Raw genomic sequence first — 124,193 nt, 5'->3', positions numbered from 1 at the left:
AGACATCTCCATATAAGGGAATTTACTCAAGCAATGTAGGGAAAACACAGATATCAGATAATAATTCCATCAAGGCTGAATTTGGCCCCATGATTCAGTTTGTGGTATTTGTAAGAAGTCCGTGTACTTAGTTTTTCCAGATGTTGATTTTAAGACACTTGTAAGCTGGCCTTTTAGGTAGAATTAATGACTGCCAAAAAAATGTTGTCTTCTGCAGTCTGGTAGAGAGGAAAGAGGAGTACAAACACCTCATAGCACCCATAATTGTTCTACAAGGCAAGAGGATCTGTCATATAGGATGAGAATAGAGTCTGTTAAAGTAGTCAAGAAGCAATACAGCACAACATGTTTAATTAAAGTACCGAGGGCAGTACTGAATAACCCCAGGATCTTCCAAATTAATTACCAGTAAGTGCACAGCAACGTTTTAAGTATTTGAGGTAACTTATATAAAAAAAAATGTTATATGAGCTTACCTAGGACACAGATTATTTTCCAAAATGAATCCTAATAAACGAAAGCTCGAGGACAGTTTGGGGTACTGCTGAGGCTTACCATTGGCTCTTCTGCAAACCTCTCAGGCAGTTTCTCCAGTGCTACTGCATGCCATACTAACATTTGCTTTTAACAGGCATCAACCAGCAGGATGATGCAAGTCTTAGTAGAGTCTCAAACTGTATTTATCCTACAACTGTGTTAATAACTTTAATAACATAAGTTAATTAGGCTGAGATATTACTGAGTGTTAGTGTCATTAGCACCCTGGGACAGGCAGTTTCACAACAGCAGAACTTGTTAACACACTGAGGTGGGACAGGAAAGTCTGGCGAAGATTCCCCAAGTTCAAGGGAATTGCAAAAGGGCTTCGTTAGCTCCTTGCTTCTTGGCTGAAGCACAACAAAGGGGAAGCACTAGGTTATTGGAAAGTACTTTCTTTAGCCATCTTCCCCCAGCTGGTAACCTGCAGGTTGACAATCTCTATTGATGACAACGCAGTGCAGGACCCACTCCTCACCAGACTGACACCCTACCCATTCCACGATAGTACAGCTCCCTGCTTCAATTTCCTCCTGCACTCCAGTACGTTTGAACACTCTTGCTCCCACCTCCCACCCAGAAACTTACTCCTCTGCCCCAGGTAAAATCACACCCACACCTGTGACCACAAACACACACCCAGTGGCACTTTCTTCATCTTCTCCTACCCAGTCTCATGGCTCATGCTACAGTCCACCCCAGCTGAGAACCCTGCTCCCCTCCATCAGACCAGCCACACCACTCAGCAAAGCTTTCCTCCCCTTTGGAGCTAGTCCTGGCTTTCCTGTACACATTGTAGCTCTCCCAAACTCCGTCTGTCCTTCAGGGATATCCCCCTGCTCCTCCTCAACTGAACCAGGTGATTAAACCAAGGCCATTTATCAGGATCAGCTGGGTCAGAACAATCGGATGATCTGTCTCAGAAATGGCTACGCCTGCTCCATGCACAATTACTTGTTACCTTCTTCCCCATCTTCAGCCATTGACACTAAGTGTGGCTCCGACACAGGGCGGAACACAGAAATCACAGTGCCTATTTGATAATATTCCATTGAGCCACATTCATTCTATAGATTATCATGGAGTTACACATAGGATAATTTAGGCTCAGGGAGTTTAATAGGACTGCACATATGCTTACAATAATTCATGTGCAGGAATATTTGTAAGATTATGGTCCATGTTTCCAAGAAAACAGAGTTTGTGTCTTCAGAGCTCTTTTTCCTTGTTTTCCAACTGAAGTCATCAGCGCATGTTTATGATATTACATGTGGTTGCTGAAGAAGTTATTACAATGTCACAAAGAGGATTATGATTTCAGGTGGGGAATAATTCTTGTACAAATCCTCTTTCCATATAAACAGCCTTAGTAATAAAGAATGTAGAAAAATAGGGCAAAGATAAGAGATTTACACATAATGAGCCAGATTGCCCAGTATGCTCCAGCTGCATTGTACTGCACTGAGGGGTTTAAATTTGCTTTGTGTTGTCGATAAATGCGAAACAGAATGTGTTTTTAACTACACTGAAATATTTCTAATACAACCTTTTCCTACAGGGCGTCACAGAAATAATAGCAGCAATCACCCCAAAAGAGTGGTAGCTTTCTTATGAGATATTCAGTATCAGCTTAAAAATACCAAATGTTTTTTGTGCACTGCTCAGATGAGGTAAAAAATAAAAATGCTAAGTTATCTATTTTACGATAATTTAAACCAAATTGTTCAGCAAGAAAATATGATGCCATGTTTTTGTCTGCTACTGATCAGGACCATTTTATTTCAAAATCGATGAACCATATAATTTATGTAGCTGAGAAAAGCACGCTAATTGCGAATGTCTCAAATTGCCCAAGCCACTGTGTGTTGTAGCAAAAATGATTGAGGGCATTTACAAATAAGGTTCTGATCCAACTTTACTTAAGTCAATGAAAACATTTCCAAGGACTGTGGAGGATATTGAATCTAGCCCTAAATCATATGTTCTCTGGGGTCACGAAAGATGAGTTTATCCCAACATGAATGTCTGAAAACTAATGAACTTTCATGATGTTTACGTGAACCACCATTTCCCTCACCCCATTCTTCAGTTTCCTGTTCTCTTGCACAGTTTCCTTTTCCCAATGGGTAGTTCAGGCAGTTCTGCTTCCTTTAATTAGGAACAGTCCTGGCTGTTCTCGTTAGAGGCTGTGCAGCAGTGGGGCGGTTAAAGCTGAACTGATCCACGGCACCACAGTATGAAACAACCTTCTGGCTGCCCTGCAATTCCCTCAGGACTGTTACAGCCCAATTCAGCTCCCACCGCAAGCTTTCTGAAAGAGCCCCTTTGGTTTCAGCTGGAGTTAGACCAGGCGCTTAGTCTTGAATTTTTGCTATGAAATACAAACTTATTTCTAGGGGTATCAACTAGGGGATTAGGTGGGCCACAGCTTCAACCACCAGGCTTCCAGAGCACTATTACTTACCCGAGTAGTCCTACCAGTGCATCATCTTCTGATTACTGGGGATTTTCTTGAATTTGTTAAAATTTAACTGTATTTGAAGGGTTACTTTGTATGCCCGAGGTTACAGTAACGCTAAAGGAAACACAGTTCTGTTTTTTTGGGTCAGCACTTCACTCAACCAAGTGTTGAATCTGTACTTGCTTTCAGGAGTGGTTTCAGGACCGATGCCAACTGTGGCCCCCCACTCACTGCCAGGAATGAATGCTCCCAGGGCTGGATCTGGTGTAATCCCACTGGCATGCCCAGCACGTAAACCTCATGTATGCCCTGTGCTTTCCAAAGAGGGATGACACTTGGGTTGCAGAGCAGAGGAGCCACCATCCCAACACGGCCAACACGCTGCTGAGTCAATTCATTAGTGCGGGAAGGAGCGACTCACACTGAACCCCAGCGGTGCTGCTGGCTCTCGCAGGGGTTCATGCCCCCAGCGTAGTGCAGAGGAACGATGAGCTCGAGGCCAGCCTGTCCTCCCACTTGTAGAATCATAGAATCACCAGGTTGGAAAAGATGTTTGAGCTCATCAAGTCCAACCATACCTGTCCACCTTCATCTCACCACCACGACTTGACTGCTTCTTTCTGTGCCCTTGTCGCTATCTCCCAGTGTTTTTCAAAGTTTCCTGTGATTTTGTAACTTTCTCAGGGCATTTCAAAAGCAGTTTGAGCCATCAGATTGCTGCTGGCGTGGGCGGCTGAGCCCTTTCCCGTCAGCCGGCCCTTTGCAGCCGCGCTCTCCCCGTCCTCCTCTCCAGTGGGGGATGAGAGTCCCCGGTCTTGCACCCTCTGGGAAGGGCCTGAGCGAAGGCAGCATCCCTCAGCAGAGACCACCGCCATCCTCCCTGCCTTCCCGGCTCCTCATCCACTTTGCCGTTGCCGCCATCCCGGTCTGCCGGGGGCTGCACACGGGGACCCCAAGGCGGGGAGGCTGTTGCGAGCGGCGCTGCTGCTGTTCTGATACCAAAATGCTGGCAAATAAACTCTGTAAGAGGAGTTTTAGAAAGCAAGGGCCCTTTTGGGCCTGGACAGCAGGAGGGAGCGATCTCCATCCATGGTGTGCAGCCAGACAAGAGCCGGGGCCGGGATGCATTTCCCACTTCACGCACATGGATAAATTTTCCCAGCAATCTTACGCATACGCTATTACTTTCCATGGACTAATTTTAACGTTATTATGGACTTCAGAACAGTCAAAACTCTCGTTAATGCGGAGCTTCGCGGCCCGTTCTGCCTTTGGGGCGGGAGGAGGCTGCAGGCGAGGGGGCGGCAGCAGGAGCCGCATCTGCTCGGCACGGCTCACACCGCACGCGCCGTTATCCGAAGAACGAACAGCGTCCGGAAAAAAAACCACGCTGCTCGAACGCAAACGTGCTCCCGGAGGGACAGCGCGTTTAATTGTCAGAGCGCCCCGCTGCAGCCTCGCCCCCGGCCCCGGCTCCCCGCGGCCCCGCCCGCGGATTCCTCGGCGCTGACGTCTCGCGGCGCGGGGCCGGCGGGGCGGGCGGCGGGCGGGGCCGAGGGGGCGGCGCCGCGCGGCCATTGGCGCCGGGCGGGCGCGGGGCGGGCGCCGGGGGAGGGACCAGAATTTTCCGCGGCCGCGGGCGGACTCTCCCCTCAGCCCGGAGCCGCCAGCGCCCGCGACCGTCGCCGCCAGGCAAGCGGGGAGACCGCCGACATGACCCACTTCAACAAGGGCCCCTCCTACGGGCTCTCCGCCGAGGTCAAGAACAAGGTGCGGGCGGCGGCCGCGCTCCGCGCGCTGGGGACGCGGGGGTCGCGGGCGGGCGGGCTGCGGGGCTCCCCTCCCCCCCCTCCTCCCGCATTCCATCCGCGTGACGTCACGGGCCCCGCACAGAGCGCGCATTGTCCGCCCGCCCCTCCCCGCCCGCGCGGACAAAGGCGCCGCGGGGCTCGGCGGGACAAAGGGCGCCCCCGGCTGCGCCCCGCGGCGGGACCGCCAGCACCGCCCTCGGCCCCGGGCCCCTCGCCGCGAGCGGGGTGTGGGGGCTCCGGAGGTGTCCGGAGAGGGGCAAAAAGCTGGTGAAGGGGCTGGAGAACAAGCCTTAGGTGGAGCGGCTGAGAGAGCTGGGGTTGTTTAGCCTTGAGGAGTCTAAGGGGAGACCTCATTGCTTTCAACAACTATCTTAAAGGCGGTTGTGGAGAGGAGGGAGCTGGGTTCTTCTCCCAAGTGACAGGGGACAGGAAAAGAGGGAATGGCCTTAAGCTCCGCCAGGGGAGGTTCAGACTGGATATTAGCAAAAAAAAAATGTCACCAGAAGGGTCATCGGGCGCTGGCAGACGCTGCCCAGGGAGGTGGTGGAGTCACCATCCCTGAAGGTATTTAAAAGACGGGTGGATGAGGTACTTGAGGATATAGTTTAGTGGCAGATAACTATGATTGAACTCAATGATCTCAGAAGTCTTCCAACCCAGTGATTCTATGATTCTGTGAACACTTAACCGGCAAGAAGGAAAGCATGTGCAAAAAAAAAATAAATTGCACTGGCAGATACCCAGGGATGAGTTGGTGCCCTGTGTCTTCACTCTCGGGCTTAAATTCTAAATGCGGTGTTTAATAACTGGTTATTTCACACACGCCTGGTTTCAGGCTTCAGCAGATCCCTAAATCCTGTTTTACTTGTGGCTGAGTAGAAGGGGGAGGAGGGAGGAAAGTAGCTCACTTTAAACACTGTAATTTATGCAGAAAGTCTAAGTTAATACGTTGGACACTTTACAAAATATACTTTTTTTTTTCTGCATTCGCTTTCTCGGGGTGGTTGTGGGCTTCTGCTGCTAAGTTTGATGACATCATGTAACCGAATGTCTTCCAATTGCTTCCAATGCCTAAACTTAGTGATTTAGCTACTCTGTTACAGTCTAGAAAAAGACAATAAAACAGATGTTGTGTATTACTGCATGTGAATTAGGAAGGAAGTAAATGGTCTTCTACTTTAAAAAATATTGACAGAATCATATAGTCTTAGCAGTGATCCCTTTATGGGGACAAGATGGGAAGAAGTTGGTTGTTCTTTCTTTCAATTTCTTATTGTCATCGGCTTCCTTAGGGCCTTCTGAGAGTAATTGTTCCAAACCCCTGCATTAACAGAGGGTTTGAAACTGGTTTATGTCACACCTTTATGCAAAGGGCCTTCTACTGCATCCTGCCAGTGCCTGTTCCTTCACTGACTTTCTCTGTCTTCTTTAATGCAACTATTGTAGAAGAATGGATGTTTGGTGGCAGCTTCAGTCTACTTGTATTTAGGCTTCTGCTGCAGCCCTTGGACATATCAGTACAGTAGTGCCATAAAAAAATAATTCGGACACACCAAAGACAAATCAACTCATCACCTTTAAAAAATCCAAGCAAACAAAACCCCACAATGAGAAACAAATACTCAAGCAAAATATATGGCTTTGAACTTTGAGAATGTTGCTCTTGCTGTAAGAGGTCAAATTTCAAAGCAGCTATGTTATAGAGAGATATATTGTGTATCTCCTATCTAGTATCTTGCATGAGTCTGTGCATTAGGTGTGTCCTTGTTTCTTTATAAATCTAGAGGATCAGATAATAATGCCTCTAAAAATCAGAAAGTCCTTCTTCCAGATCCTTATAAAGATTGGAAGAATAACCATCTAGTTTCCAACTCTTGGTGGGCCATGTTTTGGTACCGATTTTAATCGTGCTTTCTTATATGCTGACCTTCATGCAAACTATTGGTGTTTTGGTTTTTTGTTGGTTTTTTTGTTTGTTTTATTTAATGTAGTGTTAATGTAATGTTTTTAAGTAGCTGTGGTACCTCCCTGCTTGAATGATGGTGAGTGTCAGATGCCCTTGTCTGAAATTTTCAGATCTAATCCCCAAGCAGTGTTTTTCTACAGAAAACAGATGTCTTGATAGCTCTGCTGCCCGAGGGCCCAGCTATGCTGGATAGAGGAGTCTTTTGGTTTGGGTTTTTGTTCTTTATTTTCTTATTTGGCATTGTGTTAGTGTTCAGAGAGACTTTGGTTTGCCATGGTATGTGAATTGATGAATATAACATGTTCTAATGCTTTATAAGAATTTTCTTTAATTGATGTTTAAGATTCTGTCTCTAAGCTTAAAATCTTTTGGCTTGGTGTTTAGGAGGTTTTTTTTTCCTTTTTTTTTTGTCCTTTTGAGGCTCCACCCTTCTCTTGTTTTGCTCCTTACCTTAGTTCACATTAATAAGGTGTCTGGTCTCTGTTATGGATCTCTCTTCCTTGTTCCTACCAAGAATTTGTGTATCATTTCTCAGCTGTAAGGAAACTTGTCCGCATGAGAAATGTGTAGGTAGGCAGACCCCTTTGAAGTTGATTCCCTGTTTACTTGAGATCACAGAAGATACTTGATCCAAAACAAATGTTCAGTGAGGAGCCCTTTAAGCTGATTGAAATGGATAGTTTCTTCTGCAGGCAATAAATAATTTTCCTCTTAAGCAGTGGGAGAATTTCTGCAATACATGAGGTCAGCATAGGTTGAGATGATGATGCAATTAGATAAAGCTACACACTGATGTTATATTTGCCTCTGATTTACAACTGAGGTAGGTAAGAAATTAGCAGGTTTTGCTCCATTGTTTTGCTGCATAAGGTGTGGAGCAAACAGGACAGGAGAAGGAGAGGTTCTAGTTCATTCAGCTGCTTCCTAGTGACTCCACCCTTCCCATGGAAATGTTATTTACATCGGACAGGCATTTATCTCCTTCCCCCGCTTATGTTTGATACGCTGCCAGTTTCATCTCTGTTGCCTGCGAATGGAAGGATGGGCAGAAGTGTGGTCTGTATGGGGACTTAAACTTTGCGTAGCACTTGGTTATCCTGTGTCTTTACTAGTCTTTTTCTTTGTTCCAAGCCATCTCTGGCACTGCTCAGTACTGTTTTCCAAAGGTTTTAAAGCCAGCAGAGTAACTGGGGCGAGTTAGTCTGTCCCTGTAGCTGCCACCCCAAAAGGTCAAGTACTTGGAAAAGGAAGGGAAACAAACTTTTTAAACTGGAGGCTGGTAGACAAATGAAGTCTGTAAACAAAATATCTCCTATTTTGCAAGGGCAGTAGTGCTTTCTGCTTTCCTTCTCAAGGGCAAATAGGAATTAATGAAGAAGAAATGAAGTCTATGGTGAGTAACACTAAGCGGTCCTAGGTACAATTCCTGTATTCCTCCTGAAACTGCTAAGGAGAAAATTCTTGTACTGTATTTTACTTGCTGCAAGCCAAATAAAGAGATTTAACTTCTTTGTCCAGAATTTACCCTTTTATGAATGTTTTTAATTAAGAAGCAGATTCAAATAATTACATTGGAGGTTTTTTTTAATTGGGGATTTAATAACAAGGCGAAGTTTTGGCTGCCTGTAGTTGGGCTTTTAGTCCCTCTGCTTCCTCCTTCTTACCCGCCCTTGAAAACAGTAATAATACCTTTTTCTTTCTTAAAATGTAACTGTTCCTGCTATATACTTGTTTTACCCTTCCACGCTTCCTCTAGACTATTTTCCTTTAGCAAACCTTTATGCTTGCTCATTGAATTTTATGGTCCACATATAATAATGTTTGGTGATGATAAAGTTTCTTTACATGATCAAGCCTTGAACTTCAGTTTGCTCCAATTTATTCATGATTTCTGATAGTTGATCATAGTTCTTGGAGTTAACATTTACTAGCTAAATAATACCAGTTTCATTGTCCATAGCACTGACTGAACCTTTTACCTTTGTGTCCAATTTCTGTATTTTTTTTCTGAAGAACTGTTAAATTTCTCTAGCTGGATGCAGGCTTCAGTAACAGATCTGCCATTTGAATGAACGCCTTCATAACTTTCTCTTCTATGTCAATTGTCTTCCAGAAATCTCTGTGTGTTAATCTTCAAGCATCCTTTTTTTCAGTAGCTGTTCCCAAACCTCATTTATAATTGTGATACACAAAAATTAATGACATGCTGAGTGAGAACTTCTGCTGTAGGTTTAGTCTGCTAGATGCACAGAATACATTTATCATACAAGAATAGTGCTTAATGGTACAGTTTTGATAACTGAGTCAACAGCAAAACTGTCCACAAAGCAGAATTATGGCAATGGAATAATTCCATGTCTAAACTTGCAGTCAGTCAATGTTTGGCACAATAACTGCATGTGTCATGTAAAACACGTTAGTGATATAAACAATGAAAACTTGTATTTTGGCTGTTAGTGTTCAGATGCTTTTGTTTAATGTATCGGCAACCAAATGATGAGAATTCTCCACCTACTTTACAACATCCCTGCTTGTTACTTCTTCCTGGTGCTTCGTTTTACCTTGATTGACAATATTAAATTTTCAGAAGCTTAGGTTCAACAATGCTTACTAGAAAATGCCCCCGCTGCATGCTTCCCTCCACTTCGAAGTTTTGTGGTGTTCCTTTTCTGGGCCGGAGCCTCTTATACTTCTGAGAATGTTTGCCGCCTCATTTGCTGAAACATAAGTTCAGCCTTTTGTTACTAAACTTATTAGTTTGTATTCTCCTAGTGTAAGCTCCTGTGCGTGAAGGGTTCTAATATTCATTGAGAAGTGGTATTAATGCAGCAGCCCTTAATTAATAGGTACATGTTTTGGTTAGATTTTTTTTTTTTAAGAAGCGGGGAGGCATTACAGCAGTGGAGAATCTTAACTGCTGTGTGTCTATTCATCTTCATCCTTTACTGTCTACCTCCATGTATCTGCTTTGCCTGTCTAATGCATTTTCCATTTTCACTGTTACTATTTCAGAAGAGGTCTGCTTTCTTGAGCGGGTATCAGGTATGGGTTTCCAGTCCTGTGGCTACTCCAATAGAAGTATTAACGCTACAGCAGTAATAAGTAGACTTACTAATAGATACAAACTAATGGTAATGCTGCCTATGTGGTAATGAGTTGACAGTTCATACCTATGATGCATCTCTTTTTATGATCAGCAAAAGCAAGTTATTTGCCATGGAAACATTTTCCTTGCTGGCAACTTGGATGCTAGCACCCCAGCCATCTAATTAACACCTCCTGTGTTTGTCTGCCAAGTACTGCCTGTTCTGCACACTTGCCTAAGCCCACAAACAAGGTACTTGCCTCCTGGAGCCCTTGCAGAACCCCACAGACAGGCATGGCCTATGTCCAGTTTCACGGGTCAGTAGACCCTGTGTAGGTGAGATTAAACGACCCTGTGAAAGTGCTGCTGTAAACCACCGAGATGGGATTTAATTTCTTTTCCTCAATGGTTTAAATCCCCAGTAAACCTTGACACGTCACTGCTAAGTTGACACTTGTCTTTTGGAGTCCTTATGTGTCTCAAAACTGTCACTTGAAACACTGCACAGCCATTCTTGACCTGCAAGACATGTATCGCTGCCCTGTGCTAAGCCTAGTGTGAGGTATAAAATTTCCAGTCCTGTCTTTTGGCTTACACCATTTTTTCTAGGAGGGTGATGAATGGTGTGACGTAGCAAGGATTAGCTGCCGCTGCCTTGTGAACATCAAAGCAGAGGTGGGGCACTCAGCCGTCTGCTCCCTTGTGTGCAGGAGGACAGCACAGATAGAAACTGCTAGCGCTGCCACCAACAAAACATGGTGCCTAAGTAAATTAAGAGTGAAGATGTTTGCAGTAAACTTCTGTTATGTTTAATCTTAGCAACTACACTGTCTGCACTTTCAAATTTAGAGCACTTTCCATGAGTTTATAAAATGTGCTCTAACGACTTTGTTTCTGGTAGATTAATAAACTTTTAATAAAAAAAGTTTAAAGTTAAAAGTTTATTAATGACAGAAAAATATTAAACTTGTGGGTAATGTTTAAGAGTGTGGGATAAGTATCAAGTCTTGCATCCTTTACGTGCAAGCTCACAGTATACCTCCTATAGCCAGAACACCTCTGAAGAAAGCAAATTGGGTTGGCAGTCATGATGATTAAATGGGATTAGTCATCTCAGAAGTAAAAAGTCTAATTTGCGTTACAGTATTGCTTGTTTCTTTAAAATGTACAGATGAATGTGCTTTTTGTGTGGTTTCAGAGTTAGACAGTTTAAAATTTAGAGAGAAATACCTGGTTTAGCTCCGTTGCTGAGTCAATACCCTTAAAAGCTGGATGCATGCATGCATGCATTCTTTTGGGATGACAGCATGTCAGCGATTTTTTTTTTTCTTACCTCAGCTTTTTTTGTAAGGACATTAATTTGAAGGCTTTTTCTTGCCTCTGATTTATAATTTGCCTTGGAGACTAAAGGACAGAAATTTCTCTGTACTCAGAATTGTTAGCTTCTGTAGCTGCGTAACACCATACACACTGTGCATCTGACACATCCTTTTAAGGCAAACTTTGTAGAGATTCCCATCCCCTATGGAACTCCACAGGAAAAGCCTTCAGTAAAAACAGGCTTGGGGCCAGGACACGTAGGGCAATTTGAAACAGATTTTTTCGAAGTGAGATCATGTGAAAATCCTTCTTTTTTCTTCAAGAGGGACTCTTTGCTTAAAAATGCAGTAATGCCTCAGAGCAACTTATTTTGTTGTTTCTGTTTAGTGGGCTTGAATTAGTGTTTTTTCTCAAAAATAGTTTTAAGTTTCTTTGGGTGGGTGGTTCTATGTTTGGGGTTTGTTTTCTTAAAAATTACCAGACAGCTCCTCACAGACCCCTCAACCAACTCCTCCCCCCCCCCTTTTTTTTTAAACCCTTCTTAAACCAGTGAAGTATTTAGTAGATATGAGGAGGAAACATATAACTGCTTTTTGCTTGTAGAAAACCATCTCTTACCTGAAGCAGAAATTATTCTGGATGTATAAATTACAAAGACTTGAAGGCATTAGTCACGCTGGAGGAGCTGGCAGTAAGAGCAAACCATTACAGTGAGGCATGAAGTGCTGCTGTCACAGCTACGGTCTAGTGCCCTGCTTGGACTCTCACCAAACTGTGCTTTATGCCTTGGAAGCCTGAACTGCCTCTGGTCACTGATCCTGCTCCCTCCTGGAAACTGGACTTTAACCGTTTGATGCCTTTGCTGCTTCAGTTCCAAGCCTTGGCCTGGTTTTCTGGGACCTAAATGGAATTTTTCTTGAGGACTTTGTTTAGGCAGACATCCTTTTGGTTACAGAGTAATCCTGAAGAGGTATAGTGAAATGATACTGTGGTTTGAGCATACACCTTGCAGGGCTTGAACACTAACTCTTTTCCTAGTTTTAGGCACAAGTATTTAGGCACGTCTTTGCTGTTCTGAAATGCTTTCACAAAGGTGGGACCTGATCTACTGCAAGTCCTAGGTGGCTTAGTTATAGACGGATTCTAAACAAATCTTCCTACCCTACTTTGCATGCTTGGACCCCAGCTATTCCCAGAGTAAATGTGGACATTACTGCTATAAAAAACCTTACTTTGATTTCCTGCTAAGAAAGTTCTCTTGTTATTTTTATGTATTGCTTTCCTGTCGATAGTTCCACCACTACAGTCTCTTATTTATAGACAGAGAGCATTATCTTAGTATTCCTGGTGTTGCTTCGACAAGAGTAAATTAATTGAAAACCACTTTTCTCTTGTTCCTGGTCAGTTGACTAAATGCTAGAAGCCTTCCCAGCAAAAGATAAGAAATAACAACATGAATTTTGGGAAGGGATTTGGTTCTATTCAGATGTTCAAGGTGAAAGCCGGTTCTCACCTCCCTCTTAGTGGGGGCTCCACCAAAATGTTTCCCTTCTATGCTGAGCATGGACAGAGCATGAGTCAGACAGAACTCAGACGAGTGCACACCAAGCAGAAGGATGTGCTGGAACAGGACCTGTGCTGCAGCTCCTGTTGAGACTCCCACTGCCTGACCAGCCTGAGCAGTCACTGTTTTGGTTAACATTATAACACTATGTGGGATCAATTTGAAATTACATTGTATGTGTCAAAGTAAGTACAGTGTTAAGTCAATGAAGCATAGGTAGTTCAGACACACCTAGTGTTCTAAGACTGAATGTTCTTCACTTATTTTTGCAAGAAGCTATCCCCTTACTTCGCTGGCATTGTTGTGTTAATCATGCCTCAATAAAAGTAAAAAGTACAAGTAGTTGTCTAAGAAAATAAAACTCTTGCGTTTTTTACTATAGTCTGTCTTGATTGCATCCTTTATTATTAATAAATTATTGTATGAAGGTGTCTGTGGCGTGTGAAGGTACTTCTGTTGGAAGGAATCTATCAGGTTTTTATTTAAAAAAAATTAGCAAAAAAGCTGTTAGATTAAACACCAGAGGTAAAGAATTAGTTTTTGAGTGGTTGGAAGAGAATTGAGACAAAACCTAACTAACAAAGTTAGAGTTCAATCAAGGCACTTAAACCTTTTGTTCCACAGAATATTAATGGAACCTTAAGGAATTTAGGATTGGGACCTCTTACCCTTCATTTGTAATATACCATTGCCCGCACATACTGCTGCTTGTATTTCAAACCTACAGTGAATTTGGGTGTGCAGTGTAATGATACCACAACCTACCTTGTAGCATCACAGTTTTGAATGCAGTGTATATGTGCATCCCCTATCCACCCCTGCCAGTTACTTCTGCTGGTGCCTAATTGCTGGCAAATGTCGATTTAGAAGTTACTACGTTATGTTTAATAAGAACCACTTACTTAGGAGTTTGACTGCCTTCTCTGTTTTAACAGTGGTTATATATATTCTTATAAACTTCAGTATGGCTGGTGTATGGCTTGATTTTTATATAACTTTAATTACATTTTCATTAAATAAAAATCTGAGCTAAAAGTTCATCTAATCATAAACTTTAAAAAACAATCTGTCCAACTGTCTGCACTGCAGATTTTATATGTATAGAACTGCCAGAGGAGCTATATAAATTTCAAGTAGTCTGTATTACTTTTTCATAGACTTTCTTCAGTAGCCTTCTAAATTTGAGTGATAGGCCTTTAAAGATGGATATTATAACAAAATTGAATAAACATTTTCTAAAATGTTTATAGTAATCACTTTTTGTAAAAGAAATCACATTGATTGTAGATTACACTCTTCTTATAACTCTTTTCATGTGGTTAAAACACAACACGCATGGCTAGATACATCCAAAATATTTTTGGACATTTGGAATATAATGTACATTGTGCATCAACTATTGAACCTCAGCCGGTCAGAGATATACCCAGAAACAGATTTTTGTTTCCTTCTTAGCGCTGAATTCATTCTTCCATTTTTTTGTGTGGTAATAAAGCAAAACAACAGTATGCAACAGCTAATAGGCAAGGTTTTCTAAAGCTTGGGTTATGAAATCTGCATATCTTATGTTTCTGCTAAGATAACTGGATATGGGGAAAATACATCAACCAGAAAGATGTCTATGTTTGAATTCTGGGATTTTAGTCTACTAACTATATGAAAGATAAATCTAGGCAGACTTTGTTATGCAGTAGAAGCTGAGGAACTTCTCAAGAAATCATGAAATCATGTTTTTTACAGCAGACTGAATTATTTTGTGCAAGGATGGATTGGAGGTAAGATTGAGAGAAATCTCTATTTTCCTTGTAAATACTTCTGCAGGCACCTTAGTTAGCCTATTCTGCTAATGTGAGCTAATGGAATTAAATCAGAGCAGGCTGACAGACGACCAGATACGATCAGAGCAGTTGGTGGTAAACACTGAGCACTATTAACCGGGGGATGCAAATTACCTTGGGACCTGCCATGCTATCTGGTTCACTTTTCAGTCAAGCCTATACCTAGGATCACAAGTGGCAGTGAACAGTGAAGTGTCTGAAATTACTTTATGGGGGAAAAGAGGTATGAAAGCAGCAGATGCTTGAGGTTTACTTTTGAAAAAGGCATTGAGAAAATGTATCATAGACTGCCTTTGCTGAAGAGACAGACAGTGTGTATTTTGACTACCATTTAGCAAAGCTTGCATTAAAAGCCTTCAATTTCCTGTAGCTCACTTTTTTGAGAGATACGTTTGAGTTGCTAACTAGCCACTTGCTGCTGTAAAACACAGTCCATCTGTTATTGGTAAGTGAAGAGGGTTTGAAGAGAAGAGAAAAGGTGTGAAGAGGGTTTGAAGAGATGAGAAGAGGTGTGAAGAGAGACTCAGACAAAAATAATCAGATTTTTGGTCCTATTCAGAAGATGAAGTTGGAAGACTTGTCAATGCAATTGGGCCATGTGGAAGGACTGCAGAGGCACAATATAGTTTGCTTGTAATGTGACATATTTTAAAAACTGCTGTATTGGGGGATAAAAGTAAGCTTTAAAGAATATATAATTTCCTGGATTGCTGAAGTAGCAATGGATAGGAAAATGCTTTCAGAAAGATAAAACAATTATTGATGTTACTAATTTTTTGCAGGCTCCATCTCATCTTTGAGAACCACTGTTCCACCAGAGTTAAAGCAGAACTAGTCTTAGGAGATCCTTTCAGAATTTTTGTTTAGTTTTTGCTGTTTATGCAGCAGATTGTTCAGTTAAATTTATTTTACTCGTTTTCCACAAAACGAAAACAACTCAGTACCACTGAAGGCTGTCAGTACAACAGGCTACCGGTCTTCTCAGTGCCAGTGCTCAGCATGTTTTTTCAGAAGACATCAGGGCTGCTGATGTCACAGTCTGGTCAGATGTGTTGTGTCGTATCAATGCTCAAGGCAGTCACACCAGGGGCGGGTTTTAAAGCAATGGAAATCTGTTCTCAGGATGTAACAGGCTTTTGTGCACCAAGTTGGATTAATGTTGTCTTAGCCAAGAAGTAACTTTATATCCTAGTGCTTTTTAGAATGAAAACAGCAATGGTTCCAAATTATAAGTAGTGAATATTACTGAAACCATTTTCTCTGAGGAAATTTAAACTGTTCAGCAATACACTGACTAAAGACACCGTGCAAAGGGACACAGTATCAAGAAGTAAAATGCATAGCGGCAGGACCAGAGGGTGCTGCTGTCAAAAGTGAAGCTGATGACTAAGGAGAATTTGATTTATAAGTTGGAAAGCTGAGACTATGATAAGAAATTATAAGAAAAACTGGTAGAAAGATTTGAATAGGGGAGAGCATTGCACTAGTGCAGCTGTGGAGAATGAGAGGCTACCAGTATTCAGTCCAGTATTCAGGTGTATGTTGGAGGTGCGCTCTCAGAGATAAGATGGTAGCATTTGCTTCTTGACTAGTTTGCAAACTGTCACAAAATCATAGTCGCCAGCGAGGGAGTAAAACATGTAGTTCTTCCAGCCTGCTGATCTGGCAACAAACGCTATGCATGACTACAGGTATCTTACTTTTAAGATAACTTAGAAGCTTTGAGGAATGGCTTGTTCTTGCTTCATAGATTTTAAACTGGGCCTATGCAAAGAGTGCCAGAAATCTTGGATTAAGGGTCATGCATACCTCCTTTAAAGGTTGTAGCCAATTTTTGATTTCCAGAGAAAACAGTGAGATGTTGGCAAGTCATGAGTTATAGAATCATAGAATCGTTTGGGTTGGAAGGAACCTTAAAGATCACCCATTTCCAACCCCCCTGCCATGAGTGGGGGACACCTCCCACTAGATCAGGCTGCCCAAGGCCCCGTCCAGCCTGTCCTTGAACACTTCCAGGGAGGGGGCAGCCACAACTTCCCCAGGCAACCTGTGCCAGTGCCTCACCACCCCCATTGTGAAGAATTTCTTCCTCATGTCTTATCTAATTCTTCCCCCTTCCAATTTAAAGCCATCCCCCCTCGTCGTATCACTCCATGCCCTTGTAAAAAGTTCCTCCCCAGCTTTCTTGTAGCCCCCTTCATGTACTGGCAGGCTGCTGCTGTAAGGTCTCCTCAGAGCCTTCTCTTCTCCAGGCTGAACAACCTCAACTCTCTCAGCCTGTCCTTGTATGGGAGGTGCTCCAGCTCTCAGATCATCTTTGAAGCCTCCTCTTGACTCATTCCAACAATTCTTGATTTTTACATTCACTTTACCTTTTGGTTTCTTGTGCGCAAATATGCCTACTCTGACTTTTTTTTTTGCATGCAGTCCTGGTCAACACACATGAAATTAACAGGGAATTTTCATTTGTCTTTATGATGAGAAGTCAGGTTGGTAGCTCAGATGGCAAGAAGCTCCACTTGACAACAACCTTGGTACCCTGTTGCTCCCTCTTCTCACCCACTTTCAGTAAAAATCAAAGCCTTCTATTTTCCCTGCTGTCTTAGGTTCTCTCTCTCAACTTAAAGAGTGGGCTACTTATTTATTCTATGACTAAATATCCACTTTGCTGCCAGACAGCTAGAACTGTTGTACAGAAAAATGCTGATTATATCCTTGTCACTCTCCCTCACCTCTGAAGCTGAAGATTAGCTATGTACAGTAATCTATTTACACTGTAGAAATGTAACCAGGAAGTATTAAGTCAGTTATAAAATTAAAAAAAAAGAAAGACATCTAGAAAACCTTCCTTCTTGCTTACAAGAAGAGCACTCACTGTTCTGGGCCTTTCTCTTGGTCGTTTGCATAACCAGTAAACTCTTAACACTTTTTTTTGTCCCAGATGTTTTGCTGTGTAAATTTTAGGTGTGAGATTCAGAATTGTTGAGGAACAGCAAATGATGAACAGAATGGGGCAGCTGAGATGCCACTAGCTAGAATTCTGGAGAATAATTTGGGGCTAGCTGTGTAGTCTACCTCACTCCCACTTCTGAGGAGTAAGGGCTTCCAGGAGCTGCTGCTGTGATACCATCTTTCCCCAATACCATCATAAAGCGTTAAAAAAGGAAGGTCTTATGGCAAGTTAGTGCCAAGGAAATGATAAAGAAGTATCTACATAGATATTTTTGATCTCTGCAAGACAAATCACTCCTGAGGGTAGTGCTTATTTTTCAGTGCAAAGGATGCTTGGAGGAATGACTGAAACCATAAAAATTCAGTTTCACTCAAATAGTTCTTAATTAATAAAAATTGAAAAGTTGATATAGGGACAAATTGCTGCTTAAAATTTAAACTGTAAAATTTTAGGTCTTAAAAGTTGGAACTTTCCCTTAGTTATCTTTACTTTTTTTCAGTAGTTCATTACCTAAATGTGTGAAAGTAAAATTAATAAGAAAAACCCTAACTAGGGGTTTTAAACTTGTACTAAATTCAGTATGGTCCCATACTTATTAGAAATCCAGTAAGCTTTCTCTACTGGATCTTTTTTTGACTGAAAAATTACTAAGGATATGGGCCACTCCAAATTTCTCCCTATGGAGAATATTAACACCTTAAACTTAGGGCTTGATATTTTTCTGTTCCCTTTGGTGAAAAAGTATGTGTGTAACCTCTTTGTACTATCTTGGAATAAAGTCCTGGCTATTTCTCTTGCTGTGTGTGGTCCTGTACATTATTTACCTTGGAAAACAGCAACATACAACCTATTTTGCTACATTTTATATGTATTTAAGTCTTAGGTTTTGTTGACAAACCCACTTCCTGCAATAGAGTTGTTTGCTCACTTTGAGAATATGTGCTTTTATTGTTAAAGCTTTTAACCAGAGAGCAGTTTCTCCAAATGCTTACTACTACTCTATATTTAGCATACTGCATGTTAAACATTTGACCCCTGCTGTGGGGGCATAAAGTGTGAAGCTTTAGTCAAAAGTTTCATCAGAACGAAGAAGCGCGAGTTGTTGTGACATGATGGATAACTTTGAAAAGAGATATCTTTTATGCCTGCTTTTTACCTAAGACTTATATTAGTCCCAGTGGCTTGTAAAAAAGATATGCGGTGTGCTTAAACTCTTTCTTGAGATGGTGTTATAGTGTTTTTCCAAAATAGCAGCAATATAGATAGCTGAACTCTTAAATTGGACATCTGGCATATATGCAGGCCCCAGTGTACAGTGTGTACTGTGTAATTTGGAAAAGATTAGTATAAAAGAACAATTGAAAGTCCCTATGATATCATTTATGGTGTGAAATGCTGTTAACATCATCACTCAAACTTAGCATGCTACAGGCACATTGAGCAACTTTAATGATCTCTCTGTGTCCCTTGAAACTGGCCAGCATAACTGCATTTGTTTCCAGGAATCCATACACTTGATAAAAACGGTGATGAATGCTGTTCTTGTACTACAGATGGAATGAGGTTTTTTACACTGTAAGAGGTCCCAGGCAGCAGAGTCCTACCTGAACAGAACAAGCTGTGAGAATAGGGTGTGAAGTTGCCAGGAATCAAGATTAACCTAAGGATTCTAGCCTTAGGCATACACCAGCATAAATGTATTTATGTCACATCACCTGCCAGTTATTATCTGCGTTTGACATTCAAAAAAGACACTTGGCTTTTAAAATAGGAATTACTTGAGAAGAGGAAGAAATAACTTCTTGGTGGCACAAGTTCTACCCACTCCATCCTTCCACTCAAAGACAACCCAACTCCAACCCTACAATTGAGGTGCACCAGGTTTAGGTGGTAGAGAAGAAGTGTTTTCTTTAATTTATCTGTAATAGAGGATTACTATACTAAAAAAAAGAGATTTTTAGGTGAAACACTGATATTAGCATAACTGCGTTTTTCTGCTTCATCTGCATCATTAGTGAGGCAGTCTTTTATCCTGGCTGAACAGGACAGACACTGCTTAGCAGCGTATGCATCTCAGACATTATAGTTCCTGATACATTTAAATCTGTGTCCTTCGGTAATATGTTCAAATGGCACACATGTATATGAAGCTCAGGAAAAAGCCAAATTTAATGTGATGTCAACTGGTATTAAAGAGTCTCAAACTCAAAACTTTTTCTTATAGCATGGAGAAGTTTTACAGATTTCTGTGTCCCTCCTTACAAGTTCACATACAACAGGAGTATTTTGCAGAGTTTTAACTAACTGAAGTTGGTGTTTTGTACGGCTGAAGTTGAAAATGAGTAGGTTAATTTTTTTAATCAAATTTAAAGCCAGTCCAAAGGGAGAGTAATATATGAAACTAGTTTTTCTGCAGCTTCTTCTTACTAGTAACTTACAGTTGCAAGGTGAAAGGTACTGCCAGTCTGCTGAAGACTACTTGTAGTAGAAAAATTAAATTTCTATTTATAATTATTCAAAAGATTGCCTTTCAGTTGTCTAATTTTGTATAGCTTTTTTTAAACTGAGTACGAAGACAACTGCAGTCAAGCACTTGCAATAGACAAGTAACACCAATTCTTTTTCTCCCACAACCTTAGGTCACCTGTAATTTTGACCACATGTATAGACTTTAGTTTCCTTTCAAAGATATTTCTAACTATTAAATCCATGTCTCTGAAGTGTCTACAAAGAGTAGCTTTTACAACTTTATATTTGTCAGAACAAAGTAGGTAAATTAAGAGTTTGCTTCCTGCTGTCTGGTTTTAAACTTTTGTAAGTGCTACAATTGAATCTTTCCTGTGGTGTTCTGAAACCATAGCTTTTTTCATGGCACCAATGATGAATACTTTGAGTGAAGCTGTTTAGCTACTGCTTTCATCTCTAGTAGAGAAGTTTTCTTTTGCTGTGAACGTGTAAGATTTGAGTATCTTCCATGAAGGTTCAGTACTTAAAAGGGATCCAGTGTTGGTAGTTATGGAAAGAGCCATAAAATTTTTTTGATTTATAACAAAGCTTCCACCTTCCCCTTGTAGACAGCAATCAAAGGAAAACTGGAACAATTCAGATAGACGTGGAAAATATGAAGTATTCACTAACTTAGTGTTACACAACTTCTGGTTGTGCCATCGGGAGTAAAAGAACTAAGAATTCAAAGTAAGGGTAATGTCTCCCTTGTGGTAGGACATGTCACCCTCTGTGTTTAACCCCTTCTTGTCACATGTTTAATACCAGATTCTTAAATTTCCATGTCTTTAGTGTTTTAGATAGATTGAAGCTATCACCGTGCTTCACTTTTTGTAATCTGGTTTCCCACCATTTCAAAAGTCAACCCAAAAACTTTGCCATATTTAAGTCAAACTATACCAGTAGTGAAGCCAGTTCAGAAAATGAGCAAATTTAATAGAATTGCTTTTTGTGGCCATAAGACAAATTTATTCACATGTATAAGCATTTTTTATTTCCTGTCTCTAGATAAGCACTGTAGTGGTACCCCAAGACACTTTGAAAACTCTTGAAAAACTCAGGTTTTTAACAAGTTCTCCAACATAATGTAAATATTTTTCAGGACAAGCGATAAAATTCCATTTGATTACTTCTAAGTTCTCCAAGCAATACGAGTAGCAATTTAATATTCAGCTTGGTTGTAATCTCAAATATGGAATGCACTTAGTGTTAAATGAAGGAAAATTTTGCCATTTTTTTTGTTTATATGCTTGCCAAGAAAGATTAAAATAGCCACACTTGCAGAAGTCTTTAGGGTTCTCCCTCTTACTAGCTTCCATATTTACTCCTTTTTTTCTTTTATTAAGGGGATTTATTTATGGGGATATTGTGCACATACTTACTTTCACTCAAAATAACTGACTCAGTTATATCCAAGAGTGCTGCTCTTCCATAAGTTTGAACAAGCTAGATGAGTTCTGCCAAGTGTTCTGTGTGAGACAAACTAAGGCTGTGATCACCTAAGCCTTGTTTCCGTTTCCACAGGAAATAAAAATAGCCATGAAAAGTAGGTTGTAAGCTAATGACCAGGTTAGGAAGCAGAAAGATAATCAGCTTCCTCATACACCACTTTCAAGACATTAACCTTTCTGCAGCCTCTCAGTAGAGGGGCTACTCACCCTTTACTATTACTACCATCACTATAAACAGAGAGTGTGGTTGTGCTTTTTGTCTCCTTTTTTCTTAAATAAGAAAGAGGTATCTTGTATTTTAGACCAGCATTGGTCTAAGCACTGAGGTACTTGTCATCTCATGCAGCATATTGCACAAAATTTTACACCTTAATCAAGAGCTGGGTAAGAGAATGGGTTGCTCCATTATCCTGGTCTGTAACTAAAGCACCATAGCACCATTACAAATAGTCTAAGGGAAGCGAGTATTACTCTGACAAGTCTTTGAAGTAAAGCCAGAGATACAGGAATTTTCCATTCCCTTTAGAAGAAAATTAAAGTACAGAGTACTGTGATTTTTATTTTGGTCAGTTTGGAGCTGGGGATTACTAACACAAGCCAAAATGTAACTGTTGCCTTTATCCAAGTAATTAAGATAGTTTGGAATTACAATCTCATGCAGTATAAATAGCTGCTAATATCTGGCCTTTCTGGGCTGAAGTTTAAGACTTTATATAAATAACGTCCAAAATGTACATTTTGATCTGAATATGAATGGCTTTCCATGTGTTTCTTGTTAGTAATTTGTAAGTAACTGATAGTAGATGAGATGATTTTCCATTAGTTAGAAATGCTTCAAGTATGTTCTAAACTTGCCTGTCAGGTTTGTCATGGTAGCTCCCTCCTTCCCAGCCTTGCTCACTGACCCATGCAGGACAGCCTCTAATGAAGGTGGAAAAGCTGCCAACCTCTGCACTAGGGGAGGTATTTTATGCTATAAAATCTTGTGCCTAGATAGGTTGTTTTGTTTGCAGAAAAAAGGAACAATGCTTTCAATGATATAATCCCTTTTTCTCAACTTGTCGGTATTGAAAAATATTGCAAAAGCACCAGGTTCAGGCTGGAGGAGGTTTGAGCTGCTCTTCAGTCTCTGCAGGGGAGGGGAGTCAAGGGCAGAGGGTGGACCGTGGGCCCTGTTAGCTGCCAGCATCCTTGGAGTTCATGGCTTTTAAGCATTCCACTTACATGGATTAATTTCTATTGACTGAAGCATAAACTGACACATTGAGTAGTGAAGTCTGAACATCTGGAAAAGGAGTTTGTAAGTTGCCTTGCTAACAACTCTGGGCCTCTGTTTGATGCCTTTAATTTCAAAGACCATTGCAGGTTTTGTCTCCCTAAAGTAACAGTCCAGTAACTTTGCAATTAAAACATGAGATCACAGTTTATTCCATTAGAGTCTTCCAGCAAGCCCAAAGAAAAGAGAAATAGCAGGCATACTAAAGCTTAAGTTCAAAAAAGCCACGCCACCCCTCTGCCCCCGCAGAATCTCCAGCAAGATAACTTAATGTTGTAGCAACAAGGAGAAAACTTACTAAGTCATTTCAGTTAATCATAATCAAGCTAAAAAAGCAAACCCACCGTAAACTTTGGCTGAATAACTTCAAATCTACTATGTAAAAATCTACATCTGAGCGATAGTATTGGTCACATAGCAATTCAGAATTCTTATGTTCATAACACAGTATTCACTTTCTTACTTCTTGCTGAAGTATGACTTCAGTAGAATTTTACTTTTTTCCCCAAAAAAGCCAAAAGGCTATTGACAGGCTCCAGAAATTCTTACAGTAGGAAGAACTGTTAAGTGCTTCAAAGCACTATTTGCAAATAAACATTAAGTAAAGCCATAAACTTTATAGTAACAGGGATAAAGGCTTACATCTGTACTCTGATATTTAAAATGCAGTACTGGGTAAGTGGTATAGCACACTCTTTGAAACAGATTTGAGGAGAAGAAGTTGTGGTTTTCTCTGGTGATGTAACTTTATAACTGCTTGTGTTACAGATTGCCTTGAAATATGACCCCCAGATAGAAGAAGATCTGCGTAACTGGATAGAAGAGGTTACAGGGCTGAGCATTGGTGCAAACTTCCAACTGGGATTAAAAGATGGCATAATCTTATGCGAGTAAGTGTTGGTTAACTAACCTTATTTTTAGCAGTTTTCCACTTTGGAGGAACTAAGAAGGGACTTTATGAAGACTCCCCTTCAAACACATCAGCAATAATGATCAAAGACAGCTGACTGTAGGCTGGGAGACAGCTTCTTTAAAAGTGTGGAGAAGAATAAAAACTTAAATCTCCTTTGTGCTTCAGCAAAGACTGCTAAGTATTTCTAAATTCAGTGGTGAAGCTCTTTTGTGTAATAATCAAATGGCTCACAAAAATTCTTACAGTCTGTTAGAGTTGTTAGACCTGAGATCTAAGCTAGGCACTCTGCATAAACCAAAAAATTAACTATTTTGATTAAACTAATGCAACTAATAGAGCATGAATGAAAATATATAATGCCTGCACAGATGATATAAGAATGAGATTTATTGTTTAAGCATTTCCCTTTTTTTCACCTCCCCAGGCTTATAAATAAGCTGCAGCCAGGATCAGTGAAGAAAATTAATCAATCAAAACTAAATTGGCACCAGGTAAAACAAAAAAAACCCCAAACTACACCTCTAACCCTCCAACTCTCAAACAATTCTTCTATTTTGTATTAACAAATTTTCTGTGAATATGGTATATCTTAAATCTGAATAGCAACAAGTTTTGTATACGATGTGTACACAGCAATTGAGGATACTGCACACATGAACAGCATTTAACAGAAAGCAACTGTACCTGAGACTGATCATAAATGGTAGTTAAGTATACATATTTAATAGTAGTGCTTTAGCTGTTACGTGAGACTTCAGATGGAAGGAGAACATCAAGGCATATAGCAAGACCTTTTTCCAAGATAAAAAAAAAGCCGTTAACCTTTTTATTAAATTGCAACCAAAGTTTTCCTTCCAGGCAGTGCTGCACAGTGTTAGGTTGCCTAACAGCTTGCCTGCACCAGGACATTCAAGGTCATTGTATGAAGTGTCCTCCTGAGAAAGCAGCTTGAGGAGATGGGGAGGGAAAGGACCTGAATAGTCTCAGAAGAAATGGTTGTGTAACAGAACTCAGAAACAATATGTTGCAAATTACAGCTACGTGTTTTATTTCAGTATACTGAGATGTGATTTCTTACGAGTGCTCTCTCTAGCGCTTCTCCCCCGAAGGGACTATCAAAGGCAGCATACATTTAGACCAGAAGGGTTAGGGTTGACGGCCTTTACTGTTGCTGGGTCTAGCTTAACACTGCTATGTCAGTGTCTTGGTTTTATTGGCATTGAACATTTCTAAATATGATGGAGGATTTTTATTTTTTAAAAAAGTTCTAATACCTCTTAAGACTTAAGAAGCAAAGATGAGATTCCATCCTTACTCCTTTCACTCTATTGCCTTGCAGTTTCTACAGTGCACAGTGCTAAAAAGTGCTAATAAACCCCAGAAACTTAGTTGAATTTGTCCTAGAAGGTGAGCAAGGTCATACATTCAACCCAAGTTAAATGTCTTTACTACCCATGTGCTTGTGGTTTTGTTTTACTCAAAATTATCAATTGCTGAAGTCAAATAGCGTGGTCACTATGTTGAATTTTCCATTTTGAAGCAGGATTTAGATGTAGGATTTCTCTTCAAAGGGACAGTTGAGGCAGTTTTGGCATCAAACCTCCCTCTAAGAAAGTATGATACTCACTGATGGAGTGATGCTGGGCTAGATAAACCCTTAGATTGATTTCTGAAGTCAATATGAAAAGTAATCTCAAACTTCCTACCAGTCACTTAACCACGCCAACTGTTTTGTCCTGTTTGCACAAAGCAAGGAATTTGTGTAAAATAAGACTAACAAACAAACAAACCAACACCAGAAAGCTTTAACATTACTTAGTTTCTGAATTGAAACACTGAGTGGAAATTGGATTTTTTGTTTCTGTTTAGCTGGAGAACATTGGGAATTTTATCAAAGCCATCCAAGTCTACGGCATGAAGCCACATGATATTTTTGAAGCAAATGATCTCTTTGAAAATGGAAATATGACTCAAGTGCAGACTACTCTAGTGGCGCTAGCAGGTCTGGTAAGTATTTGTACTCCTGGAATTGGCACAAATCCACATGCCAGTCCAACTGCACCCTTACCGCTCATGTAAATACAGGAAACAACATACAGCCTGTCAGGTGGGGATAGATACCCCTCTGAGTCTGAGATACCACAGAGGTTGCATTTAAAAGAGGTGAGTCCTACTGCTTGCCTCCAAGGAAAGCTTGGAGTTCAGAGTTAGGATCTTTGATTGCAGAGTTAGGATCTTTGAGTGCAGATGGCTTTGCTCTGGACCTGTGTGTGCATGCACAGAACCAGGCTCACAGAACACTAAACCCTGCAGAATATCCTTCTGACGGGATGCTTGGGTCAGCTCTGGGGTGCCACTTTGAAATGGGTTTAGGAACTGTTAGCTCCTCTCACCCCTAGCACAGAGAGTTTCCATAAGAGAGAAACCTGCATCACTTGAGAGTCAGGGCTCTAAAGCCAGTGTACCAGGAGCAGAAAATATGATTTAAACACTGAATTCTTTATTTTTCTTCTCCCTAAATAGGCAAAAACGAAAGGCTTCCATACTACAATTGATCTTGGTGTCAAATATGCAGAGAAACAAGCACGAAGTTTTGATGCAGGAAAACTAAAAGCTGGTCAAAGTGTAATTGGCCTGCAGGTAAGTACAAAACTCAAGTTTGGAGTTGATCTGTTATATTTGAGAACAACTTTCTTGTTTTGATTAATGGATATATTGCTTATGCAAAACCAGCTGCAGAATTACAGTATATTCTTATCATAGAAGGAAGGTATGAGGTTTTAATTCTTGTAAGCAGTTGATTGGCTTTATAAGATCAAGTGACTGCCTGGGAATTTTTTCTGTTTGTTTTAAATCTGCAGTAAGAGTGACAAGGAGGAGAAGGAAAGCTAATATTAGCAGTATCACCTCTGTCCCCTGAAGTGGTTTTGAAGTAGGAGTCTTTGGATAGCTAAAGCTCTTTACATGGTAGAAGCTTTCTCTCCACCTTCCTTAGTGGTCATAAAACCCAAAATAACTGCCATAAAATCTTAAAACGGATGTTGTGGCAGTATAAGCGGAACATTACTGTCCAGGGTAAAAGTTAATTAGTTCATTTTGTTGCATACATGTGTTCTAATTGCACATGCAGTTAATAAAACACCAGTCACTGAAATGTTTTAGGATGACTTGCTTTTGTTTCATTTTGAAGCTCAGTATGGAGAAAGGGTAATTTTTTTACAGGTAGTGGTCAAGCTATAAGAGGAAAGCATGGACTGTAATTACATCTTCCGTCAGCCATCACAGTTACCAACTGTATTTGTTTCCTTACACTGTACTTGCTATATAAATAATCTGCTATATAAATAAATCTGTTCACCCCTTCCTTCCCTCAATAAAGATGGGCACCAACAAGTGTGCCAGTCAGGCAGGCATGACTGCGTATGGAACTAGAAGACACCTCTATGATCCAAAAATGCAAACTGATAAGCCGTTTGACCAGACGACAATTAGCCTACAGATGGGCACTAACAAAGGCGCCAGTCAGGTAAGCAGGACTGCATGTGACGCCTGTCGAGGGGATGGAGCTCTCAGCCTGGGGGAGAGCCCAGTGGGACAGGAGAGTCTGAGCTGCGTGCAGTAGCAGAGTCCTAACTGGCAGAGTGAGAGAGTACAGTTCAGCCGTGCTTTTATGCAGTAATTGAAGGACTACAATTTCTTATCAGTAACCAGCATCTTTGTTGCTGAAAATATTAAGGTGTAAAAATGACCTGATGCTTTTAAAATTTCCAGCCGGCTTTGTTATACCAGAAGAAAACAGTAACTTCATTTCAAGTACTAACTAGAGGCAAACAAAGAAATTGCTTCCAGGGTGCCACCTCAGATTGAACACTTAGTGTATCCTCTCCAAAGACGGAAATAAACCAGACCTTTCTACAAGGATTTTTTTCTGTGACTTACCTGCTAGTGAGCACGTGCTGCTGTAGTATGTTTTGTTATACTTCAATTCCTACTTTCTAGCATATGCAGTAAGGTGTACTAGCTGTAATCATAAATCTGGTAATCACAGCTCTTGACCTTCTTACCGAACCTCTGCAATCCTGTTTTATTAGGCCGGTATGCTGGCACCAGGTACCAGGAGAGACATCTACGATCAGAAGCACATATTACAACCCGTGGATAACTCAACCATTTCACTACAGATGGGTACCAACAAAGTGGCTTCACAGAAAGGCATGAGTGTGTATGGGCTTGGACGACAAGTGTATGACCCTAAGTACTGTGCTGCACCAACAGAACCCGTCATCCATAACGGCAGCCAAGGAACAGGAACGAATGGGTCAGAAATCAGCGATAGCGATTATCAGGCAGAATACCCAGATGACTATCACGGAGAGTACCAAGATGACTATCAAAGAGATTACCATGGTCAGTACAGTGACCAGGGCATTGATTATTAGCTTTGCATCAGAAGTCCAGTATTAGTCCATTATTTTATTAAGTAAGAACGAAACTAGCCTTGTGGAATTGTTACCCATCTTTCCTACACACTATACTTAATGTACCTAAAGAAATATTGCCTTACATACATTCCTTTTTCCTTTCTCTGCCCTTTCCCTGTCTAGTTGCCTTTAGTGCTGTAACAGTTGTAGTCTACAGCATAAACAATAACTGCATATGAAGTAAAAGGAATACTGTGAAAGGGGGAGTGCTCTTGTACAGCCAGGTTGTCTGATATGGAGCTATGCATTCACAATCTCTACTTAAGCAGGTATTTAAATACCACATTAAGCCTTCATTTTACATATTTACAGCTTTTCTATTTTCCAGATGAGATAAAAGAATTTCATGCTTAAAGTTAAATGCAGTCTTTGCCAATTAAGTCTAAGACATCGCATTAGTGATTTAAATATCATTACTATGTTTTTAAAGTGTTGTTTGCTAATGGTAAGTCCTACATTAGACATAAGTGTGCATTTGTGATTGTGTATTCATTCCATTATCAACACTGACCAAACTCTTAGAAATAGTTGTCTTACTAAAAAGGGAGCGTGTACAAAGTCTTGAGCCAACAGAAGTCCCACGATTGATGGTGCATTTACCTTTTATTGTGCCATAATATATCCATGTAGAAATGCTTTTTCTTCCTCGAACTGTATTTATTGCCACACTTCTCAAACTGATCCCAGTGTATTTTTATAAATAAATATTTTTTCTTAAAGGTATGTACAAGATCCTGTGTCATCTGTTATTACACCATTTTTAAAGATTAGGTGCTACAGTAAGTATTCCCCAATCAGTACCGTCTTTGCCTGTGTTAAGGGTAATGTAGAACTGCTGTCTGTTGCAGTTTAGGTTCTTTCCCATAGGACTTAATCTAAGAAACTTGTAAAAAAATCTCCTGGGAAGGAGGGACAGTGACTTAACAGGAAAGGAATGTAGCTTCTTTACAGCAGAGCTCACTTCCCCTCTAAGTGACTGTGAGGTTGTGACCAGAGATCTTTAACTGTTCACTAAATCCCTGCCCTTTCTCAAGGCAAATGAGGGACTGCACACGTTCAACGCTGCCTCTGCTTCAGCCTGTAACCATCATACCATCACTTTGAGAACTCAAAGCACGCTTGCTCTAGAGCATGTAAGGAGATATCCAATCTTTATGCCTGCTGGACTGCAACCCAAGTTCTTTACTTAGTGATAGCAGAGCTTTATTCTCAAGTAGAAAATACTTTCCTCTTCACTGTGGAGTGCAGACAGGCTGTACTAATTTACCTGCGCTGTTTTTAACAGGAGAAAAACTAAAAAAAGAGTATGCTGTCACTGGGGGCCACTGTTGCTGATCCTAACTTCTGTAAAAAATAAGTATTTACTGAATATTAAGCTTATTTACATTAACATATACATTGTTTTATACTTGCAAGTTCTGGACTTATAAAGGATTCTTCCCTCAAGACTAAAAATTGTGCTTTGCTCCGTTAGTTTCTGTTATCTTTGGGTGTGATGTGGTGACCTGACTTTCAACTGACCTATCTGTTGAATACGTCTTACGCTTATTTATTTCACAGAATTTAAATTTGAAAGGACCTCTGGAGGTCACTGGTCCAAGCCCTGTATCTGAGGCAAGAGAATTACTGCCAAGATGTCTGTTACGACTTGCTCTTCCTGAACTATTCTATTTCCTCCCCTTCAAAATAATAGCATGTAACAATTTGGAACTATTTTATCAAATGCTGAAAAGCAGTGCTACAATCAACAACAGAAGCTTTATTGCTTTCATAGTTTTGGTGAAAGCAGGGTCACTTTTTGAAAGTCTGAACCATGCCCTCTTGTGCTCTTTCTGAGTCCAAAACTTATGCTTTAAACTGCTTGCAGACATTTATTATGGAACTTGAACAGAGGAAACAAGACAACACAAACCCTGTTTTCAGAATGCCTGTTTTCTTTCATCCACAGAGGTATCCAGTGGAATCATAACTAAATTAAGTGAGAGTTTGGTCTTGCTTGGTGTCCACTTCAAATGCAAAGTGCCTTGTTTAAAACAATAAGCTGTAATACTTAGCCATTTCCTGGTATACAGACAGTCGTAGTCCCCATCTCCTGTTTTTAAGGAATATAGTTATAAAAGTAACTCTGGTTCCTCTGCATCCAGTCTTCCACAGTTGCAGGAAGGGAGAGTTCATCCAGTATTGGGCTGCTTTGCAGGGCAAATGTTGAAATACCAGAAGTGGCTTGGACAAGCATCGGTACCTGAACTAGTACTATGTATTCACATAAGCTGTGCCTACATCCAACCCCACCACCACCTTCTAGCCGGCTTTGTAGTTGCCTGACTACACTGTTCTGCAGTAGAAGACAGCAATGAGAAACAAGCACTAAATAACATCAGCTTTTGTGGGGGTGCTTTATCCTCTAACTCAGGTAAGGACTCGTGCCACACAGGAATGCTGCAGCTGGAGACTGTTACTGCTAGTGGAATGTATGTATGATTGAAAACTACAAAGCTATGCTTTGTGTGCAAAACCTAATGAAAATGTACACAGCCAGAACTCTTCTCTAAATATACGTGACTCAACATACTGTCACAGTTGCAATTTCTGGACTTTGGGCAGTACAGAATTGCTTAAACGAAGCGCTGAAATGCAGCTTAACTGGGATTTCTTTATAGTACCTTCCTCCTTTAAAAAGCAAACTAAAATTTGTGGTATGTCTAAAAGTCTTTTCTCCATGTAGGAGAAAAGTGAGGGCAATGGCACTAAATTGTAATTGCAGTGAACAGAATTGCTGAGATTGGAAGAGATCTTTGGAGGTCATCTAGGGATTGTCTGATAATGACACATATATAAAAAATGTCCCTTTCTTCCTTCAGAGAGTTCCCAAGTTAAGGGTCAAAACATGCAGTCTGAGTAGCAAATACAAACAGGAAAAAAAACAGTGTGTAAGGAGAACGGATTGTTTTAAGTTCCAAGTGAACCTACTGTGCTTTGTAAATTGGTAAACATTTTTATATTGTGGAGACTACTACCTGGAAGCAAATTACTGGGACCTAGAAGGGAGAAGTTTTGCCCCTCTGTAAGCACCATATGCACTTTCTCACAGAGAGCTATTGCTTTTCAGCATGACTTTCAGTTCCCACAGCATCCACAAGCCAAGAACCAGAAGTATCCAAGTGTACAGTTCTAAATAATGAGTCTTAGCAAGTCACAGCCAGTAGACGACCAGCTTCACTTACCGGGCAGAAAGTAATTGATCTCTTTCTTTCCCCTTTTTAATCATCCATCTCATATTCCTTCTTTCTGAAGTAGCTCACAGTAAAGCAAAAAAAATTAATTAAGAATAAAAAGCAAGTATGTCTTGGCATTCCCTAGCAGATAACTAATCTCCATTTAACAGCAGGAGATCAGTTACAGTATTTAGCTGAAAAAGATTTGTCATTCAGGCCGTCAATGAGCTTTTCTGTCCGTCACTTCCAGGCTGTGACTAATCAAAGGTTTATCAATCTCTTCATTACGGCAGTTTGAGTCACTTACCTGCAATACTGTCTCACTTCCTATACTGCTGTTTATGAAATCCCTTCTTGGAGTCATCTTCCCACTTCAAACCACTCCTCAAACACTACATTAAAGGAGATTTTGAACAAAGAGTATAAAAGCATATTCCACTGTGTAAAACCTAAAACTACCCCATACTCAGAATGCGGTGGAGCTTGTGAGAGTGTGTTATAACTAGGGTCCAGCTACAAAGTTTAAACAAACCTCAAAATTGCTCACAAGAAAACCCTGACAGACTGTTACCTAGATTTTTTTTTTAAGTGTCTATGCTTACCATGTCCCTCTGATGACTACAGCCCTGACAGGCTCTTCTCTACGTTCCTCCATGATAAATTACATGTCATGTCCATGATACAACTACACATTTCTATAAAGTATCCTTTATAACATCTTTTATTCTCATTTCTGTCCAGCCACTGCTTATCTGCTATTTCTTTGTAAAGCTTTAAGTCCAGATACAAATTTTTTCTGCTTCCTTTGTCTCTTCACTGGCAAAGGGAAGGTAGTTGTTTATTTTTATTTGCAAAAAAAAAAAAAAGGACTATTTCTCATCTGCCCTTTGGAGGGGAGATGGGATAGTTTATGATACTAACTAGTAAAAACATTCCCAAAAGAGTATAAATAAAGACAGACACCTACATTATAACCATTAATTATCTTGACTACAGGGAACTTCTATCAATGGTAATTTCCAGCAGTGAGCTCAGTGCCGTTTCTTAATTGGTTGCACTGGCTGTTCAGATATACAGAATAAATCAGGAAACAGTCACCTCAGAGCGCCTCCTCCTCAAATCTGATCCGGGGATGACTGGTCCAGTGTTCCCCAAGAAGCACAAAACACCCCCCGATGTTATCTGACACACCAAAAGCAATAAAAGGACAGCTCGATGACCTTGCTGACTTAGTATTTTCAGTCTGACAACACAGAAATTTACAAGGCATTTGTTTATTAACAACTTCCAGGCCATCATAACAAGTAAATTAATGAAAATCAGATGTGCTGTCACACAAAATACATTATCCATACAAACAGATTGTGCCATTTTACCAGTGCAGAAGGTACAACAGAGATTTAGAGAACTAATACTTTGTCCTGGGGTACCGATAGCCTTTACTTCTTTTCTATGACTGTTTTGCTTTTGCTGCTCTGCCTTCACACCTCCTGGTGCACTTCATGTTTAAGTCTACGGAGAGAAAAAGTGAGTCAAACAATATGCAGCACTGGTCTTGTTGGTGCATTTAAATGTCACAAGAGTAAACCGAAAATAAGGTTATTTTGTGTCTCACATCCACAATCCTTTTGCAGGGAATAACATTCCCCTCCCTCCCTGCCCTGCCCTGGTTTCTGTTTTCAGAAAAACAATTTTGAAGAAGGAGTAACTGACCCAAACAATGAAAAAAACAAGCACAACTCTCCCTCACTGAGGCAATAAACAGCGTCAGTGCTCAGCAGCTCAACTGCCTAGAGCAGAAAGCCCACAGGATCGCGTGAGAGTTTGCTAGTGCCTGGCACCTCTTGAAAGCAGGTCAAGAAAAATCACCAACATCCATTTTACTCGTGTAAGAAATAGGAAGGAGGACACCAGACGCTCATAGTTGTGTCCAGCATGAATAGGAGCCAGAGTAGCTGTTGCTGCAGAATCTTTCTCCAGCAGCCCTGTCTTGGCCTCCCCTGATGCTGGGGGAAAACCAACCCAGATTATGAACTTGCTGGGGCAGCTTCACAGGTTGGGCAATCTGCAATATTTTTTCTCATGTCAGTTAGTGAGCATTTACTCTCAGGACTTTCCTGAGCGTAGGTGTGGGGGAACTCCCTTCTGGCACCTCAGCTTTTCCACCTCAGCATAAAACAGAGTAAAATAAATACACTGATGGAAAAGAAAGAAATTAAAAGGGTGGGGGTGGAGAGGGAAGGTCTCTAAGCCCTGATGTTGCAGCTCTGGAACTGAAATCAAGCAGCCTGACACTCTTCTGATGTTGCTACAGCAGACAGGTGAAGGGCCAGCTGAACTAGATTTATCTCTCATCCCCTTGCCAATCTTTCTCTTCTGCTGCTGAGCATCCTGGGGAACGGGAAGAAGAATCAGAACAAAAATCTGTCCATTTTGTACTAGCACAGGGTTCCTCGAGCAGGGAAAACAGCAGAAGGGAAAACAGGACACTGGGTACAGCACGTTGGTTGCCGTGAGACATCAGATGTGACAGCCTACATCCATTCTTTTGGGGACACAAAGGCAAACACATTAACTGGCACATAAATATATATCCTACACTCCTGTCTCACCATAGGTTGGAGCTCTGTCCCGTCTTCATTGTCCTGGAAAGGTCTCCTGTGTTTTTGCCCTTCAGTTAACCTGTTACTCTGACTCACAAAGTTCTACAAGGCAAAAATAGGGTGAGGTCATTAGGAAATGCAAACCATTATGCAGATAAAAATACCTGGGAAAAGAAGGTAATTAGCCTGGGGCTAAGACACTATAGCTGGTTCCTAGCTGGATGACACTGAGTGATACTGGGAGGGATTCTGCAGAGGCAACAAGGGTGATGAATGCAACTTGAGAAGGATGAATCAAGAATCTGTCACACCTCCTACTACAGGAACGAGGACTCTGGCTGTCTGAAATCCCTCAGACCGCTCTCTGCCCACTGTTGTGTATCATCCTGAGAGCCACACAGAGCCTCTCTTCCACTCCCAGGCATTTGTAACCTGATTGTAACACAGATGTCCTCAGGTCAAATGCCTTCACACATTGGTAAATTCCAAGTTCTTGGCTATGTGAGTAAACTGACTCTTGATCACACAACAAGGAGGAGTTTGGAAGTGCTGTCCTCAGTTTTTCTGTACAAGGTTATACAGCCTGCCCTGCTAGGAAGACTTCTTACCCCTCTGGGAAGTCCTTTCTTCACCCAAGGTTGTAAGACGGCTAATTACAAGGAACTAATACCAGAGTTAAAGAGAAACTACCACAGATTTTGGAACTGGAGAAAGGAAAGTATGTTTGCTTCATGAAGAATTGGCTTAAGAAGTATTTCAGCATTTGGCAGAACACAGGGAGAAGAACAAAGGTCAGGGCTTCAGAGTTTTCCATTCAGTAACATATTCCTATTAGGGACACATGCTTAAGTACTGTTCTGACTCAAGGCCAAAGAACATCTATCTACTTTCTTCTGCACAAGTGGTTAAGCCTATCTTTAGGCTGCCTTTTTGTTGGGTTTTTTTCAACGAAATTCTATGAACCTTACAGAGAATCTAACAGCAGCATTAAAAAAAAAAAACACAACAAAACCAAACCAGCTCTTCTAACACTGTCCTGAAGAAATCCATCCAGAAAATTCGTATCGTACAAGCTATGCTGGCTGCTGAGTTTGTTTTTCATGAATCACCAAGATTTTCTTTGCCACATGGTTTATGAAGGAAAAGACAGAACTGGGAAAAACAGCATGAAAGGAAAACACATCGGCATCTTCAAATATTCTCTTAATATGAAAGGGGTAGTATATATACATTCAAATACTTCAGATACGGCCATTAACTAAAACTCTCCATCGCTATCAGCCACATAATGATTCTCCATGGACATGCCTGTAATAAAATACAGTAATTATGAAGGTAAGGACACAGATCAATCAGCCCAGAGGAAGAAGAATTTAATCAAGAGACAGAAGACAGTATTTTGGTGAAGGATACATATAGGTATGAAGAAGAGCAACTTGAGGTTGCATGAAGTTTGTTCAGAACTACAGCATCCATAGGATGCAGACAGTTACTTGACCTGCTTCTGGCAACAAGACACTCCTTGTTTACTTTTGTTCATCACTGTACAGTAAATCACAACAAATATAAATATCTAATCTTAGGGCATCTCACAGATCGGCCTCTGTTGCTAGCTCATCTATTTATTTCTATTTTTTCATTAGCAACAACATATATCTAGTAAGGCCTAAAAAGTCAGCCACTACTTACAGGGTACGATCTAAGAGAAGACAGCAGATCATAGCTAGTGCACACGAGCCAGAGGAAGCCATTCCTTTCCATTTATAAATTCACATATAACTTCTATTTCTGCTCCATCCTGTTCTAAGGTGTTGGAAAGGAAATAGCACCGGTCCTAGGTTCAAACTGATAGGTCATGAGGAAAGAAAAGTCCCAAAAGCTTAGAATAGCCCAATTATCTTTGCTTTTATCACTTTTGTATTTTACCAGAAGTTCCAGATCCACAAAGTATGGCTTCTCTGCAGATCCATCATTTGTTTCCATATCAATAGCAAAGCAAAGGAACATGGCATCTGCTGTCACTTCAAACACAGACAGAAAGCTGTGGGACATCAGATAGGCAAAAAATCCAACCAGCAACAGTGGAACTACCCAAGCTTGCAACTCCCGATGGTAGTTAAACGCCATCAATCCTCCAAAAACAGTAAAACATACAACAAACACCTGCAAAGGGCAGCAAGAGAGAAATGCAGCCTCAGTAATCATTTATAAATGCTTCTTAAACAAAAGAAATCACACACACCCCTCCAAAATCCCCCCTAAGACAAATACATTACAATTAATATTTTAGCAGTAAATCTCATCCGAGAAACAGCTACCTGCTTTCTGGCATCACGGAGTTGTCACACTTTGTGTTCAATTCAGCGTGTAAATTTGGTAGAGCAGAGGGAATCTTTTGCTATGTATTTACCAAAGATTCATTGCAATGGGAACTGTAAGAGTGGTGACAAGGACCTGACTAAAACCTAACTACCTAACTAAATACCTCTGTAAAGACTAAGAAAATGATTAAATTCCTCAAACATAATCTTTTCTCCCAAACTCATTTTACAACACTAATAACACTGAGTTTAACTATGATAAACCTTACTTGCTTCAGGTATAAGAAAAGACAATCAAACCTTGATTTTTCACTTCATTCTTACACAACAGTACTTCCTCTTACCTTTCCTAGAAACAGGATAAAATCTCCAAAACAGCTAATGGATGCAAGTTTAGCAGAATTCTTTGCCAAAATAAAGACAGCATCCTTTGCTGATGTACAAAAATTTGTCCCATTTACGGCTGTAGTTGTGTATGCATGCTGAAATGAGAGAAGATAATAACACAGTGAGAGAGGAGAGACCCTTATAATCAACATTTTATTTCAGCAACATGTGAAGCCTTAAACTCTATTGGGAAATACAGAATTTATGAGTACAGTTATTTCCCATAATATGGCAATTTTAATTTAAGTGACTATAATAACTATGCTTCTAGCTTCAAATGTTTTTTCTACATAATTTCCACCACTAGCAGATGCTAGAATAGTGACTAAATAAATTTCTGAACCCACCTTTATCCAATTTAATTTAAAACACCAAAGTTCTCTACCTTAATTTTTGTGAATGAATATAGCACTATTAGTACAAAACACTTCCTCACACACACTGTTCAAACTTACTTGCTCATTTGCTGGTAATCTATCTCCAAGACTGCTGGCAAACTACATAAATGGAACAATCAAACTACGTACTTACCAAGTCATTTAAAAGTTGACAATTGAAAAGCTTTTACCCATGGCCCTGAAATGTCTGCTGAACATTACCAGCAAGTCTTATGAGTAGTTTCCCTTTACTCAAAATATAAGAAGGTGAATTATACCACAAAACATTAGTTACATCTGGTACAGTCAGTAAGAACCACGATGTGCAAAGGATTACTGTTTGGAAGGAACCTTATACACCCCAACATGTACTTGGTGCTTAAGGGTACTTTCTGCTTCACCTGGAAGTGAAAAAAAAATAAGTGGTTTGCTGAAAGTGAATTATACTGGCCTACTGCAAAACACCTCCTGCTCAAAAATCTGTTTTTCCTTACTTACAAATCAAAACATAGAATAGCTTCAGATATCTGAAGGCAGAGGAAATTTATTTTTGCAGAGGCCAGTTTTACCCCACAGCAATTTCTGTAACACGCTTTAGCATAGCAAAGCTATATTGGCAATATCTTAAAATAATACAGAGGAAAAAAAAGTAAATGCAGTCAAAGGTCTTTTGTTTCTTCATTGTAGATATTAGTTATTTTTATATATGACGAAGATTTTTTTTCTCCAATAGTAAGAAAAAAAGAGTAGAAGTAAACAGTGACATTCTGTAAATATTGTACTTACATGGCAGCAAATATAGCCATAGGTGGAAGAAGTATAAATAAAGACCACGGATTTATTGCCTACTCTACGAGAAATCAAAGACTTCACTGAACTCTACAAAAACATAAAGAGTGTCTGCATAAAATCTGAATAAAAATCTGTTCAAACAAGCAAGCATGCTTCATTCCTAAATAGGAAAAAAAGCTTTCTGCGCTAACTTTCATTTATCCTTGTGCTGCTTCTTCCCCTGGGGAGTGCTGTAAGAGGACCAGCAGCAAGACAGACTCTTTGGCTCAGTCAGGCATTGACTACAATACCTTTGGCTTCTCGGTTGCCTGCACTTCTGAAAGGGAAGCATCTGTGTTCTCCCTGCCTCACCCAACCCAAGAGGTCTGTAAGCAGCTCACTGCCGTCCCCTGTGAGGAAACTCAACAGCCAGCGAGCTCGTCCACAGCTGCATCAGCCCAGGATGCAGCAGCAGGACCACTGGCAGTTGGGTAAGGCCAGCGCCAGCCTCGCTGAGCTACCCTCTCCCCACGATACAGGTGGAGCACCCTCTAGTCAAAATCCTCCTCTGCCTCCTGTCCGTAGCTGTCACTGCATATTTCACACATGGACAGACCCATCTTTATAACGTGCTGTGAGTTAAGGCTGTTTCATCATTCCCACTAACAGGCAGGAATTAAGACACTAAGTGGAAAAGGGGTTTTTATGTTTGTTTTTGTTCTGTAAGAACTAAATTTACAGAGCAGATCCTGATCTGGTGAGGTCAGTATAAATTTTGCCAATAATTTAAACAGAGATTCTGTATTCATTATAAATAGCATAAAATGTTCTGTTTTAAAAAATAAAAAGAATGTTGAACATGCATGTGCACTTGTACAAACATTGTTTCCAAACATAAAACAAATAACCATTTGTTTGCACTCTTGAATTAGCTGCTTTGGTATCTGAGGAACGTGCAACGAAAAGAATTTCTGATATTTATTAACTAGAACAGTTATCTGGGAAAGACTGAAAATAATGCTGGAGACTGAATACTACCTGCACAGGGATTTATCATGTTACAAACCAGTTGATAGAAACTGGCATTTATAACAATTGCAACTTCAGCAAATCGCATAACTATCAACTAGTCATAACACTCAAGCAAGAAAGGCTGCCAAGTAAAAATCCAACATTATAGAAGGAATGAGAATGACACAGAAATGAATTAAGAGCTACAAAACTGGTCATTGACCCAGGTGAAGCAAGAATGTCACTAGTACAAGCTGAAGACTTAGCCAAGTGATCTCTACCTTTTGGCAAAAACCAAATTTCTCAGAAAAAAACCTCCAAACACTGGGGGGCAGGGGGTTCTTGTTCAGCCTGGACTGTGGCTTCATCCACTTCCTTCATAATTCTCAAGTTTCCCATGCAGATGCCATACCCTGATCCCATCCAGCTACATAGCAATCCATGCATTCTCACTAAGAAAATACACATCTAACGTTTAAGCAAATGTACATTTCCATGAAACCTAAAGTTGCACAGAGGGGAGCTCAAACGATTTCTCATCCTTATCCACGTAACACACACAAGCTATGACCAATATTGGCAAATAATTTTGCACTTTGGACTAAGAAGCAGAGATATTCCATTAATTTTTCAGTTGCAGGGTATGTGCAACAACCCAATTCCTTCCAAGGAAAAGGTAGTTGTGAGGGCTAAGATGGTTGACCATAGTCAGTTAAGAATCTGCTATGATTTAGAAACAGGTTATTTGAATGTGTTTTTCTACAGAATGTATTATCTTTTCCCATGCACAAAAGCTTTAGTGAACTTGAAAATGTTAGAGAGGACAGCAGGAATGATCCAAAAGGTATGGAATGTCTTCTGTCTGGGAAACAACCGAGTGCACCAGGCTCCTCTGTCTGGAAAAGACATGACTGAAAGAGGATGCCGTAAGAGGGCTACAAAATCATGAAAAATGCAGAGAGGGTAGGCAGGGTTAGATGGCTTGCTGTTTCTTCCAGAACAAAGAATAGGCAGGGGGAGGACCATACAAAGTAGTAGGAGCCAAATTTGAAAACAGATGGTATTTCTTCTCACTGTAAGTCTGTAAGCTGTGAACTGCTGGACAAAGGATGCTTTAGCTGCTGGAAGTTCACATGAGCTCAAGGGAGACTGGGAAAGTTCAGGGAAAAGGGATCCATGATGAGTTATTAAACACATAGAACATACTCAGCTCAAGAAGTCCTTATACTGAAAATAGGTTCAGAAATAGCATAGACACAAGGAAATATACACTCATTCTACCTTAGCATTCACTCAAAACCACTGCTGGACATGGGTGGAGATTTAGTATGACCCAATATAACTATTATGTTTTTTATCATTGCTTAATTAATTGATGCTTTACAATGGTAATCTCTGCTACGGTGGCAAGCAAGTAATAATGGCATTGATAACATACCATTGATCAGAAAGCATGGGAGATAGTGGGTCAGGAACAGCCTTCATCCTTACATCAGCAAGTTGATACTAGTCACCACCTTTGTGAAGAAAACAAGCCTCCTCTGGCTTGGAGCCTGGGAACTAGCCACTCGTTTCTCAGTGTCAGGATGGATAAATAAGGAATGTGAATGTTTACATATATACAAATATCACAGTATGCAAAAAAAACTATTTAAAGAATACATCCTTCTGTGCCTCACAACACAGAATGTCAAGGGTCTTGGAAAAATTGACCTGCTAGTTTCATGAGAAAGACTCTGTGGCTCAGATCCAGGCTCTAAGTTCCCCAACTGTTGAGAATAATCGCTACTTTGTGTAACAGCTGAATTCAGTCCTCCATTCTAGGACTTGCTTTAATAAAATGAGATTGGGGAAGAGAGGATTGCCATAGCAACAGAATCTTCTTGAAAAAAGAGGCAAGAGACATGCTAGACTCACATCTCGCTACAGCTTTTTCTGGTCTTCCGCTTAAATATTTTCAGCCTGATCTGATTTTGCTGCTGCCAACTCTCTTGGGGGCTGCCCTGGTTACCTACACCCACTGCAACGCTGTGTGGCTCAGGCTGAACTTTGAAGTGTCTTAGCTCGCAAGTGTCACAGCTGCCAGTGGAATCCCTTCAGAAAACAAAATCCAGTGGTAGCAAGAATTAATGATGTTTCTGTGGCTGCTGTACAGCAGTCACTGACCCAGTGAGAAAGCTCTATGTTGTCTTTAAGACAGTGGTGCGAAATCAGAGCAATGTGGGCCTGTGAGGCTCTGCTGAAGAGATGAGGACATGTAACACTGGAAGGGAATTTCAGCCACTCCAATCCCTGGATATTTCAGATTAGCACATTATACAATTTCTTCTTGTAAGTAGAAAGTTCCCTCTTTAAACTACTTAAGGCTTTTCCCTCTCCAAGCCCTTAAATTTGGAGCTACTCCAGACAGTTGTCCCTCTGGTCCTTGGGAATCTTATTCCAACTTCCAGACAAGATTTACTCATGAATGGTTTACAGGCACTCATTCTCCTGCTGATCTTGTCTTGGCTCTTATCCTTACTTCCCTGCTCCTTCTCTACTTAATACGCTCATAGACAGTTAATGGGCTTGCTCTTATCATTCGTCAAATTAGACACACCAGATTATTTCCTCCTGCCTTAACTCTGATCGCACAACCAGCAACTTGTACAATGGCAAAGGCTGAATCTGCCCTTTCTGCAACCTTGTTAACTAAAGGCTATTGTCCGTGGGTTGACAAACCCACAGAATATTCTCCTCCCCCACTTCCAACCAATAAGCACACAGCTAATACAGAAATGGTTATTTTTGATTCTTAGGCTACCATCTGTTAAAAACCCTTCAATAGCCTCCCAAATTTTCCCCATCAGTCCAACAAGCACAACTTTACTTTGTTTCTGTTCCATCTTATATTTGCAGTCATCTGTGTATCATCTACCCCTCCCTGCTGTCATCCACTGGATAGTACCAACACAATTTTCTCCTTGGAGGGTAGCTGGGTGCCCTTTCCTACAGTATTGCACTGCTGCACCTGGGCTCCATTACAACCACAGGGGCTGGACCACAGGGATCCCACTTTAAGTGCCCATTGCATCATGATTGCATCATTACTGGAGTAGCTTACAGCAGTTTCTGCAGTTAGTGTGACAATGTTCTCATTTGGGATTTCTGAAATAAAATCAAGCTGATTATTTCCAGAGAGCTGTTCATAAACTGCTCTGCTTAAAAGCACTGAAATATTGGTCACTTGCTTCATTGCATTTTCTTTTCTTTCTCTCTCTCTCTCTCTCTTTTTTAATAGATAGGGAAGAGGAGAAAGGTACCAAAGCAAGTATTAGTCTTATTCATCTCTATCCCCTACATGGTTCACCCTACACGGTTCACCCTACACGGCAGGAACTTTATTTCATACACAAAGCCTCTAGAGGGAAAACAAACAGTTACAATATGATTTCACTGAAGATGAACATATTAGCCAACTGTATTTTCAAGATGATTGAAAATTTACCTTATCATCTAGCAGCAATTTTGCCAGTAACATTAAACACAGTATTATTTTTGGGAGGAAAAATAAGTATTTGAAGGAGTGAGGCACAATGCGTTTGGCAGAACAGAGAACTGTACTTACATTAGCATGCATGAATTCTGGTTTTATCTAGGTCACCTCTCCACAAGGCTTTTGACTACAACCTCCTGATAGGCTTCCATCCAAAGTTTAAGAGACAACCAAGTGCCATGGATAGATGACTATAAGACAGGTTTGCTTCTGTTTTTTCACACTGGACAGTTGCTGGCTTTCAGTATCAGTGCAGGCTCTCAGTACCAGTAAAATGCAGGCTAGCACACTGCCAGAACTGGTAATGGCTACCACAGGGCCAGGAAGGCTACACTGCAAGTAACGGTGCTGATGAAAATAGAGAAACCACATACTGCTCAGTAACTCCTTCAGAAATCCATGTGCTGCACTGTGGAGCAGTTCCTTGCCAACTGGCTGTAGATGAACCAAAGCAGACACAGAAAAGCAAAACTACCCTGAAAATAGGTATATTGTTTTTAAAAAAAAAAAAAAGAGTTACTGCAACAGGTCTGTGAAGGAAAAAAATACAAACACCCAAACAAGCACTTTGATGTACCGGAAGGTAAGACTGCAACTACAATTTAAGAAAGCAGGAGACAGACAGATCTTGTAGCTCCCAAACCACATATTCTTTTTACGGAAGAGAAATTTCATTCTCCCAGATTTTACTTGAAATTATTTAATATGTTTATCTGGAACATACTGAGACCATCAGAGCCAGAAGATGAAAAATCTGTGGTAATTCTGACAAGTGTTGGCAAACAGAACTGTCAAGTAAGGATAATGACTTTATATTCACAAAGCACTTTTCATCCAGATAGAACCCAGAGTGCTTTACAATTGTTACTAATGGATTATACACACACATGAATCACTTTGCCCATGACCGAAATGGAACAGCTTAAGGAGTGAACTGTTTAACAGCACATAGCAACACTACACCACAGTTTAGCACAGGATCCAGTTGCAAATACAAGAGAAATTTAGGAAGGCAGAACGTAATTATCCACATTGCAATCTGCACAGGATGCTGGGCTTACATTACCCCTCCTCCAACAACCACCACTGGAAATATAGCAACTGTCAGCACTGAGTGCAGCCCTCTGGCACAATGGGAGGGTGACAGGGTACCGTTCTGTCCCTGTTTCAGTTAAGTTCCAGGAGAGCTAAACAAACCTTAACTGAGCCTGCAGAGAATAAGTCACTTCAGGGATGCATGCAACTATCAAAGTCAGCATTATCCTATCTGAAAGATGGCACCTCAGCCCAAAAAGTACTCTGATAACATAACAGAGCACTTGGTTGATACTGTGTGGGCAGAAATAAGCTCACACTCCACCACCCGTGTTAATTCCTCCACCACCTGTTTTTCATCTGCAGGTCCCCTACAGGGACAAACAATGGGCTTTGTTTAATCCTGATTAAACTTGTGGATGAAGGAGCTGCAGGAATTCATCAAATAATCTAAGCAATATAACAAAAGGTTGAAGAAAATAGAACAGAAGCAATGGAGAAGGTTTTGATTTGGTTTGGTTTTCAGAGATTCAGGTAATGGCAGTCTTATTACTATAGTGAAAGTAATACTAGAATAAAATGCAAAAATTTAATAAGGAAATTAGCTTTGGACCAACTTTTATAACAGCTGTTCCACACTTCAATACTTTCAACTCACATAAAAATCAAAATCCAAACTAAAAAGTGCTTTCAAAGTGTTGGAAACATAGGTACAAGCAACCTTAAATCCCTCTCAAGCCTACTCTCAAGTCCATGTTCAACACCCATGTGAAATTTCAAGGCTGTACCCAGCAGCTTTCAGTGATCTCAGGAAGAGCTCTTAAGAGTTCAGTACTTCTCTTAATCATGCCATATGTTAAGTAGCTTAAAACTGCAGACTTGTCTTTTTTCTCCGCTCTTTTTTTCCTTTTTTCCCGTTTGGCTGCAGACTTTACAAAATTGAAGAAAGAGACTTGAATACATTCTTTATAGGAAAGAAAGAAAAAAAATTATTAGATAACTTAATTACCCATGAAATGAAATAATTTGAGACCAATGTTAGCTCCTTGTAGAGATAAAATTTCTATTAAAATCTTACAAAGTGTTCTTGTTTTTCATCTCCTCCAACCCTCGTCCAAATTGCCCTGGATTTGGAACATATGGAACACCATAATCTTTGCAAAAAAAGATGTTCAAATAATTATCTAACAGCAAACACAGTATTATGATCACTAGGTTAAAATCCACAACTCGCATGAAAACAGAAATTTGCCTAAAATAGATTAGGAAACAGGAAATCTTTCCAGGGAACAAAAGCTACAATACAGCCTTCTGAAACAAAAGGAAGAACATTACAGTAATTAATTCTCCTTTTAACAAACACACAGCGTACAACAGCTGGAGAAAGTAAACATTGGGATGCTGGATATCTCTTTGAAAGGCAGGAAGCCAAGGGGAAAAGGTGACTACAAATGGAAAGCCTGGAGTCAAAACGAACTTTGGGATTCCTCACCAAGTCAGTAACCATAAGATCTACCTAAAAATTTAAGTCTGGAAAATTCATCATCTAGAATCAGCGATTTCACTGCACAAGTATTTAATCTAGGCTGAACTAAGTGAAAAACTTTCTCTTTGTAGTTGGCCAAGATTAAGTTTAATTTATGCATGTACTTTACAGCAGAAGTCAGACCTTTATCAGAATTGTCTTGTTTACTTCACTACAGCCTCAGCAAAGAGAACAAGAATACAACAGTGGGAGAGTTAGGAATCAGCATGAAGATCCGATTCACTTTCACATTAAGAACACTGCAGTTACCGGAGATAACAAAAGGGGATGGACAAAGAGAAATATTAACTATTTCCAGTGATGTATATAGAGCTGGAAAACAATTGGAGAAAAGGATCAGGGCAGAAAAAGTAGGAGTCAAGTATCTGAAAAACTGCTGTATGTCAGAAATCATCCACTTCCAATAAAAACACGTCTAAAACAAAACTACTAACAAAACAAAATTGTCTTTCAAAGAAAGAGAATATTATATCATCTGGCTTTTTCATCATGTATCATATTCCCAGACATATTGATAATGGAAATTATCCAGGAATTCAATTTTCTTCATTCAGGACCTTCAGGTGGAAAATACTGTAGCTAGTTTAGCAACAAATCTCCACGTGCATCTCTACTTCTTCATTGCTTCCTTCCTTCCACCTGGACCCTCTGCATTTCAGTAGTCTGGCTGGCACAACTCAACAAAACGTTAAGTCTTCTTACCTTCAGAAATAGCAAGTGACCCTCTGAAAGGGATATCTCAAGCTGCTTAAACAAGTTTTCTAGAATCTTGCACCTTGCATGTTTGCCAATTCCCTGTTTCTTCGCATCAAGCTCCACCTACACTTGAAGACTTTTTTGTTTGTTTTGTTTAGGTGACCAGCAGGAAACTTTGGCTCGCGTGCACTAGATTTGCTTTGGTTGTGCTAAATGGTATGTCCCAGCATACACACATGGTTTCTCAACTAGGCATGCAGATGCTTGAGTAACAGAGAGACGATAGTGTACCTGGTTGAAGTATCTTAAGCAATTTTCCTGGCACCAAAAGCAGCAGAAACAGCACTTGAACAGGCACTTTGCACATGCACTCTCCTGCAATAAAATGAAATGCTTGATTACTGGACACAGAAAAAGACTGAAACAAAACTGTCATTTTATAAAAACTTGTTTTACAGGTGACTGACTCTTCTAACAAAGCCTTCACTTATGCAGCAGACATTCCCTTTTGGATTATAAGAACTGGTTATAATGCCAACCATTCAGTACTAATGACTGATGACCCGAATATATTTTTTATTTCCTGCGGATAGAAGATTCTTTTCTGGGAAAAGAAAATAAGTGCTGCAAGCAGCTTTGTAAGCTAACAGCTGCTTGGAGAACAAATCAGGCAGGCAAGTTCAGTAACCCTTACAGTACTTTGCAGTGACCAGTGAGTACACCAACAGATTTTTAACATTTTTGTTTATAAAAAAAACCCTTCACAGTTCTGAAATGAATGGCACTCTAATGAACAAAAATAAAAGAATGGGTAGGAGGACTTGTATGAACCCTCAAAGCACACATTTATTTTTCAGGATGGGACAAAACCCATGTATTAGATCATTCATATATCACTGGTCTATATTAATTGCATACTAAAACAAGAGCAGGAAAGCTCAGTGTTTGTTCCCCACCCCATCTCTATCACATCATGAGCTCAGAACTGTTCATCCTATAAAGATTTTACCAAGCAAGACAAGCAAAAACCATATTAGTAGCCACGGTAGCCTTCCATATTTAATTGGCTGGTTTTCTCAGCAATAGCTGAGTCTTTTTAACCTCTTTTTTTCAGTGGTCAGAATGCTTTTGTTTTGGAAAGCAGAGCTCTTCCAGTCACTATATGAAAAACTCAGTTCCCCATAACTACCACTGGCTGTGCAGAAACCACGAACCTCCCCATGTTTTTCCTAAGAAGTTCTTGGAATTATTCCAGGAATAGTTCCTTTAAAATGATGACTGCACATGCAAATCCCTGACAGCACAGAAATAATTTGATCTTGCTGTGTATTGCTGGAAAGATAATTTTAATAAAACAGTATTAATCTCAGTAAGTATGGTTTATTAAAAACCTAGAGCAAGGGACTTCAACAGCAATCTCCTCTCTGACTCTGCTTGAGGACTGCTGTGTAGCAAACATCTGTAAATTTACCAGCAAGCTTGCAGACTTTCGATTTTTCCTCTTGTTCACAGAAAACAGGAGCATATTTTTGCAAGGATGGCAAAGCCTGGGCAAGCTCTACAAGAATGCAGCATCGCTTCACCAATCCACAGTACCACAACTCTCACCCTCTGTGGAGAGAACCTCAATGGAAAGAGGTCATAGCCTGTCTTTGCTGCCATGGGAAGGAGCAAGGTTACTCTGTGTGTGTGTGTATCCTCTGTGGAGTGGGGTCACAGGCTGGTCTGAGCAATTTATAGCCTCTTTAGGAGCAAATACAGTTATGGGTCATGTTACACCCTCAGCTGAATGCTTGGCAACTGGACCTAAAGGCACTCGTAACACACTGCTATAGACACAAATAATCTTTCTTCGCTAGTTAAATCTTTTACAGCTATTCAGTTACAAAACTGCGCATCCAACAAGTCCACTTACTCTGCTTCCTCTAGAGGCTGAAAATACTCTCTCTTCTTTTCAGCACAACTCATCCCACTTATCTTTAAATAAAGTTCTCAGTTGATCCAATTCACTAAGTTTTAAAGCAAAAGGTTGCACATGAAATAGACAGAAACCCAGTCACACATCTTTACAATAACTTATTACAACGAGCTTTTAAGCATTCACAAACTACACCCCACACACATGCCTCACAGGTATCAGAAATGGTCAATGCAAATACTTTGTCATAACATGCTTCAAGGCCAAGGTAAACTCTAAAGGAAAAGACATCTAAAAACTTTGCCTACATCTTCCTCTAAAAACAGAGCTGTGCTTTCATGACAGCTCTCTCTCCTTGCTGAAGTACCAGAACTAACTGCAATGGCACATTTCTAGCAGAAGATAAGGATGTGAAGATGCATCAAATATAGAAAGAAGGCATGCAACAATCCAAGCAGCTTAGCTATATTTTTTTTATATATCTTAAAAAATGTGGTTTGGATCCTACACAAATCTCTGGAATAGTTTTTATTTCATACATTCTTTCTATAAACTCATTACAAGGTGGATGAAATCTTTTCTAGAAGGTATTTTTACATGCAACAATAATGTTCTTACTTACCTTTGCTTTTCTAAATATTATCATGCAAACATTTTAAAAAGGGCATTCTACCAAAATTTCCTTTTATCCTTCATAAAAATCCTTGTATATAAGATGCCTAAATAAAGGTGGGTTTTAATGTTGGTATTTTCTGCATTTAGAAATATTGCAGTTGGGAGTTAAAAGTAAAGGAAGCACATGGAAAAAGCTTTCTTAATTAAGATAATGGGATAAAAGATAACATCGATATGATATGATATGATATATCATATCATCTATTTTTAAGCAAGAATTAAATTCTTCATTTTTTTTTTCCATTAATCTCACTTTTTAAATACCATTTTTACAGTATTACAGAAGCATATACCTACCTTTTGTTTTAGGATATTATAAAGGTACGAGAGAACAACCCTTGGTATTCTCAGTATTGTGATTAGAAATGAGCCTTTCACAGCAGTTCCTAGATGATAGCAAAAAAGAACTGATATGGAAGACAGGATCGGGTGGGCTGGTGGGCTATTTTTATTTCTAGAAAGAAAAACAAGCAATTTAAAAATGTTTTAGAAACTTGTTTAAGAATATATCCATTGTATCTTTTCAGTATTGAAAATGTAAAGAATTAAGCTGGTGTCTCTTTTCCCACTTGAACAACTCCAGTTTTCCTATTGAATTCATCTGAATGTTCACATTAGTCCAAAGCAAAGCAGCCAAGTTTATAACTTTTATTGGATTAGTTTAGTTCTTAAGCAATGACTGTTTCAATGGAAAAATAGCTAGAAAAAACCCAGAATGGAAAATACCAGAAGTGAACAAGAGCTGAGAATACTTCCTTGAATGCTGCTCCCAGTTTCTGTCACATCTCTTATTCTCCTTAACCTTTTATTTGACTGTTGTTTCTGCAAGATTTTAGTCTGAAAGGATGAATCCGCTATGTCTGCTTTAGCATTAAAATTAAAACTAGAAAAAATATCACAAGCTCTCCCATGTAAAAACGAGATCTACTATCTACTTTTATTGTTGCAGTTTGGTTGAATTTTCTTGTAAATCTTGGTCAGATAATTCATACTTTTTTCATAGAACAGGCTTTGTTTTAAAATGGAATACACAAAAAAAGGGAATATCATACGTGATGTTTAGAATTATAGTTTGGCCTAAAGCGCTTGTAATTCTGCTGCACACTAACCTGTATTGTTTTGGAGAAATAACGTGTTTCTCAAAATCAAAAAGGAAAGAGAAAAGAATGGCCTAAATACAAGTTTTATTTTCTTGGTTCCTTTCTAAAGGTCAGTGTAATGTCAATCATTTACAGAAAGCAGTATGACACAGCTCTCAAGAATTTATATGAAAACCAGGAAATGAACTTAAAGCCACTTCCCCACCCCTTTTCAAATGTTGTTTAAAAAAAAAAATCAATAAAATTAACACTATAAATACCTTACAGAAGTGTTTCAGAGGATAAAAAAAACCCATACTGATCAACAGTCAGAAAAAGCCCTTCTACAAAGCACCTCCTAAGCAATTGGCCCAACCCTGAAAAATTTACTTAGGCAACAGAACAAGCAGCAATTTGACTGAGTACTTAAATAACAATCAGACCTTATATCACAAATAAGATGTCCTATCTTTCTACGTGATTCCTAAGTTTGCACAAGAAACTAAAAAATAAAAAGGCAGTGATAAGAGTGACTGGGTGGAGCTAAAATGTTCTCTATATTTTTATTAAATCCTCACTTCAGTAAGGATTTAAATCAAACACATTACATCAAGATAGGCATTACAGTTCTGCAAGGATCTTGAAGGTATCATTGCAGCTCACTCAAAACACTTAATACTTTGCAGCTGAGAAGTTGTATTTAAATATGTGAATATACCACATTATTTTAAATAGGAAATTCCAGCAAAGTAGTTGCTGCATTTATTATTTTTGGTCTTAAAACTAGGGGAACAGTTTGGGGGATAGTGTAATTTTATACTGAATAAGTCAGAGTTTTTTTAAGTCATCAGGTTTCTCTCTTAGAAACATACATTGCAATACAAATGAGTTATTCTACCCAGGACCACTATTTCCTTTCCCTCATACACAACCTTACCTATGACAGTCTCAGTCAGACCTTAGGATATAAAAGACTGAGTTTCTGCAAGTTAAATGCTAACCAAGGATGAGAAATATAGAAAGAACAAAGCTTACTCTTGTGTTAATAATTTATTTGCTACTGAAGAGGAAAATGAACAACGGTTTTGGTATTTTTAACAGAAACAATTAAAAAGCTGGAACATCAAAATTTGGATGCTTTTCCACACCTTCTTTTCCTAGTAAAAGAATTCTCTCAAGAACAGGGTCTGACAAGGTTTCTTGCTTTGCTTCCAAATAGATCAAGAAAAAAGAGCAGACTTTCCTTGTAATTCGGGCTTTGGGTAGGAAACACAAGACAATGGCTGACTAAACACAGTAAGTGTGACCCCAAACCAGCTCAAGATCGGCTCGGTCATCCACCTACACCCAATTACCCTTAAGGACAAAGTCTCACCCAGCTCTGTCCATTATATGCCTGCAAGCCTGAAATGACTTTAGCACAAGCACATAGTCAGCCACGTGCATATGGTTTTGTATGCAGTTCATACTGTGCTGTGAATTCTGTATGTGTAGAGTCCACTGCATGCACACAAGGTACCAGGCAAAACCAGGAACCTGCCTGATAGAACTGGTTACAGGACTGAGCAGGGCCAAAGCTTGCTTTACTTCTTTGGTATTCTTATTTTATATTACCACAGGATTGTTTGATTTACACAGAACACTACTATTCCAAAATCCTGTGAACCTGTACTCAATATCACATCATCTTTTAATAATTTCCTTTCTTCACTGCTGCCAATTGTCTTTATTTTCTTGTGAGCTCTGTGACATTCAATATCTTTCTTAATACGAAGTGCCTTGAATCAAATGATCACACATGCACCCCAGCTTTCATTTTAAAACCACTTTTTCTGTGTGATGAAAAAATGTAATCTTGACACACCCAAAAGATGCAGACATTTGAAAGAGGAAAAAGAACCCACATTGATTTAAAAGCCTGCTCTTCTTTTTAGAGCTTTAGTTTCCCTCAGTTCTGTCTCATCTCTTTCAAAGACTGCCTAAAAAGAGATTTGGTGTAAAATACTCTAGAAGTGTTAAGGAATGAATCACATATTCCTCAAGTAAATATGAACCTCATTTTTTAAACAAATACAATGAATCACAAGATTTGTAATAAAAGAGACATTATTATACTTTCAGAGAACCTAGTCTGCACTTCCAGACGACCTTCTACCTGCTCTCAAAACCACAAGGGACAGATGATGACTCTTTTACATGGGTTAGGTCATGTACGTAAGCAGGGCAAAGGATAAATATTGCAGATGTATCTGAAAAGGGAAGAGGAATCCTTTAAAAATTTGGTCCTAGTTCATCTCTCAATGACTTTGGTGCAAATCCATAAATCTTGACTTTATACTTACTGGGAGATGTACGTATTTCATGTATTTCACCTTTTACTGAATCTATCAGAAGCTGTTGTGCTGAGCACCCTAGAGTCAGGTGGAAAACCTAGTCCTGCAAACGCTTACATACTACCTTAATTTCAACCTTGCATAGTGACATCGAGGCACTGGAGTAACTGAATATAATTGAAACAGGGACAGAACAGCAATGCCTCTGACATGGGTCAAATTCCCATGCCAGCCTCATGGGAATTTATCTTGGGAATTTACCATCTGGCTGACAAGGTAAATATGCATATAACACCTAAGCAAATAAAGATGAAAATAAACTCTCACGTAAAACAGCAATAATAACAAAGAAGGTTTTTTAAAAGACTGAGTCCTCTTTACAAGTTATAGAAAGTAATCATTAAGCAAAAAAAGTTCTATTTATCCTATTTAATTAATGAAATCATGTATTCATGTTTCATCTGAAATGAAAGAAGACAAAATCCACTTTCAGAGATGGTACTACATGTCAAACATGTCACCTGTAAAGCTGATACAGCTGAAATAACCCCCTGCCCTCCCTGTTTGCAATTCCACTGTGGCTGTTGGCCACATAGCACACTGCTGCTTGCGATGTGGAAGGAGATTTCCGCAGGGAAAGGCCGTGCCATTTCCTCGCAGCACTTACAAGCCAAGAAGAAAGCCTGTCTGTGAGGTATCATAAACAAACTCTTGTGACATGCCTTTATGATGCTGCCCCTGGGAATACATTAAAAACACACAGCAGACAAGCTCAGAATTGCTGGAACAGCTTGAGATAACCCTTGCCCTTGGTGGTGAGGCTGCTCTTGCAGCAAACCAGCCTCTGCCCATTCCTGCACTGTGTGCTCCCATCCCAGGGCCGATCTGTCCTCACAGCCTAAAAGCCAGGAAGAGGAATCACCGCATTTCCCCTTCCAAGCCCAACTCTCTCAATGCAGCACATGTCACCTGGCAAGCAAGACGAGAGCTTGACAGTAGATGTACAAAATTATTTCAATACAACTGGGTGCAGGAACCTTCTGTACTCTGTGGCCAGTTCCTGCAGCAGTAAAAAATAGCTGTAAAGCGGAAGACACTAACAGAGCAGTAAATGTCATCACAGTGGTTTCTACAGGTGCTTCCCTACTCTGTGTGGAGAAGATATGGACAGTGTCTTTGCCTTGGGGATTTAGATGCTGTATCGTACCAAAATGCACAGCAGCGCACAACCCAGCAAGTCAGCGAAACTGCTGCCTCTGCTGGGCGGAGGGGAACAGACCACTTGGAAACCTTTCTGCAGAAGGCCTTTCTATCAGCAACGGAAATATCCAGGGATGCATTCTAGAGATCATCAACTGAAACATGCTACCTGGGTTATGGGGAAGCCCAAAGCCTCTCTCTTCAGCTGCCTGAACCCTGTGGTCCCCAGTGGCTGTGGCCACAGTTCCAGGATCCCTGGTCCCTCTTCCATCAGGCTCCCTGACTCACTCTCGCATCCCCTTCCTCAAGGGTTCCTTTCAAACAAACTGAGATTGCCACCATATTCTTCTAATAGAAAATCAAGAAATGCCTTAACATGCCAGAGTTTTTCACAGATCAGAAAATCTCATCACTGGGCGTAGAGGAACAGAGCAATGAGGGTGAGAGAGATCATAAAATACGTAGCAGGAAATATGTTTTCAGTGTAGTACTCTCGTCATTGTCAAAAACCTCAACAACATACTGTAAGATTTAAATCTTCCACCATAAAGACAGAATAGTACTGTTCCAGTGCAGGAAACCAACTGAATTTCATTTTACAGTATTGCAAGACTAAAACACAGTAAAAATAATTTTAAGTAGAGATTCTTCCTGATTTCCTCCACATTTACATTTCAGAGTAATACAAAATTCAAAAAAAGTTTCTTTACAAATCTCTAAATTCTATACAGTGCTGTTAAAGTACTTACAGTTAACTGGAAATATCTGCACAGAATGAGTAAAGCATAGCAGAAGAGGCATTTATGAATTCAGAACAAATGGAAACCCAGAGCAGGGATGAACACTTAGGAAGAGGTTAAACTGCCTATGAATACACAAAATTACCAAGGAGCCATATATTGAATCTCCACTTAGAGCCAATGCAATATCTTGGAAAAGGGTCAAATGCAATCTGGGCCTTCAAAATGGCAATTTCACCATAGCCCACTGAGTTCTATTGGCTTGAATCAAGGTTTAGTTTAGCCCAGTAACTTCAGCAGTAAGGGTGGGTCACATCTGTATCACGCACATTGTAAAATCCTACTCAAGATCTTCAACAAGCAATATTATTTTATATTAAATTGGATTCTGAGATATTGATATAAATTGCAGTCTACTTGAGACTATTTTGCCTAGAAAAAGTTTGAAAGTAAATGCTGAAAACCCCTCAAAGCTACACAGGGGCAATTCTGCACTCACCTGTTGAAGTAACAAGTAACCACTGCCCCAGCAATCGTCATTTGCTGACAGGCAAGAATGAGTTCACTAGTCCAGATAAGGCCAATGAAATGATACCATGCCATGTAGCAAATTCCAGACAGAGCTCTGTATTCTACTTGTCCTCCTGAAGTAATCTGTGCAGTACCTGGAGTTGGGATTACAGCACTGTATTATTAAAACACACCAGACTGGGGGAGGTGGGGGAAAAGTGCATATAAATGCTTCTGTACCCTTTAGAATCATAGAATGGTTTAGGTTGGAAGGGACCTTGAAGATCATCCAGTTCCATCCCCCTGTCATGGGCAGGGACACCTTCCACATGACCAGGTTGCTCAAAGCCTGATCCAGCCTGTCCTTGAACACCTCCAGGGATGGGGCATCAGCAACTTCTCTGGGCAACCTGTTCCTGTGCTTCACCACTCTCGCAGTAAAACATTTCTTCCTAATATCTAATCTAAATCTTTTCTCATTCAGCTTAAATCTGTTACCCCTTGTCCTATCACTACATTGTCTGACAAAGAGCCCCTCCCCAGATTTACTGCAGGCCCCCTTAAGGAAAGATAGGGATGAGTTCTTTTGCTTAACTTTTTTCCAATAAAATTATAAAAAAAATAAATTCTGGTGATATTTAATTCTATCCACCATTCAAGCAAAGTCAGAGAGTCAAAATTTTCTAACTCAAGTAGAATTTTGAAATATAAAATCTTACAAAAAACAAAAGCTTCGGTTTGAATTGGGATTGGCACACAGCTGTTGACAGAGTCAAGAGGACAGCTACGAAATAGTAAGGATTTCTGAGAAAACATTACTCAATATTTAAGTAATCAAATACTTCAGAAATAAAGGAAATCTCAATTTTCTTCATTCATATTTGAAATAAACTCATGGTCAGTTATGAAATGCTCTGGACTTTTTCTATAAGAAACAAAATATAAGGGCTGCAGAAAAATATTCCAAGATGCATAATGTAACATTGCAACAAATTTAATTACTACACTAATTAGAACCATGGAAACTAGTTTTCTAATTTACTTTGCAAAATACAGGCACATAAAGGCGGTCTCTCCAGGAAAAATAAAACAAAACCAGACACCTGTTTGTATCAAAGTTTATGCTCTGATGTTACTACCGTGTTCAGGAACATTGATGAATTCACTTACTCAAGCCAAAAAAAATTGCCTCCACCTCTGTTAATAACGAAGAATGTATTCCATATTCAATAGATGGCTTTTCACAAAATGTGGGGCTAAGTCACATACCTCACAATCAGACCGTTCTCTATGTAATTCTAGGTATGCCACCCGACTCTGAAGTCTAGTCAGGGGATAATTGCACAGGGACTTTTGTTCCTAGCGAAAGGTCTCTAGGTCCATAAACTGCTATTTCTTTTGTCTGGTCTATTAACTTTAAAGACAAACGTTCACAGAACAAAACAATCTCTGGAGGTGAGCAGTTTCTTATTCTAACTCCATGAGAAAAATAACAAAGTGAGACATAGAATTGTCTGTTACTGCTAGAACAGGATTATAAATTAAGCTTTAATACTTTGTGTATCCATTTGTTGGACTTGGTTTATGGTTGGACCAAATGATCCTAAAGGTCTCCTCCAGCCTATAGAAAATAGGATTGGAAATCACAGATTCTATGTTCTCTGACAGGACAGCAAACCACTTTCAACTTCAAAACTACCACAGATACAAAGCTATCTATGAAATGGTTCACTTAATTTCTATCCTATTGTTCTATACTCAAGAATAGCTGGAAGTAGAAACAATAAAGATTTGTTGTTAGCAATACCATCAGGTTTTGACAAGCTTTATAAGTCTTTGGAAGCAAGGTCTTTTGTCTGAAAAATATTTATCTACCTCATAGTAGCATTGCAAAACTATTTTAAAGTGCTTCGAAAGGATCAAAAAATGTTACATAAACACAGAAATATGTTCCAGATATATTATCTTCTGAAAGGTTTTAAATTTTAGCTAAACAGGTAAGCTCTTTGCAGTGCTGTATGGTTGGTCATGCATAGAAATACTGCTGCTTCATTACATTCTATGATTCAAACGCATTCTAAACCTGTGAAACACAAGATACTTGGTGTGAAAAAGCTGCTACTCGGGCCTCTTCCCACAAACTCTCGGCCACTCCTCCCCATCCCCTGCTTCCCTAGTCCTTCTTGTTCTGAATTCAATGGATTTTTCATCTCCTTTACTCTTTCCAGAGGATGTAGACTGCCTTCTTCCTGCAACGTACGTAACTAGCCAAATATTCTCATTAACCATAGCATATAACCCTTACTGAGGGAAATCATGCAAATGATAGGTCAATGAGACACAAGAGGTCTCCTACCATCCCATTTTAATGCAAAGGCATTATGCCATTTGGTAGCAGAATTAAGCACACTTTCTACCATACGATCCACCTGAATGTTTATTTTCAAAAAAAAAAGGCACACTTCAAGCTTTCCTTCCATAGTTTTGTCATGAATACTGATAAATGTCTGTATGGTAAACTAATTCTGCTTGCTTTTTATTAGCCTCCTGCCATAACCATCTGCAGCAACAACAATAACGGCTTTGTCTTTTCTGGCCAGCCTCAGACATGTATATGTGCCCAGGGCTGTGCCCCACTGCACAGAAATCAGGCACATCCACCTGTAAGCTCACCATTGATCCCTTTGCTGTCCTGGTAAGGTAAGCTGTTTGTGTTACATCACAGAAATCTGTTTACCAATGTAAACACCTGTGTCTGACTGATTCCCTGTCTTCCAGGCCTACCATGCATGCATAATTTTGTTAAGAGAATTACATACAATGCTATTTTTCATATGTTAGTCTTGGCAGCACAGGTAACCTTAAAGCTATCCTACATACCCTGTTGAGAAAAGTATATGCCGTTTTCCTTGTCACTCTGCTGTGATCTATGTGTTCATACAAGCCAAACTTTCTCAATAATGCCCTGAAAATATGGTTTAATTTCTCAACAGAATATTTTGCTTCAACTACATAGTCACAAGTCTTTCTGGCATGCTATAGACTCTTAGTGATAACATTAAAGTCAGTAAAGAACTGAAGTCCCTACAGCTGAATCACCAAATCAGAAAGCCTCTGATCAGTACAAATGTTGATCTGCTGCAAATACTTCAAATAAGTGTTGTTAACAATGCAAACACACACAAGTGTTTGTTTGCAGCAGAGTTCAGAAGAGTTTATCCATCTGACTCTGGCTCAGTGCTGTGTTATCGCATCAGTCAGCACAGCAATGCAGCAACACAAAAATCGGTGTCCACACGCAGCATCATTAGCTGCATTTTGGTACTTTCAGACTTATGTCAGATGCTCTTACTCAGCAACTACTGTTGCAAGGTTTTGCTGATGCCTGGAGTAGTAGGCTGTTGTAAGGGAGAAAAATTCCTGGGAAGTCTAGCTCAGCAATTTCCTTATCAGAAACAAAGAAACACTGACCAGAAAATACTGAGAGCTTGTTTATCAGTTCCTGTCAACATGAAAACGTGATGTGCCCTTCCCAGTGCTAAGTGAGGAAAGGTTCTGGCATCATACACTGAATCTTCATGCTTCCTGCAACAGAATTTATTATGTTATTTTATTTAGCTTTTTCCATGTAGTGGCTATAAGTGCCAAGCTAGCTGACTGTAATTGGAACATCAAGGACCCTGCAGGAAATACATTTTCATTACTGATTTTGCTACTGCACAGCTTTATGTGGCAATTTTATTGCTCGCTTGGCTGTAGGATGCACTTTTATTACATGAAAATCTAACACCGCTTTCCCACTCTACATTACATGCATAGGATTTATGCCATGTAGACTCCGCAACTTCTGCCTGCTGGGAAGTTAAAAGAAGTGCTTTGCTGTGCCACATGGCCACTTCAGTTCAGCAGTGAAATGCCTCACAAATTAGCAAACAATAAGACTCAATAACCCTAAGACATATCAGCTTTTCCAAAGCACAGCTGAATTCCATTCCTAGCCAGCTAATGGTTCTAACTGGTGCCACTGTTTGTTCTGTCTCAAGTCTCATGGAATCTGGCATTTCTCCTAGTTCTCCGGGTCTGGAATTCACTCAGACTCTGCTGCTCTTACAGATTGGGAATTACCAAGGTACTTAAGCAGGTGCCTACCTTAAAATGCATAAGTAGTCCCACTGATTTTAATAGGATTACCCATGTGTTTCAAAGTCAGTCATGTGCATAAGTACCTTTCCAAGTGTGGGCTATAGTTTTCTACAGCTCCCAGGAAGTTAGTCTTTTCTCAGAGTAACACTAACTTTTGGGGGGGTGTAAATAAGTTGCCTGTGTGGTCGCACAGGTGCACCACAGCTGAAGCGACATCCAGTGTTCCAGAGCTGTAAGATGCAGAGACACTATAAATGTTATAGAACTAGTGAAGATTCAAGGAAAATGTTAAGAACAGGTGCAGCACAGCAGCAAGCCAATTTCACTTTCCCATCTCTCTATATTAGACAAAATAATAATGGTTTTACAAAGATTTCATTTTTTTTCAGTTGTCTTTGTATATTTGCATTTCAAATGTAGTCTGCATAGCACCAGAAAAAATATTTGTGAGAATAAAAAGTGTCTAAATCATGAAAACCACCACCTGTATTTACAAACTGAATCCTGAATAGACAACTTCGTCAACAGAGAAAACAAATTGCTCAAAGACAGTGTATCCTGGGAGATCTTCAGAGGGGTGCTCTCAGCTGTTGCAGAGAATCCCCAAAACTCAAAAAGCCAAAGATATGTCTTCCATTTACAGGATGATTGTAGAAAACCAGATAACAGAAAGCTGTTCTGCCAATGCATTATTAACCATACAGTATTATATACATATCTATTTTTACAGGATGTCTAAGTACTAGTCATCCTGGAACAGCAAACCAACCCCCAACAAGCTACCTTTCTGTGAGCTGCTTTACCATGCAGCATTTCAGAGGACTCATAGTTGGGTTTAAAAATTGAAATAAAATCTAAACGAATATTCTCAATACCAAGTCTAGTCTACTGTTCATCTGTCTGAGTTTTGAACTACAAAGCAAATCTGAGGTAAGTGTGGGACTGGAAATGCAACCAACTATCATACCTCTTGCTGACACTGACCTCCTGCATCACCTTGACAAATCTTCTCAACCTGAGACCTGGATGAAAAAAAATCCTTCAGTACCTCTCCAGACCATTAAAAGGCAAAATTGCCTTTGTTGTCGAGGCATTACTCTGTAATCGTAGCAGCTGTAAACAGTGGAGCAGATTGAGAAGAAATTGTCCCACACTACTTTATCGGCACCTAGCGGGCACTGAGCTGCGGCACCTCAGCTACATGTTATTTACGCAACTCCTCAGCCCTTGGCCTTTGCCAAGAACTCCATTTACACCTGCTGGGTGACAACAGTCACATTTAACATAGGCAGTTTAACAAAAAGAATAATTACAAATACAAATTGTAAAAATAACAGAATTGAGTTTTAACTAGAAAAATAAATGAACGCATAGAATGGCATTTTTCTATCTACATTCATGCTTAGGCTCTAACTTAGAATTGGCTTGGATTACTCATCAAATGCACATTCTCTTCTAACTATCAACACACTAACTGTTGACAGAGAAATCTGATAGGGATTGACATCTATACTAAAAATATCCTGTCAGAAGACTTTAGTCCGAACATGTTTTACTAGATTCTTCATATGAACTACATATTGACAGTTAAACACCTGGAAATGTCCTTCCCTTCTTATGCTAAATCTACAAAAAGGAAATTCGTTCAAAACTGAGAGGGTCCTCGAAACCCTAACATCACCTTACTGTGTGACAAGATTGTGCTGCCTTCTGTACTGTACTGTTTGTATTACTTGCCACAAACATCAGCACTCATTGTGCTAGGGAGAAGACAAAAAATAAAATACCTTTGAGCCAGGAGATGTGTGCTACACTAGGAATGTAACAGCAGGTCACAAACTATTTGAATCCTACTCTCCAAGCAGGCAGGAAAAACAAAAAAAGTTGAATAGAAATGTCTAGCAGGAAACAGAGAATGTAACTGATGAAGGAAAATGGCACAATACGGGAAAAGCATAAAAAGCCTCTCAAAGGCAGTTCTCATTGTGTTTTATTTCCCTGAGAATACACGTGGAATTTGCTTTCGGATAGAATGTGAAAGTCACTACTTTGCTGCAAAGTCTGTAAAAGCATCTAGGAAATACCTGGCTATTTCCCCATCCTGCACTTATCCTCAAGCTGTTTCTGCCATATAAGCTAAAATATTCCTACTCTTCTAATGACTGTTGCATTTCCAAAAGATTTTGAACGCAACAGACTCAGCTGGCATTTTCTAAATTTAGATTTAACAAGGGAAAGCTTCACATCTTTATGTGAGCATATTAACGGTACCAGTGAATATTCCTGTGGGTAATGGGCCAGCTCAGAAAAATATCAAGAATGTAATATCTCCTCTAATAGTTCTTGTTAATTATGTATTTAGCAAATCCGTCTATTATTGTTCATTTTACTTACTTGCTACTAGGTTTTCTATAGTTAAAGTTTATCTTAAATTGCATCTGATTCAAGCAGGTGCATGAAATAAACAGTTGGTTGATTGCTCAGGAGATGCCCCCTTCTGTAAAGAACTGGTCTGAACCAGTTAGAAGACACCCCACAGGGCCAGTTTGAAAATTACTGCTGCCAGGCTGATATAAATGGGATGAGGATTTTGCAAAAATCTAACAACTATACAAAGCTGCATCTAGCACGCAATGCCGCCTCTGTAAAGCAAAAATCCAACTCAGAGAAGAGTGGAGAAGTAACATCCATGACACCTAAAGCAAAGTGCATCTACTTGACTATTTAGTCAGCCAGGAACAACTTACAAAAAGAATGTAGGCTGGAGATTCAGCCTTACTAGGTCTGACACTCTTGCAGGAGAAGCAGGTTATCAGCTTCAAGCAACAAGTTTTGACAGACATGAGGTACTGGAGGAAAGGCAGCAGAAACAGAGAGACCAATGCAAAGCTGCACAACTCTCCAATGAAATCTGGAGGGAAGCATATCCTAATGTAGCCTAAGCAATGGGTGAGTGATTTGCAATGCTAACAGGGACTCAGACAGATACGCTCTTACGTTACAACTGAAATATGTCTTGTACAGTGCCAGAATTAACCGGGTGAGATGGAAGCAGATGTGACGTAAGAGGAATGTGGTACATGACCCATAGAGGTGGGGAATACTGCCAGGTTTGCCAAATGGGCTCAGTTACAGAAAGGCTGGAGGTTTTTCTAGCCTAGCAGGGAGTACAAAGGAGTTACTGCAGCCACTGTCTAAAGGGGTGGTGTAAACAAGATAAAATGGTAACACATAAGCATTTGAAGAGCTAGGCTGCATTTAGTTTTCCACACAGAAACCACCTCCAAAATTCAGAAAATAGAAAGCCTACTAATCAGTATAGGGATGACAAAACAACTGTCCCTATCTGCATCAATTCCGCATCAGCTCCAACACAAAGGACAACAACTACGTCCTAGCAGTGGCCCTACGCATTTAAAATCAAAAAAAAAAAAAAACCAACAAAAAACCAAACCCCAAACCATAATGCTTCCTACGTCCAAAAGCTGATATCTGCAACAGAAATCCCCAGGCTTACATGGTATACCTTTCCTTCTTTGGGTGATGTTGCATGGAAGAATAACCTCTCCGCCTTTGAATGGCATAATACTGGGCCAAGGGAGAGCATCCAAATTACCCTGGTTCAGTCAGTGACAGACCTTACAGTGGTATGTCCCACAGTAATACCACTTCCATACTCAAAATCTGTTATTGCAGATTTTTCATAGACTATTTCTACAGAGCACCTCCCTTACAACCATGAGAACCTCTGAATTAACCCAAATACTCTTGTACTAGTCTAAATAATGACAGCAGTTTTCACTGAACCACTACTCAGAAATGTTCTGCCTCCATGACAACTGGACACTGTTTATAGTCAGAGAAGATTAAGATTCTCAGTTCATAATGAATGCATTAAAAGCTGTTTCCTCCCTCCTGTTACTTTCTTCATTTAAACACATCAAACATATACTGTATCTACCTCAGGCTAATCACAAATAACATAATTGAGAACGAACAAAAATAAAGTCCACATACAGGAGCAAAAATCTCCCTTCTGCAGTGGTATGAATCACAGAACTATGGTGATGTTGAAGACTCCAAATAGTGGGGGAAAAAATAAACAAAAGAGTAACACAGCTGTGTAACAATGAACATTTTGTACACTAACATCAGGAGGTCCCATATTCAAGAATTTAACTTAGGAAACAGCATTCATCCAAAAACATTGAAAGTGTATACTTACCTGCAGTTCCTAAGCTAAGTAGTACAGCAACCCAAAACAACCAGAAGACAATGAGAATCAGGAAGGTCCAGAGTGGTTGGAACAGGAGGAAAGGAATTCTGCCAATGATTTTACCAACAAGTTGGAAGAGCTGTACTGTGAACTGAAGCCTCTTTCTTAGTACAAGTATAAGGGAAAGAATAACAACCTGTTAAAGGAAATAAAAAGACAAATTGTTGGGTTGTTTTTCTTAAATACTAAGTATCAGAGTTGTCAAACGTGGGATCAGGTGTACAAATTCCACAAAAACGTGACAGCGAGGCACATTACGCAAACTGTGCACTGGCAATGCTTTCTGAGGAGGTGCCAATATTCTCAAAGAGCCTGTGGATTAAAATCTGATTTTATGAAATCATTACTTCTGTTTCTTTAAAACAAAATAGGATTCATAAAGCTGTAATTCACACAATGAAAACAGTCTGTTTTGCTTTACACCAAACACAAATGTACATTACACACTACACACTTCATTCATGTACCCTCTAAGTCATGAACATCTAAACATTCTTCCTACTCAGGTCAGCTTGCCACTGCTGACAACGGTAGGAAGATCCATCCTTTTCTGCAGAAGGGACAGTAGCACAACCAAACTAATTTGAGAACTGTGTACATACGGTAACAAAGCAGACATAAAATGAAACCTCATTTAATTAGATTATTTTTAATCAAAGTAAAAAAAGCCACTGACAACAAAACCCCAGGTCAGAAACCCCACAATGTCCCCAGTTCTTTGTACGCAAGCAACTATGAACAGCAATTAAAAGAGAAGGTGAAATGTTTAAAATAATAAAGGCAGTGACAGTCGCTTCACTCATTTTCTTGCCTGTCCTAGAAAGAAGCCCCCAGCTCTGAAGAGAAACATAACCTGCAGCAGTGGATGCCCCCACAGTTCTACAGATGGCAGTCAGTTGTACTCGACCTCACATGCACGCAAAGGAATCTTTTCTTACCCCTTTAGCATCAACAGAAGTAAAAAGGCCATAACTTGGAAAGGATAAGAAAGAAAATCTGATCTGCAACATCTTATTTTTATCAGTGTAAACTGTCTGATTGTGCACATCTGGTGAATACCAGTCTATGGATCCTACTCTGTTTTCCTAAAACAGAACAGCAACCATTTGACAAATGTCTTATGAAGTACAAATTGTACTCTCATATTTAGCAATGACTCTAGAGCATTGCAACATCAAGAGTGAAAAAATCACTTTAAAAGTTGCAAGCCACACTCAGATTTGCTGTTGGAAAACCAAGTCAATGAGAGAAGTAAAATTTAACCCCATAACTTAAGGCCTAGGCACTACTGCCTGTTCTTCACTACCCCTTTCACTGTCTAAAAGAGTTGCTCCTACCCTACTGCCAGGGTAGGCTGAATTCACAAATCTCACGTTCATATCAAGGCAGTGCCACTCTGTTCACAAAACATGACTCTCCAGTCATGCAGAGAAGAAAGGAGATGGAACACAATTCTTGCATTTCTATACCACCACTACTGACACTGTTTGAACAGGGTTGAAGTATAGAACAGCCCCGTGCTGACAAACAAATTTTACAATGAAGATAGGAAACTATTGAAATGAGTGTAAGCAGATCTTATAACTGATTCTCACTTTCAAATTTGAAAGGAATAAGGATCTGGGTTTTGCTGTTGCAGAACCACTGCAGTTCAAATTTTCAAGTTACAGCCTCTGCTGTTCCTTAGGGTAAAATGTTACTTACAGTAACTATTGTTGAGAAGATGGCATATCCAAGTAAAAACTTTACGTTTTCCTTTTCTGTTTCCAATTCAATACTGGGATCGTTCCTGTAGTCATAATACAGCCACCAGAGAACACCTGAGACAACTGAACAGACAACAGCAACGTGAAGGCAGGCAGCACTCCCCAGGCTGCAGCGCGGTGCTGTCACAGGCTGCTGCCTGCCTGGCCTCCCTCGCCAGCCTCGCGCCCTGCTGCCCAACCCAAGCTCAGCTCAGGATTTGTGTCATGCAGCAGAAAGGAACACTTATATCAATGATCACAGAGAAAATTCACATAATGATCTGCTAGTCTGAGGTAAAACCGCAGCAGAACATTTGGTTTTCTTGTAGTTATTCTAAAGCTCAGGCATGTAATTTCATTGAGGAGAAGCAAAGCTCACTGTTACGGAATGACAAGCGTTAGCCAGACACGTTCCTATAGCTCTCCCTTTCTAAAGCAGGCAATGTAAAACTTCACTAAACTTTCTTTGAAACAGTATCATTTTAATAACTGCGTTCACCTGCCAAAATAAATGTCCTTTTCAGGCATCTATAAAAAATACTCATCATCATCATCCCAATGCTCAACAACAGGAACAGCACAGCCAGAGCTTGGCACCCAAAGGCAAGCAGGGCTCAGCCTGGAAATGGCTGTGCTAAACTTAAGGTTACAGAGGATGGCCACGGAGAAAAAGGACAGCTGTTTGCTCAGCTGGCTTTCTTTCAGTTCAGAGGGATGATTCATCGAACTAAGCATATGCTAAAAGATAAATATACTCACATAACAACCCAAATACAACCAGTGCAATCAAAGTATGGACCAGAAGCATCCGAATGAATCTTAAGGCTATAACCAGTACAAGAGAGAAGGCTGAAAAATACACAAAGTAAGTTTATTATGAGTATTACAACTCATTTAAATTACCCTTACTTACTTTCAAGATAAATTTAAGGTTCTTTCAGAATTTGACCTTTTATTTTCAAACAGTGGTTTTAAAAGCAGCAAAAAAGCTGTTAACTCTTTCAACATTTAAACCACACTGCCTCATGTAACTTACTAATAACAAACTTTCAACTGAAATATTTCACCTTGGGAATTATTAGCTTTTCAGTAGTATTTTGTAGAAGATATAAGTTAAAACATTCATGCTTATGCCACTTTATTTCCATCAACAATTTTTTATAGTCCCCTGATATGAGGTATACAATCTTATCAAGGAACACAGAACCTGATATATCTTAAAGCTGTATTTCATCAGTCTATTAAATGCTTCCTGATAAAACACAATTACTTTCTTAAAACAACTCTGCCCAGAAAAGACGAAGAAGATCACTTTAAATTAAAGGTATAAAGTTAATAGAAACTTTTAAAATATCATATTTTAATTGAATATCATCATTCACTTCTTATTTATAACCTTACCTAGTGCAAGGACACTCAGTCCTATCACAGTATCTCTTCCTGCCAATATTCCACTCAGAGTTCGGTGAAAAACATCCATTTCATTAACCATACTTATTAAGACAGATGCATATCTGGAATAGCATTCTGGGCTTTGTGGAACACATCGATTAAATAATGGAAAAGATTTACTGGAAGGTTAAAAACAAAGATGGTAAAAAATATTAATTACTGGACAAACAGTTTTAATTCCACAGAGGTTCATTCCACCATTCTCTTTCAAGCCCTTTGCAGAACCCTACTGGCTGTGTAGACACAGCCAGCCAATCTGACCTGTAACCTGGCAGCATCTTTCCTCCCGAGGAGAACTGGCACATGGGGTCTGACACAACAGGGCAGTGGGCATAGGAGTGGTCTGCTACTAATGGCAGGTTTAAGTTTCACCTGCAAAATGAACTCCTAGCAGCAACATGCCTGTATCACTTTACCAGAATATCTATTCAAGATCAGCCTGAGAGAAAAAAATGAACTAGTGTCTCAATCACCATTAGCATCCAGCCCCTATTCCCATTCTAGTTTGGCTTCATGTGCTCTGCTCCTACGTAGGATGTTGAGGCTCTGGAGAGAGTCCAGAGAAGAGCGACGAAGCTGGTAAAGGGGCTGGAGAACAGGCCTTATGAGGAGCGGCTGAGAGAGCTGGGGTTGTTTAGCCTGGAGAAGAGGAGGCTGAGGGGAGACCTCATTGCTCTCTACAACTACCTGAAAGGAGGTTGTGGAGGGGAGGGTGCTGGCCTCTTCTCCCAAGTGACAGGGGACAGGACTAGAGGGAATGGCCTGAAGCTCCGCCAGGGGAGGTTTAGGCTGGACATTAGGAAAAAATTTTTCACAGAAAGGGTCATTGGGCACTGGAAGAGGCTGCCCAGGGAGGTGGTTGAGTCCCCTTCCCTGGAGGTGTTTAAGGCACGGGTGGACGAGGTGCTAAGGGGCAGGGTTTAGTGTTTGATAGGAATGGTTGGACTCGATGATCCGGTGGGTCTCTTCCAATCTGGTTATTCTATGAAAACCTAAACTCACGCTAACATAGCTGTAAGCTACATTGTTGTAGATAATTCCAGACCACAAACACTTCATAATGTTTTTATGATACCTAAGGCATTCTAAAAGCAACATCAAAACAATGTTTGTAAGGTACAATTAACACCACCAAGTATTTATATATGAAATTATTTGGCACTCCCAGCCAAGCTTCTATATATTTATTGTCCCACTTCGGCAGTGCTGCACTACAACAGTCAAAGACAGATTAATGCCTAAAAAGAAGATTGTTCATCAACAGTTAAAAACTTCTTTGACCAGCTTTGCTTGTATTATTAAATACACCTGTGCAAGATTAATAACTTTGCCAAGTTCCTTGTCAAACAGAAAAAAGGCAAAGAAGTTGAAGAAATAAGTAAAATGGACCATATTTTCCCATCAGTTTACATGCCCACTTTTGATCCACTGCATGCAAAGTTTTTATGTCTCCTGCTCTCTTCTGTTTGCTTTTTTCCCCTGTTTTGTCTTGCGGAGAACAGATGACTTCGCTCTGCAAATATGCAGATTCCAAGTCTTTGCTGTATTTTCATGTCACAGTGGAATTTAAAATCATGGGTTTCAGGATTGTGACTCACCAATGCCAAATGCTAAAGACTATGCCATCCACAGACCTGTGCTTCAAGCCAGCTAGCTATGAAAAAATTCTGATGGAAATTTCTGGGTTCAGGAACAATCCTTAAGAAGCTGTTTGGACTCAAGGGTGTTGTACAGTACCCAGCAATTCTTACCTTGGTGGAACTGGCAGTGTGGGACACAGCTCCGCTGCCTTTGGATTTAGTGTGTAACTGGAAATGTTCAGGTTGTAAACACAAAGATAAGAACCTAAGAAGGGGAAATAAAGATAACTTAATATTAGTTAAAGCTTTAGAGAAAAACAGATTATCAATTAAGTTTTGTTTACACTTCGGCCTTGGTCCCTTAGCAGGCCACATTCACCCCTGATATTTCAGTGGGAAGGTAAATAACAAAAGTAGTTAATTGGGTACATCTAAAGCAAACTCTGGGGAATCTTCTACCTTCCAGACTTAACAATAATTGCCATTTGATCTTCCTGGAGGGCAGGACTACTACTTGTTTTAGAGTGTGATATTTCAGCTCTAAAAACTTACTCATGAAGATAAGAAAACAGAAGAATCTAAAATGACAGAAGCTACTGTAGAACTAGATCTCTCATGATTTAGAAGAAAATACACATCTACCCAGAAACATAATATTTTCAGGGCTCTAGGCTAAATACTACCAGGTACTCTGCTAATAATCTCTACTCCACTATATAATGTTTCTGAGAAAGAAAGTCTGGACACATGCAAACAGGTTTAGCATGTAAATAAAATTTCATGCAATTAAATTCAGTTACAATGAAAATACTTATATAATACCACAAGTGTTTACAGCTCTCTGTACTTACCAAATGATGGCAAAATATCCCAAAATAAAATTAAGACAAATGTTGTCAATTAAAACAGCAGTCCTTACCAAACAGAACAACAAAACAGAGAAGAATGGAATTCTGACCTCCAAGAAAAATAGCTATCAGTATTCATACAGTCTGCAGTTTATGCATAACCTATGGAATAAGGGTGAGGCTACAGATTATTTATGTGTTTCACATAAATGAACTGGAGTTGCCTCTTTTGCACCATAACTACTTCTGACATCATAACCATCTTGAACATCAGAATAAAATAAAAATAAATACAGGTGGAACAGCAAACTTTGGGACCTGATGTATAAAGGGATAAAATCACTTGTATCTCTGGAATTAGTAATTCTACCACTTAAAAGAAGCAGTTGGATAAGTTTCTCAAATTGCATATGCAGTCTTCACCTACTACCACCCCCACCAAACTACACTAGTTCATTCGCAGCAGACAGCTTTCTCCTGGATAATCTCAGCATTGTGCAGGAATTAATCAACAACATTTGAATTTACGTAAGAGAGATATAACATTTCTAGAAACCATGGCTTTGAAATAAAGCAGAAACAAGACATTTTATTTACTGTTGACATGGGCTGCTCAGGAAATTAACGGTAATAAATTACTCTCTAGTGTAGCAAACATAAGAATTACAAAGTGAAAGCTGCTCAGCTGTTCTATAGATACACCAAGATATTTATATTCCCTGTTGCACACCATTAGTCCTTGCAAAATTCTGGAGGTCTTCCAAAGAGTTGAGTTGCTCTTGTGGACAACTAGACACGCACAAGGAAACTGAACTGATTTTGAGGCTTTGCATTTCCAGGCTGCATGAATTCAGAAAGAACACATACCTAGAAAGAAAAAAACATCCTCTTTTCAAAAAACAAGATTTCTAGTTTTTATATGTTTAAATTCTGAGCCTTCTTTCCATCTTTTTAAAGTGCTACAAAGCAAATAAATTCTTTTACCACATATAATGGAAAAATATGGAGTTGAAGTCAGAAGTTAAGAAGCAATTTGAGAATATGCTATATTTCTATGTTAAATTTCATGTTCTTTAATGGGATCAGAAGCTTCCAAGGAAGGTGCCATTCTACAAGGACTAGTTCATGGGAGTTGAAAGAATTACAGGATATTTCAACATGCAACTTCCTTATATGCAAAGTGATGCCATATAGAATGACTCCTGGTTTGACCAAAATACTGAGATCTTATTTAAGAAGTCAGCATAAAGTATAATGATGTAGCAAATTTTCAAGTTCTATCTTAACTTTCTAGTTTCACTCATCATTTTGCACCATTCTCATGTCTTTTTTTTGCCTTTTAATATGAGCATGTATATAATATACACATGCATATATAACTGACAAATAGAAGATGTGTATCTTATTAAGTTCCCAAACATTTTATTTATTGAGACATTATCTGATGTACTTACTTTTTATTAGTCATGTCCTGTCCAGAAAGGGGTGCTCCATTAACAGGAGTGTTCTTCCTACCACATATGTTCCCGAAGCTGTCATATCCAAGCACAAGTCTCTCTGCGGCACCAGCCATCATAGCATAGCCAGTTATAAACATCTGTTAAAATATTTCTTCATGAAAAATCATGCTACAATAAGCTTTTCTTTCCCATTCAATAAACAATCATTTTAACCCACACATTTTTGACTTGCGGATGCAAAGAGTTAAATCTAAAATTCACCCCCCTTGCACAAGGTCAGAAGATGTCATATGGACAAGTTTAGCCCTACTGCCTCCTTAGAACTTTCCCTCGCCCATTGCTGGAAGTATTTAAATAAAGCAGAGTATCACAGGAGAAGACAAATAGGGGTCTTGATTAAAATAGCAGGAAAGCAGTAGTAAGTGCCAGTGCTAAATACTGCCTCTACTGAAGTTCATGTGTGTCCCTAGGCAAGGTCACTTAAATGGTTATTTTTCACGCGTGCTTACCGCCTTCTCATTTTTCAGAATGCCCTTCAAGACACACCTGGGCAATACATCTGCTGAAATGGAGCTGGTAGTGAATTTAATCAGAGGTACATTTAAAACACATAAAGTATAACTAAAATGCAGGTTATATGAAATTTCACGAAGAAGCATTCTTTAACACATGAAAAACCTGGAGAGAGTCACACCGTGGGCTTAGGTGACACTGCACTGATCTTACAGATGCTCTGCTCTTCGATTGAAGCCCCAGCAGATCAGCTCCCTAGGCAGTTAAGTGACTTTGTTGGCCAAGCAGCCAATGTTAGACACCTTGCCTAGGAATGCAGCTTAAATCCTTCTCATGGACTCTATGAGGGCAAAAATACCCTATGGAAAGAACCTTTCCAAATGCCAAGACGCAGTAACTCTTCTTCTGGGAAGTCAGTGAAGTCCTTGGCATGACTTTACCCAAAGGCTTACTTACAGCACTCCAGCTATGGCTGAAATCAGTGATTCAATCATCTCCTCTGTCCCACGGGGTGTAAACTGCATTTTACACGCACCAAGGACAATACACTAAGCTCTATGGCTACACGCCAGCTGCTGGCAGCATCAAGTATTCTCTGTCCCACATTAACCACAACTAATTTGCTGAATATCAGCTGGGCTGAAGACAGATTGCACATATCAGACCCACTACAACTGGCATCTTAAAGGTTTTGTAGCCTTTATTTGTTATTCTACTTATAACACTTGTGACTAAAGGTGGGATCTGGGCAAAAACTGAGTCTCATACACAAACATATAAGCACCTATTTCCTTAGTCCCTGATGTAGTCTCATTATCTCTTATATGTTTGTAGTCTACCTACTTTAATAATACTTTTTAAAATTACGACTGCAAATATCTAAGGAGATATTTGTAGTTAAAGCAGTTAAAGCTGACATACTACTTGTCTAGGTAATATTCGTTACGATAACAAAACCTTTCCAGATCCAGTTTATTTTACATAGCAAATATTTGTTAATAATTAAATTGTTCTCAGAAGAAAGAGGAGAAACGAATTGGTATTGTAACTCGATCTGAAATATACTTTCAGAAAAGTTCTGGCATTCCTTCTAAAGATGGATGTTGCAGGTCCATTGCCATCATTATGGAAAATACCGTGTACATATGATTTCTTTCTTTTTAAGGGCAGAACGCTGGACACAAGCCATAAATATTGTTAAGTAATAGACGGCTGTATGATTGCTGGAGGGGTGTGCCCATACATGCCAGCGAGATGCAGTTCCACAGAGTTACTAATGTGGTTTCTATTTTTTTCACTATGTGAACAAATCAGCGTCACTAAAAATTCTTTAGCCTTCTGAAAATAAGACCAAAGAAAAGAAAACAAATATATGTATGGAATAAGGTATTTCACAGAAACTGAGTAATTAAAACAGCGAGAGAAAACAAACAAAAATCCTAAATCCTCACCATTTGAAAGGTTTAATTTTTGGCGTTCCCTCCACTGACCGAAGCACTAAGCCTAAGGCAGGGTGGAAAAAAACCTGTCCCGTTTACAAAGTTAGCTTAGGCAGGGTTCAGAAGGGGTAGGGATTCTCCTGCATCAGCCTCCACCGAGAGGTTTATTAGGAACTGAATTGAAAACTAGCGCGTTCACGAGAACCCTGAGCCTCAGACATACAGTAAGAAAAACTTAAGAAAGGCAGTGCCTCTCCCCAAAAGCTCGCGGCTGCAAGATGACAGGACCGCGATGACTAAGGCAAGCAGAAAAAAGGGCTCAGTCAGAGCCAGGATTGATCCATGATAAAGCAGATTCTCAGTCATGGGGCGCTGCGAGTGAAGGGAGCGCTCGGGCTCCCGGGGCTGCGGGCACCGCACCGGCCGGGCCTGGCCCCGCGCCACCGCCGCTCCGCGTTGGGTTCAGCCCTGCGGAGCCCCAGGAATTTGGGATCCCTCTTTTTTGATTCCAAGAAAAAAAAAAAAAAGCGCGCTTACCAAACCGGCCCAGAAAATAAAGAAGAGGAGCAGCCAGAGAGTGTCCGTGCACCGTCTGTAAGCGACGGGTCTCCACTCCCTCGGCTCAGAATCGCTCTCTCCGGAATCCTAAAATGAAACAAAAAGGAAAAAAACAAACTTCCAGCGACCTGGAAAGGGCGTTTGGGCCGGGGGGGTCCAGGGGGTCCCTGCGGCCCGGCCCCGCCCGCGCCCCCGGCCCCGCGCACCCGCTCCATGCTCCGCCCGGGGCTCCTCCCGCCCGCGGCCCGGCCCGCCCGCCGGGAGCCGCGCCGGGAGCCGCGCCGGGAGCCGCGCCGGGAGCCGCGCCGGGAGCCGCGCCGGGAGCCGCGCCGGGAGCCGCGCCGGGAGCCGCGCCGGGAGCCGCTGGAGCGGGGACGGGGAGGGCAGCGAGGATGGTGCGAGGGTTGGAGCGCCTCCCGTGCGGGGCCGGGCTGAGAGAGTCGGGGTTGCTTAGACTGGAGAAGAGAAGGCTCCGAGGAGACCTTGCAGCGCCCTGCCAGCACCTGAAGGGGCTGCAGGAAAGCTGGGGAGGGGCATTTTACGAGGGCACAGAGTGATGGGGTGAGGGGGAATGGCTTTAAATTGGAAAGGGAAAGATTCAGATTAGATATTAGGAAAAAAATTCTCGCCGATGAGGCGCTGGCACAAGTTGCCCCGGGAAGCTGTGGCTGCCCCTTCCCTGGAGGTGTGCGAGGCCAGGTTGGATGGGGCCCTGGGCAGCCTGAGTTAGTGGGAGGTGCCCAGGACAGGGGAGGTGGAACTGGATGATTCTTAAGGTCCCTTCCAACCCAAACCCGCTCTGTGGTTCCGAGCGCCGCGAGTTCGATCCCCCGCGGGGCCGGGCGGCGGGGCAGAGGCAGCCCGGAGCCTTCGTTTTCGCCGCTAATGAGATAATTTATGGGAATAACTGTCCATTTGTTCCGGCCGGCACAAAACGTGGGCGATTCATCTACCTGAAAGGAGGTTGTGGAGAGGAGGGTGCTGGCCTCTTCTCCCAAGTGACAGGGGGCAGGACAAGAGGCAATGGCCTCAAGCTCCGCCAGGGGAGGTTTAGGCTGGACATTAGGAAAAAATTCTTTACAGAAAGGGTCATTGGGCACTGGAACAGGCTGCCCAGGGAGGTGGTTGAGTCACCTTCCCTGGAGGTGTTTAAGGCACGGGTGGATGAGGTGCTGAGGGTCATGGTTTAGTGTTTGATAGGAATGGTTGGACTCGATGATCTGGTGGGTCTTTTCCAACCTGGTGATTCTATGAAGAGGAGCGATGCTGATACCCCTTTGGCTGCTCTGGCTGTGTTATCAACGTGCAGTCACTCACAGACCCTTTCCAGCCTTTCTCTTTGCTGGGTTTTTTTTCTGTTTGTTCTTTGTACGCTCACATTACGCTGACAGGTTTTGTTAGAGCATGGTTACCTCTGCTTCGTGTCCAAATGAATTCTTCACACGTGGGATTTGATCGCTTATTTAGATCAGTGCTTGTAACTGAAATGACCAATGAATGCAGAAATCATCAGCTGCTTTTAATAACCTTTTTTTCTCAGTGCTGCACCTGTTTTCTTTTTATTTATATGTATGCTAAATCCAGCTCAATAATCCAGAGAAAATTACAATTATAAATTGCAGCTGTATCAAAAGTATGGTTTTGTTCCCCTCCTGACAGTTGATAGAAATGTCCTCTTTAAGAAGTAATACAGCAGCTGCAAAAAAATTGAATTAAATTGAAGCTACTTTGGGAAGCTGTTTAAGAATTGGTCCACCTTGTAGAGGAGACAGAGCATTAGGCTGGCTTTGCTTAGAAATAAGAACCTATTCCAGTTCCCAAGTGAAAATGCAGAATGAAACTTGCATAGATGGAAGTAAATTGGTAATATCAAAACCTGGGATTTTGTTTTAAAAAAGGATGAGTCTTTGCACCAGAGAATTTCAGAGCTCTTCTACGTCAACACAAACATTTCTGAAACTGATTTTTTCACTGATTTAACAGAGCTTGGTACAATTCTGACTTAAATTTACACACCACCAGCCCTGCCCCTGGAGGTTCTGAGAACCCATTACAGGAATGATTTCTAAAAACTCTTTGTATTACAAAGGATTTATTAAACCATTTTGTTTCCACTCTATTCACAGTTCTTATCTTTATCAGCATTGTGCCTTTTAATGCTCCTTTTTCATCAGTTTGTAGAGTTTTCATAATTTGTGTGAAAATAAAATTCTAAAATTTAATACGTTGCAAAAGTAATTTTGTGTCATGAGAATAATTTTTCCTTCACTTTGTGCTACTGCTCTTGAAAAATATGTCAAAAACTAATTTTCCTTTGAAAGAGAAATGTGACATTTCAAGTCAAACTTAACATTTTTTCCACAGGAGATCAGTATTTTGATTATATCAAGAAAATAAACAAAATTATGAATAACTTGTAACCTGGACACACAGAGTAACCTCATTTTCTGATTAAGAAAAATCATTCTAACAGAACAAGGCCAGTGTTGAAGGCTGATACTAGAATTTGATGGCTTGCTGTTATCACGTGCTAATATTAGCTTTCATTGTTGATCTGGCCCTTTCTGATTGATTCTTTTTTAGGCTTTGTGTTACATTATTATTGTGAATAAAGGAAAACAGGAAGTGGATCTAATATTTTTAATCCAGATTCCAAGCAACCTAGGTTCATGGAAAAACACCGGAATTGGGAGCAAGGCCTGATTTTACTGAGCAACATCAATCATTGTATTCTTAAACTTGCCTAGGAAAAGTTATCTTACACTTGATAGAAAATAACTCAGGATTAGAACAGGATTTTTAAAATTTTTATTGTAGTAGTTTTTCTCTGAATTCCAGACACGATCCAATGGGATGTCTGCTCTTTAGTAAGAGATGTGCAATTCTTCCGTCACTAGGTGATGCTCTTTGTTTTGAATTGGTGGGAAGAGGCTTGTGCTGTGTTCTGCCAGGATTCGACAAGGAGGATTCATGCTGCAGTTTTGAGGAAAATACCAGGAAGCAAGGCTTAGGTTGGATGAAGGATTTAAACATCCACAGCCAAAAATGTAATACGGGAAACTCTTACCCAAATTGCCAAGTTAGATTTTAAACTTTCGGTCTTGCTCACGGGAAGGAGCCTGATTCTGCAGCCAAGTAGTTCAAGAAGTCAGGGGAGAGCAGGGATTTATAGAATTTTCACTTTGTAGGGTTAATTCAGTTTAATCTAAAAAAGGAATGAGATAAAAAAGGAGTCCTTGCAAAAGACTATTGGATTACAAAGTCATTCCTTGTATGAGAGCACTAGTGACTTGGTCAGAGAGGTATATACTGGCCTATGCTCTCTCCCTCTGATGAGAAGCCCTGGCTGGAGCCTTTGGTCATTATAATATGCTTCATCTAAGCCTTATATCCAATTACAGCCAATTTCCTGGGAGATTAGGATGAGGATTCACTTATGAGTCTTCATGCTGTCATGAATATGTAATGTATTTTGCAAAAAGCAAAAAAATACTTAAACTCCTGGAGTACCCAGGAACTCGTAGTGATTTGATTCTGAATTAAGACAGTGACCATTCCGCATGCTTTGTGTGCTGTAGTGGGGCAACCATGGGAAGGGAGACTAAAGTTTACATTTTCAAGACTACTGGTAGTTTTTAAGAGTTTTTTGGTTTTTTTTTACATGTTGCACATCTTCAGACACATCTATCAGTATCAGCAACAGAAATTCTGCAGCAGTGAAAACTCATGGGCTTTTTTGTCTGGTTTTGATTCTTTGTTTTTCACAAAGTTACCCAGAATATATAGAAGAAAACCAAACACAAGCTCAAGTTTCCAGACTCCAAGACTCTTCTTTAATCACAAGGTTCTTGTTATTTCTTTGTGTTGTTTACTCACAGAGAGAGTCCCGGTGCCACCTGCATTTGAGGCTTGACTTTCTTACCAAGAAACTTGCCTGCTTAAACCTGGGGCAGGAATGTGGGAAGAGCTTAAATGAAAGCATGACAGTTCCTTGCTAGACTGGTTAAGTGAGATGACTACCCCATCTGTATCAACTACTGGGTCAGACAGGGAATACAGACCAATTACTTTAATAGCAGGACACAGCAAATGAGAAAGTCAACCTAAAAGCAAACATTTTCTGCCTAATTAAATAAGGTGCAGCTGAGCATAATTTCCATTACTCTCAAATGATCTTAGTAGGCAGTAGCTTAGAAAGTAGGCAGTATTCTCCATATGCAGCGATGCTACTTGGAATATCCTGAATTGAAACACCCAGAGACTGAACGTAATGCCAGTTCAAGCTGCTAGTCAGGTTTTTCTGACAATTTCCACTACAAGACCTGGTGTTTATGATCTTGCTTCACTTGAACCATTCAGTCTGAAACTTCTCATGGCAAGTGCTGAAGATTTTTTGAAAACTTCAGCACAAATCATTCAGTCATGAAATTAAACAGTCAGACATTATGGTATCCCCTTTTTGGGTAGTGGTGAAGACGTTCCTATACATAACTTGGATCGGAGGTTTTTAATAGATAAGGTGAAAGAAGTGCTTTCTGCTTTTTCTCTGAGAAACTTTGTCCACATTTGGCCGTATCACTTTGATAAATCACAGTGTATGATCAGTCAACTTGCCAAGCTTCATTGCTAAGGAATCCAAAGACTGTGTCTGCACTGCGCACTCGTGAACTTGCCTGGGACAGTTTGGAATATACCGAAATGGGCTTCTGACCTGCCACATGCTCTCACTGTTTTGCCTGTGCCTCAGTGATCATCCTGACGGTGGCCAGGCACAAGGGACAAAAAGAGATCCTGAGCTGAGATTAACGAAAAGCAAAACGAGAAATGGCAATTTCTGTTAAACAGCTTCTTGCAATAAAGGATACGGAAAGCAAGGCCTAGGAGCTCTCTGAGAATGATTAGAGGATTCATAAAAGTCAGTATCAGGAAGAATCATTAAAGCATTTAACTTAATGTTGTACAGAGTTGGCCTTTATGCCGTTGAGCCACAGTAACTGTGACTAACCGAAAGCCAGGACTGGCTCAGCAAAGACTCTGGAAACAGAAGCCTTGAAGGAAAATGGAAGACCATGACAGTAGGGGGATGGCAGTTGGAGAGAGGAGGTGGACAGAAGACTGGCTAGCAAGGGACAGCGTGCAGGACTGGAAGGAAGGGTAGGACTGGATGTGAATGAATCTGAGAGCTAGGAGGAGATGGCTGTAAAAGGGAGGTGAAGACTGAACAAAAAAGGAACTGCAGAGCTAATGGGTGGTTAGGATTGCTGTAGGGAAGTATACAACTGGCCAGTGAAGAGGAGGGTAGATCAGAAAAGCATGAAAGCTATGCAAGGATTAAACAAACAATAGCATAAATCCTGAAGATACAGAAAAGAATAAGACTGTGGGGAATGAGCAAAGGAATCTGGGTCTGCTACCACTCCCTTTCACAGCCAGAGTATCACCTTTCCTCTGCTGTCAGCAAACATCCACGATGCTGACTTGGAAGTGCCCTGTCACACTGTAGCCTGACTAACAATGCAAATCACACTACCAAGTTTCTGATCAACCTTCAAATGCTGTCAGTTACTCCTCGGAATCAGCTGGCAGATGTCTGTCCTATGTATCTAGGAAATCCAATCCTTTTGATGACTTGAGTTAGTCTCTTTATGATGGTCCACATTAGATTTTCTGTTTGCTCATCTAGAAAAATCCCACCTGATAATATGTTTACAGATGGAAAGTTAACTACTCTGTTATCCATGTAATGATGAAAACGCACAAAAGATAAAATAAGCAATATTTTTTTCTAGTAATTTGATGATTTTTGAGATGTTCCACTTCTCAGCCTTAAAAGTCGCTTGAATTTCACAAGTTAATAGCCAATTCCTCAGCCACTTATTTCCAGCCTCCAACAAGCATTAATTCACCTTCTTCTGGATATCTCCAATGCATTGAGGAGCTCTATTTTCATTCCAGAATATTGAGTAGATTATCCAGGCATCTAGAAGAACAGAGTGTTCACGTCTTACGGCCCAGCAATATAGCTTTAGTTTACTACTACTAACAACTACCACTCCCGTGACTTACCAACCATATGAATCATTCAAGGAAAGAACATAATGCCGCAAAGTTAATTTGTTCCACTTTCCACACGAGCAAGCAGAGATCTGCACAAAGAACCCTTTCATCCCTTTCAACACATAAGCTAGAGTACAGTGTGACCCTAGGAAAGTGTTTTGAGTGTGTTTTCTGAGCTGAATCTGATAATAAACTTTAGAGCTGACTCATTTCAAGGTTTTAGAACAGACCAAGAGGATCAGTGTTTCAGGATTATGTGGTACTTCGTATACCAACCCAGACAAGAAACAGCAATAGAACTGTAGCTTTGTGGGAATTATAATGTACTTACTCAGTGTTCTGACTGGTAAACAGCATAGGTAGCATAAGAGGAAACTTGAGCTGAAACTGCTTCTGCTGTTCAGGACTGTTAACATCCCCTCCAGTCCAAAAAGCAGGCGTGCCAGTACATCTAAGGGTATCAATACAGAGAACAGAGGTGTAATTGTATTGGTCTTCACAACACACCCAAAAATGCCAGGGAAGGGAATTGTCTGAGTTTCAGAGAAATTGAAAAGTGAAAGGTGTATTTGTAAGGTTGGAGAAGGGTGGCTTGTTCTGTAAATTATATAATTGGAAGGAAGGAGGGAAGGCATTCTTGTCATCAGTGGAGAAAACAAAATAACCTAGGATAAATCCAAATCAAACAGGCAGATAGTGAAAGGCATCAAGCTGGACCACGTGGAGTCTGCAGAAATATCTGTGACCTACACAGTCAAGTCTAGTTCTGAGTGAAAAGGATGAGAGGTTTTGATTAATAGGGTGAAGACCAGGGCAACACAGTTTTTATCAACACTGAGATAAGCAACAGATTCATTACAAGGACTAGAGGGAAGTCTTTTGTGCCAGCACAAGATCCTTTATTGATAGTTCAGTTCTTGTAAGGATGATTTATATTAATGGGTTCAGCCTCTGAACATTTGCCAGTGAATAGAAATCATGTTGAATCCTGACAGGCAGCTTGGACTGTAGGGCACGAGGCCCTCTCAGAAATGCTGCTGCACAAGGAGCTGCTGCTGCCGCCTGCACATCTCCCACGCGATGTCACTCTCAGGCTGTTTTGTCAGCCCGCGTCTTTGCCTACAGCAGAAGGGTTATCAGTTCCAGATAGCAACCCATGTGCAGAGCATCACTCTGTTTACACCATCTTGTAAGTGCAATTTTGTTGTTGCTTTAGGTTTTGAACTTTCTGGGCACTGCTTTTCACTGGTTCCTCTAGTGGCCACTTAAGACTAATTTAATGGACTTAATGTGTCTAGACGTTCATTTTATGAGGTTTAAAAGCGTGCACAATTCTATCTGTATTCTATAGTTGTCTTTTTAAAACAAAACCTGTTACTGTATAGTGAGGCTTGGACAGAAGCATAGATTTTCCTGTTTTTTCTTCTTACGAATAACACAATTTTTACATAGAGAAGGCATTAAACCATCTAATCTACTCAAACTTAATGTTCCCAACCACACCACAGGCAGACAGCAGAGGATCTACTCAAATTATTAATCTATTTGTAGACTTCATAGGTGTATTATTGCAATTACCATACTTAAGAATAACATTACTTTTATTCAAGATTATCCTTATTCAGGATAATGTTCTTCATGTATAACTGAAGATAATTTCATAAACTGGAAAAGATCCAAAGTTCCACTGTAATACACATTAAAAAGACTCAAAGTCAAGGCACCTTCATGACTTGAAAAGAGAATATTGAACATCGTGTTAACAGCGTGAGGAAGTGACCGTTTGCTTAGTTCCGATAGGATCCTCTTCCAAAGAATCGACAATCTGCTTTATAAACACCAATGTTTAAACAGCAATTTAAAAAATCTGTATGTGGCTAGTCATGTTGAGTAAGGTAATGCCCCACAAGATGTCTGCGATTTATCTGACCTATTCTTTATACTACCTTTAGTTTACCTTAAGATTTTTACAGAGACCTCTCATAGATTACCTGCTCAATTAAAGTTTCACATTAATTACTCATGAGAAGAAAATCAACAGTGAGTGGAACGCAGGCATGGAACCATCAGTCAGCAGCAGTGTTACAGAATATGCAATGGCATGAGTTACGTAAACAATTTATTCATCCTCATTAAAGTTATACTGAATCAGCAATGGGGCCCCGTATGAGAAACTCTCTCAGATGACTGGGTCTAACTCATAGGACCTGTGTAGTCACTCTCACAGACACAGCTACTTAGAGGATGAGAGTCCAATAGCTGAAATATTTGCGAAGAACTCTAGTCCAGTTCTGCAAACCCTAACTAAATGTTGAATAGCTAGCAAAATAACTCCAACTCTGTTAAGAATTTCTGGGAGATAATATTATATGCTACTGAACCCTGAAATCTGAAGTCTTTTCTATGACATTTTAATTTTCCCTGTTATCCAAAAAGATAGAGAATATTTTTTCATGTTCCATATCAGACCCTCTTATCCTGCACATACGCATGAAGTACAGCTAGTTACAGCAGCTGGTTTATAGAAACAGAAGCCTCACAGCTCCAAGTCATTGCCCAGCCCTACTCTGTTTCAGGGCTCTATCCATTTGCCTCCCTGTACTTCAGTCATACCAATATATGGTTTTGTACAATATTTAATCACTTTTCCTCAATGCTTCCATTGATCATTTAAAGTGAAAGAAGGAACAGTTTTCCTGTAATGGCAGTAAGATCACTACAGTAATTTTTTTTTCCAGTTCAAAGATTATAGTTAAGAACTGCATTCATCTGAGACTTCTTTTAAAGTAATAATACTGTTTCTGTGATAACAACTCGTCACTTTGGTCTTAATGCTTATTACAGAGTCCTAATGCAGCTATAAGCAATGTTATTTTGTAAAATGGTTTTGTGGTGCTAGGTAAAATGAGATATTACTTTCATAGTAGACACTAGGACCTATGTGAAGAAAAATGTACATAAATGACTGGATCTTGATGCAGTATTGATTTATTTTAATCTTTGCACATAAATCAAGGAGTGTTAAACAACAGAACAACAGTATTCCTAATCTGTAACATTATCGGTAAAGTTATGACACAGCTACTGTATTTTGATAACATTTATGCTATAAAAAAGAGTTTTTCTACTAGCTGTTCCTACAAGACCTACATTCTCTCTAGTAACTGTGTATCATTACAGTGGAGTAAACTATTAGGTAATGTATGAAACAAAAAAACCCCTTGATGGAAGGTAAAAATATCTTTTTTCAGTAGCTATTTAAGGAAACAAAATTTTGAAGCAATCATTGCGTGTTTAATAATGGAAAGATGTTTTGAAAAGAGGATGTTGACCCTCTTTCTAGTGACTACAATCTGATGTAGTCTGAGCAATGGCAGTATAAAATTTCCTGTTCACGTAACATGTTTGCACAACATAAAGTTGCTGATATCGCTAACTAATAAACTCTGTAACACCCAAAGGATGTGCATGTGTCTGGGAATTCCCATGGTCCTTCCTGTCTACCCGTAAAGGGTATTTGTAGGAATAAAACAAAAATAACATCTATGGGCTAATCATGCAAACTCTTATTCATACAGTTTACTACTCTTCACCCTGTTGACCTGTGAACTTTATGCTTACATATTTCTGTATTTGAATAGTCACTTATGTAGACAGTAGTAATCCAGCTTTCTGTCAACACTTGGCTCAGAAAATAAATAACATGCCGTAACAAAAATGATTTAAAATTTGATTCTGTTTTCTGCGTGTAGCTGCTCTAGGAGACTTAGAGGCAAAAGGTGATCCTGCCCTGTTTCTGGCTTTTCTTTGAACCCATAGGTCAGGTAGTGCTCTAGCTGCTGTTGCTGAAAGCAGAGTATTTTGAAGCACATCAGAACATGCCAGCAACTTACACTCACAGTGTGCCCCCATATGATTATTTGTTTCTAGTTATTTGCTTGCTCATTCTTGCAGGAAAATAATGCACAGTTATATATAGGGATCTGGCCTTCATATAGCTTCTCCCTTTCTCTGTTCCTGCCTCACTGCTGTCAAGCAGGTATTTTCACCTCTCCATGCCTCAGTCCTGCCTCTTGCTTGGTACACTGGGAGCAGTTGTGTTCATCTCTTCTCATAAGGCACTCTCAGATCTATAAAAAGCAAGCTAACTTTGCCACAAATAGCTTTGTTAATTATTTTAATTTGATTATGGTCTGCTATGGACCATACTCAGTGTAAGGAGAAAAATATGCATATTGCATATACATTATAAATTTGATACTACTCATAATAAGATTATTGAAGTCCTAAAAGTAGTGGCCAGTGTACATTAGTTCTCCTGTTTCCAGCTGATTTATTTAAAAAATTTCAAATACTCAAATTTGAACTAAGAAAACAGTCATAAACCCCAAGTATATTTATTTTAGATAATGTAATCTGAATAAAAACATTCAGCTGTGATACATTTCCCCCAGGAATCAGCTATCTGCAATGAAGCTTCAGCATTGACAACACTGGGAGTCACAGCTGGAGCCAAGTTTTCTTGAAATTTTTAAAAATCATTAATAAAACCGATAGTTTTGTGTGCCATCTCTCCATAGAACAATGCAATTTCCATTCTTAGTAAGACACAGTCCCAGAGAGATATACGTTATATGTGTATCTGATGCTTTGAAAGGTACAATAGCTATAACCCAAAGAATTTTAGCATGTATGGTCTGCATTACTTAACTCTCTTCTAAGAGGGTTATGAAACAAATGCTAGGGTCCAAAGTAAATAGTGTTTCAAACAATGGATGTCATGGATGTAGCCCGTTAAATAGCTCCTTGGCAGATTTGTGGGAAGTAGCTTCAAGGTTTTTTTATCCATATTAACAAGCTGTATTCTGTGTTTGCCCTAAAGACTTTGTTTAAAATTAAAAGCATGAAGATACTTATTTTCCAGTCATGGTAAATTGCCAATGTGGACAAGGCAGTGTGTTTCTTCATACATTATTTTTAAAGCTCTTCTGTTAAAATGCTTGTAAATGAAGTCACTAGTCCTGTCTTTCATGTTGCAGCTTGCTTTTTAGGCATTTCCATGAGAACACAATGCTGGTATGTTAGCGTTCTACAACACTTCAGATTTCTGGAAGTATCTGTAATTTTGATAACTGGAAGGAAGTTCCTTATTGCTGATTCCTCATGCTTCTTGCAAGTTTTTATAATTTAGAAATCCTCATGTGCAAATCTCACTTCCTTCCCTCTAGTAACCAGTGAAGTAGCTTTTCAAGACTGGCTGAAGATTTTTATTTTTCATGCAGTTGTCCATTCTTTAGATTCAGTTAATATATGTCACGTAGTAAACAGTGTTAGATGTAATACAGAAAATTTGGTGGGATATAGAAAACAAACCAACTGATGTCTCAAAAGCTCCAAGGTCAGAAGTAAAAGCTTCTATGACAGAAAATTTAAGGAGAGGGAGAGTAGAGATGTGCCTCAGGACAATGATCTTAAGCACTTGGGTCATCACTGAGGAAATGGGCATTCCATGTGTAGACAGCAAACTTTCTCAGACAATCTCTTCCTCTTTTTAATTTGTTCTTACTTATAGCACAGACAGAATGAGTTCCAGAATCTCATGACTCTCACTTCTAGTTATTATTTCAGTGGCAAAATATAGAAACAGACTAAATCCTGTCTGTCTATTCAGAAAGATTGTAAAATATTAAACAAAAGAACAGGGACAAACCCAAACCCAGGCATTCAATATGATTCTCATCTGTCATAGCTCATTGTGATAAAGGGCAAAGTAAGATGTGAAAGAAGATACACTGGTTGCTAATATTTCCTGTCCTCCCTGATACCGCAATGAATTAATTCTGTAGCTGTCACATCTCATACCTGCACCTCTCCAGGGACAGAGACATCTTTGTCAGACTGGCTCTGCCATCCAGCCAGTTATCAATCCACGTCTCTGTCCACTTATTTAATCCACACTTTCTAAGTTTACCTGTGAGGATATCGTGGGAGACAGTGTCAGAAGCCTTGTTCAAGTCAAGCCAGACAACCTTTTCCTCCTAAAATGAAGCCAATTGAATAAAAATTTCTTTGACGGATTCAGCCTTTTCTTATGCTTATTAAAAGCCATGGGCATTTTTTTTGGTTTTGACTTATTTAATCAGAACATAATTTTTTACTTTTTTTCCCACTTTGTTGATAATCAGCTCTAAACCCAATTTTTCTGTTCAGCTGTGACTAGCTGAACTAAAGTATGTCTTGCTGTTCATTTCTGATGATAAGAGTCTGAAAACTTTTATGGAGCAAATACTGAACAGCTTCATAATAGACATTCTGCACTGGTAAACTGAAATTGTCAAGTATTCTTACATGTAAAATAGATACAAATATAAACAAGATAAATTGATTCATTTATTTACTCAGGTTGCTGATAATAAGAAGCATATATATTATATGCCCGGTGCTTTTAAAAATCTGATTGGTATAGGGGTAGCAGCACAAATTAGTATGTAATTTTTAATGAATTGCATATCGTTAGTAATGCTGAGGAGGTAATTGCCTGAATTGTCTGTTTAAACAGTGATGACAAAATAATATCAGAGCCTGTTAAATAAAAATATATTAACAGTTAAGAACTATAGTTAAAAAACTAATAGTTAAATCTATATTAGAACTAATCTTTGATGCCTAACCCATTTTAACTCAGGCCTACCTACCTGCTAGCATTTTTTCCAGGGATATACGTGTCTGTTTACAGGTATGCCTTGACCATACATTTAACATGAAAGTAATAGTACTATGGGGATTCAGGTGGCCAGAAACTTACAGTTTCAAGGTACTCCTGAAACCAAACATAGCAAACCAGTTGGTAACCTCAGGTACAAACTACATGGCCATGTTTACCTTGCATTATTCTCTAAACTGAAAAGCAAATTGTTAGGTCACAAAATTGTGAACCTTCAGTAGAATACGAACAGCTGAAACAGCAGTAACTAGAGATGGACGCATGAGCAGACAATGGACAGATGAGCAGACAATACAAAACTCTCCATCTTTTTTTTGATTCATAGAAATGAGTAGGGCAGACACAATGAGAGATGGGCAGATTCATTACTTCATTTCATTCTTCTGAAAGGAAACAATATATGGAGGACAGGAAAGAGAATATGCAACACTTTTTTTCTTGCTTCTAATATACTCCTTTTGTGCTTTACTTCCCCTTTTTTTAGCCTGTTACACCACATCTGGGAAAGAGGAAACAAATGAAAAGCAGATAAAGGAAAAATGGGTGCTAGAGACTGACTCATTCCTATTCACAGCCCCATCAGATGGGGTTTGCACAATTCAGGTGATCTAGATTGAAGTAGCTCTGTTATTACAGCCTGTGGACAGACAGAAAATGTCTCTGGAACTGCCAGGCTGGATTTTTTACGAGATTTACGATTGACTGAAACCAGCTGTAATAAGAGAAGAAGTGGACAAATATTCTCAGTAAAGCCCAATAAAAATAAACCTTGTGTGTATGCCTGTACTTCAAGTTGAACTCTGAGCTGGCAGTAATCAGCCAGTTACTCAGGGACACTTCAGGTCAGCAAGTCATCAGAAATTTGAAAAATGACTGCAAAAAGATTATTCCTCTGTCCACCTCATACATGCACAGTGGTGCACACAGTTGGCAGAGTTGTGTCAATGCTTCCTAGCAAACATAGTGTCCACAGCTCCCACAGGCCCCAAACTCACATTATGTCTCTCTTCTTCATATTTTTTCATTAGTATGTTTAGAACAGCTAACCTGTAATACCATAAAGCAATAACACTGTGCTTACCCAACAATAAGTACTTTACTGGTTTATCTTCCCTTGAACTACCAAATAATAGTGGGTCAGATAATAGCTTTTCCTCAATGCAGCCAAGAAGCTACCTTACCAGAAAAGGTTGCAAACATCAATCCAGACTAAATTCAATGCTCATCCATACAGTGATGGGACACAGTATAAAGACAAGTGTTTCCTCTGCTGCAAGGGTCCTTCTGAGAGGGCACCTAGAATATATTACAGGGTTTGACTTTACCTCTTTTGGGAGTAAATAACCATTCCTCATGCTTCATTTCCCTTAAGCCATAGTGCTTTGAAAACATAGGGTCTGGTTCAGAGTCTGGTAAACTTGGATACTCTAAATGAACGTACCTTTCATGAACTGAATGAAGTTAATTTGCCATGCTACTTGTTCTGCTCTAAGGCATTAAAAGGATGCCAAAATGATCAGGCAGGAGCAAACCCTGCATCTTGAAGACAGATGTGTAATATGGTTCATGTCTGGTATTAATGATGTCACAGAAATCACAGAAGCAAATTGTGAATTCACAGAATTAATTGGTGATATTGTCCCTTTCTTCTTCACCAGAAAGCCAGCACTTTCTCTAAAGTTGCATCTTGACCAGTTTTGACTGAGGCGATGTGATCAGGTTTTTGGTGCTTGCCTATGATATATTTGATATGCCTATGATATATTTGATAGCCAAAATATTGTTCTGTCATTATCCTGCAGATTATTCATTGTCCTTAAAACTACCCTAGCAATATGTTTCTTTCCCATTCTATTGTTTATTGTCACAATGCTATTCCATTCCTAGAATTGTCAGCAATCATCTCACTCCCTGTCAGTCAGTTGTTGGCTGAGTTATGAAACAGTGTAAAAATGTCTAAAGTTAATCGGATTGAAAGACTGTAAATAATGCATTAAGGAGCTATGCAGCATCTTCCAGGCTTTTAAACACAACAAAAATGTTTACTTAACAATCATCTCTAAAATATATCCTTTAGGAAACAGCTGCTCCAAACAGCCTTCCCTGTTCATGGCTTAAAATTAAAACAAAACAAAGTAAACCCATAAAACTGTAAACAAGAGTTGTCATTAACTCTCCTTCATTTATACTGTACTGAGTCCAGCCTTGTTTAACTTAATGCAAGTGTTTATTCCACTGGAAAAATCATGACTGTGAAAAATAACAACTTGATGGATGATGATGATTAGCAGTAAATACAAAAATGTTTATATTATATTGCGTATGTAGCCCTTATAAAGTCATAACAAAATTGAGTCACTGCCTTGACTAACTTAACCAAACCTAGAAGATGTCTCAGATGGAGAAGATGGTGCAGTGCAAAAGATGGAATAACAAACATAAGATGTGGCTTCTTTTCAGACATACACTAAGGACAATCACAATCTTTACCTGCTTTGCCATTAGCAGGACATTGTTATCTGAGCACGCTATGAGAAGTGAGGTTTGAGGAGCCTTATGTAAGTAATGCTGGCTTCTGAAAAGTTGTATTCCTCTAGCAAGGAGAAAAACATCTTTCCAAACTAACAAGAAGTTTCTATAAGTCAGTCCCTACGGTTCACTACAGAATACTTAATGCCAAATTCATCCTGTCGTCAAAGGCAGTGTATTACCTGCAGGATGCAAATGATGAAACTTGCAAATGATGATCACCTTTGACATACTGGTGCGACGCCTTTTAAGAAATACAGTTTTACTAGATAATGCAGAAAATGGAACATGAGACTCCTCCAACTCCATCTCCCTGAAGACACTATTTCATTCTGAATTGACTTGAAATGTTAAGTAAATGGATATTAAATGTTTTGATTCATGTGTGTTTTTTTCTGACTGAAGAAGACAAAATATGGCACCTTTTGTCATCCTGGCACTTATTTATTTCAGAACTCTGTGAAAGTGTCAATATTTCACTAGTGATTTTAATGATGACATTCCCCATTCTGAGTTGATGTGATGTGCTTAGTTTCAGTGACTGAAGATGAAGTACTTAAACATTCATTCTGTTAATATGAAAATGTTCTCAATGCACTAACAAAATACTATAATTGAAATTTTCACTCCAGGCATGTTTCTGTAAAATAAAAATGTATTATTTACTCTCTCTCAAAGTCTGTGTAGTCTGAAACTTAACTAAAACTCCTCTATCAAATGAGTTTCAAATTAGTTTGACAGAACTGAGAATTTTCATTAAAGATTTAAGACTCTAACCGTAGCTACTCATTAGGAAGGATCCAGACAACACTTGAACTCCATTTCAGATCCTAGTAATTGATTTGACAGTCCTCAATAGTGCCTTAAAGTAACATAGTGACATATCAAAACAACATGAGAAGACATGGTATTTGCTTTTCTGGTACATGTCAAGGTCAGGAACTCTATTGCCAGAAATAAAGATGGTCATGTTTGCTTCTGATGATCCAAAATGTATATGCATTTGAGAATGCATATATCAATATATATTTGAGAATTCTCTTGGTTATTATGTCAAATCTGAAACTAGAAAGAACTTCATACTTTCATTTACTTAAGCAAACTGGAAAAAAAAAGAAGAAAAGAAGATAAGAGGTTTACTTAATCCACAATGGCAAAAAGAAATTCATAGAGATAAATCTCTCGTAGTTTAAGAGTACTTGTAATTTAGGAATAAGGAGGTCAAGCCACAAAGAGTACAAAATAGAAAATGTGTCAGCTCTGTTTTCCACGGCTTTTTCCTCTTTTTCTCCATTTCACAACTCTCTTTGAGAAGTGTAACAGCTGTGACAGCTCATGGTCTTGCTCTGCTTTCTCATCTCTGTTGGAAGAAGTTTATCTTAGAAAGGATGTCTTTAAATCAAGGGAACTCCTACAGATCGTACCAAACCAGTGTACAAAGAAGTCATGGTGGCAGAGGGAGAAGGACAACACAGAATCACTAGGTTGGAAAAGACCCACAGGATCATGGAGTCTAACCATTCCTATCAATCACTAAACCATGTCCCTCAGCAACTCATCCACCTGTCAAATACCTCCAGGGATGGTTACTCAACCACCTCCCTGGGCAGCCTTTTTCAGTGCCCAATAACTCTTTCCATGAAAATTTTTTTTCTGATGTCCAGCCTGAACATCCCCTGGTGGAGCTTGAGGCCATTCCCTCTTGTTCTGTCCCCTATCACTTGGGAGAAGAGGCCAGCACCATCCTCTCTACAACCGCCTTTCAGGTAGTTGTACAGAGCAATGAGGTCGCCCCTCAGCCTCCTTTTCTCCAGGCTAAACAACCACAGTTCCCTCAGCCGATCCTCATAAGACTTGTTCTCCAGCCCCTTCACCAGCTTCCTCACTCTTCTCTGGACTCACTCCAGAGCCTCAACATCCTTCCTTTGGTGAGGGGCCCAGAACTGAACACAGGATTCGAGGAGCGGTCTCACCAGTGCCGAGTACAGAGGGAGAATAACCTCCCTGGACCTGCTGGTCACGCCGTTTCTGATACAAGCCAAGATGGCCTTCTTGGCCACCTGGGCCACTGCTGGCTCATGTTCAGTCAGCTGTCAATTAATACCCCCAGGTCCTTCTCCTCTGTGCAGCTTTCTAGACAGACTTCTCCTAGTCTGTAGCACTGCATAGGGTTGTTGCAGCCTAAGTGCAGGACCCAACATTTGGCCTTGCTAGACCTCATGCCATTGGTCTCTGCCCAGTGGTCCAGCCTGTTCAGATCCCTCCCTACCCTCCAGCAGATCAATGCTTCCACCCAGCTTAGTGTCATCCACAAACATGCTAAGGGTGCACTTAATGCCTTCATTCAGGTCATTGATAAAGACATTGAACAGGGCTGGACCCAGCACTGAGCCCTGGGGAACCCCACTTGTCACTGACCTCCAGCTGGAGTTAACTCCATTTCCCACCACTCTCTGGGCCCGGCCAGCCAACCAGTTTTCCACCCAAGAGAGCATTTGCCTGTCCAGGCCAGAGGCTGACAGTTTCCTAAGCAGAATGCTGTGAGAAACTGTGTCAAAGGTCCAACTAGACCGTCCAACGCGAGCCTTACTGTAGTCCACACAGAGCTTGGTCAGCCCACTGCTGACTCCACCCTGGTGTTTCCTATAGTGGCAGGGCACAGACTGAGGACTTGTGGAGAAGCACATTAAATGATTCCTGAAAGAGCTGGCTAAGCACAACCTGGGAGTGCAGGTACTGTGGTGCAGTGAAGGGATGAATATCTGTGCATTTACGACAATCTGTCCATAATACACTTCACTTCTGATTTTTCTCAATGTTCCTGTTGTCTTTTTCCTTGTCCCATACTTTTGCCACTGTCAAGTACCCTTGGCATGGCTCTGGGATGTAACTGTGTCCCAAGCAGTGTAACCCTGTGTCAGATATGGCCTAAGTCAAAGGTACCAGCACATGTTAAGCAGGAAAATGAAGGTATTCATAGTTCCTGACCATCTGCACAGACTGAAACCCCTCCTTAAGGCTAGCAAGGGCTTGTTCACTGGATGCTCAGTCCTGTGGAAGCATTTATGCTCCCAGGTCAGTGACAGCATGCCCTCCCATTGCTGTAGCATATGGTCAGTTACAGAAGCTAAAGAATAAGCCACAACAGGCCAGTGCAGACAGAGGTGAAGGCAATGTCTGTGTTCAAGTTTATATATGCAACCAAGCAGCCATGGCATAGGACAGCAGGACTAAGCTCAGAGTTTGTGGCGAGGGAGAAGACAGGAGACGCTCAGTCTGGAGTACTGGGATGAGGTGCGGTGTCAGTAGGGGTGCAGCACAAAGCCTCAGAGCCCTGGGCTGAGAGAGGTGGTAGGACAGGCATGGCAGCAACAAGGATCCATGGCCCTGGTGCTGTTTTGGAAGCAGAGCAGGCACGGTGGAGTAAAGCTTAGGGGCTTTGAGGATGATGGGAACCAGGTGTGGTGAGAAGGCAAATAGCAGGGCAGGGCTCCAGGGGCAAGGCAGGCATGAAGGAGTGAGACCGGAGGCAAGGGAGGACCATGAGAATGAACCCTGAGCATAACGAGGAGGTGCAGCTCATGGCACGACTTCAAATGTGTGGCAGGAACAGAGGTGTGGGACTTGGGGCAGAGGAGGGCCCCCAGGATGGGCCAGAAATATGGCAAGTCCCTGGCACAGCTACAGAGAATACAGTTCCCAGCGTTGCTCCTGAAGCACGGGCAGATGCTGAGGCTCACGGACTAGGGGAGGGCTGGCAGGTGCTAATGAGCTGGGCCAGGACAGGCACAGGTGTGGGGACCAGGGTGTGATGAGAATAAGGAGCAGCGCAGCTGAGAGGCTGTGAGTTGTCGAAATGCCCAAGCCTTGGCTCTGTGCCCAGACGCTGATAAGAAGGGGGAAAAAAGAAATCACACAGAGCAAGCGGCAACATGCCTTGTGCCATGTTTCTCCCAGAAAACTCTTGGCAAAGAGTGGGTTGCTGTCTCAAGTCATTTGTGTCAGGGGGCAACAACGTTTCTAAGGGGCCAAAACCTATCTTGAGCTTGCCATTGTACAAAGCAAGGAATTGTAGCCCGATGCTCTTTCTTTTTTTGTGGCAAAGTTGATTGAACCATTTGCCATTCTCTCTTTCTTCCCTTCTCCAGCTACTTAGCAAAAGTTACCTTCAATACCTGCTCTGCCATGGGACAAAGCACGGTTCTAAATTATTTTAAACTTCAGAGGTTAAATAGTTCACGGTATCATTGTTGTTATTACTACTATTATTTTGCTTTTTCCCCCCAAATACATTCTTTTCTCAGTTTATAAAAGAAACATGAATGTTATGCTCCCTGTAACCAGCTAAAACTGAACATCTAAAATCCCCAAAGAAAGAGTCAACTCCTATGTAAGAAACTTGCTGAGTAATGCTACCCCTTTAAAAAAAATCTGCTCTAACCCTTGCAAACAGTTTGCTATTCTTTCAGACCACATCCTCTAGAAACAGAAGATCTTATTACTCCGTATTGCATGATGTCTGTGGCAGTCATGATTTTTATCAACTTTATTGGCACTTAAGTATACAAATATTTTCCAGTTCTTTTCTTTGTAATGTCTCTGTATGGTTATACTAAATGCTGTGTCAGAAATGTCTATGAATGGGACACTGTTACATTCCTTAGCACTGAGTAGTACTCTTTCTTTAGAAAGAAGAGGGATGATTTGACACGGAGCTTTCTCTTCCTGTACGGTGCTCACTATGCATGTACATATATATTTACCAGTGTGTATATATATGTGATGTGCATATCTATACATATGTATGTAGTAATACATATACATACACATGCTGCTATACACCTGACAAAATACTGTTTCTGGATGTTACTCTTCATATGTCCTATAATCTAAACATAATATCTTAAACATAAAAGATTGTACAACGAACCTGTCCTACAGGCCCATCTTGGAGTTTAATGTTTACTGGTAATAAGGTAGAAATAAATACCAAAATATTTATTTTGGTGTCATATTAAAGAAAATTAAATCCAGAAAAACAACAGTGAAATCAAAAGGAAAGAACTGTTGAAATCTGCTCTACTAGAATATTGAACAGCAGCTAAAGCTGGGTGTTGCTCTGCTGTGATAATTAGAGAACACACTTTTCTGTTTTAATAGACTGCCCTTTAAAGTTTCATAATGTTTAGGCACTGTCTCTTACGGAAAAGGAATATACTAGAGAGAAACTTTGTCTGATGTCAATGTCAACCTATATTTGTTGATTTCATTCTACTTGCTAAATGCTTTTCTCCACTGACCCACAAGTTTTGCTTACTATGCATATTACTTTACACCACTTCCTTTGATCCATCTTTGCAGACAATCAAATACTATTATTATTTCACGGGACATTAATTTTACAAGACTGTAAAAAAAAAGGCTCTCACAACAGAGCAAATATGCAAAAGATATGTGCTATCCTTCAGCAAATATCAATATATATGTTTATAAATATAAACAAATGCACCATAGCTGTCAGCAGAACTGAAAGGTAAAGTTTTCAGGTGGCTTTGGCCAAGGCATTTAACTCTCTGTGATCCAGTTTCCTTATCCAAGAATGAACAACAGTATCATCTAGACTTCCATCTTCCTTTTGTAGCATACTTCAGAAGAAAAAAATATACTGTTATTAGTATAATTGCTTTTGTTTTCTTTCTCCAAAATGCCTTGAAATATGAAAATGAATGCAAACATATGTTCCTTGTTAGTAAGTCTGGTAACAGGGAAACAGTACTGACTATCCTTCCATCTCGGCTTCCTCTATACACTATCATGGCAAAGAAATACTTAATGGAATAGAATCAGTAATCATCACACTGCTGAACTACTTTAAGATAATTATTTTGAGGCTCAGAGGCAGGGAAATTTTGAAAAGTTAAAAATTAGGTTTGGTTTTTAAGTCCACAATAGGCATTTAACTATTTCTTTGAACTCTGAACCTGCCAAGATTTTGAAATTGTTATGGTGATTATCTCCCCAAGTATTTCTTACTGTCATATTTGCTTACACTTGCAAGGGAAATAACATAAACATAGTATCTCTCAAGGAATTTGAATGTTTTTTGTTTTGATGCTGGACATAAGTCATAAGTCTCTGAATTAGGAGACTGTTTAATTCCTTTTTGTAGCACACGTGGATTCAGTATGAGACGGTACAATAAAACAATATTGTGATGAACAAGATTTTCATCTTTGGGAACTTGATTAAAACGTGGCTTGGATCACATTCACAAGGAGCTTTAAGTTTAATACAGGAACAATATTTGTGATCAGCAAGTAATATAGTGCACAAAAACTCAGTGCCCAGAATATGCCACTAAGATTCAGAATACTAAATGAAAGCAATTACCATGCACTCAGTTTGGCCAACAACACTACTAATACAGACAAACATTTCTCACAGACATCGCCTCTTAATACTGAGATCATAATATTTACGTATGCTTTTTCTAAGCTACCAAATAATTTTTAAGCTATGTGGTTTAGTAATGATAATGTAAGATGTGCATCTGTTTACATGATGAAGCAAACCATAAAGAATGCCTAGCATTTATTCTTTTTGCTCATTTCTGAGCATTGTTTCAGGTAGTGTTTGAGACCACTTTCATGCTAGATACTCTGGAGCCTAGCTGCTTACAGAATATCTGTCTTAATGCAATATTGTGACATTTGGAATCACCTAGTATGTTTTTGCTAAAGCAAATGTTATAGATTCAGAGACCTCTCAACTCAGAGATTTGTTTTATGCCTACTCACATGGACTTTGAAAGCATGAACATGTTTTCACAGGATTTTTGCATAAGGTATGATGGTGGAAATTATACTGACTTCTTCTGAAGTGGCATCTATTAGTGATTAACATTTATACACATTCCCAGTCTGCACTTTGACAACTCTGCTTATAAAGCGTTTTAAATAGAAGTGCGTATTTATAATTAAACTGTGTATCTGGACTCTGAACACAAGTCTGTGCTCACATGTGGGCTCTGGGTGAATTTACTAGTGCTGGGAAGAGACGACTTGTATCCCTTCTACCCTGTCGTACAGGCCTGCTAGTACTGGTAAGCTAAACGTGAACATAGCTATGCCTGCTCAGCCTAAGTCTGCCACTATCCATCCCATAATACCCAGCAACAATATCAGATGACAGCCAGGTTGCTATACTGTTCTGTAACTTAAAGGTTCACATAGAAGCTCCTTATCAGAAATAGAGGTTACCAAACTTACCTTAAGCAATGCAGATACCTAGAATACATCAGGCTCTTAGCTTGCACAGTCTTGGGGCTGATGTCTCATTTAGCAGCATAAAGGTAAACTACATGTGGAAAGAGCATTAGAAGGTTGCTTTGTACATCTTTCCAAAGAAAAAGAAAGAGATTTTTGTATAAAATATTTGCAACATTTTCAATAGGTTTTGTTTCCAAATTTAGTATTTCCAAATACGCTGGAAGAACCAGAAATTCATTTATTTAATATTTTCCTGTAGGGTTTTGGAAGAGACTGCTGGAGTGGGAGGCCTCTGGCAGAGTTCTGCGTACACAGGAATCAAATATTGAGAGCAGAGTTCCTTTTAGTTTGGAAAGATTTCAGCCATATAATTGACTTTAAAAAAACATCTGTCTCTTCTCATTTCCAGCCTATGTATTTATTTTGAGACAGATGACTGTCATTAGCCTACTGCTGGGGCTTGGCTTCCTGGCTTCCTCCACTGCTACATATTGCATTTCAGTTTCTGAATGAAGAGCTTTAGTATTCCTCCACTGTCACACAAATGTTATTTCTTACTTTACTTCTGCATGTGATTATATGACCCCGCTGCTCTGCAGCCATGAAATTTCAGTCTTGATTAATTTTCATTCATTTAATATGCATTTACAATTTTTTTCCAAAAGGAGTGGGAATATAAAAGTAGCAAACCAATTAACAAAAAAATTCAAGAAATATCAACTCAGTATCTTATAAAGACAGCAGAGCCTGAGGACTTCTTCATGCAGTCTATAAGACTGTTTGTCTTCCCATATTCTTATTACAGTGCAGCATTTTCAACACACTCTGAGAAACCAGTTTTTGGTGGTTTTTTTTCTCAGCAGTAAGCACAGTGGTAGGGCAGAAGTAGACGGGACAAGAAAAAGAAAATTGTACTGATGCAAAACTCAAAATCTAAAAAAAAATCTTGTTGTAGGCTACACTGATGGAAAATCATAATTAAAAGTCAGTGAAGGCTCATCACAACAGAAAAAAGCATAACAGGTCAGAAAGCCACCCTATTTTTTTCTACAGTAGAGTTCATCAGTCCACCTACCTATTTGCAAGTCTGTATTTGGATGGCATGTTTTAAGAAGTTGAAAAAAGTATCACTGGATGTCAAACCCCTAGTATTTCAAAACAATTTCTTCTAGTGCACTATCTCCTTGTCACTTATCTGGTTTCTGTTTGCCGTGAAGCTGCAGTAAGTCAGCACATTCCTAGTATTGACTGGGTCTACCTACTCACAATTGTGGTTAAGAAAACTCAGTGCAGCTGGTTTTCCATGAAACTATCAAGCTGAAGTGCTGTCCCTATAGCTAGTAAAAGGAATCAGATTGCTTTGTCCCACTTTTTTTTTTTTTTTACTGCATGTATTAGTGGTAACACATTCTACCAGAATAATTTGTCTGTCATTAAGTTTTTCCTTCTACCAGTGTGGGAAAAGAAGCTTACATCCAGCTGACTTCACTACTGTCCCTTCAAGTCTGTCTATTTGATGCAAGGAAATCATTAGAGTTAGGGTTTTTGTGTGCCAAAGAACAGAAAAAAATTAATTGCATCATCTGTGGGTTAAAATCTATGCCAAGAAGATGATTGCAAAGTTTCTTAAGTTAAAAGTCATTTTCTACAGAAAGAAAATCTCTTGGTACCAAAAAAAATACCTGGTGTTTGCTTTTAGGTAGCCATATACTTTCATCACAGACCAGCCAGTTCTTTTTTAGAGATTAGAATATTCTTATTTTCAAAATTTAATATCATCACATCGCTCAGTTCTCAAGTGTGTTGTATTTCTCTGCTCCATGAATCTGGAAAAGATTGATATAAAGTGGGAGGCTGTGGAAAAGGAAGAACATCTGACTCACACAATCAGAAATCGTGGCCAAACCACTCTGCAGGGAGGAGTTAGAATGTCCTGGGAAAGCTGAAAACTAGCTGTTGGAAAGAAGTGCCAGCTGTGTTCAATAGGTTTGTGTGAATCTCTGTATTTATTGTATCACTCTAAACATGTACTCAGCTATGCACATCTAAAATTATTGCGACAGAAACTGACACAAGTAAAAACTGAATTAATGAAACCAATTAAAAAATTGCAAACTTACAAGGGCCTTTCTGCTTTGGAAAGAATTTGGGTATTTCTATATTAAAATTATGTGGACATCTGTAAATATTAGGACTGATGATTACATAAGTAAATCAGAAAATTTCTTTTGACTAAAAATCCATTTTATGCTCAAAAGTGATGCATTCAGTTATTTAAATTAAATTTACACTCAAAAACAACTACTGTGGAAAAGAAAAAACTCCTTTTCGATTTTTGAATCTGTTATAGTAGACTGCTATCCATGCTGTTATCCATGAGACTTGAGTCAGTTATCGTCTTTTTCCTAGGTAGCTGATTTTTGTTGCTTATTTGCCTTTGTTGTATACATGGGAGCTCCTTTTAAAAAGCAGAAGTTTATATACATTTAATAGAGGATGTCACTGTATCAACAACTGAGATTTCAAAATATTTCCTTTGCACAGGAAAAATTGTTTGGGGCACTATAACTGTGAAGATTGCAGCAGGACATATGGGACCTCTCCAAATACAGTAAAGTAGAGAGGCCTGATGGAACAGGAGCAGCACACAGACACTGCCAAGTGCTGGCTACCTCCCAGCCCTTGGAGACAGCCACCTTCAGTGTAGTAGGAGCAGTGCAAAAGAAGGTGGATACAGGGGCAGGCACTGAGACTTGTTCCCCCCTTATTAGACCCCAGTTTGGCTAACGGGCATAGATACTTAAGATGAATTTTTGTTTTCATAAAATAGCCTGAATCACTCTATTCTTTTTGATTTGACTAGCAATAAAGACAAATGTTTTCTGTTGGATACGTGCTTGGGCTGGTTTATCTATATGCAATAGCAAAAAAAGAATACAGACATGGGAAAACACGGATCCAGAAGATGCAGTAAAGGGGGAAGGGGCAGCAAAACCAACTCTATAGTAGATTCTGGTGAAGCAACAACTGGAACCACTAATAAGAAATCCTATGAATAATTATGAAAACCCACTAATGGCTAGCATAAAATCCAACAGAAACTAAAGGAAACCCAGTCCTGCTAGCAGTTATAGCAGTGCCTTGCACAACATTGCAGTTACAGACACAACAATCCTAGGCAAAGAACAGCCAATTTCTGCTTTTGTCTGTGAATTCATGAGAAGCGAAAGTCTCTGTTGTGGCACTAGCAGATGCTACAGGAAATATGGTATTCCTTTTAAAAGTGCAGTACAGTTAACTCAGAAGCCACTGCAAAGGCTTTGGAGATCAGTAACTTAAAAAGGGATGAAAGAGCCACCAGATAGATTACTGTCTCACTGGGAAGTGCCACACAGTGAGTATGAGGTGCAGGGTGGTGAAGCACTAAAGGTTTCTCTGTGCAGCCAATCTAGAAAATATCAGCCCAAGTGAAAAAAAACAAAAAACAAACAAACCTAGTGGTGGTGAATTTGGCAGAAAACGTGCCAGAAGTCCAGCTTTGAGCAGTAGCCTGATAGTGCAGAGATCTGAATGTGTGTAAGTACTGAACACTGAGGAATATTGCAAAGGTGATATGGAGCAAGGCAAACTAAAAGAATTTTGCTGTAACTTTGGGATCAACCTTGGTCCCAGTAATGGTTTGTATTTCAGCTACAAGAGATAATATACCTGATGAAAAATTACTTGAAAATAGAGCTGGTGTACCAGATGGAAGTTGGAAGATTGATACATCTTGTAAGAGGCAAACTGAAATGTTGAGCACTTTTTGGCACAATTTGGTTTAGGTTATCCTATGTGTTGTCAAGAAACATGAAGACTTAGCAGTTGCAAGAGGCACATGGGTTAAGAAAAACAGGTCTTTTCTTGTTTTATCTTGTAATCAGGAGGTGACAAGAGCAGAGCTGCCCCCTTGTGTGGCACCTCATTCTCTACTTCAGGTACTAGGAAAGATCCACCAGATAATGCTGCTTGTCTTGTCCACGCATGTATGTGGGCTGCCTCTATGACAATGTACATTTCTATGAGCCTATGCAGAGGAATACAATTAAAATTTGAACTGTTACTAAGCAACTGTGGTACCTAGTAATATCCTAAGACCAGGATGCACAAACTCGGCTCCTGAAAACAGTCTTGGAACATTTAATGGAAAAATGTTGCCCTTCTTCTGACCCTTACTTGTTGATGATTAGCCAGTATCCTGCTGAAAACAGTGCTGAGACACCAGGGAGATGTCTGTAGTCCAAAGGAAATTGAGGAGAAAAAAGCTTTGGAGTGCTGAAGCAGCTCTGGGGAGATATCTTGGGAAGCAGACTGCTCCCACAAACCCTTTGCAACTGGCTGACATTCTGTAGTATCAAGACAGATTTTGTCCAAGTTCAGAGAACCTTGTGGTTTGTACATGCTGTTCAGCAGATGGTTGATCAGCTTCCTTTATTCTGAGGTTTCCTAGGGCTGATAATCCCCAACACAGTGACAGGTCAGGGGACTGAAAGCACCCAAAAAGAGACAATATGTTCTTTGGGCTTTTACCGTTTGAATGGCTACGTGGAAGGCAGCCCAACAAAATACTGGAGTTTTTCCGGTAATATGATCAGAGGATCTATTTGTTCTTTTGTCTTTGGTAGTAAATGCAGCATCCAAATCTAATGTTTGTTCAATGTCTTAGATGAAAGAAACATTAAAAAGCTCCAGCAAGGAGTGATATTATTTAACCACACCTGATATGACACTGCCAAACAGTGAGAGTCCCAGAATTCAGAGTGCCTCACTGCATGATCTGGGCCCCTACAGGTTCAGGGTCTCCTGCTTACACTACCCAAAGTTCCAACAACAGTTTAGAGATTGCTCTGATTTCCAGGCAGGTGATACACCTTGGTGATCTGTACCAATCACTTCATGGGCAGAGCTCTTGCAGCATGTGCAAACTTCCCAGGACTCTCTGTGTCATCTTGGCTAAATGTCAAGTCAGGCATGAGTAGACAAAACACAAGGAAGAATTAAACTGTCTTTCATCAAGAATTAAGATAAGGCCTCTTTAGGTAAGGTGCTATTTTCACTGGAATTGCCTGTTCTATTAAGTGTCAGAGGAAATTTTTGGGATGATTTCAATGATCACAAAATCATTAGCTGATTTTCTAGGAAAAAAGGAAAGTAGAGAGTACACTACAGTGTAGAGAAGATCTGTACAGATGCACTTGGCAAGATACAAAGCCAAATATATAACACATCCTAGACTTCACTCTGTAGATGGGTGCTTCTGAATGGTGTTATTACTCCTGTGAGATTTTGGTTGTGACTCAGTGGATACCATAATTAGTTACCACTTTACTATATGTATGTAATGTGGTCAGTAAAAACTCACTGATAAAAAAACTTGTACATAGCTCTTTCAAGAGATGCATGAAATTTCTTTGCTATAGTTAAAAGTTAATTAATTTCTTGTATTTTTCTTAGCATTCTATTGCTTTTCAAATTGCTCTTTTGAGTTGTTGAACAGGCTGTAAAGTTCAGTGCTACACTGTGAACTTATTCATTATTTCAATGAATACATACTAAAATTGGCTTCTCTGATTGTACTTCACTGAAAATAGTGCTTACAGGCCAGAAATGGCATCGGCATGAAACCTTGGAATACTTTTGCTTAGGGTTGTGCACTTTTGTTCAGTACGTTGCTTGCAGACTGCTAGATCATGATGACTAGAGTCATAAAAACTCCTTCAGCATTTGATGTGATAAGAAGGAAAGAAATACAGGTTTGTATAAAATATCTGTGTTAGTGAAGTTCACAAACAGAGGGGTTTAACTTCATTTTAAGGTTGTTGTCAGTCTAACAGAGCTGCTTAATGATTCCACAGGGCTTAGGGAAAAAGATTGTGGCCTTTCCATTGCAAAACGGATTTCATAAAGAGGCCCTTTTCAACCCTTCAAAGGATGAAAAAGAAAACAAACTTTCATTTCCACCCTTTTCTGCTTCCCCCATCAAGACAAAGAATTATGCTCATGCTAAAATACAACTGCCGTTCTGTTGTTCTGACCTGTTTCACTACACAGAAATACAACAATTTCACTATAATACCTGCACACACCTCATAAGATTTGACCAGTGGTTCTTTTAGAAATAGACTGAGTAACTGAAATTTATTCATTAATACAGAGAGATAGCTATAGGAGTGTCAATAAAGGAGGGCGAAGATATTAGCTTTCTTTTAAATAAAGTCTTTGTCTACTAGCATGGCTAGTCTTGAACAATGATTCAGTCCTGAACTGAGAATTTACTTTTATAGATAATAAACTGAACATGTAAATAAATTATTAGCTATGTGCTGGTACTCTGTAGATAACTCAAAGAGTGCCCAACTATTTCCCAAGCAATTGAAGCTCTAATGCATCTTTTACTTCTTTCATGTCATTACACAAGGAATTTTGCACACGCTCTGAGGGTGGCTCCTCTGTTTGACATGTGGCAGTTTCTGGAGTTTCCCTGTGTGCTCAGAGCCACTCATCACGTAATACATGATGGCATGGGAAAAAAGGATAGCTTGGAAAAAGGTATTTTGAAATCAAGTATAATCATCACATTTGTGGCTATGAATTCACATCAAAACCAGCTCTATGATGAGGCACAAGAATCCTTCATTAGCTCTTCTCTCTATTACTGCTATGTTTGGAATGGACAGTTAAAAATTCAAACCAGAAACTCACTACTGAATCTCTTAATTCCAACACTTATTAAGCAGTTTCAGTGCAAGAGAAGAGTATCCCAAATGTTTTTTAAAAAGCACTACTAGCACAGCTCCATACCAAGTCCAACTGTTCTTCCAAGAGCAGCTTTTTTTATGAAATAGGCTGGATTTACATAACAAACAAACTTTAAAGGAAACAATCAATCCCCTTAGTATTCTTACATCTGTTCAACACTAATCTTTATTTACTTCAGTATATTTGTTAAGTCCTCTCTATGCTCTATTCAGTTATTTTATCTTTATATTTTACTAACTTGTAATAGCCTTGCATAAATACAATCATGCAGATGGAACAAGGAGAACAAAGATCAGGCAAAAAAACAAGTAAAGGCTTAACTAAAATTGCATGGAAATTAACTGATGAACATGAATTATACAAGTGAATACATGACACAACACAAACCCCCACCAACAATCAGCTTGCTATTTCAAATGAAGAAGCTGTCATTTTCACAAAGTTTGTTAAGTGTTTAAATACTTCTGAATGTAAATTTGATGACAAGAGTACTGGAATGAAACAAACACTGAGATTTTACTGACCATAGGATTCTAATTGTGCTGTCATACCAGAAGGTATAATGTCCCAGCTACCACTACGTCTCCAGATATTGCTATAGCTCTGATTTTCAGGACTATTCAAAACCCCCATCACTGCTCACTGAAGCTAAGTAATATCAGGAGCTGAAGGAACTGTTCTGCTTTGCAGTTTTAGGCAATAGGTTATTATTGTCTCAAAATAAGGAAAATAACTTAAATCTGAAATTAGCACAAGGATAAGATGTGGTCAAAAGACGGTCTATTGCTTGTAATTCAGCTTGGTTAGTGCAATAATCATCTTGTTGGTGTCTAACATCTAGGCTGTATGTAGTATTGGCTGAGAAGAGTATTTGGGAATAACAAACCTTTTATTTTTACAATAAGACTAGAGATTTAGTATGACATTATGATAGTTGTGAATTTCACTGCAGTTCTAAAAACCTGAGTGAAGAAGGAACACTCAAAACTAATGTGTAGCTGTTGGAAAAGCACAGTCATATCTGGTGTGACGCGATAACCAGAGTAAGTAAAGAAAAGCACTGAAAATGAGGAAACGCAATCCTAGGAAAAATAAACCAAATTTCAAGTAACTAAGACAACCAATGGAAAAAAAATATAATTTCTGCTCAGGCTGACTTTCATCCATTTTGAGCTACCACATATAACTCTGAGGAAATCAACACATTTATTTAATTGAATGAAAGCATAGAAGAACTTCACTTAACAGTGGATTTTCACTTAGTAGTGACATTTTGTTTACTAATACTGATTTATATTTGTGTTTCTCATACCAAAAACAAAGAACAAAAAATATGGAATGTTATATCTTTAGGAAATAACTACTTTTTTGCCCTTTTTAAAGTTCTTAATCCTTCAGAATAGCAGAATTCTCATCTCCAACTAATTTACTGTAAAGATATGGGAAAACTGCCCATATATGATCAATGCATACATATATGCATATATATGCACCACAGACTGTTTTAACTGTTTGAATGGAACTGTTTAAAAGGAGTAGCATAAAAGCACATCCTTTTTTACCCAGAAGTATTACTTGTATGACACATTGTCATCTGCCTCTAAGTAAGATTTGAACTCCATCTGCACTAACTAGATTTCGAAACATAGAAAAAGATATTGAGTGGAAAGATAACCATCTTCCCTGCCTAATTTTGAGACAGATAAGCACTGCCATTTGATGGCCAATTCTGCCATTTTTATCATATAATTAAAAGAACCAAAGAAAAAAGAATACTGCTGCTTTTCAGATGGAGCAAACCAGAGTGCAGAGTAGGCTGTGGTCTTTCACCCCTGTGAAAGCATGACAAACTAAGAAGTTTTGAGTCCCAGGAGCCAGGACATCCTTAGAACCACCACTGAAGGAGAAAGTTCATGCTTGGGAACTAATATCATTAAGACAATCGTTGCCAGTTAGTAATCTCTAACCCTCAAACTGATTATGTTGCAGAAGTTGCAGAGATGTGAAGCCCTGAAAGCCAGGGCTTCATAGCAGCAAGCCAAATGGCTTAGGAAGGAAGCAGACAAGTCTCTATAATAATGTAGTACATGGTATCAGAAGCCCTTTAAAATATATATATTCTGTATCAATTATTTGTTTAAACAAATCACAGCTTTCTAGTTAAAACCTGTTTAATAGAAAATTGGTAACCATTTCTACTTATCAACTTTTTATAAGACCCCCATTCACAAATGAAAGAAACAATCTACTTACAAATTTTGTTTCACTGGGTTATTCTAAATAAGATCTAGCAGATCAAACTACAAGTAAAAAGCTAAAACAGTAAAAACTTAATCAGAATAAGGGAAAGGAATGCAAATCTTGCATTCCATGTCCTCCTCCAATGTTATGAAACCAAACCCATCCATTTTTTAGAATCTATTTTTAAATCTTTAAAAGCTCATCTTTAACAGACACATTAAGAGCTGTGAAATCTACTGATTTTAAAGAAATTATTCAAGGAATAAACCTCTAATGTTGGTTTGTACTCTATTTTTTATTCTACACATGCAAATTCTCTCAGTTGTAAACCCTTTTTGAAAGTACTAAGTCCCGTTCTTAAACTCTGTGCTGCCAAATAGACAAAACATCCTATGTGGATACCATTCCAATAACTAACATCCATTTCTGAAAGGAAGCAGCTGCTTTTCCTGGAAAGGATATATATGACCTGATGGCCTACAGATGTGCACTGAAAACTCCCTTTGGTCTCTTTCCTTGAGTATCAGATGGCTTCACATTACGGGGCTTCTCTCATGTATGAGTATTGCAGTCTATATGCTGAGTCACTAGAGCTATAAATAGTCTAATTCCTACTAATTTTTTTTTCTGTTTGTTTTTTTTTTTTTTTTACCCAACAGCATTTATCAGCTTCTTTCACAGGCATATCCCTCAAGGTAGTAGCAACAGCTTGAACGTATGGTCAGTTGAAATTATATTTTTTAAAACTTACAAAAATATATGTATATAAGGTAGTTAGGTAGTTTCCTTAAAAAAAAAAATTCTTGGAATTGCTGCCCTAGCTCCCCCAAAGAAATTTAGCTTTTAGTGGTTGGTGTGGGAGGAGACAGTAGGAAGCAGCCGGTAACAACTACTCAAAGTATCATTCCTTTGTGTAGTCTGTCTTCTTGTGGGTCTTGCCACATATATTCTTTATTGAAAAAATCTGTTAGCAATGATTACTCAGTTCTGCAAAAAGCACCCTGGTAGCGATGTCGGCTTCCCAAGGTTTCTGCTGGGAATGGTTCCTAAAACAGCAAAAAGGAGCCTCTTTTAATCCTGTGCTTATTTCATTATTCTCAGCAGGTCACCAGATGATATCATGCTTCTGTTATATTGTGCTTTTACCAGAAAGCCATAAAGAAACTGAAGACTATGAACTGGCCTGGTCTAAAACTTATTGAAGAAATGGAAAAATATTAATGTTAACATCAGAGAATTTAAATTCCAAAAGCCTCCTTTCATCCTGAAATGCATGACTCCTTCCTCCTTTTTCGGAAGACTGGTGAATTTGAAAGGGACTCAGACCTAAATTCCAGTCCCAAATTCTCTGCATATTTTGAGGAAGTATTCATTGATGTCTGAATTGTGTAGCTAACCCCACATTAACAGCTGCATTAAGCTCCGTTACAAGCACCTTAAGGTCATGAGTTGTTTGTAACTTTTTAATAAATTAACCTATTTGATTCTCATGAACGAAATTGTCTTCCTCTGCACCCTGCATCATGGGTGTGGGGAGACCACCTGTAAGCTATGAAGTTTAACAAGTGATTTACTTGCAGAAAATCCAAGTCATTCACATTGCAGTTTTGGTTGCTTAAGCCGAAAGATTTTATTATTAAACTAAATATTATTTCATTTCAATTTCTTTAAATGAAGCCCTCAGTTTTAGGAAATTCAGATATCTCTTATTTCCTTTTTTTTTTTTTTAAGTAAGAAAAAATATTTTCTTGAACAGGTAACATAACAAAGTATCTGAATACATTTTGCTCATGTTTAAAACATCAGTTTGAATTTTCTGTGTTTTAATTTTTTTGAATACACTAATATCAGTTGAATGATCTTCACAGTGACAGAGAAATAATTCAGTTTCCAGAAGATACTTTGTGTCTCTCAAATCCATTTTAATTTCATAAGCATTTCAAGAATCAACTCCTCTCCTGAGGCATGGCAGACTTGACTCACATACTATGATGACCCGTGGAAGGCACTCTATGTACTCACAGTTTTCTGTGACACGTCTGAACTAGTATGAAATGCCTTATAAGGAATTGCCCTGGTTTGGCCTTGAGCATGTTATGCTGGGATTTTTTGGCATGATTTATATGAAACAAAAAGTTAAGCAATCCAAAACCTGCAGATGTGCAATGAGGAAAAGCCTTGCAGGGATTAAGTCATGTGGGATTTTAAATAGATACACTACACAACAACAGTTAGCAGTAGTCTCCAGTGGCATAGGTTAACTTGCTTCATTATGAAATATTTTTGAGTCTTCACCTTTTCAGTTAATTAAAGTAATAAAGATTTGAGAGAATAAACAGAGTGAGAGCTCAATCATGGGTTCCTAAGAAGTATAAAGCTTCATTCCACTTCCTGTTCCATACTCTAGTTAAAGAGTAAAAACACATGATGTGAGTAAATGTGGCCTTCAAACTGAGGGCCTATTCAAAGAGGCACACGTAAATAGCTTGCAGATGTTATCTGTTTATTAGTAACTATGGATACAATACAGAAAGTAAAAGAACTACTTTCACAGAGCCTGTACCTGCTAATGTACTCTATAACAATCATATTCCTCTAGGATACTTTTGTTGTACTCCTATATGGGCATATTTATCAGCTCTGAAGTACTGTTTCATCCACGTCTAAGATGTGAAATATATTGAAAATTGGAAATAATCAGTGAATAGTTAAAAATGTTTTTATCTATACTATCTACATACATAGGTTCATCTGTTCATACACTGTCCCTCATATCTGGTTTCTACATTATTATTTGCTTTATCATAATTCGTAGGTATACCAGTGAACACCTAGATATCAGCATGGTGCCTTCATACTAGCAGCAAGAAGACACCTCAGCTGCAAAGAGATGAAGTGATAAGACTGCAGAAAAAGGAGCTACTATTCCCATAGCAGTATATAGGAAAATGAGATGCAAGAAGATGGTGGCCTTGGTTTTTGGACTTGGGTATAGCTTATGGGGAGCACAGAAATATGCCAGAGTGCAGAAATTCTCTTCAATGCTTAATCACTTTCATATTTATGCTCTGAATACTCCTGCCCTTTTGCTGAATAGGGCTGTTCATAGAATCATAGAATCACCTGATTGTAAAAGACCTCTTGGGTCATTGAGTCCAACCATTCCTATCTGCCACTAAACCATGTCCCTGAGCACCTCGTCTACCTGTCTTTTAAACACCTCCAGGGATGGTGACTCAGCCACACCCCTGGGCAGCCTGTGCCAGTGCCCGACCTCCCTTTCTGTGAAAATTCTGTGAATTCAGTTGAACTCCTGTTTGTCTTTTCCCCTCCAGTCATGTGTTCTTGGATCACACTCTCTGCTCTCCAGTGTCTCTTCTCTACTTCATTCAGAGTTTCTTCTTCTCCCTTACTGTCATCCCTTTTGGATAGATTCTCCTCCTGGAATTATTTGATCCCTGCTCCTAAGAATTCACAAACTGCCTTGCTGTTCCCTCTCCTGTGTACTTTATTCATTCCCCTGCCCAAGCTCTAATTTTCCTGCTAAGACAGTAAGTTCTAATCAGACACTATATTATTTCCAGTTTAAATAGTAGATATAGAACAATAGGATCCCTATATTAACTGTTCTATAAACACATATAAATGCTTACTTGAAGAGCTGAAATACAATTACTGAACTGAATCAGTGTAGGCATGACAGTATTTGATTTCTCCCATGTTTGTTTTTTTATTTTAAACTTGCTCTATTTCTCTCTTAATAGGAATGCTTTATTCACAAAGCAGCTTCTAGAATGAAGCTGAGTCTAACTACTAGAAAAGCTTGTAGTTCAAACACTTTCAAATGTAATACTGCAGTCCAAGTACCTCATGCCTCTTTTTCAGTTACCTACACCACTATTGGTTAAGAACATGCCTACCCAACTACCATCAATGTATTTGGTTGTGTATACATTCAATGAGAAGCATTTATCATATTTTGCACTATATATTTAAGGGAAATCCCAGCAAATTTTTTCTGCCCTAGTTCCACTGTCAGCAGAACTTGATACAGTTCCTGTAACATTCACTAACTTTCCACAGGGACACTGGCAGTCAGACTACGGGAGAAGTGAAATGTCTGTGGGCCACATTGTTTTCAGGATCGGTTCTGAATGTAGCGACACATCTACAGCTGAAAAAGCTGTTAAATCTCTACATGCTAGTAGACACATCCACTAATAAATGAGACAGTCCCTGAATGGGAATTTGAAAGCAGGAAATTACCCTGCATGTGACAGCACTTTAACATGGGGGAAAAAAAATAAATCTGTGACTGTTTTTAAAATTCAGCATGTTGCCATTGTCAGCATGGTTTTCATAGTGCCATGTTACTTCTTGTCCTGTATTATTGGCTTTAAGGCATTTTAATCCTGAAATTTTAAACACTAAATTAGAAATGAAAATTGTCTTCATCAGTGATTCCATTTCTTGGAGAAAACAAGAAAATGAGGTTGTTATTACAGCATCTGAGACTTAGAGTCACTGAGTATGAGGATGCAAGTGAGTCCAAAAGACCCAGTGGGGTCAGTCTTAACACATCTTGACATAATTTATTTCCTTGCTAATGATCTGGACAAACTAAAAGCCCCAATTCCAATTCCATTTTTCATCAGTGACTTCAGACCACCATCAGAGCTGAAATTTACAGAATGGGCATATTACTTAAAAGCAATTCTTTTGGCTCCTTGTGTTAGAGGATTCAACCTAGTGTTTCTCTTTTGTTTCAGATATGCTTTTCTTCTCAGTGGCTCACTCATTTCCTTGGGTGCAGTAAAATGCCTAGTTACTCAATAGGTTTCTCTGATATAATGTTATTTTATGGAAGCTGCTATAACAAAAGCCAGTGGCTTTTAACCTTTCAAGCTGTCTGCTTTCCAGTCCTTTTCTTTATAGTCAGAGGTGACAGTCGTTGCTTCCCACTGTTCTGCTCAGAAGTGTTGCCTAGCTAGTTTGTAGTAATGCCAGATGTTGGAATTCTACTGTCTAGGCCCCAAGACCTCCTCCACCCCATGATGGTTTTGCAAAGTTCCATTATTCCCATACCAGCTACACCTAGAAATAGGTACATGCAGAAATAGGTACTTTATCCTCCCTCCCTTCAGTGCAGGATTATCTACTGACCATGCTCATTAACTTCCTCCACTGCCAAAAAGCTTCCAGTTCTTTCAGATGAGTTTTACACACTGCTCTCCTGGGTATAGGAGAGTAAAATAAGGCTTGTAAGCAAAGCTGTTGCTGCTCAGTCATTGCAGGAGTGATGTCTAACCTTTTCTGGTGACTTTGTCTTTTCAAATTATTTCCCAGCTATTCTCTCTGGGTTCTCAGGAAAACCTGTGGGTGCATCTGCTGTAGTATTTTTTTATTATTATTTTTTATCAAGAATGTACTTTTGAAGTGAATCTCCATTGTTCTCATTTGGAATGCTTTGTTTCATATAGTCTAGCAATCTTGGAGTGCACAAATTGGACTCCTTTCAGATGGAATTGAAGTGCAAGATTTGCCACTGGGCACTCCATGTCTTCCAACTACTGTTGGGCTTTCTGGTCACAGGACTAGGCTATAACTTCTCTGCAGGTAAACTTCTGAATCACTTATCCTGTAGATATTTGGTCTGCATGATCAACTGTGCAAGTCCACTCCTACCTCGCTTGCTATTGCAGTCACAGCCACCTTCTATCCATCACTGGTCATAGTGGCACTAGGGCTGCTCCCTGCGGCAGGTGAATCCCTTTCTTCTCACAGGAGTCTCACAGTCTATACAGTTTCTCAATTACTGTCTCTCTCCTGCCTGCTCCTGGCCGTACCCCAGGTGTTTTTCCGGTCTGAGCGTGTTCAGTTGCTCTCAGGATGAAGTGCTCTCCTTCCCAGGCAAACAGGCAGCCTTTCTTTATCTAGTCATGTAAATGGATTCAATATCTCCTCCACTGTATTATTAAGCTCATAAACATGAAGAAAGTGTTTTCATTATTAATAATAAATTCCCGACATTTTTGCACAATTAGCCTTTCACCATTCATTCTTTGATGGGATGATAGAAGGAGGAAATGAGAAATGGAAATTCTGGCACTGAAAGGCAAGCACAGCGCAGAATGAGAGGGAAGTATCTTTACTTCCTGATTATCAAAACCGAAAAAAACTCTCAAAGAAGGTGAAAACAGTGTCAAAAATAATCTATGTGGATCTATATCTGAGATTAAGAGAGTTTTTGGCCTATGTTCTTTTTAATAGTACAGGACGTGAACTGATTTATTTTTTTTAATTAGAAGAATGCAACTGCATTTTATAAAAAATTTGAGATCAGTATTTTTTTTACCCGATTCCATTCTTACAGTGAAGCAACTTGGGCTGCTTTTCTACAACTTTCTTGTAGATCTCAATCACTTCTGAAAAAAAGAGAAGCAAACTATATAGCAGTTCAAAAGTTTTTGTCATCAGCAATAGTTATATCTACAAATCCGTATGTAAACACCACACATCTTTTAAACCACCATTTTTACTTGTTCAAGATCTGAGAGGTACCTGTGTGTTCTGCTTTTCCAAATCCAACCCTGCTTATGGCTATAGACAGATTAGTTTGCTCTCCAATTCTAAAATAAATTCTAATACCCCCTAACTCCTCATATAAAAAAATGTTTGCTTACAACTGGAGTGCTTAGAACAGCAAAAACGTTCGTCTCCTTTTAACATTGTGTCAGAACATGAAATTTAGAATCATAGGATCGTAGAATCACTAGGTTGGAAAAGACCTTTGAGATCATCAAGCCCTACCATACCTGTCCACTGCTAAATCATAACCCTAAGCCCTTCATTGTCTTTTAAATACTTCCATGAATGGTGACTCAACCACCTCTCTGAGCAGCTAGTTCCAGTGCTTGATAACCCTTTCAGTGAAGAAGATCTTCCTAATACCCAATCTGAACCTCCCCTGGTGCAACTTGAAACCCTGTCCTCTTGTCCTATCACCTATCACTTGGAAGAAGAGACAAACACCCACCTCGCTACAACCTTCTTTGACATAGTAGTAGGCAGTGATAAGGTCTCCCTTCAGCCTCCTTTTCTCTAGGCTAAACAAGCCCAGTTCCCTGAGCCTTATGAGGATTGTTCTGCAGCCCCTTCACCAGCTTTGTTGCTCTTCTCCAGGACCTCAATGTCTTTCTTGTAGTGAGAGGCCCAAAACTGAACACAGGATTCGAGGGGAGGCCCCACCAATGCTGCGTACAGAGGAACAATCTCTTCCCTGGCCCTGCTGGCCACACTGTTTCTGATAGAGGCCAAAGTGCTATTGGCAAAACGTCTTGTCCTGGCACAGCTGATTTGATCACAGGAACACAAAAGGTTGGTTCTAAGGAGACAAGGTTCCTAATCACCTTGTGTTTGCATAAACCAAGATATCCCATTTAGGTAGCAACTCGCTTCTCCTGCTCTGCCAGATTTTATGAATGACCCAAACTCAAAACTCTACGTTTTTCCCAAGCAATGCTACAGTTCACTTGCATATTTTTAGATATACTACCATGACAAGATTTATTATTTTGTAGGTCTACTTGTCCATTCAAAGCATCAAAACCTCTCTCACAGGGTCTCTGATAATGAACAGCAGCTTGTCTTTAACGTGGACAAAGTAAGATGGGAATATACTGAGAGATATTAGGAGAACTGGAAGCTAACTGTTCTTCCAAACTGCAGAAGCATCATTCTGTCCAGTATTATGCTACAGATGTGTAGTTTTGTTACCTTTCAAATTCCTGCATTTAATTCTTACTTTGTGCTGCTATTTAATAATATCAACAGATATGGAAAAGCTCGCTGATAATATATTGATAAGTTGGGTTTGGTTCATTGCACTGAGACTACCAGAAGAAGAAATTAGATCTATTTCTGGTTACTCTAATGAAGCATACACCATCTTAGCAGAGAGATACTAGCATGAATAACAGTTAAAGCCCAAGTAAGTAATTTTAGCAGAAACTAAGCCATTGAAAGAGTTCATTGTGCATAGAGCATATTATGATACACTCACTCTAGAGCTTTCCAAGAGCAGAGTTACACAAAGAATTAATTTGATCAAGGACATGAAACTAGGCCGTGCCAAGAAGAATGGCATTTGCTATGTCAATATATACATCAGTCATCAGAATAGGAACTTGATACTGCAAACACAAGTGGACCGTATAATCCCTTGAAAAACAAACTGGTATGAGCTCATATGTATAGGTAAATTGAACCCATTAGAGGTCAAGGAGCATTCAACAGAAGCAGTTATGCAAAAGGAACAAACTATATGCACCTATGAATAGGCATGGAAGCACAGACTGTCTGGGACATTTTCTAAAGGATAGGGGAAAAACGAGCAGAGGGAATGTAGCAAAGCACAACCAGGCCTTAACAGCTCTCTTTGGGTTGGGGGAAAGGAAAGATTCCTAAAAGTTCGTCAGTCCTTCTTGTTTGCTGGGTTGCAGGCTGCCCAAGACTCAAAAAATTACCACCATTTAGAGAAGAGTGATACTAAACTATGAGGACAAAGAGGTATTAATGAAGCTTAGATCAACAGCATATTTACCACAGTAGACAACTGGGATGCTGTTGGGCTCTAATTCACTAACCTGTTGATCCTTATTAGCTTAGGACTAAGACTTCCATGCTTAGCCTCGCTGAGTAAAATTGACTACTACTGGCTTACATTTCCACAATTTCAGCATTTATCATGAAGCTTTCAACAGCAACGTTGTTTTTTACAGTCTGCCAATCAACAACATTTTGACAGATTTGCCCATAATTTGTGAAGCCTTGTTATTTGAATATAGCACCTTTGCCAAAATGACACAGGTTTCATAAGGTACAGAGAAAAGATGCAAAGATGCACAGCCAAATTTTTTTCTTTCATCTGAGATTAGCTTAAGAGGTGTCACTAGAGCTAGGCTAAGAAGTAGGGCAGAATTTCATCCATTTTACTTGTTATTGTTCTGTGGAGGAAGCAGCCCAGACAACTCCTAGAGGTTTTAAACTTGTAGTTTAAAGAAGTATCTGAACAACAGCATCAGCCTCAGACATTTGTCTTTGTGAATAATCTGAAGCATTATAAAACCTACCATAATATTTACGTATGATGTTCTGCTTTTCAGTGACTGTTGAAAGTTTGCATCTTATTACTGATCTTAATGTTGTCTAGTTTCAATTTCCAAGCACTAGCTGGCATTATAAGTGCCTCACTAGACATAAGAGAACCACCTCTTCTGCAGGCAGTTTCTTTTAGACTACCAGGAGTTGTTTCTTGGTCTTTGCACCCACAAGTAAACAGGCTGAATTAAACTATTATTGAACTACGGAAGACTTGCTTTATAATATTTCTATTCTAAAATTATTCTGTTGTTCCATTATTTCTGGTTTTAGACTAAAAAGAAACAGTTAAACTCTCCATTCATTGCAGAATGTTTCTGAAAGTGACACTGCATACTTACCAAAACCTAGTGGGATAGTTGGGCAATTAGAGAAAGTGAAATAATTAGAGAAGATCTTCATCTTTCTGATTCTATGTGTCTAGCCAGGAAACAGACTGAAGATATTACAAAACATACTGCTTTGTTCTTTCTCCTTTTACTCTTCAGCTGGAAGGTCAGACTACAACTATCTCTTGTAATCACTAGCATTAATTGTGCCTGTAGTGCAGTAACATCACTTTAAATGTAAGTTGGTGCTACCATGGTCTTATCTATGATGAGTCAACTATGGGAGCAAAGCCACTAGAAAACTACTACTTTGTATGTTCAGTTTTCTGGTACTTTAGCCATCAAAACTGTTCACCTGAATGACCAGATATGCTTATGCCTAAACATGTGAGGAAATGGGGCTGCGGCAGAACTAAATTACACCAGCTGAAGTTGTTCTGGAGCTCCACATCCACTGTATGATTAGCATTGAGCTGGTTCTAACATCTGCAAATAAAAGCATCTCTTATGAATCTATTTACTCTGTGGAACAAGAATACACCTGCAGCTGACAATGATTTATGCTCAGACTTCCAGGTTCTTACAGCAAGACATGAAGCCAGCAAATGAAACACCCGAAGAAGTGCAAACTAAATCTAGCCTAGCTTCTTGGTCTACTCATAGCAAGTGATAGGAGCGCAGGCATCAGAAACTAAAAAGAACCTAGCACACTGGCTAAATTCAAAACTTCAGAAGTCTAGGCCAAAATGACCTTTATGGCCTCAAGGATGAAATGCAACATTCAGCTTTGAGGTGGCTGCAAAGAAGATTCCAAGATAGGAATGGCTGGACTCTATGATCCTGTGGGTCTTTTCCAACCTAGTGATTCTGTGATATGAATCAGTGAGGGACTAGTCAAGTTTCAACAGTCTTGGTGCAATAAACGGAGTTTTCAGGGCATGCTAGGAGTTGGCATGGGACTGGTACAGGTGAACAGAGCTTCAGAAGGCTGGAGGTAGAGGCATTGTTCTAGACTGACAATGACTATCTAACTAGTGGAGATAGTTGCAGTGTCATGACTGAATAGGAGCTCAGAGATTCCCTCTCTACCCTGCTGCCTCCCAATACCTTCCTCCTTCCCTTCAGACCACAATATAGGACTCTTCCCCAAGACTAGTCCCTTCCCAGGATGACCTCCTGCTTTATCATCCCATCCCATCTCATCTCATCTCCTATAGCATTCCTCCTGTTGGTGCAGCTTGTCTGGCCCAGCTCTGCTGCACCTTTCTTCCTCTGCCTCCTGCCACCATTAACAACATGTGAGATGTGAGGGGAAGCAAGGATCATTTCCAGCAATGCTAACACTCATGACTACATCCAAAACAGCTATTTAAGACTTGTTCAGGCAGGCCCATGCAATGTACAGTGCAAGCTATTCAGAGAGGGGTCACAAAATGTCAGTTGGAGAACAGGAGACACAGCAAAGGCCTCTTGGGTCCCACTCGAGCATGCTTCCTCAAAACCCCTGCATGCTTCCAGAGGCCTGTGCCACAGGTCAGCAGCTGCTTAGCCCTGGGAAAGACCCAGGGACACAAAACAGAACAGCTGTAATTGGTTTTGGTGCTATTGTGTTTACAGCATTTTGTTCTAGTTTGTAAAAGCTGCGTGTGCCCGAGCCAGGGAAATTCCAGTAGCCCAAGAGAGCCTTTTGAAGCTTTACATAGAGATGACAGCCTCAACACAAATCACAGACAATTCTGTATTTTGGGGTTGAGGGATGTGGAATAGGCTTGGCGGGCATTGGCTTTTAACTGACTGAGTTTGGGTTTCTGCCCAAACCATCCACTGAAGAAAATAGCATAGAAACTTTCTGCACAGAATTCGTATATCATGTCAGTCTGGGCTTCAATGCAAGCTATTTACTAAAGAAAATAATTGCTGCATTACACTTGTATGTCGTATGTGCCTTATTCTGAAATATTCATGGAACAGATCTTCTACGTGGAAGGTAAATTTAAAATTCTAGATCTAATTTACATTGAACATATTAAATTTTCAGTTCATGTAAAGTTGTATAACTGCTGAAGATAATGGAATTAACATGAATTTGACTCATCTGAGGCTCAGGATGATAATTATATGGGAAAATATTATATGTTGAGGCTCCAGAGCCTCAACATCCTTCTTGTGGTGATGGGCCCAGAACTGAACACAGGATTCAAGGTGTGGTCTCACCAGTGCCGAGTACAGAAGGAGAATAACCTCCCTGGACCTGCTGGTCATGCCGTTCCCGATACAAGCCAAGATGCCATTGGCCTTCTTGGCCACCTGGGCCACTGCTGGCTCATGTTTAGTTGGCTGTCAACCAACACCCCCAGGTCCCTCTCCTCCAGGCAGCTTTCTAGACAGACTTCTCCTAGTCTGTAGCACTGCACAGGGTTGTTGTGCCCCAAGAGCAGGACCCGGCATTTGGCCTTGTTAAACCTCATGCCATTGGACTCTGCCCAGCAGTCCAGCCTGTTCAGATCCCTTTGCAGAGCCTCTCTACCCTCCAGCAGATCGACACTTCCACCCAGCTTAGTGTCATCTGCAAACTTGCTAAGGGTGCACTCAATGCCTTCATCCAGGTCATTGATAAAGACATTGAACAGGGCTGGACCCAGCACTGAGCCCTGGGGAACCCCACTTGTCACTGACCTCCAGCTGGATTTCACACCATTTCCCACCACTCTCTGGGCCCGGCCAGCCAACCAGTTTTCCACCCAGGAGAGTGTGCGCCTGTCCAGGCCAGAGGCTGACAGTTTCCCAAGCAGAACGCTGTGAGAAACTGTGTCAAAGGCTTTATTGAAGTCCAGGAAGATACATCCACAGCCTTTCCCTCATCCAGCAGCCGAGTCACTTTGTCATAGAAGGCGATCAGGTTAGTCTGGCAAGACCTGCCTTTTGTGAACCCATGTTGACTGGGCCTGATCACCCGGTTCTCTTGCATGTGCTTCATGATAGCACTCAAGATCACCTGCTCCATGACTTTCCCTGGCACTGAGGTCAGACTGACAGGCCTGTAGTTCCCTGGGTCCTCCCTGCGACCCTTCTTGTAGATGGGCACAACATCAGCCAGCCTCCAGTCCAGTGGGACTTCCCCAGTCTTCCAGGACTGTTGGAAGATGATGGAAAGGGGTTTGGCCAGCACATCCGCCAGCTCCTTCAATACCCTTGGATGAATCCCATCCGGCCCCATAGACTTGTGGGTGTCTAGTTGGGCTAGCAAGGCTCTGACCACCTCCTCTTGGATCACGGGAGCCTCATTTTGCTCCTCTAGCTCCTGGGTTTGTACACAGATGGAACGACTTTCTTTACAATTAAAGACTGAGGCAAAGAAGGCATTAAGTACCTCAAGCCTTCTCCTCATCCCCTGTCCCTGTTGTTCCTTCTGCGTCCAATAGGGACTGTATGGTCTCCCTAGTCCTCCTTTTATTATTTATATATTTATAGAAGGATTTTTTGTTATCTTTCACAGACTTTGCCAATCTGATTTCTAGTTGAGCCTTAGCCCTTCTGATTTTTTCTCTACACAATCTCACTTCCCTCCTGTAGTCCACCCAAGAGGCCCGTCCCCTCTTCCAGAGCCCATAAACATTTCTCTTCTTGATATCAGTCAAGATCTCTCTGCTCAACCAATGAAAATGAAAATACGTTTGCACATCTCTGAGGAAATTGTGCAAATTTCCCCATTTGGAAAGTTGTGCGTCAGACTGACAGTTCTTCTGTTCAGAGACTTGACTCCAGTGACCTGGCCACCTGTGACACCATTTTCTGGAATGACCATTCCAGGAAAGTAAATTATGCTTTTCAGTTAGCTTTTGGAAAGCTAACCACAGAGGAAGCTTTCTCAGTGCTCACAGGCAATATCATTATTGCGTTAGTGTTTATGTATGTAGTTGCACCGTTTACAAGAAGTGTAAGAATTTATTTTCTAATTCCAAATGAAGGAACCTGTGGATTAACGTATCACTTGAGCAATACTTTTTTTTCATTTGTAAAATCATGAAGCTGCTATACATATTCACTTACATCTTCTCAAAATAATTTAGAAAAGAACATCTAAGATTTCAGTTTTTTTAAATAGAGGAAAAATTAGTGAGCATTACTGGTGTACTAACCTCTCTGAGTGAGCATTTCCCCTTCCAATATCAGTAGAGGGCTTAAAAAAATCTTTGTAATTTAAATATATGAACAGCTCTATCTCTGCCACATTTGGTCACTAAAACAACAATATGAGCTGCAGGGTCACAGGTTCAGCAGCTGAGTAGCGTTTTGTGCAGCTGCCAAGTCCTCTGGTTTTGTCTCCTCTACCCTGTACCCACTGTGCTCATTAGACAGTGGCTGCATGTGACCTGCCACACGTAACCCCATTCAGTATTAGACACACCACTTAACACTCAGAGTCATAACCAAAGACTCATTTCTACTTCAATTTTTATCACTATCCCCCATTTCTTACTGTATTTCAAGACTGGAGTCGGTGAAATTTTGTCTTCTCTGTATCTTCTCTCCTCATCGTTAGGCAATGAAGCGTACCACTTACAGTATAGTCTTCTGTGAGTAAGAAGTGCCTGTGGAGCAGACAGCATCATGCAACAACAGTTTACATACAAAATAATTTCAATAAGTACTTCCACGGTGCTTTTCATAGCAGTAACTAAAGCCAGTTGACAGTATCAGTGAAGAACTCTCTTCTAGCATGTGTTCCTGACTGCCCAAATTGAAGACGCCAAAGTTAAATAAATTCCTCTGCAAAAGGAACAAGCTCAGTGTCACGTCACCACCAAAAAGCAAGAGCTGTTTCCCCTCCATCCTGCAAGCTTCCTGAAACTCTTGCAGTTGTTCTCTCTTTCATTTCTGAGCTGATGTAATTTTCATATTGAAAAACCAATCCATTTTAGTTTCAAATGTTTTCAAGTTACATTCTGTCTGCTTCCCAGGCAATTCTTATGTACATCCTAGGAAAAGATAAAGATAGAAACTTCTCTAAAACACCTGTAACTAAGAAAGTTTTTGGAATTTATGAAATCTGGCATGTAGTGATAGCATCTTTTTGAACCTTTCTTTGGTAATTTCCTTCTAGGCTGTAGATGCAATTCAGCTATTCTGTAAAGGACACGTGTATTTGAATTCTGACATTGAAAGCTTCAGACCAAACTTCGGAATTGTTATCACAATCTTTTTTTCTACATGCCTCAGAGGTCTAGCTCAGTTTGTTGAACTACACACTAAGAACAGAAAGCATATCTCAACTCCCTGCTCTGCCTCTGACTTATGTTACAAATAAAGTCAATATTACAGTACAAACAAGTGGATGGAACAAATGTGTGTATATTTAGATTAATTAGCTTTCAGCTTTAGCCTGACTTATAAAGTTACTCGCTTTCTTCTCCCCACGTAACCATCATTTAAGTTGAGGTACTCTGGAGGGCCATTCAGGGCCAAACCTGTTCTGTCTCTGCTGCCTGAAAAGGAAGTGAGGTGAAACTGAAACTCCTAACCCCAGTATTTAAAGTGAAAAGTATAAAGAGAAGCCATGTGAATGGCTTATTCTCATAACCAAGGTAAATTCCTACTTCATTTTCAACACATACTCATTCCTCATTTTTCATTGAAAGCGGCCACCATATTTCAATAGCTATTAAAGATACCCAAATCAGATTGTAAGTGGTCAATAAGTTCTATGCTCTTTATATTATAGTTACCTTATCAGAAACACTGGCTTTTGACTCCAGAACTGTTGATCTGAGTTTAGGTAGCATATGGCATGCAAGTTTATAAAAAATATTATGACAAAGTAATCTCTCTCAAGTTTTTAACAGAGTTAGCAAAGCTAGTGGGTCTATAGTCTCCCTATGTCTACATAAAATGTTAAACTGGCAAGCACTGGCCATTAATTCCTACCTTAATATTTTGTAAGGTTTTAGAATAGACAGAAAAATAAAAAAAAAAACAAAACAAAACCAAAAAAACCCAGAGGTTTAATTAACCTTGCACCACCAAATGCCCAAAATATTCCGTCATAAAATAGGGGCTTATTGAAAAAAAACTGAAGGATGAAAAAGCCCTGGGATATTAAGTACTTCACAGAACAGCAATTGGACACTATGGCTATCAGCCTGTAGCAAGTCTGAGATATATGTGACTATGTTGTATCAGAATACATATCGCCAGCAGAGAAGTATTAGTAGCTTTGCGTGAGACTTCACCCGAGTTATTGAAAATATACTGGTCACTCATGTTAGTGAAAGGAGAATTGAAGGTTCCTCAAAAGCGGGAGGCAGCTAGTAGTTTGACCAGGGGAACAGGCATCCCATCTGACAGAAAAACATCAGAGAGCTTAGCTTGCTGGAAGTAATACATGAAGACTCCCAAGGTATGGTCTCTGTACATGAGTGCACAGAGAGGGAAAAAAAAGGAAAAAAAGCTATTCGGGTTAAACCCAAAATTGAGCACAGGAACAAATGAGTGCAAGGTGACTATCAGTACTTTTACACTTATTCTTAAAGGTATTAAGTAACTACTACGGCAATCATACTTTACAACTTTGCTCATTAAGAAAGATTATATGATTTGGCATTTGCAACAGTGTCAAAATCCCCACACATCTATGTTCCAAGTTTTTTGATATACATCCCAGTCTAACAGCATATGCACTGCTGTCTTATAGTCATAGCAAGTATACTTACTGTTGCCTTTTTTGTCAAAGCCTTTAGGGTTGACATACAGTCATAAAGTATACATAGGATTAAAATGAAATTCAAAATCAAGGGTAAAATGGTATAATAATAAAATATTATCTGTTAGAACTCTCCCAACAAATGTCTTTAAAGTTTAACATAGCTGGCTACATTGGATAATCTTTTGACAGGAAAATACTTGAACACAAACTGTAGTTCACTAGGTACTGCAGACATCAACAGTGTAAATTAGGAATTAAATCAACCACAGGATTACATTAAGTCCTTGTTTGTTACAGTTCACCTCATTAAGTTTTGGATTGCTGCTGCAGAAGTCTACTTCAGGACAAGTTCTGATTACCCCTTTTGAGCATCCTTTGTTATAGTTCAATAATTCAGCAGTCATCTTATTAACTGGTTTTCTTTTTATCTACAACAACAGTCTCTTTCAAGAACCTTAAAGAAAGGCGAGATACTTGGGATACTTCATTTTTTACTCGGTGCATGACTAATGTGAAAGTTACATTATAAAAAAAAAATCTTATTCAATTCCCCTTGACTATAAAAGGCTGAGGACCATAAATCCCTGTGATTATTTGGTATGCAAGCAGGTATGACTGCTTATACTTACATACCACCATGAAACTAGCTAAATAGTATTAGTCATTAATCTGAATTACCAATACAGTAGAAAATGTATAAGAAAACTAAACAAAAGATTGGTTTTCAAAGTCATAATGTGCCCTTATCTTCTTCTCCCTGGAAAAGTCATTTTGAGGAATGGCACACGCATGACCAGCAATAGCACTTGTAATACTTAAGAGAAAAAAAAAACAGTAAATCATACCACTACCTATTGAGATCACTGCCAAAACACGCAACAAAACACATAATTCTGAAGAAAGAGAAGGAAAGTGATGGAGAAAAAAACTGCACAACGAACCAACCACCAGGCAATAAAACACAGAGGGAATTTCAGTCAGCAAACAGCAGCCAGGCATTTTGCGCTAAACTGTACAGTTTACATAGAGGTCTGTGTTGAGAGTGTAACTCAGCTGCATTTTATCAAACAATTGTCACTATGTCATCTATTACAGTTGCATTGTCTTTTTGCTGCTGTGAAACTAGTCCTTACTTCTCACGCTGTTGCCCACATGGATTTGACAAGCCCTAATTTGTCTGGAACACATTGCTGTTAGCTCACTCAAAGAAAAAAAGTTGTTCTTGAGTCCCCACGTTATGCTTTGTGACATGTCCTTGCGTGAGTCATGAAACCAGACTGAAGAGAAACAACTCTGTTCCCCCACCCATACTTATCTCTAAAATGGTCTGTTGCAATTTTCACTGAAGGGCAAGGTAGTAACTATGAGTAGGTACAGCACATGGAAACAAGTGTCATTAAGCAATAAATACTGACTTGATTCTTTTCTTTATCAGTGCCAAGAGCATTTAATCTCTTGAGTGGAATGTGTGTTTTTATTATAACAGTACACACCCAAAGGTGTCTCACTGAGGTTATGAATCCCGATTAGCATTACATTAAAGAAACAGACTTTCTCTTATCTCACTAAGGTGAAAGACTTCCTGTTTGTCCATTTGTCTCGTAACAGCAGTGAGGTACAAACTCATTCTTTTGTCATACAGCTTTAGTATTTTATTTCAGGTGATCAGCAGTTCCTTGGGCTTTGGCCGACTTTGAACGCACTGGGGTCTACTGGCTGCCATTTACTGACTACAGAGAAATAATTTTTGCTGTAGTGATGAAAATTTTGGTTTTAAATTTTATGAGATGCCAAAATTAGAACTTCAAGTGGCACTCAGGTTGCAAGTTAGCCTAGATGGTGTGTAGATTTATCAGAAGTCATCAAAAGTCCTATAAACGCAGCACTGGTTGAAGTTATTTCCTGTTATGATGAAATGTTTGTAAAGTTTGTGCCATTTTATTCAGTGAAGCAAAAAAACTTGTTTTGACACAACTGATCCCTAATCTAAAGGTTAAAACTGTAAAATGAAGGCGGGGAGAATGCTAGTGGACAACTAAAGGAAGAACATAAGATAGGTGCTACGTACAAAGATAAGGACAAAAGTGAAAAACAATGCAGATTTGGAGCTAAGAAAATCTGCCACAGATATGCAGTACTGCAGTATGCCAGAGCGGTAGGAATGGTCAACTGACAGCACATACTACGTGGGAACAAAATGGTTAGGTTCCTTAGTCTACAGCTTAGTCACAAATGCCCCCAGAGCACTGTATTTGTCAAATAAAGGGCTTTCAGCAACTACAATAGATGTCAGTTGTATTTCTCCTCAGGGGCATCAGAATTAAAATTTAGCACTGACTATGGGATGATTAGAGAAAAAACACAATAAAGACACTTCAAAAAGAATAAATCCCCCAAATGGTAGTGGGATTACTTGGAAATATGTTAGGAAGTACTAGCAGAATTAAAGGCGGGAAGTTAAAGAAAATTATTACTGGAAAAATATTTTAAGTTCTTTTAATCTAAAGTAGAAGCCTAAGGAAATCCTATAGCCAGGAGCAATTATGTTTCTATAGAGGTATGGAAAACATTACCTGAAAGACACAGAAGCTGGGGAAAAAAATCTGTTACTTCTAATAGTTATTGTAGGACAAGCACAGGAAAAATTACTCTGATCTATTAACAGGCCAGAATAGTGCTTCTTGGCAGGGAGAGCTGTGAAAGGATTTTGTAAATAGCTGAAAATAAAATGTTCAAGTAACAAACCAGCATCTTTTCCTCTCTGTTTCACATAGTTCCTACACAAAGTTATTTCTGACTGAGGCCTTTATATATTACTGTTACTCTATTATAGCAGACCTGTACCGAGAAAGAATTGATCTTGAAAACAAATATTTTCCAAAAGCATAACTGTAAGCACAAATAAAAGATTGCTACACAATTGCAGTGATATTAGCCTATGTCAAAGCCAGTATTTTTCTGTCACATTACAGCCCTAGGACAGATTAACATCACCTGTGATTTAGACATCTACCATTTTTCTGTATCTCATACATTGGCATATCCAGTGCTTCTATAGATTAGCCATCAGATACAACTCTTATTTCTTAAGTAAAACACATTTCAGATTCGCAAAGATCAGAAATATTCCTGCTCCTTTCCAAAGTAAGCCAAAACGAGTATAGAGCATTAATACAACTGATCACCGAGTCCCACTGACCGACCTGGTTTGCCACGAACAATAAAGTCTACACTGCTAAGGTCCCTTTTAAACATAATACATCTTTCTGTGGTTTTGATGTTTTCTCAGCCAAGCCCTTACAAAACATGGAATGATTCTTCTCTTAGAAGCCTGTTTGGGACAAGCAAGGAGAACAGTTTCTGTCAGCCTTTCTACTAAATAAGGCCAAAGAAATCCAAGCAATCCTGCTTCCCACTCACCCTTTACCATGCTTTATCTGGCTCATGGGTCAACAGTTGTCACAAGTGAACTGCTGATACATCAAGGATATCATCTCTGATTGAAACCTGCTGACACTGTCCTTTATCTTCTATTGCAACAGCTGAATTTATCAAGCTTCTCTAAGAAGCATTAGTAGCAACAACTGTTCTTGCTAACTCTTGGGGTAGCTGCTGACCTAAACAGCTAACACGGGAGGTTCTTTTCCTACAATGCTATTGTCTTTCCTCTAACTTGAAAGAATTTTGTGAATGTGGTTTGCTAACTCATGTCAGTTCCTGTAGACTGATCAGCTCAAAACCTTGTAAATCTGAGCAGCAAGATCTTACATCTAACCTGGTCTCCATGACCTTAACAGGCCAAACTTTTACCAGTAAAATCCTTTGTGTATGGAAGACTAACAATATTGTCTCAGAACCTTATCTATCTGATGACATTGTAGTCTCTGCTAAAGATAGATTATGACACTAAGAACCATTTAGTTTGACAAATAATTAACTAATATATCTAGTATGTAACAAATAATTCATTATTTACCCTAAGAAATACCAGGCTGACGGGAACCTAGTATGTGTTGATGCGCAATTTCTAAGCTATTTTATAAAATAAATAAATGACAATGCTTGGAAATTCCCATTGTAAATCTGGCAAGAATTCTTGCTCTAGGTAAATAAAAGAATTAAATTTCAGTGGTCATATTAGGCATTCACTTCCCTCTATAACACAAAACTGAAGTAAGTGAGATAAATCTATGACAGAAGCCTATCTTCTGCAAGGCAAACATACAACGTATCTTCTACTGGCATACTGGCATCTCAT

The 124,193-nt window shown here is 39.6% G+C and overlaps 2 protein-coding genes and 1 long non-coding RNA gene across 5 annotated transcripts; 1 reads left to right on the top strand and 2 right to left on the bottom strand.

Annotated features, from left to right (window-relative positions):
• The first annotated feature begins 4,615 nt into the window (after positions 1 to 4,615).
• On the top strand, positions 4,616 to 28,884 carry CNN3 (calponin 3). Its single transcript, XM_069862145.1, has 7 exons — positions 4,616 to 4,768; positions 23,536 to 23,657; positions 24,105 to 24,171; positions 25,550 to 25,687; positions 26,204 to 26,320; positions 27,060 to 27,206; positions 27,772 to 28,884. The coding sequence occupies exons 1-7, from the start codon at positions 4,712 to 4,714 to the stop codon at positions 28,117 to 28,119; spliced, it is 996 nt and encodes a 331-aa protein (XP_069718246.1). The 5' UTR covers positions 4,616 to 4,711; the 3' UTR covers positions 28,120 to 28,884.
• Positions 28,885 to 32,634: 3,750 nt separating this feature from the next.
• Positions 32,635 to 72,279, bottom strand: SLC44A3 (solute carrier family 44 member 3). Of its 2 annotated transcripts, XM_069862143.1 has the most exons (15): positions 72,107 to 72,278; positions 69,612 to 69,754; positions 68,888 to 69,024; positions 67,481 to 67,574; positions 65,679 to 65,848; positions 65,037 to 65,126; positions 64,237 to 64,361; positions 62,482 to 62,668; positions 54,103 to 54,268; positions 48,549 to 48,705; positions 45,950 to 46,033; positions 36,645 to 36,782; positions 35,906 to 36,142; positions 33,989 to 34,081; positions 32,636 to 32,888 (listed from the first exon to the last, which is right to left on the bottom strand). In XM_069862143.1, the coding sequence occupies exons 2-15, from the start codon at positions 69,752 to 69,754 to the stop codon at positions 32,883 to 32,885; spliced, it is 1,827 nt and encodes a 608-aa protein (XP_069718244.1). In that variant the 5' UTR covers positions 72,107 to 72,278; the 3' UTR covers positions 32,636 to 32,882. The 2 variants fall into 2 exon arrangements, with proteins under 2 accessions (XP_069718245.1, XP_069718244.1); XM_069862144.1 differs by lacking the exon at positions 45,950 to 46,033 and having other exon boundaries at positions 32,635 to 32,888; positions 72,107 to 72,279.
• A 2,678-nt stretch (positions 72,280 to 74,957) lies between these two features.
• LOC138723224 (uncharacterized) lies at positions 74,958 to 94,807 on the bottom strand. Of its 2 annotated transcripts, none has more exons than XR_011337835.1 (3): positions 94,706 to 94,807; positions 78,516 to 78,635; positions 74,958 to 75,100 (listed from the first exon to the last, which is right to left on the bottom strand). It is a non-coding gene; the product is annotated as an uncharacterized lncRNA (long non-coding RNA). The 2 variants fall into 2 exon arrangements; XR_011337834.1 differs by lacking the exon at positions 94,706 to 94,807 and adding an exon at positions 86,090 to 86,169.
• Between the last annotated feature and the right edge of the window lie 29,386 nt (positions 94,808 to 124,193).

Source organism: Phaenicophaeus curvirostris, chromosome 8 (genome assembly GCF_032191515.1).
Source record: "Phaenicophaeus curvirostris isolate KB17595 chromosome 8, BPBGC_Pcur_1.0, whole genome shotgun sequence".
NCBI classification, from domain to species: domain Eukaryota; kingdom Metazoa; phylum Chordata; class Aves; order Cuculiformes; family Cuculidae; genus Phaenicophaeus; species Phaenicophaeus curvirostris.
This window is presented reverse-complemented; position numbering and strand designations above follow the sequence as displayed.

Bases quoted from the DNA above. Each gene is read 5' to 3' on its own strand.
- CNN3 (XM_069862145.1), top strand. From the start codon at position 4,712: ATGACCCACTTCAACAAGGGCCCCTCCTACGGGCTCTCCGCCGAGGTC. The intron at 24,172-25,549 runs GTAAAACAAAAA...GTTTCTGTTTAG, and splicing joins CAAAACTAAATTGGCACCAG to CTGGAGAACATTGGGAATTT. The intron at 27,207-27,771 runs GTAAGCAGGACT...CTGTTTTATTAG, and splicing joins CTAACAAAGGCGCCAGTCAG to GCCGGTATGCTGGCACCAGG.
- SLC44A3 (XM_069862143.1), bottom strand. From the start codon at position 69,754: ATGTTTATAACTGGCTATGCTATGATGGCTGGTGCCGCAGAGAGACTT. The intron at 36,143-36,644 runs GTAAGAGGAAGT...TGCCCTTTGCAG, and splicing joins TTATCCTGTTTCTAGGAAAG to GTGTTTGTTGTATGTTTTAC. The intron at 34,082-35,905 runs GTAAAATACAAA...TTTGCCTTGTAG, and splicing joins TTGTGGATCTGGAACTTCTG to AACTTTGTGAGTCAGAGTAA.